The following is a 126,710-nucleotide window of genomic DNA, read 5'->3' on the forward strand; positions in this document are numbered from 1 at the left end:
AACTATGATGAAGAGATATTAAATTACAGCAACAATTATAAATTATAGAATTTGTTATTAGAATGTATATCTCTGTTCTGAGACAAAGAGGTTGAATTAAAACAAAACAGATGTATTTTATAAATTTGGGGATAAAAGAAAAATAGAGTGAAGATGGAAGGGGTGAGGGAGGGGAATGATGGAGGGAAAGGGGAAGGAGGGAGAAGAAGAAAGAAGGGAGAAGATGGGTGGGGAAAAGAAGGAAGAGTTATCATTTTGTGGCATAGAAAGGTATAAGCCTAGAGTTCTGAGAGGTCCACCTGAGAAGGACGTTAGTCTAAGAAAATAAGCCAGCACAGGGCACACATCACAGAAGATAACTGTGCCCTAGGACTCGTTGACTCCTTGGGCTAGTTCTCTACCTAGACATTCACCTAGCTTCGGTTTCATGAGCTATTAAATGTCCTCTTTTTAGTTGATAAACCTAGTTGATTGGGCTTCTGTCACTCACAATGATCCCAACCAATACTCAAAAAGGGGAACTATGATAAATTCACCAGAACTGAATTGTATAGCTTCATCATTCAGTGGTTGGCAATTTATATTATCTCTAAGTTGTGAGTTGCTTTTCCTTAGGCTGAAGATAATTATGGTTTTCTTCCAGAGTGGTCAAGATGAGAAATTGTTATGTGATGGACCATGAAAAATTATGAAAAGTTTAAATTTTTGATAGTCAGTAGCTATTACCCTAAGGTTTCTGTAAAGTCTAATGGCATTCACACATTCAGATCTTCAAGGTGACACTTCCAAGTGCTCACCACCAGCAAACTACACAAGACCTGACTACAGTTTGCAGGAATTTTGCTCCATGTGCCCAGACAACACATCTTTGTGCAGTAAGCAGGGAAGTTGGTTACCATTTCTTAGTCCCTTCGTCCACCTACTTTGCCCAAAATTTTCTGCAGCAGCCCCACAAATGGAAATGACATTCTCAACACTACTGAGACTTAGTCTTCTCATGAACATTATAGATGCCTTACTGGAAAATGGTGACATAAATATAAAAGAGGAAGGAACACAACAAACCGCTTAAATGTCTAAGTTCCAACACAGAAACAAACTCAACATAAAGATACCTTGTTTCCTCCTCAAATTACTAATCCCACGATAATGGCACCCAAAAAAGAAAACATGGAAAATTATAATTATATTCAAACAACTGATAAAAAACATAAATATGCTACAAAAGATCAAAGGGATTAATAAAATAAAGAAGTCAATACAAGACATAATAATAGAATAATATATATAATAATAATAATGATAATCATAATAATAGAATTGCTAAGAGGAAAAAATCCCAACTGAAATGATTCTAAAAATGAAAGAAAAATTACTAATACAAATATAAATCTGAGTATGAAGTCTCAAAAGTAGACTAAATCATGTAGAAAACAGAGAATTGAGGCTGAAGATAAGATACAGGAATTGGATTACTCAGTAAAGTAAGCAATGAATCTTAAAAATAAATATGACCATAATATATGAAACCTCTGGAGCTCCATAGTAAAGACTTTGTAAATACTGTAAATATAACCATATAAGAAAATTTGCCAAACCTAGGTACAATTTGCCTATCTAGGTACAAGAGGCCTTAGAGATTACCAAATAGACAGGGCCACAAAAGAATTCTCACCACATATTATGGTTAAAACATTAAACATTAAAACAAACAGGATAAAGAGGGTGAAAGAAAAAAATTTCAAGTCACTTCTAAGGGCTGGGCCATCAGAGTATTCAAGTTAACTTTTCTTTTAAGAATGTAGTTATTTTTTACATTTTAAATTAAAATATACTTATATCAATTTGCTCTTTCCTCTCTCCGGCCCCTCAAGTCCCTTTCATCCGATTCTTTCCATTACCCTATACCTCACTCCCAAATTAGTAGCCTTGCCCTCCCAAATTATTATTTCTTCTAAATCCAGAAAGACTTGGGAAAGTATATTCCAAGTTTTAAAGCATAACTGGAAACTCACACTATTATATCCAGCAAAATTCTATTAAAATTTAAAGAGAAATAAATCCTTCCCATAATAAAAAAAATTTAAGGAATTTAAATTTTATAAGGAAAAAAAATTTAAGGATATCGGAAGGAATACTAGAGTCTGAAATCAAAATAAACAGAGCTCACAAGAAGTCACAGGGAATAAAGAATTTCAGGCAGTTAATCAAAAGAGGTCTAAAAAACACCATAAAGCAACAAAATGACAGATCTTAATAAATATCTTTCAATAAAAACTGTTAATAATTTCAACTACTCAATAGAAAGATACAGGCTATTGGCTAAGATCAGCAAACAGGATCCATCCTTTTTCTGCCTCCAAGCAGCACACATCACAGTCAGCAATAGATATTGGCTTTGGATGATAGCCTGAAAAAGTTATTCTAAGCGGAGAGAACTAAGAAACAAGCAGGCATACATAGTCTAACACCCGACAAGATAAACTTCAAAACTACTCAAAAGAGACAAGGAGAGTGACAATTCACACCCATTAAAAGAACAGCCCATTAAGAGGATATCACATTTAGATATTACAATTCTAAATTCATACATATCAAACAGAAGCACACCTAGTCTCTTTAAGGAAAAAAAAAGAATGATTTCAAACATCAACTTCACCAATAGGTCGTCTGGACCAAAAAAAAAAAAAAAAAATGAACAGAGAAACTTTGGAGTTAAAATGGCATCATAAATCAAATGGACCTAACAGACAACTACAAGTTAAACTACAAGCTCTAAAACAAATGAATAATTTGTGGATGTATATTCTCTGTAAAGTTAAATGAAGATTAAGTAAATAATTTAAACCACTCCATAACAGTCTATGAGAGAGTAGTAATTAAAAATTACCCCCAATCCTGAGACTGAGAAGCTTCTGTAAAGCAAAGGACACTGTCACTAAGACAGAAAGGCAACCCACTGACTGGGAGAAGATCTTCACCAACCCCGCAACTGACAAAGGTCTGATCTCCAAAATATATAAAAAAAACTCAAGAAACTAGACCGTAAAAGGCTAATCAACCCAATTATAAAATGGGGCACTGAGCTGAACAGAGATCTCTCAACAGAAGTTGTTCAAATGACCAAAAGACACCTAAGGTCATGTTCAACTTCCTTAGCCATCAGGGAAATGCAAATCAAGACAACTTTAAGATACCATCTTACACCTGTCAGAATGGCTAAAATCAAAAACACCAATGATAGCCGTTGCTGGAGAGGTTGTGGAGAAAGGGGTACACTCATCCATTGCTGGTGGGAATGCAAACTTGTGCAACCACTCTGGAAAGCAATGTGGAGGTTTCTCAGGAAATTCGGGATCAACTTACCCATGGACCCAGCAATATCACTCTTGGGAATATACCCAAGAGAGGCCTCATCATACAACAGAAGTATATGTTCTACTATGTTCATAGCAGCATTGTTTGTAATAGCCAGAACCTGGAAACAACCTAGATGCCCTTCAATTGAAGAATGGATGAAGAAAGTATGGAATATATACATATTAGAGTACTACTCAGCAATAAAAAACAAGGACTTCTTGAAGTTTGCAGGCAAATGGATGGAAATAGAAAACACTATGCTGAGTGAGGTAAGCCAGACCCAAAAAGAGGAACATGGGATGTACTCACTCATATTTGGTTTCTAGCCATAAATAAAGGACATTGAGCCTATAATTTGGGTTCTTAGAGAAGCTAAATAAGAAGGAGAACCCAAAGAAAAACATATAGGCATCCTACTGAATATTAACCTTCATCAGGCGATGAAAGGAGACAGAGACAGAGACCCACATTGGAGCACAGGACTGAAATCTCAAGGTCCAAATCAGGAGCATTAGGAGAGAGAGCACGAGCAAGGAACTCAGGACCGCGAGGGGTGCACCCACACACTGAGACAATGGGGATGTTCTATCAGGAACTCACCAAGTCCAGCTGACCTGGGTCTGAAAAAGCCTGGGTTAAAACCGGTCTCGCTGAACATAGCGGACAATGAGGACTACTGAGACCTCAAGAACAATAGCAATGGGCTTTTGATCCTACTGCACGTATTGGCTTTGTGGGAGCCTAGGCAGTTTGGATGCTCACCTTACTAGACCTGGATGGAGGTGGGTGGTCCTTGGACTTCCCACAGGGCAGGGAACCCTGATTGCTCTTTGGGCTGATGAGGGAGGGGGACTTGATTGGGGAAGGGGGAGGGAAAGTGAAGGCGGCGGTGGGGAAGAGACAGAAATTTTTAATAAATAAATAATAATGAAAATTCCCCCAAAACAGAGCACAGAATTCTACTAGACCTTCAAAGAATTAATACCAATATTCCTCAAACTGTTCCAGAAAATAGAAAAGGAATGCTTCCAGTTATTTCTACAAAACCTTTATTACTCGATCTCAGAAAAAGACCCAACAAAAATGAGAATTATAGAGCAGCTTTATTGATGAATACAAATGTAAAAATTCTTAAAAACAACTTGTAAGCCAAATTCAAGAGTATATATAAAAAATCAACTATAACAATTAAGTCAGCTTCATCACAATGATGCAAGGAACTTCAACAAACTTGAATCAGTAAATGCAATATGCCAAAAAATTATACCCATGGACAAAAATTACATGAATAAATTCCAACATCCTTCATGAAGTCCTGGAAATTTGGGGATACATGGGACATATGTCAACATAATATGGGAAATATACAACAAGCCCACATTCACAGGTAAATGGAGAAAACTCAAAGCATTTCTGCTAAAGTTGGGAAGATAGGCTGTCCACCCCGCCCTTTCCACTACTGTTCACTATAGTACTGTTCACTGTAGTCTACTGCAAAAGTAGTAGATAAATTGGATATAAGCAGGAAAAAGATAAGTCAGAGTATTCTTAATTTTTAAATTGTATGATTCTATCCATAAAACACCACAAATAATCTACCACTCCCACAGGTGATGAACATGTTCAGCAAAATAGCAGGATATAAAATTAATACACAAAAATAATCAATAGCCTTCCTACATAAATGGCATGCTCACAAAGAAATGAGGGAAAGAGTTCCATTCACAACAGCCTCAAAAAATTTTTTTGAATAAATCTAACCAAAAAAGTGAATTGTACAATGAAAAATTAAGACATCAACAAAAAAAGAAGATAACAGAAGATGGTATCTTCCATACTTATTAATTGGTAGAACTGATATTATGAAAATGGCCATTGTATCAAAAGCAGTCTATAGAATCCATGAAATTATCATCAAGACCCAGAGCAATACTTCATAGAAATTGAAAAAAAAATGTGAAACACAAAATACACAAGCAAAAACATCACTGCAAAAGTCTCCTAAAATATATACATACATATAAATAAGAGGCATTGAACAGAGGGATAATGCCTCTCTTAAAGCCATAGGCTAGCAAATAAAAATACCAGTGCCAGGTATTGGTTCTATCACTAGTTTTTGGTCACTGGGTTCTCACAGACCTCCCCCTAAACATTAGAGGTGATAAATTGTCAAAGTTCCTGGTTAGCTTCCAGAATTTGATGGTCAAGACTCTACTGCTAAAGTCACCACATACTTGAGTCATAAGATGTAAAAGAATCAATCAGGTACCAACATGGAAGCTTCATCCTTACCGGTTAGTGATCATAGTACCGAAAAGTTCTATGTATGCTACTAGAGGAGAAATGTAACAGTCATACTAATTTGTAAATCATGTGATCTACAATGAAGACTATCTTTGGAAATATATACCCATGAATTGGATAATGACATGAATGATACTGAGTTAATCAACCCCTTTCTGATTAATTGAAGCTGTATTTTACAAGATACAAGTTATGTCTGTTACCATTAACTGTGCTATATCATAGTCCTAGGGAGAACCTAATTGTTCTGCTGATTATTCGGAATAAGCTGAACGATTATTCTGCTAAGTGGTCATAGTATTAACCTGCTGCCTAAGTTCTTATCTTTATAACCATTAGTGGATATCTCAACCCTCATAAAATAAGCAGGAGGCAGCAGATAATTTAGAGATCAACTGATCAGTATGTAGAGATTAAGTGAGTGTGGAGTCCTCAGCTCTAAATGGGACACCAATCTGGTCAGAGATCATCATGGAAGTGGATGTGGGTTGATTTTAAGAGTAACAGTTACTGGACATCTCTAGCAAAATAGTATTGCTGTCAGTATTTGCTGGATATGACTGCACGGTTGCACATATGAACTCAAAGCAGTTACAACTACATGTACAAGACCTGCACAAGATCAAATCAGATAATCTCAGCATGGGGGGAAGGGCTCATGAAGTCCCACCCCTACCTGGGGAGCCACCGGTTGTTGGTGGAGAGTCACTTTTCTTCAGGGAAGAAGAAGCCACCAATGAACCAGTGTATGTTCTTATGCCCATCCACATACTGGCCGCACTAAGTGGAGTCAGTGAGTTTTAAAAGAGGACATGGTAGTTGGGAGCTAAAGGACGTTGGGAGGATAGGCCAGGAATCAGACACAAGGGCACAAGAGATGGACTTGACAAAAACATTTAAGTATGAAATTCTCAACAACAACAACAACAACAAAACACAACTAAAAGGAAAAAATACATACTTTTCTTAAAGAATCCTAATATATTTTTTAACATCAGAAAGCTAAACTACTTCTACTTTATACATTTATAATAGAAACCAGTATTTTAGAATGTTCAGCCAACATATAGGTTTTGATTAACATATTTGTTTTAGTTACTTTTTATACTGCTATGCCAAGGCATCATGACCAATAGAAGAAAGTGCTCATGGGGGCTTAGAGTTTGAGAATTAAGTTCATGATCATCATGGTGGGGAGCTTAGCAGCAGACAGACAAACTCAGTGCTGGAGCAGCTGAGAGCTTACACCATCAGAAGCATCCATGAGGCAGAGAGAGCAATTTTAGGATATCATCTGCCTTTGAAACCTTAAAGGTCACATCTCCTAATCCTTCCCCAAAAGGTTCAACAACTGGGGATCAAGTAATCAAATATATGAGCCAGTGGGGGTTACTGTCATTCAGACCACCATAATAATAAACATTTTCAATTAAAAATATTTTGAAAGCAAGCCAGTCATGTTGGCACATTCCTATAGTACCAGGACTTGAGACACTGAGGCAAAAAGAAGATGGCTTTGAGGCCATCCTGGGTGGGTAGTGAGATTAAGGCTAGCTTGGGCTAAGAAATAAGATCTTGTCTCAAAAGACAGGTTAATGTTGGGGGGGGGGTCTGTTTGTTGGTTCGCGGCTGCCCAGCTAGCTTAGACCCTAAATAATCACACAGAAACTGTATTTATTAAATCACTGCTTGGCCCATTAGCTCTAGCTTCTTATTGGCTAACTCTTATATCTTAGTTTAACCCATCTCCAATAATCTGTGTATTGCCACCTGGCAGTGGCTTACCAGCAAAATTTCAGCATGTCTGACTTTGGTGGCAGCTCCAAGGTGGCTCTCTCCCTGCTTTCCTTCTCCCAGCATTCAGTCCAGTTCTCCCCATCTACCTAAGTTCTGCCCTATCAAGAGGCCAAAGCAGTTTCTTTATTCACTAACTAATTAAAACAACACACAGACAGAAGGACCTCCCATACTAGGTTAAGAATGTATCTTATTGTTAGAGTCCTTGTCAAGCAAGGACAAGGCCCTGAATTCCATCCCTATTGCTACAAATATTTTAGAAACAAATTATTTACTTTACAATGATTTTATTTTAGTCTTTCCAAATATTCCTTTATGTTTCTTAAAGATAAGAAAATTCTCAGACTATACATCATTTATTTTAATACAAGAAGCCATCTCTTAAGAAAATGATTATTTTTCATTCATGTTTTAATACTTGAGTAGGTCAAGATTCAACAAGAGTATAAGATGCTCTCATTTTAAATGTGCCATTTTAAAATTAAACTTCTAATATGCCAGTTTTCTGTTCTCAAAAAGACATAAAGAATGTCTTTCTTCTGCTAATAAAGTCATGGATAAGATCATACCTTTCTAGCTGTTCAGACACATGGTCAGCTGAATCAGAAGAAGGAGCTTGGTATATGTCTGATAACTCCAAGCGCTGTCTATACCCTTTTCTTAAAATTGGTGTGGTCCAGCTAGAAGAGAAGATGGCAGACAGATATTCAGTTATTAAGTCTTCATTACAGACATGATTCTGGTACCAACTGTCATGCAGAAAATATAGTATATATATATAGAAATATGAAAGTGAAGTAAAACAAGTTACATAAATACAATAATATTCATATCGTACTTGATATACCCATATAAACATCAGCACCTCTGACCTAAGCTTCTTTTTTAACAGATGAGGATCCTAATATAGTTTAATCTTTCATGATAAGAAAACAGACTGAGGAACATAAGACAGACAATAAATGTTCTTAATTTTGTCAATGTAACCTAGGACATTTAGCAATGAGTTAGCTATTAAAGAAATGAGTGTAAAGATGTACAGTGAATAGTTTATAGCAGTTAGCAAATATGATTGTCTCTACAACATTGTTAGAAAGTATAGATCATCAATTCTTTTCTCATTACCCTGTAAGTATTTATGATGGAAACTAGAGAAACTGATGGAGGAAAGTAGAGTAGCCCTGTTTGCTCAAACATGCTGCTTCTAGCTACTATGGAAAAGGCAAGATAAACTCCACAAGGACAGAAGTCAGAAATTCTAATTATATGTATATATAACTGATATAGTCTGCCATTAGTGACAATTCTTCCAACAAGTCCACACTCCTAATCCTTCTTGTACCCCAGAAATTTCTAAGATTTATTATCATTAAGGTTCTGTAATAATGTAAAACGATGAATGTTAAACCATCAGAAAGGTTGTATTTGAGAAGCAAGAAAACATGAAACAAAAAAAAAACATATTCATCAAAGTCTTTCAAGAGATTGTAAAGAAATGCCACGTCAAATGTCAACATTCTGATATTGTTCCAGGGTATAATATTCCAGGGAGCCCTCATGATTACCCTTATCCCTCCCATCTAAGGGTCCATATTCTTCTTTAGTCTCTGACTTGCTCACTAGGACCAGTCCCATGCCTTAATCCTCCTGTAGTTTGTCTTTGAGACTCATCTGAATTTAGGCCCATCCCTAAAACCAAGTAACTTAATTGGCCATTTCTTGCTAAGACCGTAAGTGAGTGATGGATGGTTCCTTGTGTCTCTTTAACTTACAAATTTGCATTTTAACAAAAACCTTCTTTAACAAAGGGTAGTAACTAAGCTTAGTGATTCACTGGTCATTCTTTCTGCAGGAAAAAAGATAGTGAATATACATGGAAGCAAACCAAATGTATCAGGAAAAGAAGGGCCACAACCACGGTGATACCATCTGAGAAGGAGTGGCACAGGTAGTTACTTACTACCCTATTCAGTATCTCACAGACAGAACATTGAAATAAAGGTGGCAGTTAGTATAGGAGATAAAACTGAGACAGCAATGTGAGAGATGGTTATGTGATTTAGGCAATTACCCTTTACAAACTTAAAGCAATAATTTACTACCAGAGCTGGCAGTGGTGGTGCACGCCTTTAATCCCAGCACTTGGGAGGCAGAAGTAGGCAGATCTCTGTGAGTTCAAGGCCAGCCTGGTCTAGAAGAGCTAGTTTCCAGGATAGGCTCCAAAACTACAAAGAAACCCTGCCTCAAAAAAATAAAACAACAACAACAACAAAAAAAAAGAGTTTACTATTTATTTAAAGAATCTATTTGGCACTTGCCAAAGACTTTTGCAATCATTAGCATACTGGTGTGTTTTAATTTTGAAACTTTGTTAAGCAAATAAAACAAAAGGGAGTATTTTTAGCTACCTTAGGAAAGGGTACTCAGAGACATAAAAGTTTTCTGAGACATAAAAGTTATTAATGTAAAAGATTTCTCCACATTCTTTTGAATTCATTCTTTACCATGTTCAACTGTAAGAGAATTAGGTAAAGTGGGTTGTAATAAAATTAGACACATAACTTGGAGAGTGAAAACAAGGGGAGCAAATCCAGTGGGTAATAGGTAGGGGTGTGCTCTGCAAACAATAATCCCGTTTTCCAGAAAACAAAAGCAAAAGCTGACTGCTCATTGCTTCATAAACACTCTTACCATGATCAATTCAAGCTACCAAAGATGAGATCACTGAATTCAGAACTGGCAAGAGAATGAACTGCATATGATATTAACATGCTCATCACTTCAAAGAGAAAAACCACAAATGGTCTCAATACCATAACAGCAATGCATAAAATAAGCGCAAAGTGATAACCTCTTGAACTTTTGTTTACCATATTGCAATTATGTTCTATAATTTGATATTTAACCACTATGTTTAACAGCGAGCTCATAAATAATCTTCTCTAGAAAGGTTCAAGTGTGTATACCACTAGGGGCAGAAATTTGAAATCTCAGAAGGCCAGTAGCAAGGGACAAAAAGAATGACGATCTGCAGAACACAGTAAAAAAGAAAATTCATTACACCTACTAGCAGCCTTGTGTTCTCAATATATTTGAAATTATTAAAATCATGTATCAACTTCAAAATGAACAGAGGCTCAATGTCTTCCAATACCATTCCTTAAAGGGCATTCAAAAGAAATTTTTTAATTTTCTTAAGCCCTTACACATTGCAAGCATGATTCTTTGGGTCCATGTTTAAGATTAAGTGGCCATTCTCATGAACAACAAGCTTCCAGCTAGTTCAAAATAACACAATATGTGTGATAAATTCATAAAAATCATCTTTGTTATCTCAGGGTGTTTTAAGATATTATATTACACTGTGACAACTAGTTTTACCAAGAGAACCATGAAGCCAAATAAATTCAGCAGTATAATGTTCAAGCTCATCAGCTGTAATTATTAGTTAGCATTTCTTGGCAGTTATACCATAGAAAGCCTGAATTTATATTTCCAAATTAAAACTGGTTCAAAGTAAATTCTAAAAATGAAAATTTAGGGACAGTAGCAATGATTAGTGGTTTAGGGCAGTTGCTTCTCCTTCAAAGGACCAGGGTTTGAAACTTAGCAACCATATGGAGGCTTACAACCATCTGTAACTCCAGGTCCAAGGGACCTGATGCCCTATTTTGACATCTGAGGGCTCTAGGCATATATGCAGTGCACATTCACACAAGCAGTCAAAATACTCATACACATAAGCAAAACTAAAAAAAATTAAACCAACTAAAAACCTATTCATCTTAGGCTGTCTGCAATCACCTTACAGAAAACTTTTATTTCTTGAGAATAAATTGGTATAGGAGGTCCTTCTGTCTATGTGTTGCTTTCATTGGTTTAATAAACTGCCTTGGCCTTTTGATAGGGAAGAACTTAGATAGGTGGAGTAGACCTAACTGAATGCTGGGAAGAAGGGCAGTGTGGCAGATGCCATGAAGCTCCTGCCTGAGACTGACGCTGGTTAGAATCTTTCCGGGTAAGCCACGACCTTGTGGTGTTACACAGATTGGTAGAAATGGTTAAATCAAGATGTGAGAGTTAGCCACTAAGAGGCTAGAAATAGTGGGCCAGGCAGTTATTTAACTAATACAATTTCTGTGTGATTATTTCAGGTGTAAACTAGCAGGGCGGCTGGGACGACAAGCCACCCATTCCTCATATTACAATAAATCAGCTTCTCCTAACAATGAGTTCTCTATGTCAACTATAAGTCAGTCTAAGAAACATAAAACAAAATTAGAGAAAACAGACATTCAAGTTTTAGATACTATGAAATGTAAATGTGAAATTCAAGCCACTCTTTATTTGCAAGGATTCTGAGTATATTTAATGGACTTGTGTACATTCAACACTGTTCAAAGCCAGAATTTTCACCTCAGTATCTCTCCCATCGTAAAGTAATATACATTCAGGTATTTCATGAGTCTGAGTAGTTGGAACAACATAAGGCATTACAATGACGATTTTTCTCTGTCTACCACTGCCCCTGCTAGCTATTTCCCTCACATCTAAATGACTGACAAATTGGTATTCCTAGAACGTCTGATGGCCTTCAAAGTCAGGGTTTCTCTAACAGAAACTAGTTAATCAATTAAGAAATAGCAGACACATAGCAAACGCATATTTCTAGAGTTTCCTACCACCCAGGAGAAAAGCCCACCATCTCAGATATACTGTTCTGTCCACTTAACCGTAACAAGCTTCAGGTTTTATTACAAATAATGCTAGCATTTTAATTTTTAAAGACATACACACTAATTTTACTCTGTTTAATATTGTTCATTTCATTTCTTTGGGAAAACTAATTTTATACAGAATGATTTGTAGTTTCTAATGAAATAATTTGTTCCCAGAGATTGAGGTGAGAAGTCCCTGCTTTAGGAATGCAAAACCAAGTCTCAGCCACCTGTCCTAACATGTCAATCAAAGGGATGAGCAGTGATAAAAGACAGAGAAAGAAGATTTAATCTATGTTGGCACACAGTGAGGAAGAGAAAAAGAAGTTCTGTAGCTCCCCACCACAAGTCCATCTTCAGGATATAAGCAACAGCTCAGGCTTAAAGAGAAGAACCAAAAACGCAGGGGCAAGATAGGTTTATCATCAAAAGAGTTTTAGTCAAACTTGGGCTCAGTTCTTGTTGTACAAGTCAGTTCAAATAAGTCATTACTGATGTGAGGACAAGTCAGGTCCTGAGAAAGACTGCTCCTGAACAGGGCCTGATTCTCATGCACAGTGGTCACTTTGTGAACTTCTGCTCTCCTGGAATCCAGAGTGACCACAGGCTTATGGAAATCACTGAAGAAATTGAAGGAGTATCATGGGAGTCTACAAAAGGTTGCTACAGAAGAAGACAGCAAGATTTCTCACTCTTGTCTTAGTGTATAACCTTAAAAGGGGTTAAAAGAGCTTAGGTATTATTCTTTAGACAAATACTACTTGAGAGATGTAAATACCTACATGTAAAATTAAGAGTCTAATACAAAGTTTTAAGACAAGGAGACAGATGCAAACTGTAGGAAGGGATACCAGGTTTTTAGCCTGTTCATACTGACCTGTGTGCCAAATGGGGAGTCAGGGCTCTTTAACAAAATCAATTTCTAGGGTCCTACTAAAAATTTGCCCATTATAATGACGATTAAAGCTTTGACTTTTCTCAAAACCAATCCTTCCAAAAGTCAGGTATTTAAAGCTAAAAACTAGTTTTAAACTGACATTTTGCTTAATTTAGCAGAGACACCTGGCATTTTCATCTGCTAAAGCAATATGAAGATTATGTGTCAGATATTTTCAAGTTCAATCATTATTTGCACAGAAAAATCATACTTTTGCAGTATTTAACATTGCTTTTTATTAAACTAGTCAAATGAAATTAAATACCAAAACCACCAGTTGTATGACATTTCTATCATAACTGACATGTTAGCCCACACTCATGACCTTTTTCCTTTTTAGATAAAATAGTTCTTAAGAAATGAAGTGAAAGTTATCCAAACACTAGAACGTTACTTATCATGCTCCCAAATTTACATGAGTTCAAAGTATCCCCAATTGTCTGTCTAGTCATACCCAGCCAGAACCACTGAAGGCATGCAGAGACAGAGAGGCCGTTTGAACCAGTTGTGTAACAGCTATCCTATCACTTTGCTTTAGCTATTTTGCCAAGTGGTTATGAGGAGGAAAATTAATTAATTAATGCTAAAAGTTAACTAACCTCCATAAAGCTTTTAAAAACTTGTGAATAGCACTTTAGTGCCATAACCAACTGAGATTCAAAGTTATTTTACAGCAATATGTAGGTTTTCAATGAATTTTAGAAAAATTAAAACAGAGCCCAGTTTATAAAATTTCTATGTAAAACAAGTAGACTTCAGGAATTCAGTCTAACTTTAGACCTGCACAAGATCAAGCTAGACAAATTCCCAGCATGAAGACATGGATGTTTACGAAGACCTCCCCTTAGCTGAGATGTTACTGGCAACTGATGGCTGTCAGCAGAGGGAGACTCAGTTTCCTTCAAGGATTCCAGACCTGAGACTATGTATGTCACAGTAGGTGGTTCTACATTCATGCACACATTGGCAGCACTAAGTGGACTCAGGGGTTTTTAAAAACAAACAACACATGAAGTTGGGAGGGGATAGTGGTAACAGTGACAGAGGAGGAACTGGAGGGGAGAACATGAGGCAGATACACTATATGCATATATCAAACTGTCAAACAAAAAATAATGAAAATAATAATTCAATCTAAAATTACGGCAATGATGTCAAGCTGATAGCCACCTCTCTGATGGTTCCATAAAGAATTTGGTGCTGAACTTGCTACATCTCCACTATAATGCTGAATGTATAAGTGATGGCCACTACATCGGCATGATTGGCTCTACAAATACTATGCATGACTGCTAATGTTTAGCCGTTTCCCTGTTTAAAACGCTATTGTTCACAAAACTCTTAATCTCAAAGGGAATTATAGTTATTCCGTTTTAGATGGCTAAAATAGGATATAATTAATGAATTTCAGAAGATCTGGACAGCTAATTACTTGCTACTCAACAAAATGATTACAAATTCTGAAAAAAAGTATCTTCTAAAGCTCTAAGTTTTATAAGCATTCTGGCATCCTAAATGAAACCAGTTTGTAACTTAGTGACAAACTGAGTCCAAACTTTAAGTAATAAAGGAAGTCTATCTATTTCATGAGATACCTATAAATATAAACCAGGTAGGAGAAGGAGAGAGAGCGCAAAAGGAAAGGGGAGGGGACAGGAAGGGAGGGGAAGAGAGATGAGAGGAAGGAGAAGTGTAGGAAGAGAAGAGTTAGGGAAAAAAAGTTTCTCTCTGGAAAGTGTGTGTGTGTGTTTTCTTTCTAGTTCCCATTTCTGTTGTAATGTTTAGTGATGGACATATAACTTTAAGAATAGGAAACAATTCTTCAATTTACACAAGAAGTTTCGTATGTCATTACAAATTTATTAACTAAATGCATAAGAGTGATTTAGCCATAAACAAACTTTCTGATGAAGTATGCTTCACCTCCAAGACTATATAATGCATACAGCAATATTAATTTTTCATGAAATTGCTTATTCTTTCTTAAAATGTTCATCTTGGCTAATACACTTGAATACAAAGCAATTCTTTCTTACTATTACAAAGCTAATACTAAGAAAACTGCAAGAGGCTTCTTTTTTAAAGAGAGAGAGAGAAAGAGAACCCTAGGTTACAACTCTATCTCTCTGATTTTCAAATCTTGTACCTTTGGAAAAAGCTCTTTGAATTAGTCAGCTACTTGTCCATCTAGATATAATGACTACCATGGCAACTACAGCTGGCTTTCACGGGAGTCAGATTCATTGTTGTCTAGAAAGAATTACAGTTATATACTTGCTTCTTCATACATGTTGCTTGCCTTGGTTTAATTTCCATAACAACAAAGTTTATTACTGGAATTACAACAACAATAACAGATTATTTTATATATTTCATAACAATCTTATATCTATATATCCTTCTTGTAGATCTGAAACTGGATCTAGGGATGCTTAAGTAATTTGGCAATATGATGTTAGAATGTAAAAATAGGTCAATGATATCAAAGCTTACTTTTTGTTTAATTTGCCATATTATAACTAATTTGAAAAGGTATCAATACACCAAAAGCATAAGCAACAATAGCAAAAATGGATAGAATTAACATAAAAATTTATGCTTTAAAATATTCCATAAAGAAAGTAGCAGATATTCTATGTAATTAGGAAAACTTTCTGCAAATCAAATTTCAAATAAGGAGTTAATATATCAGACATATAAGTCTTCTAACTTAATAACAGACAATCAAAATTTAAAATGGTCAAAAGAGCTGAATTTTTAAAATGATATTCCAATGGAAATTATACAAATGGCCAGTAAGCATAGGAAATATTTTTACAAAGTAGGAAAATGTAATACTAAACCACAGTTAGATTCCATCTTATACCCAGTAATCATGACAATTGCAAAGGTATGAGAAATTGTAACCCTTGTACTCTGCTTTTGGGAACATAAAATGGTGTATTTATTTTGGAAAAAAGCTTGTAAGATGTTTGAAACATTAAACATAAAGTTACTGCATGACTGAGCTCCCTTTGCTTTCTTACACAACCTAGGACCACCTATTCAGGGGCAGCATTGCCCACAATGGACTTGCTCCTGTCACATCAATCATTAATCAACAACAACTACAACAAAAAGCAAACATGCACCACAAACTTCCTTACTGGCCAAATTGAATAAGGCATTTTCTCAGTGGAGGTCCTCTCTTCCAAGATGACTGTACATCACTACAAACAGACTAGACAACAAACAACACGTAAAGTATGAGAAAGCAGAGGAGTAAGCACTAATGATTGTGTAGTTTCTTTCTCATAGGAATAAAAATTGCAATTGCTACAATTCATTTTAATGATAGTTAACCAAACTGTGAATAAGCTTTAAAAAAAAAACAAAAAGTCATTGTTTTGTAGATTGTAAGTGGGTAAAGTGTTCACTATGTGAATTGGATCTCAATAAAGCTGTAAGTAAGAAAGCAGCATGGAGAGACCAGACATGAGTGCTGGTACTGGAAGGGTTTTCTAAATGTGATCTACTTCAATAGTGATTTTCAAACTCTAACCCTTTCAAATATGCACATGTCTCGGTGGCTACTGAGAATCCTATCAGAGTGTGCAGGCAGCTCATGGGAACATCTAAAGATTAGTGACATGTAACATAAATGGTATACATATTTTTTTCTGTCTCCCAAGGCAAGAAACTTAAATATTGGAATTGTGAGGGGAAAAGATGGTACCATATGATGCTGTAAAGAAACTAAGCGAGAGGGACCCTTGCAAAGCCACATTTAATTGAGTCACATGACTTGCGTTTCTAAACTTCAGCGGTAACAAGCAAGGCTACAAGAAAGTAAAAGAACAGAAAAGAGACTGGCCATTTTAGGAGATAACAGAAAGACACAAAGAGTGTAATTTCCAGTGGAGTGTTCATGTACCCTGGAAAAGCAGCCTCACAGAGCCTTTGTATATAGCCACAAAGAAAAGCCATAAATATCCCTGCAGATACACCAAAGTCATAGGGTTGAATGCCCCAGGAAGCTGATTACACCCTGCGTGGGAGTTCACTTTTAGGAGCCTAACCAAAGAAACCCAGTCAAGCCATTGCTTTCTAATTTCTGANTATTCTGCTATTTCCATTGGTAATAAAATTATATTCGAAACTAAAACCAAGAAATAAATACAATGAGGAAGGCAGGAAACAGACCGCCCTTACAGTGTGACAGTAGAACTGTTGCAGGCATGTGTGGAAGCTTCAATATGGACGCCTCCGCGTTATCCGGATAGCCACATGTAGTGGTAACAGTCACATTGTGGAGAAAGTCCTTTCAAGCATCCTCAGGGAAGGGTGAAAGGAGAAGAAGGGAACAAGTTCCCTGTCTTCTGACAAGGCAACTAAAAAAATAAACTACACATGAGTGCCATACAAAGTCATCTCCTATACGGTATATACATGTTACCTTGCTGGTCTTTAAGATCTCCCGAGTAAACTGGGAGCATGGGGACCCTGGGCAGGGTTGAGGGGAGAGGCAGGGAGGGGAGCAGAGAAAAATGTAAAGCTCAATAAAAATCAATAAAAAAAGTGCAATTTATTTTGATGTTTTCTCCCTTTCTCTAGAATTCTTTATTGTGGTTCTTTGTTCATTTTGGTTTTTCAGACACCATCACTAAGACCCAAAAGAAATACTTTTCATTTATTAGGGAAATAAACATGTCCTTTACTGAGCCTTGATTGTCATTCTGACAGAGGCTAAACATTTGGAATCAAGGTTTCTTGATTCTCTAAGGTATAGACCCATATGTGTAAAGAACCTCTATCTTTGAGAAACAGACTCTTTTTGTTTTGTTTTTTGGTTTTTGAGAAAAGACTCTTGAACAGAGGCTTTAGACAGATTTTTATATGCTTATAATGTATCTTGATCAATTTTGCCTCATGGCCTCCCCTCCAGTTCCTCCTGTCACTGTCACCACCAGCCCCTCCCAATTTCATGTGTTGTTTGTTTTTAACCCCCTGAGTCCACTTAGTGCTGCCAGTGTGTGCATGAATGCAGAACCACCTACTGCGGCAAGTACAGTTTCTCAGGTCTGGAATCCTTGAACAACACTGGTAGAGCCAGGCATCATCTGGTATGAGCTGTGACAGGTAAAACACAAAGTACACTTTCTTGTGACCTTCAATATCTAAATGATTTAATGACCCCTCATTATGCGAACAAAAAGGTCCTTTTTGTCCCATTTAGTCCTTTATGGTACATGTTTGTCATTCATTACCTCAAAATGACTGCTTCCAAATCAAAATTTTAAAAGATACATTCCAGGGCCAGCAGATGGCTCAGGAGGTAGAGGTACTTACTGCCAAGTTTGATAACTTTTAATAAGCAGGACCTATATAATAGAAGCATGACCTACATGCATGTATGACTCTTACAAGTTATCCTCTAACCGCCATATATTACTGCACACACAAACATTCTACCCCACAGTTTGAGATTATATTCTCACTAAATTAGTTTGCTAGGTAGATAAAATGATACAGCAGAGGCTAGAGGCAACTACAAAATGTTTGAAGATGAAGACAGTAAGAGGAGGAAGATAGCCAAAACTCCCAGCGTGGAGAAGGGCCTCATGGAGTCCCCCCTTTATCTGAGGAGTCACTGGTCGTCCATGGCTGCTGGGGAAGAGAGAGTCAGTGCTCAGCTATGCCCATCTCTGAGAGGCTACCCATGTTCTAACAGACGCTCTCACGTATACATATAGACACACAGATATGAAACGCAGCACTGAGTGGGCTCTGTGGGTCCTGAGTTAAAATAAATAAGAAAACATGAAGTTGGGAGGGCGTGAAAAGTGGTGAGAAGAACACAAAATACATTGACGGGGAATGGATGGGAATTTAATCAAAGCACACTACATGCATGTATGAATATTAAATTCTTTAAAAAGAACCGATGTTGCCTCAGGAAGACAACTGTTAGTAGAGTTTAAAGTTCCATTTGTGATAAACATGGTCTCCATAGTTCTCCTTACAATCACCTAGTCAGAAGGGCTGGTTCTTGAATTCTCATTGTCTTAACCTCCTTTTCACTTGGTTTGCTTATACTCTCTGCTCTATGACTGTTAAACCCCAGTTACCCATGGTGAATCCTCAGAGGGACTAAAATGCAGTGTGGCATTTTATATAGGCTTTTCATCCATGCATGTTTTCCCATCTCCCAACTAAATATGGAATTTAGTTACTAATGTCATTTTAATCCTTTTTAATTTCTATTATGATCCCTTCAGCCTCTTAAAAAAAAAACTGTAAACTCTAACAAACTAATGTAGAAGCTTGCTATCCTTATGCCTGTTTTTTTAGTGATGGGGAGGATGTAGATAGGCACATTTTATGACTCAGAATTTAGGATTCATATCCTGTTCCTGAGTTTGGGAGGCAAAGTATTTCTACTGGCATTGTCCAAATTCCTTGGTATCACCATGAACAAACAATGAAGCTCCCCAGAGCTGCAGGCAAGAAAAAGAAGAGGCTCACACCCCTCCCCCACTGTGCATTCCTGGGGAAAGAGATGGAGTTAGGGAATGGAGTCAACAGCCACATCTGTCCGTGATATGCCATGAAATAACACTACTTAAAGGCCTTACTTTAATATTTTTATCTTTATTTTAACATAGAAACGCATATTAATACAAGTCAGCTAGGATCTATTAAAAATTAAATTGCTAAATTTTTCATAATAAAGCTTTTCACAACACATACTAAATAATGGTAATTAATTCATTAATTGTTCATAATAAGCAATTTAAGAGTTCAAATTAGCCACTTTCACACTGAAGTAGTTAAAAGGGCAGTTCCTAACACAAACTATGGTAGGTTAGTGGAAATGATTTTTATTGGTATTTAGAGTTTGTTTGGCTTTTTTTAAACCTTAAAATGCCATGATCTCTTGCTTCCATTTAGGCTTTAAGAAAATGAACTTTAAAGGAAACACTAAGCCAGATTCTCTGGCTTTTGAACTCTGCAGGAGTTCCACTGGATGAAAACATTCATAATAAGGTGGCTCTTAATTTTTAAAAAGCTTCTCCTATCACCATCACGAGACAAGTCAGCTGGGTTCAGCGGGGTCACACTGAAGAAAATCCCTGAAACAAAGCCTGAATTCTATTGCTAAGAAGCATCAGATACACTGATATCATTTTCTAAATATTATTCACAGTGAGCCTCTCTCAGATATATGGTTAGTTTCTCTCCTGTGTACACCATTATGAAACCCTACTGCATCTGAGCCTCTACACAGACTGCCTATTTCTGTGTCTAAACTGCTGCATTTCCTGAACTAACCATTGAACTTGGCACATGATTCTCACTCAATTTGTTAAATTGTTGAATTAATGTTTACATATCCTATTATGCTTTGTTAACGTATTTTGCTCATTAGACTAAATTCTTAAGGACAATATGGTGTACAATTTATCTTCCTACCTTCATTGTCCTGTTCACTACATTAAACAAATTAGAAACTTGGTGAACTGATCTGTTAATAATTAATTCCACAAACGTTGTATGTTTGTAGCACCCTGAGGACACTGACTGCAAGTAGGTGTTGCTTGAACATTACTCCTGATCAAAGCATTGAAAGAAAACAAAACCATAAAACATCCAAGTCTATAGGAATGCTTGCAAACACGAAGCATTTGTATTTGTTCAGACATAATTCTTTAATAGCAAGTCTCTATCACTTAATGGTTCACAATATTAAATTAAATATTATTTAATTTTGTTTAATAAAACTTAATTAAACATTTTTTATTTTCAAAATTTTCTTCCCAATATTTGGTCTTCATTAAATTTTTAGTACAGATATACTAAAATTTCACGAACAACTCCCCTTGATAGTTCCCATATCCTGCCTTTTGGTGTCCTCTGCACTGTTCTCCATATTTCTCATGGATATTTGTATTTCTCTTCAAATATTCACATTATAACCTCTGAGCCTCATAATATTTGGAGGAAAGACGCTTAGTAGGTTCTAGCCAACATGATGGTTTCACTTACAAAGGAAGGTTTTGAAACACTGATCTGAGTGAGACACAAGGAGAAATCTGTGAAGAAGGCTGATATCAGGCAAGCTTCTACAAATGTTAAAATGCCAAAGATGGTCATGAGCAAACTGACAAAACCAAGGGGGAAGCAGGGAACAGACTCTCCCTCAGCTAACACCTTGAGCTCAGACTTGCAGCTTTCAGAACTGTACTAATAAACTTCTGGTGCTCAGTCCATTCAGTTTACAGCACTTTGTGATATCAGCCTCTAGAAAAACACAGGCCCTAAGCAGCAAGGAAAGAGAAGGCTAGAGCAAAGGGAGTAACCTAAGTACTTGAGATAAGCTTAAAATTTTAAATGTGGGTTGGAAGAACTCAGGAGCTCAAAGCATTTGCCTAACATGCTACATAAAGCCCTGAGTTCAGTTCCAGCAACACACACAGTTGAGGATGAAAGTCAATGGCAAACAAACAAACAAAAAAAAATGAGCGAGGGCATTTGTGGAAGTAAAATCATAACTCAGTGAAGTATTGCGTCTACTTTATAGAAGAGTATTAAATGTAGGAAGGAAAGAGCTACAGTCTTAAAAAGTGTTAAGTGTGACGGCACTGCTATAGCCAGGAAGACCAATTCTGTACCTTGTGTCACTTATCACTTGTCTTCTCTGGGCTGGTGGCTAGGACAATTGATGAGGTGGTTGGAGATTAGACTGACACTAACTCAGAGCATTTAGATTAAAACAGATTTGCCTCCCTAAAGTAAATAGGCTTTCCCTAATCCACTGAAGGTGCAACAAAAAGACTGGCCTTAGCTGGGCGTGGTGGCACACACCTTTAATTAACCCCAGCACCAGGAAGGCAAGGCAGGCCTAACTCTGTGAGTTCAAGGCCAGTCTGGTTTAGAGTGAGTTCCAGGACAGCTAGTGCTATGACACAGAAAAACCTTGCCTCAAAATACACAGAGAAAAAAGATCAGCCTTCCCAAATAAGACCTAATTCTAGAAGACTGCTTTTGAACTCAAACCTCGCTGGCTCTCCCAAGTCTCTACTCTGAAAACCAACCCTGTGTTTTGAACTTGCCATTGTTCTTAGTCATGGGAGCTAATTCTTTATATTTACTATTGGTTCTGATTATCGGGAGAACCCTAATATACAGAGCAAGCTCTCAATGAGCATTGGATATTATTATATTCTTGGGTCAGGTGGAAATGAAAATGCCTCATTGTGCCAATGAAAATAATTGAGTATCAGAAGATTAAGAAAATTGCCTAAGAACACACTGTTAATAAGTCACAGAGAGGATTCCAGCTAAGCCTGATTCCAAAGTACATGTTTCTTCCACTACATGTTGCTACCTAAGACCTGACAGAGAGGCTAGACATGAAGTAGAATGTGAGACTGTTTTCTAAAGGTACAGGTAGATGAAGAATGGGATTCAAAAATTTCCAGGCACAATCAATATAAGAAAAATCTAGTTCAGTGGCCTTGAAACTTTAAGTCCCAATATCTACCACTCCATAGATACCTCACCAAATTTTGATTTGAAATATCAGTCTTTTAAAGTGATTTTTTTTAATTTTTTAAATTAAGAATAAAAACCTCAAATATTCTCAAATATGTTATATGCTAATTTTAGGCCCTTAAATAGGAAAACCTCACTGGACATCTCTTTCCACTTACTGAAACTCATGATTGCTACTGTTACCTCTGCATTGCATAAGTGATCATGTTCCTATAGCAAGTGTGAGCCAAGCTTAGTTAATTGCCTCACAATGTTTGCAGCACACCTGCTGACACGCGGTCTCATTGACAGAGAACTAAAGGATATCAAGGAAGTGATAAGTAACAAGCCACAGATAAGATTATCACAGCTTTAAAATAAAATGGTTTTATGCACTTGAAGATGACACCAATTATAAAACTAATCATCAATTCAATACATTCTCAAAAAAAAGTACATGACAGCTTTTTAGAAATTATATAGACATTTACACAATTACTTATCACTTTTGGTACCATAATTAAAGTTTTAGCTAAAGTCATTTTCATATTCAAGTAAAAAAATATTCTGAATCACCATTGGCCTTTTCTGTCTATGAACAGGTTTACAGTGAAAGTCTGCCTTCAGATACCTTCACTTTTGGGACAGATGTATAACTTCAAGGTACGGCAGAGTGCTGAAACTTGGGGAACTCATACTGCAGTTACCTTCCCTGGTACACCCGATAAACATCCAAGTAAATATTACCTGTTTCTTTCAAAACTGGATCAGAGAATACTCTTTCTCAAGAAATACCAAGCAACCAATTAAAGTTAAAAGCCAACCTTGTTAGGTGAAACTAATGCAAAAAAACAAACAAACCTGAAGTCACAGGAATATACACGACTTTTATGTGCAGCTATGTTTCTATATTATAATTTATACTTGGATATGATGGCAAAAATGTCTGAATGAAGAATGTTTTGGTGTGGTGAGAAAAGAATACTCAAATGACTGAACCTGAAGCATGGCTTAGAAAGTGAAGTAAGTAGGGTTAGGATGCGAAAACTCAAGCAAAGGCCTAGCTCCATATTCTTGAGGGAGAATGAAAGAATAGGAAGGTGGGTTTGGGAAGTTAGGGCTCTAAGTACTACATAGCTAGTATAATCAAAACAGAGCACAGCTGGAATCGGTTTGTAACTGAGCTGTTACTATGCCACAGTGGTTAGCTACACTATGCTTTCTGACTTCTGTTTTTCAACTAAACTAAGGAATATAATCATAAAATCTAAAAATGAATGTTATGGTATTTTTACTACAAAGAAGAAAGGTTTCATGATTAAAAATATTAGAATGAAAACTAAGCAGAATAAACAGAATCCCTATATAGGCTCTAAGATAACTACTAGATACCTGGTATCAGCGGTTAAATAGTAATGCTAAACAAATATGCAAACACATGTTTGCATGAGTAAATAATGAATAATTAAAAGCCACATTTGTATTTCAAGATTATTATTCTCACCTTAACGAGCTCATCTTATAGTTATTATCTGGTTAATCAAATTTCATTGCCAAAACCTTTGGTTCTGTTTTGCGATTGCTACCTCTGAACTTTAATTTAAATAATTCTACAAACTTAATACAATAAATAAAATTTTAAATCTCATTGTAGTTATGTATTTGATGTACTGAATTAAATTATGGAAACAGCCAATGTCTTATTTTACTACTGACTCTGATCCACGATGGTTTTTTAATCTAATTAATCCACAGGGAAATCTTTGGTTTTGTGCACTCTTTCCCAGAACATATATATATATATGTATATATATATATAAAATGTCAATACTTACAGAATGTATANCATTTGCATGCTATGCTGATTTTTTTAAGTCACAGAAAACAGTGACTATTAGATATCAGGTGGATGAAGTAGAAAAGCAAATGTGAGATTTCAGATGATAAATCTGTCTTCTGTGAACTAAGCAGTAAAAGTTTCTTCGGCAGTAAGTATTTGTTCAGGGCTTGAGGTGCAGCCAAGTAGTAGAGCACATGGGACTGGGTTTAAACCCACCCCTTACTACCAAATAAAATATTGGTTCTGCCTAATTATCACTTATTGAAAAGAAAGGACTGATAAGTCAAAGAATTTATTCAAACAGCTGTATAATGCCACCTCTTGCCAGTACCTTTCTCATTTGATAGACATACAGGACTTACAGAGGCTTCCATCCTCCCATCAGGCTTCTTTGCTCAACTGAATCGTTTCACTCCAGAAGATGCATTAACCCTCTACTCTGTCCTCTCAATCTATCAATCTAGATCCTCTTTCTTCTTCTCTCACCTACCTCTAAGAAATCTACCTATTTTACTTCCAAAACATCTTTTAAATCCAGTCTTTTTCTATTCCTCTGACACTCTTTTCAAATTCATTTCTTTGACACCACTGTAACAAGCTTGAAATGATCACATCCTGACCTGCGGGTAACCTGTCACTTTTCACTAGCAGTATGATAAAGCACTGAGGACTTTACCAAGTCCACAGTCACCTGGCTGCTTGCTGGTTTCCAAACCTTCCTCCCTCATCCCTTTCAGGTTTTCAGGACAAACTCAAAACCTTCTCTAACCCCCTAAAGGTCTCTTTCATATTCTCTCCATAATTCCTACCCACAATCTGTTCTGTGTTTTATCTTTCTTTGAACTCATCCCCATCTTCTTTGCCTGGATAATATTTGCAGAATGATTTCCTCTGGGAGTGAAGGCAAGAACACTTCTCTAGCAAACCAGCCTGGACAGGCACAAGTCTAGATTAGGGGTCTCTGCTGAGAGCTTCTACAAGCCCTTTAAACCTTCAGTTTTAAGATATTTAATTTAAGATATTGTTCATAGGGCAACACCTCTACCACCTTAATGCCTAGCAAAGAATACAGTCATGGTGAATAAATGAATGGCAATGCCCTTCAATAACTGGTCTGAATCATGACCCACAAGGAAATATTACTTAAACATGGCTCTTTGTGGCAGATTATCTGGTGATATCAAGAGAATGTCTTCCTGTCTGGGAATCACAACAATGCTAAAGACTCAAAAATCTTCAAACCATTTCCTCAACCTAGATCAAAGGTTCATCAAGTAGGCTATCTTCTAAAGGGCCAGGCATAAGCATCACAGGGAAAATTTGAAGAAAAGCTTGCTCTACAGGAAATGTGTCAACAGTTGTTTCCCCGATCAATTTTATCAGAGTAATTGTCACCATGTCAGAATGCTGAACACAATCAATATAAATATGCATGGATCTCTAGAGCTGACCACAATGGAGCCAATTTCAACAAGAGATAGTTATTAGAACCACGTAACCCAGGAGTCCTGAAATGGTCTGACTACTACAATACAAGTTAGTTTACAATTTCAAATATCCATTAATGTCAATAGACAGCCATTAATAGGCTATACAGAAATTCTGACAAGCCTCATCACATGGACACAGTTGCAAAAACCACATTTTTAAAAGCTCTGTAGAAATGTAAGTCGCCTAATAGTAGCATGAACTTTTACAGGATTTTTGCTAAAAACCCAAATTCTCTGACAATCAAGTCTATGAAAAGTCCACTTTGTAATGTTAATTTTACTCAGAAAAACAAACAAGCAAAATAACCAACATGTTGCATCCATTCCATTTGTAAGTATGAAGGGAAGCCACTAAAACAATGTTTCCCTTTATGATAATGTACAACATATTTATGAAATCACTGTCAGTGTCTCCAAACAGACCTCTTTCATAGTTTATCCCTCTTAAACTCATTGCTTTGCAGGGATTCTCTGAGGAAAATTGCTTTGCAGTTTTCTCTGAGGAAACGCTCTACACAACGCACATGGGAACAGAGGATCAAAATGGCCAAAACTGCTGCTGACTCATGGGTGTCTTAAAGTTTCAACAAATGATGCCTAACTGCATGCTAAATGGTTACCACCCGTCCCTTACGGTTTACCAATCCTATACTTACCTATAGTGCTACCACCCTGAAATTACAGGTTCCTGGGCAAGGACATTAACAGTAATAATATACTTCGTAGTAATATTTATTCGTGGATCTCTTAAACAAGTTTCAACATTTATGAATTAAATATATCACAGTAAGCCCAACTTCCACAGAGAAAACCCAAAGCCTTGATTTCTCTTCTGTATCAGCATTAAGTGCACAGTGAGGGGTATTTCTTTGCTACATCAGATAACATGTCTGCTCTTGGTAGCAAGGTATTGAATATTAAAAGTGTATTGTGTAATATGTGCTGTAAAACCATGGAAGAAATTTAATAATTGTGATATCAACAAATTGAACTGTATCATATATGTTATACATACACATTGTAAATGACAATTTTCACCACATCTTCTACAGGAGGTGTTCTTAGATTGTGCATCAAACCAACACAAACTGGCATGAAACTAACATATATCCCAAGCTGAAAACTCTGAGCTGTGTAATATCAAAAACATGATCAGCAAAAGGAAAACAAATAGAAGAGAGTCCCAAGGGGCTGTAGAGAGCCAACATTGGGCAGTGTTTGTACACTGTCCAAACCGAGGGTCCCCATCCTCGATGCAGCTTCATCTAATACCTCCTGGAGAAACAGGCAAACGATAGCATAGAAACCTGGAGCTATAGGCACTGAATGGCACCTTCAACTAACTAAAGGACACGTGGAATTCAGCTATCCCAGGCTTCCTAAATAACATGATTGCACCCTCATACATCAAAATTGGCCTTTGGATTTGCTAGCCTAAGTCTTGCCCAATAGACAAACATAAGATAGTGCATGGATCAGAAACATAATGCACATGTTGCTACCCAGTTTTCCATAAGTGTTCCTAGCTCAGTCAGTAAAGTGCTTCACAAGCATGAAGACCTGAGTTCAAATCCAAGCACGCAAGTAAAAAGGTAAGTGAGGTAACTCATAGTTATAATCCTAGTGTTGAGAAGGCAGAGGCAGGAAGACTCCCTGGGCTCCCTGGAAAGTGTGTCTAACATAATTGGTGAAATTCGGGCCAATGAAAGACCTGTCTCAAAGGAGATGATGGGCTTTCTGAGGGTGATACCTTATACTGCCCTTTGGCCTGCAGATACAAACAAACACACACACACACACACACACACACACACAAAAGTACCCATCAGGTATGATCTTTTTATTACAGTTATATGAAACCGTAAACTTCAAATATTTCTCTATTATCAAAGGTTTTTAGAAATTAGTCCCACTAATATATGATTCATAAATTCTATGCAAGTATATCACCACTTGTTCTAAAACAACTTATTTGATAAATGTTATCATACATCTTCAAGCTACTGTACATGTTTTCCACAAAACACTCGAATTATTCATGGTAAAATTGTCTTCTGTGTTAGAACAGTTCCAATGCCTTCCAAATTTTCACTCTCTGTAAATTCATAACCCCAACCATAATAGTGGACACATGAAATTCAGCCTTTTTAGTCTTTTATGACCCTGGAACTGATGAAACGGTGATCAGAAAGTATGTCTCAAGGGCATTTAAGGAGATCTGAGCACACAACGTTCCTCTACATAGCTAGGAAATCCATATTAGTTGAGACTATCCCATACATTAACTTCTCAAACATACACATCACATATATAGGTTGATAGCCACAAAATTATACCCAAAAGAACTAAACTCATTGTCTTACAGAAATGAGGAACATGGTACTGGAAAGAACATAAAAATGTAGAAAATAATCATAGTAGTTAGCATTTCCTCAGTAAGCCCAGGACACATTTCTTAACAGATTAACTCACTATGTCGTATGCACATTGACAGCCTCCAAGTTAATACCAAGTCACACAGAACTGTGAAAGGACTTGCCTAGTAAGCAAGACTGAGTCCAAGTGGTGGGAACCCAGAGCCCAGTGCCCTTGATACTAGGCGACACTGCCTAGTCCAGTACGGGGGAGAAAAGGTTTTCACCTTTAAAAAGTATAGTCCAGAAGGAAGTTTCTATTACTGACTGGTACTTTAGCTGAATGTCAGTTCCTATAAATAGTAGGAACTTAACTCTTAAAAACACACCTATTCTTAAAGCAACTGATTATGAAATCATTTGAAGAACAGAAATGAGTATGCTCTTAGCAATTTTCACAGCCATTATAATACTTTTCCTTTCCAAATCCACCTAAGAGCATTTGTAAAGTGCTAAAATAAATTAGCTGAATTGTAAAAGAGGAGATTTTTGAAACGCTGGTAAATGAACAATCTAAGTTTCTTCATACTAAGTGGGGAAAATACGTAAGAGACATTCATTCTCCTGAAAACTTACTTTTCAGAAGCACTGACATTTAGGTTCTGCAAAGGGCTCTCATAAAAGCGTACAATTTATGACAATTAACACTGTGACTCTGTGAGTAGTAGGAAAATCGATCAAGGCCGATAAGCTACATTTATGGGTGAAATAACAAAAGGCCTTGTGAATACAAAAGGTGATTCCAAAGGGCACAGACCTTCTCTCCCATCCACCCGGAGGAGCTCTCCTGCAGAGGCACCTGAGCTCTAGACCTGCAGCCAAGGTAACTTCAGGAAGACTCAAAGCTGAGCCTTGCCTCCTACCCACACAACAGGGCACATTTAGAAAATATGTGACACTTCTGATACTTTAGTTTGCTGATTCACTGAGGAGCTGGGAGTCAAGTGAGGTCCCATGAGAGAGAGGAGAGAGAGAGAGGGAGAGAGGGAGAGAGAGAGAGAGAGAGAGAGAGAGAGAGAGAGAGAGAGAGAGAGAGAGAGAGAGAGAGAGAGAGAGAGAGACAGAGAGTCAGAGAGAGACAGAGTCAGAGAGAGAGAGACAGAGAGAGTCAGAGAGAGACAGAGAGAGACAGAGAGGCAGAGAGAGAGAGACAGAGAGACACAGAGAGAGAGAGAGGCAGAGAGTCAGAGAGAGAGAGAGCAGATCCTTTTCATTCATTCACACTAGAGGAACACAGTAGATGAAGCATCACAAAACACGGCAAATTCAAAGTACTTAATTATTCTTGCCTAGGTCTTCCGACTTAAAATCTAATTTTAAAATCCTATTAAATCGAGTTATCTGGCTCATGCTGAGCAAAGTAGAAGACGAGAACAATGTCCTAAGTGTCAATTGGGTATAGCTTCAGTAGGTAGAATCCCAGCTTCATATCCCCATGGTAATTGCATTTATAAGTGTATTGCTTTTAACATTTCTGCTTCTTAAAGATAAATATTTTAACTTATTTGCTCACATTTTTGAAAAGAATAATGCAACTGGGGTGTGCATGCTAGGCTTACTCAATATTACAACAGCAAAAAGTACAATATACTTTCTCGACTTCTACAAATTCAATCAACAAATGTTTTCTGAGCACCTACTAATACAGGCATAACACCTACAGACAAGCTTCCTGGGGAGAAAACAATGAACCAATCTTAAGAAGTTTCCATTAAGCAAATTTCTTATTTACAGCTTTTCCAGGAAAAAAAAAACTTAAGAAATCTATTGCTCTGCAACATATTTAGGTGTTGCAAGTCTGATTCTCAGTTATAAGCAGATCTTATTTCCTATCTAATCAGCTTCATTTTATTCTACAAAATCAATATTTTCTTTAAAACAATGAATGGCAACACACCCTTAAAAACAAAACGAAAATAACAAAAATCTCTTCCTGTTTCCCCAAAATCTGCCCATATTTATTCCCTTCTCTGGCATGAGCACAACTGCAAAGATCTGTTGGGCAGCCCCTCACCTGAAAAAGAGTTTGGAGATAAAGCTGGCTTTCTCTAAAGGCGACTTCTGCATGATGTCTCCGTGGTGCACTGAGGTCTGTGTCCCGCCAGGTTCAGGTTGGACTCGACCTCTGAATATCCAGGACCCGGCCAATGCTTTTGGCTCTTCCCCTTTTCTGGGACCTGCGGTGATGTCATTTGCTTCCAATTTCTCCCTACCAACTGGGTCCCACACACCGCCCCTTCTCTCTGCTTTCTTCCCCCGCCTCTACAACCCAGGTTAAAAGCCAACGCTGCCTAGCCCAGCCCCACAGCCACTGCTCTCCACGCCCCGCGCCCGCCCCATGCGCTCCTTCCTCCTGCGAGCCTTGCGCGCGCCCGCCCGCCCGCGCCTCATTTTCCCGGCTCTCACTCCCAGCGCCTTCCTGCGCTCCCTGTATCTCTACCTTCTGGAGTTAGCAGCTCAGAATTCAGGTTCGGAAAAACCATGGCAAATCTGCGGAGCTTACAAGTCCTCCTAGGTAGGACCAAGGACCATTCACTGACCTCCTTAGCTACTAGGAGCCTTTCTTCTCTGTCTTTTTTTTCTCTCCCTCCCACTTCTCCGTCTTCTCTTTCTCCCTCTCCTCCTTCTCTTAGTCCTTGTCTGCCTTCAATTCTTTCTCTTTCTTGTTCTCGTTTTTCACCTCCTTCTTCTTCTCCCCCTCCTTCTCTGCTTTCATCTCTTTCTCCTTCATCTCTTTCTCCTCCTCCCGAGCCTTCATCTCTTTCTCCTCCTACCCTGCCTTCATCTCTTTCTCCTCCTTTATCTCTTTGTCCTTCATCTCTTTCTTCTCCTCCCCTGCCTTCATCTCTTTCTCCTCCTACCCTGCCTTCATCTCTTTCTTCTCCTCCCCAGCCTTCATCTCTTTCTCCTCCTTTATCTCTTTGTCCTTCATCTCTTTCTCCTCCTCGGCCTTCATCGATTTCTCCTTCATCTCTTTCTCCACTTTTTCCTCCTTTTTTACTTTCTCTCCCTCCTCCTGTCTCCTTAGCTTCTGGCTGAGTTACAGTTAACTTTTCAAGATCCATTTTGAGAAGATGAAAGTGTGGCTTCTCTGTATCAAAGAACAGACTCAAAAAGCTGCAGAGTTCCACGGAAGTCCTTCAAGAGCTGGACAAGACCTAAGCTCTTGTTGACTGAGGCTCTAGGGTAGCCGTAGTGGCTCAAACACGTATGTCACAATTCCCTGATATGTCATAATTACAGCAAAAGCCCTAACAAAGAAAGGGAACTGCTGCTTTCCCCTATGAGGTACGCGTGTGTCATACATATATATCACAAGGCCCAGATGTGCCATAATTACAGCCAAAGTCCTCGAGGACAAAGGGAGCTACTGCTTTACCCATTTCCCATTCAGCATGTGTTCAGTGTATGGTGTGGCCTTTGTGTTTCAGAAGGCTTTTATGTGTGTGCTAGACAGCGACAACTGGGCTGTCTAAACTAAATGACCCTCCTTTAGATTTCTTAGTCCTGCTAAGCAAAATATCTTGAGTAAAACACTGATAGGAACCGGGAGTCACTGAAGCAAAGGTATCCTGCTCTCTGAGAGAATGCCTGTGCCTTTAGTTCCTGAGGACTTTGAGAGTTGTCCAAGCTATGTGCCTTCCTCCCAAGCTTTAGGTGTGAGAATTTTATGTCCAACACAAAAACCTGCTGACACAAATTCCCGAACCCTTTTATGCCAAAAGAAGTAAAATAGAGTTTGGATTATTTTCTTTTATTGAAAATAGAATTTTTATTTAAGCAGTGGTGGCACCGATCTCTGAGTTTTGGGCCAGCCTGGTCTACAGAGCAAGTTTTAGGAGAACCAGGGCTACACACAGAAACTCTGTCTTCAAAATAACTAAAACCAACCAAACAAAAACAAAACAAAAGAAAGAAAATGGACTTCTCCCCCTCACACACTATATCCTGAACACTGTTTCCCCTCCCTCTACTCCTCCTACTTCCTCCCCACCTACCCTTCTATTTGTATCCATTCTCTTTCTGACTCATTAGAAAACAGAGAGGCTTCTAAGGGATAATAATAAAAAGATAAAACAAAAACTAACACACTGGAATTGGACAAAACAAACAGAAAAGAGCCAAGAAGGAAGACACAAGAAACAGAGACCCATTTGTTTGCACATTCAGGAATTCCATACAAGCACTAACCTAAAAACCATAATCTACATGCAGAGGGCCTGATGCAGATCATGCAGAACCCGTGTAGCTGCCTCAGGCTCTATGAGTTCACATGAGCTTTGCTCATGTTGATTTAGAGGAACTTGTTTCAAGTATCCCCTCTGGCTCTTAGACTATTTCTGCCGCCTCTTCTTCAGGATTCCCTGAGCCCTAAAGTGAAAGGTTTGATGGAGACATCACATTTAGGGCTGAGTGTTCCAAAGGAAGAGTTTGAGATTAAAAAAAAAAAAAAACAAAAATTAAAATGTTCTGGCTTGATTCTTGTCTCACCATCTAAACACAGGGTGTTTACTTGTGAGTTATCTGAATTTGTATTTGTGGCCATCCAGCTACAACACAAATAAAATATGTATTTCATAACACTGCTAAGACAAGAAAATGCATTTAATTAATGAATCATGGCCAAGAAGCTTTACAGCTCTTCTTTCCATATCTACATTACCCTTTTTCTTTATCTTAAAATACTTGTAAAGACATTTAACTTTTAGTATCCTATATGTTTTTAAAAAATAGTAGAAATTATAAATCAAAGTTCTTACAGACAGACACTAGGGGAAACCTTCAGTATTTTCTAACTCAGTATTTTCAAGTACTGTATTTGTGTTTTTCTCGCTCCGTTATGACAAAAGTTGAAACTCAGTACTCACTATCAACTTCTCCCAGAGTCTTTGCCCCACCCTTATTCTGTTGTTTATAAGTACTCGTGTGACACATCAAATGTGATGCTCAGATTCTGAAACTAATTTGTTATCAGTTCCTCTTTGCTCTCGCCATCATGTGACTCTAGATGAAGGATTAGATTCCAAAGATCATCAAAGCTGACCAAGCTATATGACTTCAGGAGATCTTAAGCTTCTTCCTCTTCAGAGGACAATGAAAAGGATGAGTTCTTTCATTTTCCATAGATCATTCATTCAACAGACATGGGCATACATGCTATTATGCCAGTTGATGAAGCAAGTGTCCAAGTGAGTAAATGTCTGTTAATACTGGACTCAAAGTCAGATGTGACCCCCAAACACTTAGTCCCATCAGTGTGAAGCATTACTTCTAATCAAATCTCCCATCCAGCATTCACATTATGTCACCACAGCCTTCTGTCTCCTCAGATTAGTTTCATGAAGCTAAAACTTCTACACTTGCTCAACAATAAGACAAGAAAGCAGAAACCTAAAACCAAGATGTCACTGGAGTTATATATCTTTGATAAATCTTATGTAAACATTATAATCCATTCTAAGAGTATATATTACATGAGCACAGATGAGAACACCTTAGATTTTTATCATAAAACATCAAATCCCAAATTTGTTTGGGCAGAAGATTTTAAAAAGTAGACATGTCCAAGTGAAGTAATTGAGATATGATATACAGAATTTATGTCTAGGTACATAACCTGACACAAATGTGAAAATATATCAAAATGTTCAGATATAATGTTGTGAATGAAACTCTCAAGGGGAATAAGAATCTCAAGGAGAATAAACAGATCAGGATGAACATGAGAGGTGATAGTAAAATATAGTAGCTTTCTCTTCAAGATGATCAAATACCGGCTCATATCATCCTACAACATTATTGCAATAGCTTATAATCATTAGACTATTACTATATATCCCGAGTACAATTACAGACATATAGCGTAATTCACCTCATTTAACCAAAAACATGTTCATAAACAGGTAACAAATATTATGTTCCTCATAGGAAGGATCTGAGGAACAAAGATGTATTAATTTCCAAATTAAGTTGCATGGATGGTAATAAGAGAAGTGGCTGCAACTCAGTGGCAAAGCATCACTTAGTATGGACCATAGTTCTGGATCCCATTCACAGAGTGATCAGTCAGTAACAATGAAAGAGGAAAATGGGATTTGAGGGTAAGCAGCACTTCCTGAGCCAAGGGACTTAAAAATTACACACTGGTCTGCAGGACTGACTGACATTTTAGGAGAGCTGGTCTTTAGTACAGATGAGTAATGGGCATTCTGGTGTATACTTCTAAAGGTACACTAAGAAGAGAGCACCACAAGAGGAAAAGAGAAAGGGACAGAGTGGGAAAGTGGATGGAAGGAAGGAAGCAAGCAAGCAAGAAAAAAGTAATCCATGCAAACTGTCTCAGTGGATGACCCCCTCATCTTCTTGATTTCCTTGCTCATACTCTCACTCCTTCCACTCTTCAACTGGATCTTGGGAGCTCAGTCCAGTGCTCCGATGTGGGTCATGGCCTCTGTTCCCATCTGTTGTTGGACAACGGTTCTGTGGTGATATTTAAGATAATCATCAGTCTGACTACAGGGTAAGGTCAGTTCAGACACCCACTCCTCTATTGCTTAGGGTCTTAGCTGGGATCATCCCTGTGGGTTCTGGGGCATTTTTTCTAGAGCCAGATTTCTTGCTAACTCCATAATGGCTCCCTCAATCAAGATATCTCTTTCCTTGCTCTCATATCTGTCCAACAGTTTGCTTGAGCTAATGGGAGCTCACCAACTCCAACCGAACTGGGAGTGAACGAGCATAGGAACAACCACGACCCTCTGAAGGGGTTTGACAGCTGGGACTGAGGGGCCACTGATAGTGACACTGGGATGTGTCTCTGCTGCATATACCAGCTTCATGGGATCCTATTCTCTTTGGATGTAAACCTTGCTCAACCTAGATGTAGTAGGGAGGGCCTTGGACTTTCCACAGGGTGGGGTGCATGGCACTCACTTAGGGTTGGAGGGGTGTGGGGAAGGGTCTGTGGAGGGAGAGGGAGGGGAGTGGGACAAGGGGAGGGAGTGGGAATTTGGATTGGTACTTTTTCAAGGAATAATAAAAAGGAAGGAAGGAAGGAAGGAAGGAAGGAAGGAAGGAAGGAAGGAAGGAAAAGGTAATCCATATTTGGCACTGAGAAATACAATCTTCCTTTCATAGACTTCTCCATCTTCTAGAGAATAGCTGAACTTTTCTCTATTAGTGATTATAAGAATGCATTCAAAGCCAGGCAGTGGTGGCACACATCTTTAATCCTAGCACTCAGGAGGCAGAGAAGGGCGGATCTCTGTGAATTCGAGGCCAGCCTGATCTACAAGAGCTAGTTCCAGGACAGGCTCTAAAACTACAGCAAAATCCTGTCTCAAAAAAAAAAAAAAAAAAAAAAAAAAAAAAAAAAAAAAAAAAAAAAAAAAAAAAAAAAAAAACAAAAAAAAAACCAAGAATGCCCTCAAACTACACCTCATTTTGATCCATCATGTTCAACAAATCTTTCCTGAGGAAGCTTTGTCATGGATACACTAAAACCTAGACAAGTAGAACCTAGACAATCATGGATACACTAAAACCTAGACAAGTAGAAGAATGAAAGTGTCCTTTCATAGAAAGAAAAGCTCTCAAAAGAGAGAAGGCAGAACTCACCAGCTTCCCATGTACAGGGTGGCGATGTGGGAGTGATTTCTTTCTGATCTGTTGTTTTCATTGGTTAATTAATAAAGAAACTGCCTTGGCCCACTTGATAGGCCAACCCTTAGGTGGGTGGAGTAAACAGAACAGAATGTTGGGAGAAAAAAAGCTGAGTCAGTGAGTTGCCATGATTCTCCCACTCCAGGCAGATGCAGGTTAAGATCTTTCCTGGTAAGCCAGCTCGTGGGCTACACAGATGATTAGAAATGGGTTAGATCAATATGTAAGAACTAGCCAATAAGAGGCTGGAACTAATGGGCCAAGCAGTGTTTAAAAGAATACAGTTTCTGTGTAATTATTTCGGGACATAAGCTAGCCATGTGGGCGGCCGGGTGCTGGGGACGCAGCCCCGCCGCTCCCTCAACAGGGTGGCTGTGTTTAAAACTTATCAAAGGCAGCAGATAGGGCAGTCACAGCTCCTCCACAGCTTGCCACAAATACATATCACAGTCTTGCAATGCTGTTGAGGACTATAAGGGGTTACCCAATTGGTCATCTTTCCCTCTTAGGATGCCATTTCATCAGGTCAGGAACTAGAATATTGCTGGATTGTTCATATAGAATGAGTTAAAGTGAACCAGTAAGAAGAAGAGTTCTATGTGGATATCAAGTTTGTGTATAGAATATTATTCGAATCCTTAAAGACTTGATGTATCAAAGGCCAATACAATATATGCCTCTCTGTCTAATATCTAGAAGATAATATATGATTAATTGGAAAGAACCCCCACAACTCATTTATGAAAGAATTTGGACTTAGAGATTTACAAAGTTAACATGTACTGTCATCATGTTCAGCAACTCTAACTAAATTTTTAAAAATTCCCTTTCTGTTCATTTTCTGTACAAATGTATGGCTTTTTATAGAAACTCACTTTATGCTCATTTTTGTGTTAATTTATGGCTTAAAGAGGGATATGAAAGACAGAAAGTAAAGACAGTTACCCATTAAATAATTTTTTGCCTAGAAGGCTAAAATTTAAAATTCACAGGCTTAAAGATCTTTCTTGTAGTTTAGTTATGTTCACAAACAGTCTAAAGGACCTTGTTGTTTCAGGGCTCTATGATGGCTATTTATTGATCTTCTGGTTCACTGTGATTGGTGCAGCCACGGTGATTAATCCAAATGGTCAAAGGACAAGCCACTCCTGTTCAGTGACTAGGGCCTCTTTGCATTGTGGGAGCTGACAACAACTGGGATTTCCCTTTTGCTTGTACAGCTCTCAGGCAGCAACCCTAACAGAAGGATGGCAGGCATTTGGGATTCTCATTCATATGCACAAAACTTGTATTTAAAAACATATGAATGCTTACATTTTTCTGGAAGCATAATCATGGTAATGAAATAAAATCAAATTGATGAATTTATGTCATTTTTAATTTAAACAAATCTGGTCACTGCAAAGTTTTACCTTTAAATACAGATTCCATTACTAGTGAATTAAAACTAAATTTAGTTTGGTACCATCTTTGCAAGTAAGAACTTGTAGGTTGTATACATCTTTTGCTATAGAGATTTCATTATATGTCTCAGGAAAGAGTGTAGAACTAGTATGTTCCAGTAACAAAAATATATCAGTTTTAAAATAAAAAAAAAAAACTAAGATACAAAAGGTGAGCACTATATAAATTCAAGAGAGAGTACCTGAATTTGAATAAACTCAATGGTCTGCACCCTGAGGTGAATGCATAGGCACTGTTCTGCACAGAGCAAGACAGGAGGAACAGTCTTGATTAACTGGGAGCACCTGCCTTTTATCATTTGTGCTCTTGCTTCTCTGTGTGGGTGAAAACAAGCACTTATCCACAGGAAATGTTTCTTTTTCTTTGGATTTCATTGAGCAGACCCAGTTCCTGGACAGAAACAGGGATGGAAACCAGTATGGACATAGGAAGGAAGCAGTAACACAACAAGGTCATTCCTGTGACTTGATGGAGATTGCCTCTTCTACTTCTCCTGACGTTCACTGGACATGGTATTCACCTGAGTTTTCAGATGACTTCTCAAGTGCTGAGAAAGAGATATCAGACCTCCCAAAGAAGTCATTTCACCACTAGTGAGAACGTTTCAAACTAGTGTCTTCCACGTGGTAAAGAATGAGCCACTTTTGACTTTGTAGGTAGAGGTGGAAGCTTGAATTTACCCACACATCATGAGGTCCTCGGAAGGCTCTGGAAAGTTCATTAGGAGTCCATGTATAAGGGATTACAGGCTGAGACTAAGAACTGGGATCAGAGAACCTGCTGAAAACAATGTGGGTGTCTTTTCCAGTAAAGTGATAGTGGAGCAGAAACTGAGAGGGTCACTTTTCTCTTATTCATTGACAATTTCATGCATTCATATGATGCATTTTTGCTATTTTTACCCCTCCCTCATTATCCGCTCATCTCCATCTCTCTCCCAATGAAGCTCTTCTCAGCAAGTCCAAGAACTATTTTCATCAGACACATTGCAGCAACAGAAGCCCCTACAGCAGAAATAGCTTGGACGGGTCAGGCTCCAATCATCATCTCTGATGTTTGGAATGAGAACATCCCCATTGTGGGCAGTTAGAGTAGAGGACACTCTTTAAAACGTATATCTGTACCTCTCAATAACTTCAATGTTCAAAATTTAGCTAGTCCTTAAACCTCTCAATAATTTTAATATTCACAATTTAGCAAGTCCTATGACCTTATTTGTTCTCCAAGAAGTAAATTAAAGGTGTTATATACACTGCATACTAGTGCATAAACAGAGGGAAAATGCATAAATGGGCATACACTTCTGACTATAACACAAATGTCTAATTTTTCCCCAAAACTAAAAAAAGAAATGAATCCCCTGGTCAAGGAATCTTTCTAATTCCCCCAGTGTTTTGGGAAAGCCTGTCAGTTCTTTGTCAGGCTGGGGATACAGTAAAGAAGGCAGCCTGCTGCAACATCTAACATCTTAGAACTAAGTCCCGCTGAATTCTGGACAAGGTGAGAAGATTAGCTTCCTGAGCCAAAGTAATGGTCAGCATCAAGGTCATCCTCAGTAACCATGTGTTCTTCCTGGACCTGTAAAATCTATGGGCCCCCAAGTCTTCCCTAGCTTCTCCCCACCTCCACATCCCAGGAATGCATCCTTACCCCGTTTGTGTCTTAGTGTTGAAAATAAAATTTTTCTCTGGAGCCGTTAGATACAGTCACAAAAATGCCCTGTTGGGAGTAGGAAAATATCTCCCTCCCAGATAACTTTTTATATAACTACATTCTTTCATCACTAGCACTAATTCATTCTGAGATATTCTTTAAAAACAAAATATGTGTGCAATCTCTATTGCATTTCATTTTTACTTACTAATAATATTAACTTTAAATATAAAACAGAAACAACTTTTAAAGTTGTATTTGGCTTTTTATCTAAAAAAAAAAAAAAAAATCCAGAAGCTTCGAGAAATGGAAATATCACAGTCCTCTGTTTCTCTAAAAAGATCCTGGACACTCTTTTCTCATCTCAGGGGCTGGTTGAGGAATGTAAAGGGATATAGCAGGTTCTGGAACGTAAGTCGATGCACGGCATTTCCTTCCCTCAAAGCAGAGCAGGAATTCCACCCCACCACTCCTCATGGCAGATGAACTGCATGCCCTCAGCTCTAACGGGGAACAGAAACCTTGAACCTTTCTGCACCTGCCTCCTGCTCAGCACTGTGGGAACCCAGATACTGACAGCTCCCTGGAAGAGTGCCAAAGCCATGGTGGAACATCCAGTCCCGTGCTGCAGGTTCATCGCCAGCCACAGAGATAGCTGCAGCTGCAACTGAGCTGCTAGGTTTTCAAGACCTGATCTGGCCATGATTCTTACTGTCATTTAGAATTCTTCTTGTTGATTATTTATCAAATAATAAAATAAATTTCTTTTGGAATTTATTGGTGTAACCAAATATGGAATGGGGAAAAGGAGCATATCTGATTATTATATTCTTGTCAAACTTGCTTTAAAGAGAGTGACAATAAAAAATGAGAAATCAATAGCAACTGCAAAAAAGTAGAACTTTACTCATTCACCTAAGTGTTCTCATACAAACCCAAACACATTCAGGGCTATAATAACCATAACAATTATGATAACAATATTTTTATAAAATCTGTTTTTACAGGTACTCAATAACTTTAGAACACTCTTTTCTTCAGTTATGTAAGTAGCAAGCATTAGATCATCTCACTTCTAAAACATATTGTCTCTGTCTTATGGTCTTATCTGGGCAACATAATGAAATCTTGTCTCAAAAATACATGCAAGAGTCTGTAGAGATGGCTTAGCGGTTAAGAGCACTTGGTGCTCTTCTTGAGGACCTGGATTTGATATCCAATGCACACATGGTAGCTCACACCCCTGTGGAACTTTAGTTTCAGGCATCCAATGATATCTTCTGGCCTATACAGGTTCCAATTATACATGAAGGCCAAAATTCATATATCTAAAATTATATATCTATATATGCTTAATATATTTAATATATATAATTTTGACATGTTAATGTTGGCAATTCTTTCATGGAATATGAGATGATGTTTCCCTAACTGTAAAGTCAGAAAATTAAGAACTTCTCTTACCAAAGATTGTAGTGAGAATTAAATGTATTGACCTAAAAATTAAAATTTTAGCATAATTACTGACATAGGTAGGTAGTCAATAGTGTATATTTGTATTCCAACTTTTTTTTCCGACATAGGGTTTCTCTGTGTAACAGCCCTAGGTGTCCTAGAACTAGCTCTATAGACCAGGTTCTGATTGAACAACACCTTGTTTACTTCTAACATTCAACAAATGTGAATGAAACTGTTAAATACGTTGTAATTCAGACTTTTTGTAGACATAAAGTCTTCAGATCAGCTGGGTAAATACGTAGGAGCATGACTGTTGGATTATATAGTAAGACTCTTTTTAGCAATAGCCATGCCATCGTATATTCTAACTCGAACTCACAGAGATGCACCTGCCTCTGCCGCCCGAGTGCTGTGATTAAAGGTGTGCGCTGCTGCATCCCAGATGGTATTCCAACATTTACATCCTCAATTAATGATTCATAGCTGCTGACCTGAGTCTCCTATGTTTATTTTTACATAAAAAATAAAAATGGATCTTGTAGACTTCCTTAAGATTTTTAAAAAATATACTTTCTCAACAATTTTTATTGACCTTCTTAAAAAATAATGGAAAATAAAACTCAACAAGAAGAAAACAGTCCAATTAAAAAGCAAATCAAACACCTGGGCACCACATCAGTGACGATACACATAAAACAGACTAGCAGATGAAAAGATACACAACATTATTTACTGCCATGGAATTGCAAATCAAAACATCAGTGGCATATTATTAGGTTGAGAATTTTAAAATATGATAACAAACATTAGAAAGATTAGAATATACAATTGCATGGCTAATGCTAAATAGAGTCTTACTATATAATCCAACAGTCATGCTCCTAAGCATTTACCCAGCTGATCTGAAAACTTTATGTCTACAAAAATCTGATTCCAATGTATTTAGTAGCTTCATTCATAATTGCTGGAAACTAGAAGTAAACAAAGTGTTGTTCAATCACAAAGTACACATAGAAACTGCTATGTCTATATAACATAATAAAAGTGGAATGAACTATAAAGGCAGAAAAATATGTGGATTAAACTTCAACACAGGTTGATAATAACAGTATTAAAGCCAGTAGTAAGAAATGTCTATATAACTATGATTTCTATTATATGCCTTTTAGGAAATTCATGGCTATGTAGCAATGCTAAGATAAAAAAAACAATGGTTTTTCAGGGGCTTGGAGTTGAGAGGGAATATACAGAATAGCTGAAGCAAAAGTAGATATTTTTGGAGCAGTGGAACTATTCTGTATAGCTGTAATAATGCCTATATGACATTATGCATTTGTTTCAGTCCTTTGAATTATACAGAGAAAAAAAACCATCTTAATGTGAATAAAAAGAATCATTTAGAAGAAGAGAGACCCCAGAACGCAAAGCAGAACACAACAAAGGATATTGTTAAAAGCAGGAAATAACTTCACTTGAGAGAAAGATTTAGGGAGAAAGTGTCTAAAAATGAATAAATCTTGTAAAGTTAGAGGTACAAAACCCAACATAGGTACATCTGCCAATAATACATGTGATAATCATGAAGTCACTAGATGCACATTCTGAAAAAAAAGAAAACAGAAGTCGGTAGATATTGGGTATTGGAAGCCAAGTTTCTCAACGTTGGAATGGGAAGTTACAGATAAGTAGAGATTAAAATGACCTATGTGGTAATAGATTAGAATTAAGATACGTCATGAGCTTATATTTAACTAGCAAACTTAATTAACAACGGAGATCTCTCTCTCTTTCTCTCTCTCTCTCTCTCTCTCTCTCTCTCTCTCTCTCTCTCTCACACACACACACACACACACACACTTACACACACTTCCTTTTTCAGTCAGCTAAAGTGCCTAAAATCAATGACACCTCATCACCATAATGTCCAGACCACAGTTTCAAATATCATTCTCTAATAATCTCGAATAAAATGTCCCATCATCTCTTTCAGGAATAAGATAGGAAAAATGCCAACTGACCCTAGAATGTATTATATTATCTTGTCAGGGAGTAAGAAGAAAAAATACAGTACAGATTCACAGTGCCAGGAGTAGCTCAAACAGAGCTAAGGAAGCAAGTAGAACCTTCCAATCACCAAAGCCAGAATAATTTTGACAACATATCAAGTAGCAATTAATGATAATCAAAAATATACAATAAATATCCATGGGTCAATACTGACATAAATCAATGATCAAATTAACATAGGAGAAAAAACTAACTTCTAATAATTTCAAACAATTAATTAGATACTTTATTATGAAAGAGGTGGAACTCACTTTTTCATTCCTTAAGCATGAGCTACTTACAAAGGCTTCCTTCCAAAGAATACAGTATTGGTGACAAGGGGGAAGGGAATGACTTTATAGTAGAGGAATCCAACAATGCCACCTCATCCAGGTCATCCAGGGCAGCATCAATAGCAACATTCTTGATGGGATGTTTTGATGGGACACAATGAAAACGGGACTTTACTCCCCCCAAATCCATTTAGTCCCAGGCTAATCATGAGAAAGACAAATCCAAATAAGTATATATTCTACAAAATACGTGACTTCAAATTTGTCAAGAAAAATCCAAGAACTATCATATCTAAGAATATATAAGGAGACATAAGTACTAAATACAATGTAGCATCCTGAATAAGATCTTGGAGTAGAAAAGATCATTAGATACACCTGGGAAAGTTTAATTAAATACAGACTTTAGTAACACTGCGTAGATTGATACTGCTTCATTCACAGCAAATGTAGCACACTACTGAAAAAATAATAGGTAAAGCTGCATGTGGGTTCAGTACTGCCACAATTTTGGTAGGTCTCAAACTATCTTTAAACTTTTATTTAAAAAAATAAAACTATTTCGTGATTTTGACCCATCTTTCTAGGCAGCAAGCAAGTACTGACAATTTGAATTTTTAATAACATTTAATAACAATATTTCAACTCCAGTGAGGTCCATTTATTTCATTTTGGGCTTTTTCAAAATTAATCTTCTGCTTATCTATTTTCTCAATCAATTATTTTCATTGCAAAAGTGACCAAAGGATCCAGGCTTAGGCATGAACTGTGTAAGTCACACAACTGATGTCAAATTGGGTTATTCTGTGACTTTGAAAAAATCTCTCTTTCCAGTAAATAGTAAAAACATCCCCATAAAAGAACAGTCTATAGTTATTCAAAATTTGAAGTCGTTATTAAATCATGGAACTCATAAACCAGGACTGCATTTCACTACTAAGAATGAGTTGGCTGCAAGGCAGTGACACATGCCCACTCACACTGCACTGTGTGCTCTAGATTCGTATTCTAGAAACACGGAATTAAAAGAGTTTAAAGTTTCGAGTATGCTTCATTTCCAGGAAAATACTTTGCTTAAATAATCACGTTCTTGTTTTATAATTTTCTTTCCATTTCTCCATTCCTACTCTTCATTCTTCTGTTTATCATTCCATTCACTTTTAAATGTTTACACAGGATTGCTGTAAACTAACAAAGACATATCATATTCCACTCACAAAAACGTACTTTCAAAATAGTTTGCTTGTACAGCAAGAATTTTTACCACTATCGGTTAAATATGGTTTAAGGAACATACTTGGAAAACAAGAACTTATTCCTGGGGAACCATTGATATTTTAAGTCACCGAAGCAATGAACATGCAATTTTATTCCAGTCTTATTTTCTAATTTGAAACAAACTCACGGTAAACTAAAAGCAGGAAGTTGACTGTGCTAACTCTCTAATATGCTGGGGCATTTTTGTGGTTTTGGTACTGTCATTCTCTTAAGGGATAATTGTCATTATAATATTAATATTGAGGAAAATAAGAAAGGTTTAATACACCCATTTATATTCTCACATCTAATACAGACCATGCTGCATTAGGTCTAAGCATGAGCACTTTATTCACAATATGACTTAGAGTAAAATTCATGCATTTGCTGAACTACATACAATCCTCGAGAAAATTTTTACCAAGAGAATTTAACCTGCTAAAAAGAGTTTTGACTATGTATCACCTGCAAAATAATTTGAAATGAAAAATTCAACTGGCATTTTCAGTTTATATATATATATATATATATTAGATTTATTTATTTATTATGTATACAACACTCCTTCCATGTATGTTTATATACCGGAAGAGGGCACCAGATCTCATTATAGATGACTGTGAGCCACCATGTGGTTGCTGGGAATTGAACTCAGGACCCCGGGAAGAGCAGTCAGTGCTCCTAACCTCTGAGCCATCTCTCCAGCCCAGTTTATATATATTTTTGGCATCTAGAAAAGAGAACTATGTGGCTGGTTCCCATATAGTCCACATTATAAAGCAAAAGGTATGGAAGGAAGGAAATACCCTTTCGCACACTCCAAGGAAGCCTATCTGATAGGGCAGCTCTTTTCCAGAAGTTGATACCAGAGCTCAAGTCATGCTGGGAGAAAATCAAGCTTAAATCATGAGAGAGAAGGGTAATGAAAACTGTGTTGGACTTACATATGAAATTCCATGTATAACAATTAAGTATAAATATTGATACATAATGAATATTGTCCTATTTTGTTAAATTGCAAATAAATGTTGAAATTTATGCTCTTTTAAAATAAGTGACCTTTAAAATCACACAGAAGCTTTTGACATAATTCAGATTATGTTACCAGTTTCACAAATAATTAACAAGACTTTTACAGAAACAAAAGCTTATTGACCACACAGGGCATCCAGTCAAATGGAAAGTACTAGTTGGTTTGTGAGCAATCATCCAGGCATATTTCTGTGTATATAACGGCTAAAATCAAAAACACCAATGATAGCCTTTGCTGGAGAGGTTGTGGAGAAAGAGGTACACTCATCCATTGCTGGTGGGAATGCAAACTAGTGCAACCACTATGGAAAGCAGTGTGGAGGTTTCTCAGGAAATTCGGGATCAACCTACCCATGGACCCAGCAATACCACTCTTGGGAATATACCCAAGAGAGGCCTAATCATACAAAAAAAGTATATGCTCTACTATGTTCATAGCAGCATTGTTTGTAATAGCCAGAACCTGGAAACAACCTAGATGCCCTTCAATTGAAGAATGGATGAAGAAAGTATGGAATATATACATATTAGAGTACTACTCAGCAGTAAAAAACAAGGACTTCTTGAAGTTTGCAGGCAAATGGATGGAAATAGAAAACACTATCCTGAGTGAGGTAAGCCAGACCCAAAAAGAGGAACATGGGATGTACTCACTCATATTTGGTTTCTAGCCATAAAAAGGACATTGAGCCTATAATTTGGGTTCTTAGAGAAGCTAAATAAGAAGGAGAACCCAAAGAAAAACATATAGGCATCCTCCTGAATATTAACCTTCATCAGGCGATGAAAGGAGACAGAGACAGAGACCCACATTGGAGCACCGGACTGAAATCTCAAGGTCCAAATCAGGAGCAGAAGAAGAGAGAGCACGAGCAAGGAACTCAGGACCGCGAGGGGTGCACCCACACACTGAGACAATGGGGATGTTCTATCGGGAACTCACCAAGGCCAGCTGGCATGGGTCTGAAAAAGCCTGGGTTAAAACCGGTCTCGCTGAACATAGCGGACAAGGAGGACTACTGAGACCTCAAGAACAATGGCACTGGGTTTTTGATCCTACTGCACGTATTGGCTTTGTGGGAGCCTAGGCAGTTTGGATGCTCACCTTACTAGACCTGGATGGAGGTGGGTGGTCCTTGGACTTCCCACAGGGCAGAGAACCCTGATTGCTCTTTGGGCTGAAGAGGGAGGGGGACTTGAATGGGGGAGGGGGAGGGAAAGGGGAGGCGAAGGTGGGGAAGAGACAGAAATCTTTAATAATAAAAAAAAAGACCATAAAAAAATTGTCCTCAGACTTTATAGAAGCGCCCCTACCTCCATAACATTCATTACACTCAATTTCATTCCACACTGGTAACATCTGCATGTTAATATGTTGTTGGCCTATGTTTAAGTTATACTAGCAAATTTTTAAATTATGTAATTTACTTAAGAAAAACATTTTATGAGAAAGATGGTGATGGTGTGATGGTGTACACCTTTAATCCCAGCGCTTGGAAAGGTTAGGCAGGTGGATCTCTGAGTCTGAGGCCAGCCTGATCTACAGAGTGAGTTCCAGAACATCCAGGGCTACACAGAGAAACCCTATCTCCGTAAACAAAACAACAACAAAGACAAAATACATTTTATGCTATAAAATGTCTTTTAGTTTTGATAAATTTAAAGATATTTAGGAAGAAGGTGAGGTGTAGCTCTTTGATCTTAGCATTCAGGTGGCAAAGACAGCAGATCTCTGTGAGTTTGATGACAGCCTGGTCCACATAGCAAGTCACAGACCAATCAGGGCTATAAAAATAAAACCCTGTCTGAAAAAGTTTTCAAATATTTGGGTGAAAATGAGAATACTACAGAGGTATATATGTTTGAGTTATTCATATTTCAACTAATTCTAGTCAAAGAAAACTTTTAATGTTCAAATGGATTTTAAATGTTTTAATACATAATGAATTTTAATAAATATAGATAGTAAATAATAAAATTCAAATACAATTTTGTCCTTCGGTTTTTCACATGCCTAATCATCTATGTCTTAGCAGTGAAACTAGGAAAACTTATTAACAGAAATCTCTGAACTCACAGTAAATTAACTAATTTAGACTTCACCATCCTGGCTTCAGGTTCCACTCTCCCCTTATCCAGCAAGTAACTCACCCCTGCTCCTTAACAAAATCAATCTTTTAAGAATGTGGGGAAAGAAGAAAAGATTTAAATAACCATATTTTTATTGCTGAATTACAAAAAAATAAAGTCTTCATTTCCTTCATTTCTCCTTTTCAATATAAGATAATTTTATAAACATTGTTTGTTATGATGGTTTGGACTTGATTTGAGTGAATCCCTTAGGTATTCTTGCATTGAAATTCAGTCTTTATTGCAAAGGTATTAAGAAGGTGTCATATAATCTGAATATGGCTATAGGTGGGATTTTAGGGAGGTGACTGCAATTAAATAGGATCATCAAGTAGATAGAATATCAGTATTTAATATTAGTAATTTTATAAGGAGAGAGAATATGCTGAAAGGATACAGGCACATAGGTTCTATGCTTCTTGTCATGTGATATGTTACACCAACTTGGTACTTCAGACACAAGTCCTTATCCTTGAACTAGGACCATGATTGCTTTTCTTTTAAGTTTCTCAGAATGGGAGACACCTTAATACAGATAGGACCAAGGAAAGCAGCACTTGAAGCACATCGCCCTAGTAATTTGTCTGAGGGAATGAGATTATATCAGAACAATACCTAAACATGTATGCATCTATAACAATAAAACAATGATAATTGTTTTGTTCTAATTTCTAGGCGTGCCTCATTTTGGTACACTGTACATACTAATGGAGAATCACAGAGACCCATAATCTATGTTTTCTGCTTCTCAGCTAAGAGACACATTCCCCAGGCAAATTTAAGCTTCAGTTCCCAATAAATAACAAAGTATGATTAATGATTGACTACTGACAACAATTTTTACCCTTATGAAAATGGATACCAAATATTTTTAAAGATTTTGTTTTGAATTAATTATGTGTGTATGTTTATGTCTGTGGGGGAGGGGTTGTGCATTGGAGGGCGGAGCCTGGCTTATATGTCTCATGTTACACAGTCATCTGTAGGTAGTTAAAGTTGTAAAAACGAGCTTGGTTTTTCTCCTTGACATCTAGCTCCCTGCCCTGCTACTGAACAATAACGTAAAATTTAAATTCAGGCATCAAGCTAGACTTTAGTGTTAGCTTTCAATCTTTATGAATAATAGTTATTCAACTAGTTCATATTTCAACTAATTCTAGTCAAAGAAAAACTTTTAAAGTTCAAATGGATTTTAAATGTTTTAATACAATAACATTGAAAAATAAAAGTTAAAGCATAATATTTGTATTAAGCATATTTTTAATACACATTTACGTTTAAATCCCACCAAATAATAGGCATCAAATATTCATCAGGAAAAATGGTCCCTCGCAGAGTCCGGAAGGCCCTTTGGTCCAATTATCAACTCATATTACATAAAGACACAATTTTAGAAAGTCTATGATTGTTTCATGAATATCACAATTACTTTGAGACTATTATGAATATTTATGTGTTTACCTAGTATCAATTTGTTAATTGTGACATTTAAAATACATAATTTTGTGACCCTAGAATTTCTTTCTTCTGAAGGCCTAAGAAAATGTTAATAGCAGTTCTGTCTTTGCCAAACATCTCTGCCTCCAGGGCATCATGTTGATAGATAAGAATAGCACAGTCTTTGTTCTCTAAGATCTTATAGTCAGCATAGAAAAAGAAACACATATATAATCTTATTGAAAGATAGCATAATATGAAGGCCATTCTCAAAATACAAATAGGCATGAGGGGCAATGCTACCTAAGATGTTTCCAGCTAAGAATTGGGATGGCTTTAAGAAAAGACACAATTTTTTCAAAGAATCTTGAGAGACAGGGTCCACTAAAGATAACTTAGAAGTTTATGAGTGAAGAGGAGCAGACTTTATGAACAGGGCTGTAGAAGGTGACAGATGAGTTGGTTACAGCAAAACAGATCGGGACGATGTTCCTCATAATCACAATTGGCCAGATAAGCAGTCAGTACCTACTAATACTGCTAAGGGAGTCACAGAGAAGCTCGTAACCCCTGATGAGGCCATATCCAGGTAAGCCCACCTCAAGTGGAAAGTAGCATGAGTCAAAAGTGTGCGTGTGACACCCTTAAGTTCCTAGACAGCACAGCTGTGCAACCCAGTCCATTACAGCGTATTGGTTAGGTGCCCGGCCTGAAAAGAGTCTTACTGCATCTTAAGAGAATGAAAAACTCACCCTGGAAACGGTTTCTACTAAATAACATGCCTCTGTGCCCTGAGAAGCTCACATCAGGAGCTTGGTGCTGTCTTAGTGGGCTTTGGAGCAAGGAAATCAAACCATGCCATATTTTAGAAAGGTAAAACTCGACTACATAGGCACACTGGCAAAGTCCAACAGGAAGAGACAGTTGAGAGAACTTCCCTGTGGGGCTGAAGCTTTATCACTCTGCCCAACCAGGATTTCCTGCTCACTAGGTCCTCCAAATCCTTGCCTCAAGTTAACACCTGTGTATCAAGTACAAGCTTGTCTTCAGTAGATAGCAAGGGTGATTTATTTCCAGTCAGTATTTTAAAATTATATTTTAAGAGCAAGAGGATTCTTTATCAAAGGTAAAACTTTTCCTTCTCATCCAGCTTGGTTCCCTTATTTTAAAAAATCCTATCTTACCCTAGCACATTTTTATTACACACCAGAAATCCACCAGCACACCACACCAGGAAGCATTTATTCTAAGACAACTAAGTGATTGCCTAATTTCTCCTGTTGCTCACTGGGGCGAAGAGTTTGACTCACTCCAGTTAAATGTATTATTTTCTCATCAAAAAAGAAAGGATAGAATTAGTACCTCTAAGAATGTTTTCTAGCTTTTCTTCTTATTAAAGAATGAATTTTCAGCTACATTTATGATCTTAGTTAAATAAATGGACTCACCTAAAATATCTGACTTTGTCATAGTGACTAATCAGCATTTTCTGTGCTATCAGTGATTCTGTAAGTCACCTTGTTTGTCATTTAAAAAGAATATTCTTAACAATGAAACTCTCAGTAAAAGTAAGGCATGGGTATTCTAGTAGGTACTGTGAGCAGTATCGAGATTGATCTTCCCAGGAACAGAGAGAATATTCTATTTTCCCTGATTCCAATCAGCAGCCCCTTAGTTATACCAAAAAAAGAAAAAGGCAAAAACCCAACTTCCACCTTCACCTTTGATTGAAAATGTTTACTTGCAAGCTGAACTGATCTGTTGGGTGACGTAGTTTAACACACCATCCAATGTTCAGGAAATGATCTTTTATTGTTGATTAAACAAACTCAAAGTTGCAAGAGAAAACATTTTAATATATTCCTATAACACTACTTAAACCTTCCTGTGGAGTACTTATTGCCAAAAAAGAAAAAAAAAAACACTATTGTGTCACTTGAGTTTCCTTCAATTAATTTTAAGATACCTAGTATTCCATTTACTAAACTGCAAAAATAACTAGAGGCTAATATTTACACTGTAGGAAAAAGTTGCATAAACTTATCAGAATTGAATTCATAGAAGAAAGAAGTCTAACTCTGCCCAAAGTAAGAGTGGCACTTCACTACATCATTAAAAAATATCAAGAGTATTTAGACTTAAAAAATAAAATCACTCACTTATTTGTAAACAATTAAAAATTCAAAGTATTTATTTCATTAGATGATTTAGTTAAATACCTGCCTAAGAAACTAAATTTTGTAATTAGAATATTTTCAAAAGAAAAATCCAACTAATTCACTTTGTACATAATTTATAAAGAAATGTTAACCACTTTGAACTGAAAAGGCAGTTAGAGGCCCTTAATTTCTTTTCTCTTCTTTATCTGCCCTCTGCTGGCTAAAAAGAAAAAAATCAAAAGCAAAGACCCTCAGAGAGCAAACTGAAACAAGTACAATGTAAACAGGAAAAAATAAGTATTATAAAATTTTCTTAGGGGATCTGATCCTCTTTTAGTCTCCATGGGAAACAGTGAAGACAAATACCCATCTACAAAAAAGATTTTTAATTAAAAAACAAAAATAAAAATAATAAACTCACATATTTGCTTTTACTAAGTGTATCAAAATTTTATTTTAGATAAGCAATTACCTCAATTTGCCACTGGTTTCTCAATCAATTCCTAAATAAAACAAAGGTTTTTCTCCATCCCTAGTTCAATTTTAAAGGCATAGTCTATGTATCTGTGTGGCCGGATGTGGGGGAAGGGGTACAATAAGGAAAATAGAGACTTTGTCCAATAAGAATGTTAATAAGTTATATCTACTTGTTCCTTTTTTAAAGCAACTGTTTATCATTTGTTGAAATGAACTTGATTGGTTGGTATGAGTTCCCATTACGTAAATCATATTATTCATTACCAAGGAGATATTATGTTTGCTTGTAAGTTCAACAATTATCCCATTCATCATAATTCTTCCTGCCACTCTGATCTTGGGGTAAAAATGCACAATCCATAATCAACAAGAACCTTCATTGGAATACTTTGTGTTGGTCAATTACACACAGGTTATTTGCAAAGATAAGATTCAGGGTTTTGTCACTTAGTTATAGAGTACTGATGCATGCTTGGAAAAATGAAACCCTTTGTGAATCACAGGGAAATAAAAGCTAATTTCTAACCAGACATTCAATATCCTTATCTTTGTGTGTGTGCATGCGTGCGCATGCAGTGCGTGCACACTGTTTTTCAAGGCTGGATTTCTCTATGTAGCCTTGGCTGTCCTGGAACTCACTTTGTAGACCAGGCAGAAATTACCTGCCTCTGCCTCCTGAGTGCTGGGATTCAAAATGTAAGCCACCACCATCTACCTTCAATATTCACATCTTATGACTATACATTTTTAAAATCTTTGTAGTAAAATGTGTTTCATAAACTCTACATTAGGGCAGAAGCCACAATTCTCTGGAATGAACAGAACACATACGAGTTCATGCAACCGAGTTTGATGTTGTCACTGCTATTAGCACTTAGATTTTGTTTAATAATATAAATTTTATTATTAAAATGCAAAAACATTAAAACTGAGTCTACTCAGAGCAACACATTAAACTTTAAGTGGACATGCTGGAGGCAGCAATTTACATAACTACAACTCACCTATGCTCAGCTTTTACCTATGCTCAGTAGAAAAGGGCAAAACACAATGGCTCTAAATCTCATCCTAAGATGCGTTCACCAGGGAAATTCCCTTTCAAGTGATCCATTTACTAATAAGGAACCTTATGCTAAGGTACGAGAGACACGTGTGCACTCCTGGGCTAACAGAACACAGTATACTGTGGTGCTTTAAAAATTGGGATGCAGGTCCACTAGAATATCTGAAATGAGGTGGAGTTTTTTTTTTCCCAATGACTTATTATGCTGTATTCTAGATATAAGTGAGGGAAACTGGATAGTCAAGAATGTGGCTGGGCTAAGGATGAGTATTAATTTGATCCCATAGGTAAGCTTAGGAGCACAAATTACAACACAAATTAGGCACACCTTGAAAAGGTGGTACAGCCTTCAATTGCTTCCTGTTAGGCAATTATGAGTCAAAATCCACTAGTCAGAATCTTCCAGAAGAGAGTAATTTTGTGAGACATCAGCCTACAGTCATATAAGGGAGAGGATGGATGTTCCAACAAGATAAAGTGGATCTAATTGCATATCAACATTAATAAGAAGGTCTGATTGTTCTGGTTTTGAATTCTACCACGTGACATAGAAAATTTTTAAACTCTTTGTTCTGGATTCCATATGTTACAGCTGAAAACTATCCTTGTTTCTCCAGGGTGTTCTCAAAATAAAAAAATGTCTTCAGTAAGACACAATGCCTGCCAAAACTCCAGAAGAAAAGGAAAAATTCTGGGCCTCTTTCCAAGACGGCATTACACAAACAACACATATTTGCCCATTTTACCATACCTCTGTGAAATCACCAAGTTGTCAGAAAGTCCAGGAGCCACTCAGTAAAGAAGCCCAAGTGGTGAGAAAGATGCTGTGAGTGAGACCTAAGACTGCAGCTACCTGGCCCACAGAGAGGGTTCTCATCAGTGGCCATACCACTTAGTAGAAGGAACTAGAATTGGAGAAAAGAGCACATACTGGAGCCCATTTGATAACTGACAACTTGTTTGGATAGTTGGTGATTGGGCCAGGGCAGGGAGGAGAGATTTTAATTATTTATTTATTAAAGATTTCTGCCTCCTCCCCGCCACCACTTCCCATTTCCCTCCCCCTCCACCAATCAAGTCCCCCTCCCTCATCAGCCCAAAGAGCAATCAGGGTTCCCTGCCCTGTGGGAAGTCCAAGGACCACCCACCTCCATCCAGGTCTAGTAAGGTGAGCATCCAAACTGCCTAGCTCCCACAAAGCCAATACGTGCAGTAGGATCAAAAACCCATTGCCATTGTTCTTGAGTTCTCAGTAGTCCTCATTGATACACAAGACTTACCTGAGAGTTAGCGAAGGCTAGCACTACATCCCTAGGAAATGCTGCCCTATTGAAAATCCAAATGTTTACCATATCTCATGTTGAAGCATTGGTCCTTAATGTAGTCAAAGTCAGAGATGAGGCTTTGGAAGATGGAAGGACCATAAGGGCTCTGTTCTCAGGACTGAATTGATCCCTTTAGAGATTCAGATATTAGTGTTTCTGCAGAAGAATTTTATTAGGAAAACAGCATCTCTCCCTTGTGTGTCCCCTCCACTTCCTGATTGCCATGAAGAGAAGTAAGAAGTTTTGCTTTTCCCTGCCAAAGGCCTAAAGCAATAGCGTCAAGTAAAGCCCCAATAAACCAAGTCAGAATAAATGTTACTTTGTCTGATTTTCTTGAGTAGTTCGTAACAATGATGGAAAGTTGAAGCACTGTTTATTTATGTGATGTATATTTGACCAGCTTAGTGCACAGATATAGATTCAGCAGTGATTTCTGGTTGACATCAACTTCATTACCCTTGCCTAAAGAACATACTAGGGAATGAAACACAAAATATATAGTCTTTAAACTTTAGTAGGGAATAAATATACTGCATAAGTATTATACTGTATTGTGTTAGAGAGTGGCAATACTATAAAAAATAAAAGTCAGGGTAAAGACATACAGAGGTTTGGAACACTAGAATATATTGTAATATTAAATATAAGTGTTATGACAGGCCTTATTGAGAAGACAAGATTTGAGCAAAACAATGAAAAAGAGATGCAGAATTCATCTAAGAGCTTCTAAGTGTCTGGGGAGAATATTTTGGAACAGCTATAGCAAAGGACTTCTGATGGACAAGAATGTAGTTTAAAGCAAACCAAGAGAGAATAGGCAAGAAGAGTGTTCAGAAATGAGGTCACAAAGGCATCAAAAGAAGGAAGGGATGAATAACACAAGGGAATTAGAAGTCAGGGGAATCATTTGTTTGGTGCCCCTGACTCTGCACAGTCAAGCTCCTGCTCCTCATGCCCACCACATTAGAAGAGGCTGCCTGATCACCTGTTGAGTGTGCTGTTCATTTTTGTTGCTATGACACAATACCTATAAACTTAAATTAGGAAAGATTTTTGGCTTATGTTTCAGTCCATTGTTTTCAGCCTGAGGAGAAAAATGAACATGACGGCAGGGTAGCACGTACTGAAAATAAAGGTGTTCACTTCCCATAAATAGGAGGAAGAGAGAAGTGCATAGGGAGACGGAAGGAAAAGAGAGAATGAGCTTTCAGAAGTGCAAACCAGTAACCCAACATTGTGCTCCCAGTTTTGCCCTATGCCCTAATAGCCCATTCGGCTATGAGCACATAGTGAATGATTTACCCCTTGATGCAGTTAGGTCCTTCATCATCTAATCACATCCACATAGTACAACCAACTGGTGGGAACTAAGTCGTTAACACTTGATTTTTGGAGAAAACACTTCATAACCAAACCAAAACATTATTACTAGCTGTTACCAATGATTACTTTTAATCCTGCCATGTCTTACTACACTTTTCTTCATCTATCTGCTAATTTGTACTCAATTCTTTGATATTTTAGGGTTTGTTACAATCATGATCATTTTTCTCCATCCTTCAACCTTCGCACTTTCCATACCGCCATACTCGCCTGGCCTGAGAACGACCTTCCTCTATTATATGTATCACAATGACATGGAGTTGTCCTGTAGTCTCATTCTTGAGGTCTCTGTAAATAAGATAAATAAGTTTAATAGGGTTTTCAAGTTTCTTACAGACATCTTCAACAAAAATAATAAAAATTGACCTTTGCTTTCCAGCAAATGGATCATTTGATGGGAGGACTACATTCTGACATACAATATTTAAATAGGTATAATATTCTTCCTTGGTATGTTTCAAAATATAGTGTGGACAGATACTGATTGCACTGCTATGGAATAAAAGACTTCACTTCAAATCTATGCTCAAACAGAGCAATTCCAGGTAAGATCACTGAAATCAATAAACTTAGGCTTCTTACTGGCAAGGAGAGGCTGATGCATAATTCTCAGGATGATTCTTAAATATAAAAGCCCCCACATTTTGCAACGTGTTTAAAGGTAACTCCATTTCTACCTTAAATATTGTTTCTCTTCATTTTACTACTTTCAGTTTACCTTGCTCATAATAGCATGGACCTTTGAAAACTCAAAAAGCCTATTCTTACTACAGATGAATGGCTCACATATGTCTGGTCTATTTGTTTTTTTTTTAAGAACATAAGGAAAACATTAACTATGAAGCCAGGCCACAGCAAGGACACAGATGCTTTTCTTCTAAAACACAATAAATTAAATAGTACTCAAATAGGTCCCCTTTGAAGATTTATTCTTCCCTAAATAACAAATTATGACAGACACATTTCTAAAATTTTTCCTGGAGATAAAAACAAAATCCATACTACTGGTCTATTTTACTGTGGCCATTCCAAACATGCTTTTAAGTCAAATGTCTTCAGGTCAAATTATTATGTGCATATAAACAGACATAAGGTTTTTGATACACCAAAGTTCCTTTTCTTCAGGATGATAAAATTGTGTTATGAAAAAATTCTTTGGTGGAAATAACTGTCTAAATCCTTTTGTTGGAGCAAACTTTCATCTTCTATACATTTACAGCACTGAAGATGAGAGCCATTTTGACACTATAGTATAAGTACAAGAGAAATCTACTAAAGGAATGATTACTTCAATTCTATTTATAAAAAGCATTAGAAAGTTTTATAATTCCTTTAAACATTAACAATGAAATATTTAGCTTATTACTTGTGTAGACTTTACAATTAGCCAGTTCCTTTTTAAAATAGACCTATAAAACTGATATGCCTCTAGCCATCTTCTTTTTCATTTCTATTCTTGTTATTGCTTTGTTCCATTTTACTTATCACTCCATTTGCACATATTTCTGGAGAAGACTGCAATATTTAATCATATAAAATAGTATATTAAATAACCCAGAACAATTTGTATATTTTCTTTTGTTTAATAAATACTATTTCTTTCAAATTCATCATGTTCTTTGACTATATTCACCACTCGCCATAATCTCTACAAATGAGAGATGCCCTTCCCCATATGGGCTGAAGGTGAGTCGAGGGCACCAAGTTCTCTTTATCTCTGAGGGCTATGATTCAACAAACCCAGACATGCCGTAATTCTGTCTTTGGGCCTATCTGTAAAGGTCCCATTTGTGATCTATTTGCAAGACTCTTCTTCTAGCCAAATGTCCTGCAAGAAAAGATATTGTGGGAGCTGGCTTCTAAGTTTATTTCAGGAAATGGAGCAGAGATTTGACTGTGAGAACAAAGGTTTTGACTGTATGACTTACTTTCTCACCAGAATTACAGTGTGGGAGAAAGTCACCTGCTATACCAATACATAGGAAAAATTGTGCCCAGCAATCAATTAATACACTGCTAAAGCTATGGGATGGGTCCCAAACTATAATAGAGGAGAAGAGTGCTGGCTTCACAAGGGATCTACAGCAAGAACAGCCAACTAGTCAAAAGGCAGTATTCCCAACACCTTGCATCTGAGTTTATCTCTGTTAGATATGCATATTTCTGGCGGGTTGGCCTAAATTATCACCTGATATCTCATTGCATAATCCTGTGGGCCACAGCAACTTTTTTACTCATGCTTTGGCTCACCACCCTGCTAGTCAACCCATGTCTTTATATTCCTCAGTGTTTGTTTGAAAAATTCATTGTACCAATGCTAAATTCATCTCTATTAAGAATATATGCACTTTATATAGTTAACAATTTGAGATTATATATTTTGATTACATTTCTCCCTTCCCTTTTCTCCCTCCAAACTTTTCCAATATATTCTCTATGTATTGTCCCTTAAACCAGTATGAAGTGACCTGTTTTGAATCTGTTCTAAATTTAGACTGGTTTATTTTCTCGGCTATCAAAAACAGCCTTGCTGTTTAGTTGTTTGCTTGAAATGACCTTTACTGTTCTTTTACCCTAAATCTGTATTAGTCTTAGGTTCATTTCTTGCTGGAGACAAACACATGGATCTTTTAAATAATCGAATGAGCTAGTGTATGTCTTTTAATTGGATAATTCAGACCATTAGCATTCATAAATATTATTTTGATTTTGTAATCAAATTCGGTACTTTACCAGTCTCCAATTCATTTCTTGTTTTGCATGGTGTATTTTTTCCTGTGACCTCATAGATGTGTTTATCTATCTATCCTTCCTTTCAATATGTTAAGACTACTTTAAGTAGTCTAGTGTAGAGCTTAGTGGTCATGCATTCCTTCAGTTGTGTTTATTATGGAAATGTTTTTCTACAGGTGTTTGTACTCCTCCTTCACGCCAGTGCCTACAGAAGCCAGAAGAGGCTGTTGGGTCCTCTGTGGTTGGGTTACACACGGTCGTGAGCCGCTATGTGGGTGCTAGGGATAGAACAAACTCAGACAATGCTCACAAACACTGAGCACTGAGCACTTCTCATTAGCGCTAAACTGAACATTGTTTTTCTACTCATTCTTTTGGATCCTTCATTTTTAATTTAATCTAATTCTCTAATTAGAATTTATTACTGCAAAATTAGTAACTTTTGGAGGTGTTATGTTGTCTTTATTTTTCATGTTTCTTGGTGTTTCTGTGATTGACTTGTGAATTTGGAATTAGGCCATTGGTTATGTATTTGATCACATATTCTTTCAGTTGAGGTATTTGCAATGATAGAGTGGGACTAGGCTGTGGTAGTGTTGATGTGCCACTCATCCTCACTGGAAAAACTAAACCCTCAGTCCACAGGCTCAGCACACAAAGTCAATCTCTCTCACCCCATAAGAGAGCCATACACTAACTATAAAAGTAATCACACATATGGGCAGGTTTATTGTAGAACAGAGTAATAACAAAGTTAAAACATCCTTTCAAATCTAGTAACTTTGGGGAGATAAAGTTACAATTTAGCATGACCAATGGTATACTAGTTACTATAAGTAGTTATAATTAGTAATAAATTAGTATCAGAGGAATAGATAAAATAGACGAGATAAAAGTTATGGAAAGAGAGAACAATTAAGAATAAGAGAGGAGGGCCGGGTGGTGGTGCTGCATATCTTTAATCCCAGCACTTGGGAGGCAGAGACAGGTGGATCTCAGTGAGTTCAAGGCCAGCCTGGTGTACAAAAGAAGTTCCAGGAGAGCCAGGCCAGGACAGCTAGGAATTACACAGATAAACTCGTCTCAAAAAAAGAAAGAAAGAAAGAAAGAAAGAAAGAAAGAAAGAAAGAAAGAAAGAAAGAAAGAAAGAAAGAAAGAAAGAAGGAGGGAGGGAGGGAGGGAGGGAGGGAGGGAGGAAGGAAGGAAGGAAGGAAGGAAGGAAGGAAGGAAGGAAGAAAGAAAGAAAGAAAGAAAGAAAGAAAGAAAGAAAGAAAGAAAGAAAGAAAGAAAATCAATCAAACATAAAGAGAGAATAAAGGAGGAGATAACACATCTGCAGCAAGGATAGAATGAGAAGGAAGAAATAAAGGAAATTCAATCACATAACATAAAGCAACTTGAAAGCTGACCACCAGGATTCCTCACCTCCAGTCAACCTATATCCATTGGGATTGCACACCTAAATGAAGTAAGGGGGAGACACTGAGCTGGAGAAAGCAGTCTATAAACTTACACACAGATAATAACGTATCTACCTGCAATCGCTAGTATAAGAGCAGATCCAGACTTTCTATGTGGACATTTTCCTAAATGGCAGGCGCAGACTGTCTCTACATCATCATTTGCACGTGTGAGAGCAGATTATCTCTATGTGGCTGCTCCAGTGTGCACAAACAATAAGTGCATAAGCACAATTGCATCTGTGTAACCACGTCTGGCATTGGTGCAGTGTCTCTGTGCCATCATTTGTCAGTGCCTAGCTGCTCATCCTATCCTTACGCTCTCTTTTCCTTGTCTGATTACTTGGATCTGTATCTTCTGATGAGGGTAGAACTTTTGTGGTATTAAGCTTCCTATGTTTATCTCTGTTGTTTGCCATGCAACCAGAGGGTGTGGCTCATGAGTCAGGTGGTGAATATTGTACTTGCAGGAGTTTTTAAGATGCTAGATCTTGAAAGAGGCTGTTAGAAAGCTTTTCACTATCACCTAGTACCTTGCCACTAATACCTTGTACTTATCACTTCCTGTCCATCAAACATGGAGTTAGTGAATCCCATTTCAGTCTACAGTACAGACAATATTTCTGCCAAATGAAATACTGCACAGTTCTGGCTCTGGGCTTCTACCCTCTAGAAAGCGGCAGTCTGCATGCCAGGACTCAGAAAATAGACACTTCTCTGAGTTCCTAATGTGAGCTGTTCAAGAAGAGACCTTTGCAACTAGATCACTTGGCTTTTAACTCAGCAGAGGTCTTTTGTTGGTTTTTTAAAATGGTTTTTCACTGCTGCTCTGCTAAAATTCAAAGAAAAAATTTCCTGGCATCTATATAGTCTATGACCCCCAAGATTACAGTACAATTGGATAGCACATACATTCATTGATGCATCTTGTGTTGGTTGTGCTGTCTGAGTCTCTGGTTCAGACTTTGCCCCTCCCTGTGTTCTCATTCATTCTCATCCTCGTTCTCATCCTTTCTCTATCTCCCACTCTTCCTATGTAAATTATCTGACTATCTGAAATACTGAGAATAGTATATAAATTCCCCAGGTCTTTCTTTTGACTTAAGTTAAGGTTTCAACAATCTGTGATTGCTCTTATTCAGCTTGGGGAAAACAAGACACCCAGACAGAATTGAGTACCCCAAAACAGATTTGTCTGTTTTGCTGACTAAAGTTTCTTCTTTTCTTGTTACTGAAATTAGTTGTCTTAATTGGGTTTTTATTGCTGTGAAGAGACACCATGACCATGCAACTCTTACAGAGAAAGCATTCAATTTGGGTGGCTCTCTTACAGTTTCAGAAGTTCAGTCCATTATCTTCATGGTGGGGAGCATGGGGGCTTGCAGGTAGATGTGGTGTGTGTTACCTCTTGGCTTACAAGCAACAGGAAGTCAACAGAGACACGGAGTGGTATCCTAAGCATAGTCAACCTCAAAGCCCATCCCCACAGTGGCATGCTTCCTCCAACAAGGCCACACCAACAAAGCCACATGTCCTAACAGTCCCTCTCCCTATGAGATGATGAGGCCAATTCCATTGAAACTAGCACACTACTGTTTTTTCTCTTATCACTCACCTCATAGGCTAGCTGTCCCCAAAAATTACCAATCTGCTCAGAAATACTAGCAGCAGATCTGTGAGTATTGTTCGCCATCTTCTTTCCATAACAAATAGAATTTCTTTTCAAAATTGTAAATAATCAATGGAAATACCTTCATAAAATGTGGTATCTTGGCATATTATTAAGAAATTTAACAGAAAAATTTCAGTGCTTAGTTTAAAAGTTTTAAATTTTTGTATAGGGGAAAATAATGACAATGTAACACTGGTTCTAATTCTTCTTAAAGTTTATCCTAAAAGACATGGAAAAAAGAGAACTCTTGTACACTATTGGTGGGAATACATTACTTTCAGTTATAGAGAGTAATAAGTAATGCTTTCAAAGCTTGAAGAATTTCCACAAGATCCAGCAGTCACACATCTGAGTATAAGTCCAAGAGAAAAAAGGTCAGAACGTCATGATTCTTTACAGTACTACTCATAATAACCAAGAAATGCAACTGCATAAGTGTCCATCTGATGAGCATGTTAAAAAAGGTTACACACACACACACACACACAAGTTTAAGGCATAAAAATAATAAAATTCTACTCTCTAGGACCTACACAGTGGGACAAAACCCCAGGCTTTTCTAGCTAGCCAGCAGCAGACCTTCCTGGAGGTAGGCTCCCCCAAAACCCAATCACATCCTGCAGACCCTCCAGACCCCAACTCACCTATCCTCCTGCAACGTCAGTGGAACTCTGAAACACAGCTTACTTCAAACTTCAATACTGAGGGGACTTAAACAGCTTGCTACGGTACTAAGGGGACTATGAGTTTGCTACAATACTGAGATGTTCAACAGCATGCTACAACACTGAGGGGAACAAGAGAGAGGACCAAGGGAGCACACCAGGAGAGAAGACCAAGAGAGCAGGCTTAGAGAGAACTCAGAGGCTTCCTGAGACACAGACATTGACAGTACAGAGCAGACCAAGATAAATTCCCAAACACTCAGACAGAAACTGGGTTAGACAAAGGCACAAAGACACTGCCAGCCTCGTTTGAAGGAAGAGGTGGGTAGGCGCCAATGCAACAATTCATCCAACAACCTAAAAGGCAACATAGAAACACCAGAACCCAGTGGTCATATAGCAGGAAAGCTTGATCATCCTAACCCACAAGAAACAGAAGAAAACTACTTTAAATATAACTTTGTGAAAATGATGGAGAGCTTTAAATAAGGAATGATACATATTAGAGTACTACTCAGCAGTAAAAAACAAGGACTTCTTGAATTTTGCATGCAAATGGATGGAAACAGAAAACACTATCCTGAGTGAGGTAAGCCAGACCCAAAAAGAGGAACATGGGATGTACTCATATTTGGTTTCTAGCCATAAATAAAGGACATTGAGCCTATAATTAGTGATCCTAGAGAAGCTAAATAAGAAGGAGAACCCAAAGAAAAACATATAGACATCCTCCTGAATGTTAACCTTCATCAGGCGATGAAAGGAGACAGAGACCCACATTGGAGCACCGGACTGAAATCTCAAGGTCCAAATCAGGAGCAGAAGAAGAGAGAGCACGAGCAAGGAACTCAGGACCGCGAGGGGTGCACCCACACACTGAGACAATGGGGATGTTCTATCGGGAACTCACCAAGGCCAGCTGGCCTGGGTCTGAAAAAGCCTGGGTTAAAACCGGTCTCACTGAACATAGGGGACAATGAGGACTACTGAGAACACAAGAACAATGGCAATGGGATTTTGATCCTACTGCAAATAATGGATTTGTGGGAGCCTAGGCAGTTTGGATGCTCACCTTACTAGACCTGGATGGAGGTGGGTGGTCCTTGGACTTCCCACAGGGCAGGAAACCCTGATTGCTCTTTGGGCTGACGAGGGAGGGGGACTTGATTGGGGGATTGAAAGAGAAATGGGAGGTGGTGGCAGGGAAGAGACAGAAATCTTTAATAAATAAATAAAGAAAGAAAGAAAGAATGATAACATGAAAAAAAAAAGACCTTAACAAAATGTAACAAACCACAAAAAAAAAGAAATGGAGGAAAAGACAAAAAATTGAATAAATTAATAAATCCCTCAAAGAAACCCAAGAAAAAACAAACAGGTGAAGCAAACAGTTCAAGACTTGACGACTGAAATAGAGGTAATAAAGAAAACACAAACTGAGCGAATTCTGGATAAGGAAAATCTGGATAAACAAATAGAAACTACAAAGACAAGTAAAACCAATAGAATACATGAGATAGAAGAAAGAATTTCAGGTGTTGAAGATACTATAGAGAAAATAAACTCATTAGTCAAAGAAAACATTAAATTCAACAAATTCTTAACACAAAACATCCAGGAAATTTGGGACACTATGAAAAGACCAAATCTAAGAATAATAGGGGTAGTAGAAGGAAAAGAACTCCTGCTCAAAGGCACACAAAATATATTCAACAAAATCACAGAAGAAAACTTTCCCAACCTAAAGAAGGATATTCCTATGAAGGTACAAGAAGCTTAGAGAACACCAAATAGACTGGATCAAAAAAAAAGTCTCCTAGTCATATAATAATCAAAATGCAAAACATACATATAAAGAAAGAATATTAAGAGCTGCAAAGAAAAAAGGTTGAAAAGTTCAAGTAACATATAAAGATGAACCTATCAGAATTGCATCTGACTTCTCAATGAAAACCATGAAAGCAAGAAGGTCCTGAACAGATGTACTGCAGACACTAAGAGACCACAGATGCAAGCCCAGACTACTATGTCCAGAAAAGCTATCAATCACTATCGATGGAGAAAACAGGATATTCCATGACAAAAACAGATTTAAACAATAGTGTCCACAAACCCAGCCCTACAGAAAGTACTAGAAGGAAAACTAATTATACCCACAAAAACACAGGCAACAGATAACACCTTACCAGCAAAGCCAAAAGAAGGGAAACACATAAAGACTACTACTGAAAAATAACAGGAATTAACAACCACTGTGTTGGGGGAGGCTGCTTATTCATCCCGGCCTCCCAGAACCAAAATAACCACACAGAAACTATATTATTTAAAACACTGCTTGGCCCATTTGCTCCAACTTCTTATTGGCTAACTTTTACATATCAATTTAACCCATTTCTATTAATCTGTGTATCGCCACATGGATGTGGCTAGAATTCTGGCAACTGTCTCTGGGGGGCTACATGGCTTCTCTCTGTCTCCATCCTTTTCTTTCCCAGCATTCAGTTTAGTTTTCCCTGCCTACCTCTATTCCCTGTGCAGGCCCAAGACAGTTTCTTTATTAATTAACCAATCGTATTCACAGCATACAGAGGGAAATCCCACATCACCACTAGTCATTAATATCTCTTAATAGCAATGGACTTAATTCACCTATAAAAAGACACAGGCTAAGGGAATGGATATAAAAACAGGATCCAGCCTTCTGATGCATACAAGAAACACACCTCAATCTCTAAGACAGATACTACCTCAGTGTAAAGAATTGGGAAAAGGTTTTCCAATCAAATGGACCTAAGAAACAAGCGGTTGTTGCTATCCTAACATCTAACAAAATAGATTTCAAACTAAAATCAATCAGTAGAGATGGAGAAGGATACCAGGAACAACCCACCAAGATGTAGTCTCAGTTCTGAACATCTATGCCCCTAATACAAGAGCACCCACATATGTAAAAGAAGCATTACTAAAACTTAAATCGCACATCAAACCCCACACACTAATGGTAGGAGACTTCAATACTCCATTCTCACCAATAGACAGCTCAAGCAGACAGAGAAATAAGACAACTAAGAGATATCATGAATCAAATGGATTTAACAGACATCTATAGAATATTCTACCCAAACACAAAAGAATATGCCTTCTCCTCAGCACCTCATAGGACCTTCTCGAAAATTGATTACATACTTAGTAACAAAGCAAACCTCCACAGACAAAAAAAAAAAAAAAAGAAAAAGAAAAAATGGAGTAACCACCTGTGTCTTATCGAATTACCACAGAGTAAAGTTAGAATTTAACAAAAACTACTCTCAGAAGGCTTACAAAGTCATGGGAATTGAACAGTGAACTACTGAACAATCCCTGGGTCAAGGAAAAAATAAAGAAAGAAATTAAAGACTTCCTAGAATTGTACGAAAATGAAGGCACAACATACCCAAACCTATGGGACACCATGAAAGCAGGGCTAAGAGGAAAGTTCATAGAGTTAAGTGCCCACATTTAAAAAAAAATTGGAGAAAGCTCATATTAGTTAGACTTAGCAGCACACCTGAAAGCTCTAGAACAAAAAGAAGCAGACTCACCCAGGAAAAATAGAAGACGGGAAATAATCAAATTGAGGGCTGTAATCAACAAAATAGAAACAAAGAAAACAATACAATACAAAGAATCAATAAAACAAAGAGCTAGTTCTTTGAGAAAATCAATAAGATAGACAAAACCTTATCAAAATTAATCAAAAGGCAGAGAGAGAACATTCAAATTATCAAAATCAGAAATGAAAATGGGAACATAAGAACAGACACTGAGGAAATTCAGAGAATGGCTGAGTCAAAGCCTGAAAGCTCATTTAAAAGCTCATGAACTAGGAAGAATGTGAACTGGAGCAGTGTGTGTGAGCTGCTCATGTCCTCTTGCTTTTACAGGTCTCCAGTCATCACTGAACCAAGCAGAACACTGTGCTCTTCATTGCAATGGATAAGTAGTTTTCTGATCCATTCCAGGAAGTGCTCTGGGGGAATTCCCAAATATTTTCAGACAAAAGTCTATTTACCAATTTCTTATCTGGCCAGGAATAAAACTTGTGATTTACCTGTAGATGAATCATAGCTGGTTCTCTAAGTTTCCATTGAGAAGATGAAATCTTTGAAAAGGAATGTATCCCTCTAATGTGTAAGAAAAATACATAGAAGAAACAAGTATCTCACAAAGAAGGGGAGTTCTTGGGAATTAAGTCTTTTCTGAAGCTAGAAAGTCATGAGTGAATTCAGGTTGTCCCACTTAAATGGTCCTGGGTTGTTTATATAAAACCTTTTTATACCTGAGTTTCCTCCTTTAGAAAGAACTAATATCACCTGGGGGCGGGAGGAGCAAAACTACAATGTGAGCTCTGTGAATCAGGAAACAAATTGTTTAGAGAAGCACCATGGCATATGAGAATGCTACAGAAGTAATGCTATAGAAAGTAGTGACTTAAAAATATGGACTGTTCTATGGTGATATGCAAGATATTCATCAGTATGGCTATAGCATAGGTCATCTGGCGATGGATGGAGACAGAGACCCACATTGGATCACCGGACTGAGCTCCCAAGGTCCAAATGAGGAGCAGGAGGGAGAACATGAGCAAGGAAGTCAGGACCGCGAGGGGTGCACCCACCCACTATGACAGTGGGGCTGATCTTGGTGGGGAGCTCACCAAGGCCAGTTGGACTGGGACTGAATAAGCATGGGATAAAACCGGACTCTCTGATCATGGCGAACAATGAGGGCTGATGAGAAGCCAAGGATAATGGCACTGGGTTTTGATCCTACTTCATGTTCTGGCTTGGTGGGAGCCTAGCCTGTTTGGATGCTCACCTTCCTGGACCTGGATGGAGGGAAGAGGACCTTGGACTTCCCACAGGGCAGGGAATCTGGACTGCTCTTCAGACGGGAGAGGGAGGGGAATGAAGTAGGGGGGGAGAGAAGTGGGGGGAGGGGGAGGGAAATGGGAGGCGGGGAGGAGGCAGAAATTTTTTAAATAAATAAATAAATAACATATGGACTGTTTACTGCCTTTCAGGAAGGTAGCCTCTGTCAGGTGACTTTCACTGCCTGGGCCTTATACTCCTCCTATATATTCATTTATGGTGGCAAGCTAACTTAGTGTAAGTTACTCTTAGGACACTGACCTAGAAAAAGCACCATAAAATGAGTATTTGCTATTGTTGCTCTGCTTGTTATTATTGTGGATTATGATTTAATAGAACATTTTGAAGTATTTATTATTTATCTAGCTGTTTATTTGACTATTTCTTAAGCCCCCTTTCTCTGTTGTGTCAAAAGGAACACTAGATACATAAGTACATCTTCCTTGCTCCCTGATTTCATCTTCTTTTTCTCTTGATGATAATCACTTTGAATTTTGCCTATTCTTATATCTTGGAAGATAAATTCTGAAATTAAGCCAATAGCCATGACCTCATGAAGAACTTTGGACTTATCTGAACACTGTTATTCCTTAGGCCACCGCTACAGAAAACCCTACCTGCGTCTTCGAACTTTACTCGTTTTTCTTGTCACATAAGTTTTGGGTTCCCTCTCTTCTTTGTCCTCCATATGTAATAAACAAGTCTCTTCATTTTCATGCCATCTCTATTTTGCAACTATAATAACATTTTAAAGAACATGCTACCTCTCATAAAACTACATAATATTCAGCAAAGCAAAATATGGATGTAGACAACATGAATCTTAAAAGCAGTGTGCTGAGTGGCACGTATGTTATGCTAAGTACTGTTGCATAAAAGCACACGATCATCTAAAACCTGGGAATGTGACCTGACCTGGAATAGGGTCATTGCACCAGAAGCTGAAAAGAGTCAAAGAAGAATGCTCCCCTATAGCCTACAGAGGAATTACAGATAGTGGGACTGATCTAATGGGAGCTCACCAAGGCCAGCTGGACTGGGATTGAACGAGCATGTGATCAAACCGGATTCTCTGAATGTGGCTGACAATGAAGGCAGACTGAGAAGCCAATGATAATGACACCGGATTTTGATTCTACTGTATGTACTGGCTTTTGGGGCTAGTCTGTTTGGATGCTCACCTTCCTAGACCTGGATGGGCAGGGCAGGGCACCCTGACTTCTCTTAGGACTGGAGAGTGAGGGGGAGGGGGAATGGGGGAAGTGGGAGGGAAATGGGAGGATGGAAGGAGGTGGAAATTTTTAATAAATAAATAAATTTAAAAATGTGGTATATTTACACATTGAAATACTACTACACAGCTATTAAGAAAAATGAAATTATGAAGTTCATACATAAATGCAAACAAGCATTCACAGTGAGATAAACAGACCCAGAAAGCAAGTATTTAATGTTTTCTCTCATTTTGGGGTGTTCCTGTGAATCTTTAGATATATTTGTTCCATTTGGAATATCTATAGACAACCGGGACATAGTAAGGAGCCACAAGGGCTGGGAATGGAGAATTCAATGGAGAGGAAACAGGATGGAATGCAGTGGTATAAGTGTTTGAGGGGATTTCATAGACTAGAACAGATTAAAGTGAAGTAAGGGGTGGGATAGCAGGGCAGAGAACGGAATACAGGGAGGGATAAATAACACCAGAAAAAGTCATGCGGAATTTTACCTAATACTGTAATGAGAGTGTGTGAGAGTTAAAATGGAGTTATCTTATAATGGGATGAAAAACCATACTATACACCACAAGCTAACAAATAAAAAGCTCATAGTGGGGAACAGGTTAACTCCTTTGGAGTTGTTGACCAGTGAGGTCCCATAGAATCCCAAACATTACAGATTATTGCAAATCCTACTGGTTATCCTCTGGAACAGTAAGACCATATTGCTGAAAATATGATTTACTCAGTCACAAAACATGAAGATAAAAAGCTGGTACTGGTACTGACCTGGTAGCTTCATTCCTATTGGCTGGATTTCATGTTCCTAGAAGGCACTACACATGCTACCAGAGAAGAAAAGTCACTGTCAATCTTACGCCAGTGTTACACCTGCAGTTATCATTACAATTGGCCTGTCAAGACATGACCACTGCTGCAACAATGGCATGAACATCATAGGTGTAATCAACCACTTTCTACTGGGATTTAAGTACTATTCCACCATTGTTAGACCAAGAACCTATGGCTAGATAGGTCATAGGTCATAGGGGAGAAGTAACTACTATTATTATGCTAAATGTACATAGTATTAAACCAACTCTAACTGACTTATCATATATATGTATATATATTAAAATATATATATATAGGGGGAGAGAGAGAAATTAATACAACTCTCAACCCTAATCAGAGATGTTTCTATTTTCAGTAGTTGGTAATTAACACAAGACTCACAACTGACCTAGATGCAATTTAGAGACTATAGACTTGCTCAGCCCTAGATGGAATATCACCTCTTCTTTTCCCAAAGCTCATGAATAACAGCATAAGAAAAGATAGAAAGGCTGTAAGAGCCAGAAACAGTAGATGGATATAAGGAAACAGTGCCCTCTGGACCACAGGAATGTAGCTGAACATACGAACTCAGTGATTGTGACAGCATGCACAAGCCCCATGTAAGTTTAAGATAGAACAAAGCCCATCTTGAAGACGGAAGATAGTCACAAAATTCAACCACTAGCTGAGGAGTTGTTGCCAATTGAGAGCTGCTAGGACAGGAAGAGTCAGTTTCTTTAACAGTGCTGCTCCTGGTAAGTCAGCTATTCTCCAAGGAGGCCACATATCCAACAATATTTCAGCAGCACAAATTGGAATTGATGGTTGAAAAAAATGAAAAAAGAATGATGCAGATTTGACTGGGTGGGGAAATAGGAATGAATCTGGGATGATTGGGGGAATAATTATGAACAAAATACATTGTATGAATGCTTCAAAGAATTATTTTTAAAGACTAAAACATATAGTACATGAAAGAAATTAAATGCAAAGAGATTCTGAGATATCAACTGAATAATAAGATAAAGGTTATTCTATAATGGTAGATAAAGTGGATTATAAATGCTAGGTTATATTTATAGATGTTGCTAAACTGCATGAGATATTCTAAGTTAAGAAAAGAGAGCTACTAACAGCATAAACACTAGAAGTGTAAAGTCTGCAGAGGTCTTGTGCAATCAATAAGGATGGACATTTTCTGAACATGGCTTTGGAAAGAATATTCTAAAAGTAGCAATTACTAAATAAACTGAAGGACCAAAGCAGATATAGAGACATTCTGGAGAAAGTGGCATAAAAAATAGTAATAAGGCCCTAAAATGCTGAAAAATGAGTAGAAGGGTCAAATATAGAAGTCAAAGTTTAAGGTGAAAACATCAAGATTTGGTGACCAATTGAATGTGTCAGGCAATGGAGAAGAGAACAAAGAAGTCTTGTTTTATTAATTTTTTTCGTTTATTTTACATACAATCCAGTTTCCCCTTTTTCCTCTCCTCCTGTTCCTTCCCATCCCCTCCCGTTCCTTCCCATCCCCTCCCATCTATGTCCCCATTCACTCCTCCTCCATACAGAGATGTCTTCTAACAAGCTAGAAATTCTTCCTGGAACTCAGCAGTTTCTCAAACTAAGTTAACAGAAAGGACTATCTGTGACAAAATTAGGGACGAATTTACCCTTGCATTCATGCCTTTGTAGTATAGTATGTTTTATAAATTATGTATGGATGTATATATTATGTATTTATAAAAATTTCTCTACATAATCTAATAATGAAATATAAAGAGCAAAATTACATCGATTAATAGGAAAATGGAGAAACTGGAGATTTTATTCAGAAATTAAGACAGTCTCAGAAAGTTAAACATAGTATGTTTTGTCTTATTTAGAAATTCTTGATTTTTATAGACATAAAATCGTGTATCTATAATATCATGAAAGGAGAAACAAAATTGTGTAGCAGAATGAAGAAAGCTATGGAGAGAGAATATGGTTGAAGTACATTATATCCTTATATGAAAATGTCTTGATAAAATGTAGTGCAATGTATAATCACCACACAATGAAAAGCAGAGAAACTGGTATTCAGTTGGTTTTACAGTAAAATCTAGCATCAGAGCCCACAAGAGCACACCCATCATATACTCTTCTCTTTACAAAACTGCAGTATCAGGCCTGTGTTTTGGTCTAAATATGGCAAATGTTAGAATAAATTATGGTATCTCAAAAAAATATTATCTTCTTTTTCAGTGACCTGATCTTGCAGCTTCATCTAACCTCGGTTGGTCATACTGTGCTTTCATGGTGCTACCTCGAGGTTCATGTTTCTATTCCATTAAGCTATACTACAAAGGCACTGACTTAAGAATAAATGCCTTCAGTCCTAAACGGGATGCCTTTGTTAAACCTCTCCCTTCAAGGCTCAGGAATTTATGTGGGAGAGGAAGCAGAAAGATTCTAAGAACCAGAGGTGGTAGATAAGTTCAAGGAAGCAATATTTTTTTAAAAAAAAAATTAAATAAATAAAAATAAAGAACAAATGCCTTGAACTCAAGCAAAGTAATTCACACTTCATTCTCCCTTCTTCAGAATGATCTCAGGTTTTCTAGTTCATCTGACTCTTCACAAAAATTTTAGAATAATCTGACCTATAGTTTCAAAGACTCTTGTTGATAAATCCCAAAGTCTTTAAAACAAGTTGTATAAAGATAATTTCCTAGTATGTATATGTATATGTATATGTATATGTATATGTATATGTATATGTATATGTATAAGATAGGCCCACTTGAGCTCCTTGCTTACACATCCAACCACCTATTTACAAGTGTCCCTTGGACATCTGCTTTTTAATTTACTTGAGGATATTCACCACATCCTCACACTTATCCTGCAACTTCCTCCCATCTTAGTAAATGATACCAGATGATAGTAAAAAAAACACTCCAGGAAACTCCTGCTTCAGGCCCAGGCCTCTGTTTTTGTACAACTGATATATGATACAATCTAGGGGTCCTGATCAGGTTTGTCTTTTCTGCTAGGTAAAGAATTAAAAGGTAGGAAAAACCTAAAACCTGAAGTATGATAGATAGCTGCAGAGAAATCTCAAGCACCTCAAACAGAACCAGCAGTTAAAGAAAGGTATTACTGGAGGTGAGAAAACATACAAAGGCAGCAGACACAGAACAAAGACCCTCTGCCAAGTGGGAGTGGGGTGAAAACCCTGTCTATCCTGGGGGGGGGGTGCTGGAGGCTTTAAATCCTTTGAAAAGTTTTCCTCCCCTAATTTAGTGTTGGTCAGTTTGTAGAAAGCTGGGGTAGTTGATTAGCCCAGAACTGTGGTGGGACATGTCTTCAGTCTTGAACTCCTTCTTGACCATGCAGAAGCAGAAGATCTGCTGATAGAAAACAAAAGCTTTTGTGTCAAGTCAGAAGGGTGAGGAAGAAGCTGGATATCATGGAACTTTGCCACTTGTACTACCTAGCCTTGGCCCCTCTCCCTATGTTTGCCTACTAGGGAGTTTAGCTAACACCTAGTCTCTCACCTATGTTTTATGTGTAGGATATTTTTGTCCTTGTGTACAGGCTGAACCACTATCCCTGAAAAAATACTTACAGGTAAATTTTACTTTCCTCTTCTACTGACAAAGGCTCTATGTTGAGACCATAACTTCATTTAACCATCATACCAACTCTTTTGTGGATACTAAGGCATATCAAATTTTTTGGGAAAGGTAAGTGGAGCAATGGGAGAAAGGGTGCACAAGTATGGCTAATGATTCTACCAGGCAAGAATCCAATAGATTTGGTTCCAGAAATCAAACACACTTACTTATTTACTTTGAGGAAACCTAATGTTCAACAGTCTTACTTTGTTGTATCCCCTCTTTTCTCTCTCTTTCTCTCCCTCCCTCACTACCTCCCTCTCCTTTTCCTCTCCCTCTCCTCCTTCCTCTCTCCTACTCTCCTAACTAAAATATTGCCCCCATCGGGTACCATGGTTTGCCTTTAATGCTGTCTCCTCTAAAGCCTAGTTTGGGACTATAGCTGACCATGATAGCGTGTGACATAGAGTGAGTATTCTAGAGACCAAAGTAAGGAAATCCAGAATTTACAGCAAGCCTAGGCTACATGGTGAGACAACCTTCTGACACACACACACACACACACACACACACACACACACACACACAAGCCAATTGGCCAATTGTATCTGGCTATACTCAATGATCCATGATATTTACCGAATTAATACATTGAGCTAGACTAGTGTTCCCTCCAATCCAAACTAGCCTACTTAAAAATACCTCTGAAATGACTTCTTACATTTAAAAAAATCTGTCAAGGAAAAAAAATACTGAGAAAGAATAGAAGACGGCTACTTTGCTTTTAAGTCATTCAGATGAATACTTTTTAACCATTTTTCCCCTGTGGTGGCAAAGATAATAGATATGTCACCACCATTTATTCAATGTAAAGTAGAAAAGTGACTCTAACCTTTGGCTGTTTCCCTTGAAGTTGTTGCTCTCCAGCTATCTGAACCACTGTGTTCTTCCAAAGTTTTGGATCTACTACTTCCCCCACATTCTCCTCTCACGATTGACGGAAGCATTTTTCTTCTGCAGCATCTATGAGTCACTAGGGGAATGTTTTGAGGGTTTTTTTTTTTTTTTTTACTAGCTCTAAGCAGAGACCTTTGATCGCAAGAAAGACAAAGAATGGAAGTAGGGGTGATTTCTCACTCTTCTGACGGCTTCGGGGAAGTCTGCGGTACTGGCTGACGGCATACTCCAGCAAACAGGTCTTACAAGGTACTCATGTCTTCCAGGAGTCCGTCTCACCCCGCAATCTGTTCTGAGGCGGTTTGGCAGGAGTCCGCCAACAGTACAGGGAGAGAAGCTCAGTCGCGCATGGCTCCCGCCACAAGCGCAAGCATTCTTTGATGCCATAATCACACATCTTTTTTTTTTTTTTTTTTTTTTCTAACAAAACGAAGTACCACGCAGTGGCGGCGCGAGGTTGCAGATCTTCGTGAGGCAAGAGGCCACCAGCTTCAGGTGTGAAAGGCCAGTTCCCTCCCAGCACGTTTCCGGCGGGCGGAGGAAGCGGCCTGCGCGCAGCTTCGCGCCTGCCTGCGTCAGAGGTCCCGCACTTGCGCAGGGCCGCCTTCCTTCTCTGGTAGCACGCAGGCGCAGAGGAGCAGCTTGGGGCCATGGCGGCGGCGGGCACGCTGAGGGGCTTGGCAGTGGCTGGCGGAGGCGAGAGCAGCGATAGTGACGATGACGGCTGGGATATTGGGTATCTGGACCGGTCGTCTCAGGTAGTGGAAGAGGCGCCGCCTCGACGGCCCCTAATTTAGGCCTCCCCTGGCTTTTGAAAGAGAGGCCCAGACCCACCACCCCCTTGTTTCCTCATGCCCACCCAGTTCCCTAACTTTCTCCCAGGATTTTGAATTGCGCATGTTTCGGGTTACTAAGCAAACTGGCAAAGTGTTCCCGTGTTCGCCAACTGCTGCTTTCTTCAGTGGCATCCTTTAGGCCTCAGACATAGCGCTTCGCTTGGATTTGGCTCGGACTCTTCACGCATTTTATTTGCCCGCCAAAGCGAAACAACCCTATGTACTTCGTTCTTTCCTGATGCAATGGGAATGAAAATATACATAACGAGAATTTTAACTTCCTGCTCTTTTAGAAATTGAAGAGGTTGTTACCAGTTGAAGAGAAGAACGAAACTTTTAAGAAAGCGCTGACCACTGGCGACATTTCCTTAGTGAAGGAACTCCTAGACTCTGGTGAGAGCCAAGAAATACTGTCAAGCAGAGTTGTCTAAGTTCACTAGACTGCCTTATTTTTAAAGTTTGTGCTGTTTTCCTAATGAATGTTAGTGTAGCTATTGTATTATTCATGCCTTAGTTGGCTTTTTCTCTACCTGACCTATTTTCTTCAATTCCCCTCTTATTTGGAACGTGTTGCCAATGACTTTCCATTGGTTCTTGCACCTTCTTTAAGAGACAAGTTCTGACTAATCCAACCCCACCTTGATTGTCACTTTCCATTGGTTCTTGCACCTTCTTTAAGAGACAAGTTCTGACTAATCCAACCCCACCTTGATTGTCTTTTTTAACTATTTACTTGGCTTTCATATGCTTCTTAAGATCTCTTTCAAGTTCTGTTTCCATCTGTGTTTTGTTACATTTTGGTGCATATTGCCTGAGTTCAATATCAGAATGAATATCTGCATCCGTATTTCTTCTAGTTTCATGGCCTATTCAGTCTGATCCCTTGGGGAGGTCACTTAAGCGTTCAGGGCATCAGTTTCTTAATGTAAAGTATAATTTTATCCTGGGTCCCATAATGCTTTCTGATAGCATAAGTAAAACTTACTTTAAAATTACTTCCACATGAAAATTAAGTTGTTGACTCTAATGGTTGAAATTATGCAAGGATTAACAACTGTTAAACAGCTCTAATATACAAAATACACACAGCATGAGAAGTCATGAACAGCAAGTGTTTTTCTTCTTTGCTAGAGACAATATATCATTTACTGAAAGTACATTATTGGGAAACACGATCATGTGTTGATTACTGTCCATGACACTTGATGGCTCTGTAATATTAAATCAGCTGTCAGAGTTTTGTAAGCTCCAGTTTCCCCATTTTTAAAAGGATCTCAACATTCTACCCAAGGTTATTGGAAATAAAATAAGACAATATGTAAATAACAGATTAGAATACATAGCTTTCATGTTACTGTTAGCTTAAGAGTTATAAACAATATATAAATCTGTTTTTGTAGCAGATGAGGAAGTTCTGTCTTACTTGTGAACAAACACTGGACCTTGTTACTCACTTGAAGTTCAATACGACTTCAATAAGGAAATAAAGAGGACTGGATATATAATATGAATGTATGGATAGTGAGCATAGTAATGATGGGGTAGAATAGGCAGAAGTTTTAGAGAAGAGAATTTGTCCTCAGAATAGCAGGACAGGTGTTGTTAAAGTTGATAGAACATTATGTATCAGGATTTAATATGATTGGTGGCAAGTTGGGGCTTTTCAGCCTCTTGAAAAGAGCCTGTGGCTATGTAAGTATTTGGTTAGCCATTTGAAATTTTTCTTTAATTATAAAACCATTTAAAACTCATTTTAAAAAGCCAATAATAAATGTATAAGGAGAAAGGTATTTTTCTATTGCTTCTACAAAATAAGTACTAGAGTTGATAATCAGTAAGAATTTTTATTCCAAAAGTCAACATTTACTTCTCTTTTGTTATACTTTGTCTTTCTATCTTTGATACCACGGTTTTGGTAACAACTGCCAAAGAAAAGAATAATAACTAGAAGAAAATAATGATTGTAAGTCTGAACTCATTTTCTGATTATTGCAGTGGTTTAGAGGGGAAAAAAATGTTAGCAAGAACAAATTCAAGTCCCCCCCCCATAAAGTTTGGCATTTCCCCAGTAATTACCATATACATTATGACAATTTATCTAAGACAGTTGGAGATTTTACTTCTATAGTCTTCAGTGACTTATTGCTTCAACATGAGAAAAAAAATGAGCCCCTCAGAGCATTTCCTCAGTGATGACTTTTATCTTTCTAAGTAGAATGCTGTAATTAAGGACCATAAAAATCTGTGAATTATAAAATATTAAAGCCAATACTGTTGGCCATACAATTTTCTTTGAAATAGAAAAACATTCTCTTTTCTTTTCTGAAATTGACAGGTACTTAATTGTTAGTTATTATTATTACTAATTTTAATTTTATATATATATGAATGTTTTTCCTGAATATATGTCTGTAAACCGTGTGTGTGCCTGGTGCAAGGAAAGGGTATTGGATCCATTGGTACTGGAGTTATAACAGTTATGAGTCACCACGTGGGTGATGAGATGAGATTCCAAGTTCTCTGGAAAAACACACTTAACACTGAGCCATTCCTCCAGCCTTTCTACCATGCAAGTGTCAATAAAAAATTACCCTTTACTCTTAATCTCTTTAAAGGAAGAGGTTTATATTAATTTAATGGGTTGGGTTTATTGCCTTACTGTATCTTTGTCCTTGTTACACACATAGCTTCTATACTCCTTAATCCTAGGTTAGTTCAACCTTTTTTGTTTGCTTTCTTCACATTGCTAAGCCAGTATTATTGAGGAAATTCTTATTATTAATTCAAGGAATTTGTAGCATTAATGATTTGAAGATTTTACCATTGTCCTTTCTTGGCAGTTATTACCTGTCTCTGTCACATTCTAAATATGATTTACTATATAATGTGTGTGGGTGTTTTATCTGCATGTTTGTGTAGCACATTCAAGCAGTGCCATAGAGGCCAGAAAAGGGCATAGATACCATGGAACTAGAGTTAAATATGGTTATGAACTGCCATGTGGGTGGTGGGAATCGAACAAGGTCCTCCTTATCCCTCTCTCCAGCCCTGTCTCTACTAAATAGTGACGAATTTAGATGTTATTTTATATTCAAGGCCTGACGTTTTCATACCTCTCATTATTCTGGTTCTCTCCTTGTTATTCATTTTTCTAAAGTAAAACTTAATATTAATATTTTGCTTGTTCTTTTAATCAGACCTCCTCAAAGTAACTAATTTGTACGATACTATCTTTCAATTTCCTTTTGTTTTCTATCCTATTCCTTTCTCTTGCCTGTTCTTGGTTTTGTTGTTGTCCTATATACTTCCAGCTTCCTGTTGGTCTTGTTGCCTCCTGTCCCATTCTCAACACTAGTATATTGTGTTTATAAGATAGATATAATATAACATAATATAATGTAATATAATAGTATTGATCCTTGGATTACACATTGAAGTCTGCATTTCTCAACAGAACTTTAGTGATCCAACCCTAACTTTAAGTCTTGCTTTATCAATTTACCCATGGGTTTTGTGTTGGTAAGAAGTTAAAGATGTCTCGAGGGTGCACATGGTAGTTGCAGCCATAGAGATGTATGGTACTGCTCAAATCTTCCTCAATACCACACTGAAAAAGATAGCATGGAAATCCCTATCATATTGTAGATACTGTATTTATAATGTAGTAAACATTGTTCCTATCGGGTCTCATGAAGCATGCTGCCACCATAAAACCGAAGGTAGGAAATTGTAGTAATACCAGTACAAGAATTTTTTGAAGCCTTTCTTATGAAGAAATGTTCTTCCATAATAAATTACATACGTCCATATAAGTTTACATCTACCAAAGTAATAGCGAGGGGTTTTATTTTTCTTTCTTTAGATTGTGGGCCTTTGAAAATTTTGTTTTTATGGGGCGGGATGAAAGATGACTCATGTCAAGAGCATTTGCTGCTCTTGCAGAAGACTGAGATTTGGTTCTGTACATCACTAAGGTAGCTGACAACAGTGTGTAACCTTATCCCAGTTTTTGGAGTTCTGATGCCCTCTTCTGGCCTCTGTGGAAACTACACACCAGTGGTGCATATATATTCATTCAGGCCAAGGTTCATATGTATACAATTTAAAAATAAGGGCAGGGAACCCTGACTGCTCTTTGGATTGGAGAGGGAGGGGGAGAGGAGTGGGGGGAGGGGGAGAAGAGTGGGAGGAGGGGAAGGAGAGTTGGGGGAGGGGGAGGGAAATGGGAGGCTGGGAGGAGGTGGAAACTTTTTTTTTTCCTATTCTCAATTAAAAAAAAAATAAGTCTTGTCGGACTGGAGAGATGACTCAGCAATTAAGAGCACTGGCTGTTCTCCCAGAGGACCTGGGTTCAGTTCCTAACATCCACATGGCAGCTAACAACTGCCTATACTCCAGCTCAAAGTACTCTGACATCCTCATACAGATATGAATGCAGACAAAACACAAATTCACATATACATGGGGAAGTAGGTAGGGGATAGACAGACAGACAGACAGACAGACAGATCATTAAAACAAATTTGTCTCTACATCGACAGGCATTAATGTGGATTCCAGCTTCCGGTATGGATGGACCCCTCTTATGTATGCATCTAGTGTGGCCAATGTAGAGATGGTTCGCTTTCTTTTGGACAGAGGTGCTAATGCAAGCTTTGATAAGGGTAAGATGCTTGAGAAAATTTGACTTTGCTTTGTATTGTGACTCTTTGATTTCCATGCAAGAGTTAGACTAAATGAGAAATTAAAGTACTTTAAAAATAAATAAATAAATAAGTAAATAAATAAATAAAGTACTTTAAGCAAAAATCTACTAGTTATATTTTATAAAAATTAGGAAAATTCAAATGTAAAGCATATATTTTTAAAACTATCTCAAAGAAGATAGGTTAACAACCTATTTTTGTTATCCTAATAACAGTTATATTTTAAAGTACTTTTAAATAATATGCTAGATGATTTTGGTTGTTTTTAAATAAAAGCACACTGAAAGGAGTATCAGAAGGCCGGTAATTTTTTTTGAAAAATTACTTAAATTTTTTTATATGCTTGAAAATTGAATTATATTAAAGTTGTTTCATAGTTTATTGAAGCTATGTTTTCTTGCTATTCAACAACTTCCTTTTAGTGCTGGGAGTCCATTCTAAAGAGCAAGAGTGTATATGTAAATCCAGTTTGCTGCATTAAAGCAGTGATTACATTGTATTAAAATTTTTCTAGTAGACATTTGAATTCATTTCATATTTTAGGTATAAGTTATGTTTCAGGATTAATTTTCACATTTTTGATCTACATGAGCTGCTTACAAAACTATTTCTACAGTCTATATATTTTAAAGAAATTCTCTCTTGGTTGCATTCTTGCTGAGGTTTTGCTTTTCATTATGTCATTTGAAAACATCATTCAATGAAAGCCATATTTAAGAAGGAGAGTTTCAAAAGTATATAGAATACTCTGTTCAAAAAACATGGTTTTCCTTTTTATCAGAGAAGTACTTTTGGTTGTAAGGCATTTTGTATTTTTACAATATGTACACATAAATTTCTCTGTACCTAAAGTAACCCCATTCAGTAGGGAGTCCAGTTATTAATTCCTTCATTATTAATTGGATGCAAAATATTAAGGCATCCTCATAGTGACACTATAAATGATAATACTGGATCAGGTATAATTATGGCTTGTCTGTGTTAAGTCATTAATGTAAAGAATGGCTGTGATGTCCTATTTCATTTCTAGTATTTGAAAAGGGTTTTTGTTGTGGTGTTGTTATTTGTCTTTAATCATCCTTGATTTCCACCACTTTTAGAAAACAGGATGAATTCATAGAGTAGAAATGACTTAAAAAAAAAAAAAAAAAACACTGATGGATGCGGGACCAGCAAGATGGCATAGCAGAGAAAGGCACTTGCTGCCAAGCCATGCATGATTATGTAAATTTCATCTTTGAAACCATGATGGAAGGAGAGACCCAGTTTCAAGAAATTGTCTTCTGATCTCTTCATCGGTACAGTTTACAAACAAATCAAGGATTGTCAGAAGTGAAGTAAAACCAGAGACTGTTGTTATTTTCTAATCACAAATTCAGCAAAGTAGTTTTTTTAATTTTTCAATTAAAACATCACATGCAGGCTATACAAATTCATTTGTGCCTAACCACTTTCTACTCTCTTAAAGAGATAGTAATAAGGGAAGAAAGTTAAGATATGAATTGGCACACACTTTAGAGATACAAAAGGCTCATTGATGAGATGGTGAAGTCTGACTGGAGTGCAAAAGATGGGAAGAGGTTGGGAATTTTAGAGTACAGTAAATACTTAGCATGGTAAAGAAGGCATTTAGAGACACTTCCTAATGTGTGAGGATTTCTTTGCTTTTCTTCTCATATAGACAAGTTAACCATCTTGATAACTGCATGTTCTGCTCGTGGCTCAGAGGAGCATGTCTTGAAGTGTGTAGAGTTGCTACTTTCACGAAATGCAGATCCAAATGTTGCTTGTAGGTAAGAATCTAATTCTCTGATGAAAACATACTTTATCAGCCTGTTATATTTGATAAAATGAGTTCTTAAAAATCAATAGCATTGTTTACTTGGCCCAATAGTGAATAAAAATGCATCATAAAGTCATAATTTCTTTATTAAAATGAGATAACATAAAGGTAAACCTCTGGCTTTTAAATTTTAAAGGAGTAAGCATTTGTAACTACATGGAAAGAGCTCTGTAAACCTATTTCCTGTGAATCATAGCCTTAGAAGAGCATGGTGGTTGAACAATAGTATAGTAATAAAGTTTCTCAAGTTTTTTTCTGCATGTAAAAATTAAGAATTTGGGTCTGGCAAGATGGCTCAGTATTTAGGAGACGTATATACTGCTGTTGCAGAGGATTTATGGTCAGTTCCCAGAAACCACATTGGCTGGCTCGCAACTACCTGAATCTGTAACTACAGGGAATCCAACATCATCTTCTTAACTTTTTTTTTAATTTAATTTTATTTTTGTTTGTTTTGTTTTTGAGACAGGGTTTCTCTGTGTAGCTTTGGTGCCTGCTCTGGAACTAGCTCTTGTAGACCAGGCTCTCCTCAGACTCAAAGAGATCCTCCTGCCTCTGCCTCCCAAGTGCTAGAATTAAAGGCATGCACCACCACCACCAAGCTGTCTTCTGGATTCTTTAGACACTTACACTGACATGCACATAACTAAAAATAATAACAAAATAAGTACTTTTAAAAGAATTAGCAGTTTTATTTATAGAAATACTGAGAAAATACACTGTAAGCAATTTTTCTCTATCCCAACTGCCAACTACTAAGTAACCACACCAAGACTTCTTAATTAACCCATTTCTACTACTCTACCTATTGCCTCGTGGCTTGTGGCTGTATGTGCCCTCCAACATGTCTTGCTCCCTCTGCATCTCCTGGTGACCCTGTGCTTCTCCTTCCCAGTGTTATTGGCCATTCACCTTTTTATTAAGCCTATCCATATGACAAATATTCGCAATGTGCACAAAGATCATTCCATAACATCCCTTTTTGTTTAAGTAAAAAGGAAAGGTTTTAACTCTCACATAATAAAACTATAAGCAGTACAAACAGCTATCAGGTAAAAGCTATATTTACAATGTCCAATCCATTTTTTGACATATTTGGAGAAAATATTGCATTATTTATTCTATCCTGATGAGTCCAAAGCTCTGTGCCTTATTTACCTTTTATTGTAACTAAGGAAAATTGTAACTATAACTATCTAGTATTCATCTCTATCAAAGACCCCAGTAGGCTATAATATTACCTGAGTAAACAGTAAATGCAGTACAAGTCACTTACAAACCTAACAGTAATGACAGAAACAACTAACTGCTTGGATAATCACCCAAACTTCCTCTGCAACATTGGGGCATCCATCTTTGGCCTTCAGGCCTAGAATATCTGACAGACTTCTGTGAAGCACGAATTTTTGAAGGACCTTCCTACCCATTCATGGCATTTTGGCAGTCACTTTTCTTTGTGTTCCACTGGTTCAGTTTGGACAGCATATTGTCAGCAGTCAGGACAAGAGCAGTTTCTTACCCAAATGACTAGCTTTTGCCACAAAGAAGCATTCCATGTGAACCTTCTTTGATGCCCATTATCCATTTTGGAAGTAGATTGGTACTGCCAGGAGCAGACATATCTCACCAGGAGCAGATATATCTCAGTCATAAAAAGCCTTATGCCATATTTGCTTCAGGAGCTCCTTCTGCTCCTTCAGCCAATAGCCTTTAAGATACCAGCCCACTTGGGTGTGGTCTCTATGGCTTGAAAAAGCAGCCATAGCCACACTCTCCCTCTCTTGCTTCGGTCGTGCAGAGGGCTGTTGTCTAGGACAGTGATCTGTAAGTTTTTCCCTTTAAATAAACAATCATAATTTTTATTAATTTTACTAATCATAATTCCAAACTGGTGTGGGATTGTTTTGTGACTTACCCCTTTAATATTCTATAGGTCCTTGAAATGTTTGAAGACCATCATCTATCTAAATATGTATGTGTGATCTTGAAAGCATACCTAACATGCCTATAAGTTTGACAGTTATAGATGACTATTAACCTGTATTTCTTATCCTAAATAGCTTTCAAAGACTTAAACGTTACATAACCTTTTTAGATGAGTTTCATAGGTACAATACATTAAAGAAGATTAGTAACATATATACAATATAACAAAAATAACTTTAAATTTGTATCAGTATACAAAAATCCATACCAATGCAAAATATTTGAAATTAGTGATTGCTTAAAAGTAGACTCAATAATCCATCGTCTTAGCTCATCATTTTTATACTATATTCCACTTTTTTCCTTCAGAGAGAGATCCTTGAATCTAACTCCTTTGTTTAGCTCTTTCCCTAACCATGACCAACAACAACTTGTACCCAACCCCCCTAAATGATGACAAACATCTGAAACTCATTCAGTGATCAAAAGCTATCCATTCCACCTTACCTTAGGCATGTGGGCATTATATTCTCTAGACTACTTCATGTTGTCTGGGGACACTGGAATCTTTAGAAGACCCTGGGAAAATTGGGATAATGGTCAAGTTCAAGGAGAATTAGCAGTATTATTTGTTGTCCAGGCTCTGTGTAATAGGAAATGCAAGGCTTATCTGAAATCCAGGTTAGAGCAGTCTGTGAAGCTGGACCATCTCAGCCTTAAAGCTGTTCTGGATGCAGAACTCTGAGGAAACTGCAACAGAGGCACTCTTGAGAGTCTGTATCACCTGGGCCACTCATTTTTATTGGTGTCCAGTTCCCTTGCTCTGAAAACACATAAACTTTCAAAGGTAACATACGTATCTACATTAATACAAGTATGAAATGTGCAGTGTGCACAGGTCAGTTAAAGGTGGTTTTCTGCTTTATGTTTGAGCAGGTAAGAACATCTGTCAACTTTATAATACATTTGGACTGTATAATCAAATTGTAATGTAAGTTTCTCTCTAACCAAGCCATATGAAAAGGTGGTATATAATAACTCATGAGGACTCTAGCCAACAAAATTTATCATGTCTCATCTCAGAGCTGTTTCCATGTCAAAGGATCAGCTTAAACATCACCTGTCCTGTAGTCTTTTTTTTTTTTTTTGTCTTCTTCCTCCATGTCTCTAGCCAAGATATTAGGAAGTTTCCAAGCCAAATCTGATCTTTGTTAATCTGGAAGGAATTTACAGCCTTTTGTTTCCAGAGGAAACCTCTCCCCGAACACAACATGTTATGTGACTTCCATTTTGACATTAAGGCGTTTTAAAAGCGGAAGAGTACATCATAAAATCAATTATTTTACTGAGTCCAGGAAGCAAGTCTTATTTTAGGCCATTTCCAAAGTTCCAAATTTAAATGACAGCAGCACACTTGGATTCAAATCAACTAATAATTTTTTTTCAATTTCAAGGCACAACCAGATCTAAAATATATACTTAAGAGTTATTATCTAAAGAGAATAAATGCTAAAAAAGTAGTATGCTAAAAATTATCAGATAGTTTTAATATCCCTTTTTAATCTTTAGTTTTTAAATGAGATTATCTGTATGGCTTTTCAACAATATATCAGGGTTTCTTAACTTTAACACTATTGACATTTTAGGGTTAGTAATTCTTTGTTTAGAGGGGATATCCTATGAATAACAGAATATTTTACCGGCGCGTCCTTGACTACTAAATGTAGTGATATTTTTCCAGTGCCATAATCAAAAGTATCTTTGCAGAGTCCCAGTGTGGTATGGAATCCAAAATAGGTCTTGCTTGAGAAATACTCCAAATAGATAAAAATCTTTTTTTTTCTTTCAGTACTTTCACAAGATATTATAGGTAGTACCCAGGCATGGCAGTCCATGCCTGTCAGTATCCAGCAGTTTGAAGCAGGGGAATTATAAGTTCAAAGTCAAGCCTGTACAACTTACAGAAAGACTGTGTACCAACAGCAAGTAGTGAAAGCTTTGCCTTCTTACTGACTAACTTAGAAGCATCCTAAAGGAGACATCAAAGCAATGTGTCATGAGTTCTAGTCTAGAGATCATCTTTCAGATACATAGGATAGATCTTAAATGAAATGTCATGTAAAAGGAAAGTAATCTCAGGACACAGGAGAATATAGTGAGATTTGGAGGGAACTGAATACATAAATCATAATTCAAAAAACTGATGCCTATTTGAATATTGGAAGGTTTAGTTTTATGTATTATATACAAAATATACCAAATATAAATGTAAGAGGAATTATTCAAATGTCAGGGAGAAAACAGACATTTACATGAAGGTACTTTTAGTCTGTTGACTTAGGAATTCTTTTGCTCATAAAAAGTATCTAGAGTGATAGAAGAGATCCATAAAGCTTATAAATGACTAATTTTATAAGAGCTAGATGATCACCTAATTGCTAGTTGTCTAGGAAGATTTTCTTTTTAACAAAAATGAGGTCTGTAGTCTTATTTCATGAATAAAAGTAGTAACAAAGCCATATAGGTCAAGCTGTAAGCTAAAATCTGAACTTTCTGTTCTCATGTCTGATGTGGCTTGGGCACATCTACATCTGCAGAAACAGCCCTAAATACAGAGTCTTTGTAGCTAAATTAGCAGGGTGAAGAAAATGAGGAATTCACTTGTTTGTTAGAAGATTCTTTAGGAGTCTGTAGACTTTTACAATGAAAGTGAGTTATTTGAATCAAATTGCTTTGTCAGTTTTTCTTTAAAAAAATGAGAAGAAAGAAAAACGTTAAGAGTAAATGTTAAATATTCTATTATTTTGTTTGCTAGAAGTCTTTTGGAATAGTACTAATGGATTCCTGTAATAATTTAAGTTTTTAAGATTATAGAAAATTAACATGCAGTAAAGAATTTACATTTTAGTGTATAATTGACTGAAGCAGTACACATTTATGTAACCACACTGTAAGCCAGCATTTCTATCCTTCCATAAAGTTTGCTGGAACCCTTTCCTGTTAAATCCCCTTCTTTAGTGGCTATCATGTAGTCCGCAACTGGTTCTGCAACTCTAACCATTTTATTCTAGGCTGTTATGTAAATAGAATTGTATGGTATGTTTGTTGCTTAATTTCTTTCAGCAAAGAATGAATATCACAGTTTCCATATTGTATATATCGATTATTTAGTGCTTGATGTTCCTATGAGTATTGTATAATAATTTTTTTAAATATAATGAAATCTTTGTATTCTGGTTGTGGTGATTAAATCATAAATGCCCCGTAGTCTTCCAGTTGGTGGTAAAGGAAGCATGTCACTAGGAGTGGGTATTGAGAGGCTGCAGAGTGGTGACATTGCATTTGCTCTCATCAAAACTTGAGACTTCAGCTTTTGCTCTAATTTCCACGATGACTGCTTATTGCTATCCTTCCTTGCCATGTCAGACTTTATCCTCCTAGAACCATAAGCCAACTTCTATGATTTGCTTAAGCCATGTGTTCTATCACAATAATAGAAAAGAAACTAATAACTGGCAAAAACAGCTGACATAATAAAACATAAAATTGGTTGACTTAAAAATGGAAAGAAAAGGCAATACATATTTTAAATTTCTATAAAGTTATTTGCTAACTTTCAGAGGCAGAATCTAAATTATTTTAAGACTAAGCTCAGGGAGCATGAGTAGTAAGAGAATCGCTGCTAGCATTGCACCTTTCATTACCCCTTCCTGCCTAAGTGGGGACAAGCACATTGTGTGGTTCCTTGGGGTAGCACTGACTTAGCCACACCTATATTTAACCTATTTAGTTGTTTATTAGGAGATCACATTTTGTACTTGTGACTGTTGTTTGCATGGTTTCAGCAAAACCTTTTGTGTGGGTGCTGATCATTACCAACAAGTGTTTGTATATGTTTTCAGATTTTCTCTTCCTTAGCCATTATAGTTCGTTGCTGTGTTCTCCTCCCTCCTTCCTTTTTTTCCTCCTCTCCTTCCTTTTTCCCTCCCTCCTTTCTGTCTGGATTAATTTTTAGACTGTTTAGAGAAATTACTGTTTTATTGTTTGATAAAGTTCAGATTGAATTGTTGGCATGTAGTAAAGGGAACTCTTGTAGGTAGCATGAAATCTCTAGTGTTCATTCTCTGTTGGAAGTCTTTCTACTTTCAGCTGCATTCTAGCCATCAAGGAGAGGAGAAAAAATAGATTGCCTACATAGTAAATGTTCAGCATCTGAGAGCATAGACTGTCCCCATAAGAGTTCCTCTTGTTTCGTAGAGCTATGAATTCTAACCTGTTTCCAGAGTCAACAGCCCTTGCATTAGTATGCCTGTTGCTCTGAGTTCTGATGATGTTCTTCACTGACAGCAGAGAAAGCTTTGCAACAGTTCTCTTACAAAGAAGCTTAAAATCTAAACAAATACAGCTTAGTCTTTTTGTAGTGAACCTTGTATTTCTTTCATTAAAAAAATGAAAATTTGTCCCTTAAAGATAAATATTTAATATCCAGAGCTTTCTTGAGACAGGATTTTGCTATGTAGCCCTGGCTGTCTGGAACTGGCTGTGTACATCAGGCTAGCCTCAGCTTCATAGTGCCTTTTGAGTGTTGGTATTAAAGATGTGTGTCACCATGCCCAGCTATAGCACAGTTCTTAACTGCTTCAGTATTGCTGCTGCTGAAATTTTGTGTAAGTAAATAGCTACATGTTCACATCTGAGACTGATAAAATGGCTCAGCAGGTAAAAGTGCATGCCCTGCAAGCCTAATGACCCAAGTTCCAAGAGCCCACATGATGGTAGAAAGGAAGAATGTCCAATCGCCACACGCTTGTTGTTGGACAGGTTTATCCACACTCATAACACCCACCATGCACATTCCTTTAGTTTACCAAATTTCATTTTACCTTCATTCTGTTACTAAAATGGTGGGTTGATTTCATTTACTTTTCTGGCTTCTTCTTAAAATTGAAGTGTTACTTTTTATAACTTATTATTCCCTGAGAATATTTCCAACTCTAAGGTAAAACTTCTTCAATGTGGTAAATATGTCATCTAGATTGATCAGTGCCATTATCTAAAATCTTTGTAAGCTTTTTATGTTGGTAAGATTTCTCATGCCTCTTCTTAATGACCAGGTGTCAGTTACTAGATTTGAAAAATAACTGTGAGAATAATATGAGGCATTCAATCATTTGTCAGTGACATTGTCAGTTCTGGAATCATGTAATGTGAAATTTGGAGATTGAGGTTCCCTTGGACCAGTTTGGAGGTATGAATAGGACAATTTTTTTTAACCTGGAAGATACCATCCCTTGAATCTCAGCTTAATTTGTTTCAAGTATGACAGATAAAGCCCTTTACCATGTTTATCCCAGGACGGTTGCCTTAATTCTGATATTCACTGCCATTTTCCCATTGAGCTCTGTGAAGTAGCAAGGGTCCTAGAGGCAAAAGCAATCATAAATGCTAGCTCTCTTACTTGCATTTTGCTCTCTGAATTTCATCTGAGTTATTCCTTGGTATCTTTGTTTTTAAGAAAATTTAAAAATTCTTAAATACATCTGTTTTGGGTGCCTTCAGAGTTTTTGTCCAAATTATCTATCTAACTTAACCATGTCTACAAGGAGAAATTAGCATCTTCTAATTATAATTTGTTTTTATATTTATGACTGACATAGTGTCTAAACTGTTCATTTTCTGTGTGGATTTCTTTTATAGTTGTTTTTTCAAAATAACATTAACATTTCATAAGTTTTCCATATTGGTACAAAAAAATCTACATGGTTCTTTTATCACTTTCTCGATTTTTTTCCTTTTCTTTCTTTGGGATTAATGTCAGCTAACAACTTGAAAGTAATTTTTAAAGTTAATGCTCTAAGACAGAAATCACAATTCTGTTTTTCTTAAATATTGCTGATTTAAATGCTTATCAGGCAAAGGTTTTCTCCCACTCTGCAGGTTCCTTTCACTATGTTTATGGTTCCCTTTGCTGTGCAGACACGTTATTATTTCCTGTGTCCCATTAGTTAATGCTCTCTGTAATTCCCTGTGCTAGAGGACTTTTGTGCAGAAAGTCCTTGCCTATTCCTGTGTCTTTAAGTATATTTCCTATCCTTTCCCCTAAAAGTTTTAGTGTTTTAACTTTGTAGCATGTGTATCTTCCTCTACCTTTCTATGAGTCCTGTGGGTATAACTTCTGTGGCTGGACACAGCCAGGGCTGCTGCTCCACCATCTTATCAGTCATGCTGACTTTAAAGGAAACATTTGTCTCAACACTTGCTGCCTCCCAAGCACTGTGTTAATTGCTTTTGAATATGTTGTTTAAAATATGCTTACAAATCAGCTGTAAATGAGCTGACATTTTTATTGTTAAAGTAGTAATAAGCCTGATAAAATCCTGTGTAGTTTAACAAGATTTTTGTTTGTATTTAGAATTTGTGAGATTTCCCCCTAGTTTGCTGAAATATTTTCTTTTTCTTTTTTTTTTAAAAAAAGGTTTACTTATATATAGAAGGTACTTTTTCTGGCAAAGAATTTTATTAAATTCAGATTTCTCAGCCATGATATAAGTTTTACAAACTTATGTGACATTTTAACTTCAGTAGATATTTTATTACCGTTGATAAATAAGAACACATTACTCAAGAATTTGACATAATCATTGCATGGTTGTTAACTTGTTGAATATTATTGCCTATTCTAAAAAAGAAGAAGAAGAAGAGGAAACCCTGGGAAGACTTTACCTTTCCCAGAGTGTAAATTTAGTCATAAATGTCAATGGAGCAGCTTGGCAGAGTGCGTATAGTACTGACTTGTAATGAGAGCGAGCTTCTAGTTTCAGTAACTGTGTGGCGTAGCTTGTTGCTAACAGCACAGGCCCACGCCACAACACTATTCTTCCAGAAGCAGTTTTTAAATTGCTAACTTAGAAATGATCTTTAACTTCCTGACGTAGTTCCTCTTCTTTTTAAATCTGCAAAATAGTTGACACGTTTTTGTTGTGAATATTTAAATAACAAATAGACCCATGGAGTAAGCACACGTGATCCATTGAGGAAATTCCTTCTGTTCTCTCATAGATAGTAACTAAATAGTTTTATGAAGATCCAATCCTTAAAACAGAACTGTATTTACATACAAATGTATACATTTGTGTAGGTTTCTTTCTCACTCAAAAATGAGAGAGGGGTTTTTCTGTCAATACTTAATAACTTTATCTTATTTGAGAACTCTAACGTATTCATATTGCTAGTACACTGTCCTATTAAACATTATCATGTTGATATCATTAAGTTGCGTGCAATTTAACATTCTTGTATTGTATGGTTAGAAGTAATGTGTCATGAGCCAGATTTCTAAGATTTGAGCTTCCACTTTTTTATTTTATAACTGTAATTTTATCTTTTCAGCTTTGTTTTTAATAATAAAAGCATCACATCATAGAGGTGCTTTTCTGTTTTGAATGGTACCTAGATAGAGAGAAAGACCCCCTGACAAGGATGTACACATTAATTCTGTAAAAGACTTCCAAAGAAGACTGCTTTAAAAGTACATACATTTAAAATGAATAATAATCCTTAAAAAAAAACCTAATTGACAGTTGATATTGTAAGCTCTCTGAAAGAACATCCACTTTACATCCTTGGCAATGTACAAATAAGTTGTGTGTCTGTGTGTGTTGTTAGGAATCAATTTTTATTTGTTTCTATTTAAAAAAAGAAATATAGCTTTTCTTTTCAATATAAATTATGAAATTAAATAATTGCTGATATTTCTTTTCATTTGGATATTTAGTCCATTATCATTTCATATATGTACTATCTACATATCTATTATTAAGGAAATGAACTTTTTTCTAATTTTGATTGAGAATCCAGGGTTTTTTTAACATTATTCCATTCCTTACCTTATCAGTTATTTGTTCTTTCATTGTTCTTTGAGTGGCTACCCTAGAAATTACAATATTGATTCTTTACTTTATTGAAGTCTACTATATATTAATGCTTTTATCAATCCATGGATACCATTGGATTCTTAGAAGGTTTTTATTCCATTGTCTTTTGTATGTATTGTCATGTATTTATATTTACTTGATGCTCATATTCGCTATTATTATTTTAGTATTGCTAGCAATTATGATGTTAACTTTTAATTTTACCCATATAATTATCTTCTCTGGTGTTCTTCATTCTGTCCTGTATTTTGTTTCAATCAAAAATCATTTTCGAACTAAAACCTTCTATTAATACATCTGTGTCTTGAGGTTTCTATTGCTGTGAAGAGACACCATGAGCACAACAACTCTTATAAAGGAAAGCACTTAATTGGGTGACTTACAATTTCTGAGGTTTAGTCCATTACCATCATGGCAGCATTCAGGCAGTTATGGTGCTAGAAAAGGAGCTTAGAGCGGAGAAGCTACATCTTGGTCCCACAGGCAACAGGAAGTAAACTGAGACACTGGGCGTGGCTTGAGCATATATAAAACCTCAGAATCCACCTCCATAGTGACATACTTCCTCCACATTTACTTCAACAAAGCCACAGCTTCTAATGGTACCACTCCCTTTGGGCACCATTTCATTTTCTTTCAAACCACCACAATCTGTTAGAAGTAGAATCTTTTATTTGAAAACATTTTCTTTACAATTTTAAGTTTTTAGTGGAGATTAAAATTCTAGGTTAGCAAGTACTTTGTTTTGTAATTTTTTTGAGATTAGAATATAATTACATTATTTCCTTCTTGCCTAAGGAAGAGCACACAAATAACAAATGTTCAGCCCTGAAAATATATATGCAATATAATACATACATACAAGTAACATACAACCCTAATTGGATTTATATATTTAGAAATATGTGTGTCTGTACATGTGCATATATGTAAGTAACAATAGCTAATGAAAAGCAGGACCATGAATTTGAAAATTAATTTCTTTTAATACTTATCAAAACTTTATGTTGTTGTACCATCTGCTATTTCTTCTGAAAAGGCTATATATTCTTATTTTTGATTCTTCTGGGATACTTTATTTTTACTCTTTGTTGTTTTAATTTTCTGGGAGTTTTTGAACTGGAATTAAAGATGTGTACCACCATACCCACCTTTACTGCCTTTTTAAAATAATGCAACAACAAAATTATTTTATTGTATTTTCTTCTTATGTATCAGTTTCTGCACATAATACAGTATCTATATACAGTATTTATGTGTGTACACAAATACACTAACACATTGTCTAGAAGATACAGAATTCATTCTGCAGCTGAGCTCATTACTTCTAATGATTATTCATTGGTTTCTTTGCATGTCTAGGTCTATAATTATAGAAATTGAAAGTACTTTTTTTGCTTTCTAAAATTTGTGCTTAAGTTTCCTTTTTCTGTACTCATAGGCAACATTTCAGATATAAAAATTCCTGATTTGAGAAAATTAGAGTACATATTCTTTTCACAGTAATACAGACTCTGTTTTTATTGCATACTCAGTTGTGTTTAGACCCAAAGCCCAATATTATTAATGTTGCCTTTGTATCTTCTTTGCAAGGCCAAATATTAAAAACATACATTTGAGATGCTGAAAGCAGTGATTTCTAGACTAATTTCCTGAGCACTCTTTTTTAAATGTATTTATTGTTGTACATATATATGATGTCTCTGCATGGCAAGTACATGCTACAGTATCTGTGTGGAGGTCAGAGGACAACTTTGTGACAGAAGTTCTTTCCTTCCACCTTACTTGTATTCTGGAATAAACCTTGCATCACACAGGAGCGGTTCTTTTATGCACTGTGCTATCTCAGCAGCCATACACATTCCTAATATATTTTATAAACCCAAGTTTCCTTATTCCATTTCTAGGTTAACTATTACTTTCCTAGAACTATTTTATGTTTCCGAGTCTCTGTGATTTGAACTGATTATGATTAGTCTGTTGTTCATCTTATTGTTGATCTTTTAAGGTTTCCTCCCCAGACCTAGATCCTTGGTTCAGAAATCTGTAGGTGAGAGGGTTCTTACCACAAGAAGCTGTTTTCCTTGCTATGCATCCTTCCCACACTTCTCCAGGAAAGAAAAATGGATCCTCTTCAAGAGAGGTGGTTTTGAACAGCACAGGTGGTCTGTCACTTATGAATTGTAAGATGGAATCTCAAAGTTTTTTGATTTGCATTTCCCTAATCACCAAGGAGGTTGAACATGACCTTCAGTGTCTTTTGGCCATTTGAACTTCTTCTGTTGAGAATTCTCTGTTCAGATCAGTACCCCATTTTTAATTGGGTTACTCAGAATTTTAATGTCTAGTTTCTTGAGTTCTTTATATATTTTATAAATAGGATGCCTTTTTGCCTTAATGACAGTGTTCTTTGCTTTACAGAAGCTTCTCAGTTTCAGGAGGTCCCATTTATTTAATGTTGCTCTTATTGTCTGTGCTACTGGGGTTATACGTAGGAAGTGGTCTCCTGTGCCCATTTGTGTTGCAGTCTACTTCCCACTTTCTCTTCTGTCAGGTTCAGTGTGATCGGATTTATATTGAGGTCTTTAATCCATTTGGCCTTGAGTTTTGTGCATGGTGATAGATATGGATCTAATTTCATTCTTCTACAGGTTGACACCCAGTTAGACTTCTCTTAAGTCTGTTGCTTGATATCTTTTAATAGTTTGAGAAATTCACAAGTTAATTATACTGGCTTTGCCTCATTTTCTTCTCTGAAACTGAGATTTAGGCCATCACATTTAGACCAATTTTACTAACACTCTTTCCTTTTGATACATTCATTTTCCCTTCCATATTTTATAGTGAATATTCTCTCCTGCTATATTTTCCTAATCACTAAACCGGTGTTAAGTTAGTACATCTGCTATTAAGTCCATTTATTAACTACTTTTATTTTTCAGTTTTAAAATTTCTGAGTACTTTTTTAATACTGGATGTTCAGATCTCTAATTTTTTTCTTTTAGCTTTTCTTCTTTTAAAATATTTAACCACATTTTCTCTTCCCCTAATTCCTCTCTAAGTCCTAACCACTTCCCTGTTTTTATATCTAGTAATGTTTGTCTTATGAAATTATTGCACTAGATTTCTGTGTGTATGTGTTAGAATTATAAACCATCTTGAATTATTGCTCTATTTATCAGTATGATGTACCTTCTTCTTTTCTCAGTAATTTTGGCTTGAAGTCTATTTTTTCCAATATTATAACAATAATGTCTGTTTTCTTTGTAGTTTCATTTGCTTTGAGTGAAATTTTCCAACCTTGGCTTAGAGTTGCTTCTCTTTGATGATGAGGTGTGTGTTTGACTGGGTTAATGAGATGGTTAATATTTAAAGTTGTTATCAAAAGGACTCTATTAATGTCTGTCATTTGGTTAATTTTATAGCTTTTTGTATAATCTCATTCATCATTTGCCAAATTTCTGTTCTAATGTCAAGTAAGGCTTATTATTTCCTATAATCTCAGGGAATTTTTTTTCAGTATATAGGATTCCTTTGGGTATTTTTGTAGTACTGACTTAACAGTCATGGCTTCTGTTAGTTTGGAAGTTATTCTTCCTTCATCTATAACATGGTAATCTGGTTAGTCCTTCAGCTTCAGTGCTTACTGTCATCATCCATCCTGTCCTGGCACTTGGGGTTCTTGTCTTTGTCTCTACTCTAATTCTGGCATATTTACTTCTGTCTGTGATTTTGTTCTTTTGCATTGTTTTGTCCTCTAGGCTTTGCATTTTAACTAGAATATAGCATAGAGTGGCTCTTTTCCTGTCTTGTCTGATAGATACTGTATCCTGGATGATCAGCTCATTTTCTTGATCTGCTAACTTTTTATTGACTATATTATTTCTGCCTCTACTCTGATGTCTTTCTCCTTGTTCATCCCTGTAATTCATAAATTTTGTCTTTTAATAGTGTCCTCTGGGTTTTATATATCATTTTTATTCATTCTTATTTTATCTTGATAGATGTCTTGATGTTTGAATCTATACACCTTGTTCTCCATCCCCAATACTCTCTTCCAAGTGACTCATGGTATAAGAGAAGCTTTCTACTGAAGGTTTTTTTTTTTTTGGTTGTTTTATTGATGCTTTTATTTTTTGACTGTCTTAGTTACTTTTCTTTTGCCGTAAAGATGCACCAAGACAAAGGAAACTTATAGAAGAAAGAGTTTATTGGGCCTAACAGTTTTCATAGAGTGAATCCATGACCATCATAGGGGAAAGCATAGCATCAGGCAGGTAGGCATGACACTGTAGCAGGAGCTGAGAGTTTACATCTGATCCACAAGCATGAAACACAGAGCTAACTGGGAACTGCATAGACTTTTGAAACTCCCATGCCCATCCACCCATGACACTATCCTTCACAAACAGTTCCACTAACTGGCAACCAAACATTCAGATATATGAGCCTATGAGGGGCATTCTCATTGAAACCACCACATTGGCTTAATGAACTTTGCATTTATAAAATTTCAGTTGTATTTTTCCAAAATTTCATCTTCTCTTTATTCCTCTTTTGTATACTGTATTGGCTTCCTTATTTCACTCAGCACATGCAAGACATACTTTGTATCCGCTTTGATTTTGTTAAATATTCTTATAATTATTCTTTTGACCTCTTTATCTGGGATTTCATTTGACTTGCTCCCACCGGTGTTCACTACTGTGGGGGTTAGTATTTTTAGAGGCATCATACGTCCTCAATTTTTCTTTGATGTTTCTTATATTTATATCTTGGGATTTGATGCACATCTACGGTTTTTAAATTGATTGAATCTTTGAATCAGTTTTATTCTTTCAGCTGAAGTATATATAATGTTCTAGTGAGACTAGGTATAGCACAGGAGCATAATACAGAAGATAGATCTCCAGCCCATGTGCTCAGGTGTGATCACCTTCTCTACTCTTTAACTAATGTATTAAGTGCAAAGGCAACCACAATTCTATTGGACACTCAGTGTGAATACTAAACACAGTATTTCATTTCACTGCCTGTTGGAGGGATAAAGGAACAGGATAGTACTGTGTACTGAGATATTATTTACTAAGGGTAGGAGTAGAAGGAAGCAGGTTAAATGAAGAAAGGATTAGTGTTACTGCAACTGAGAAAAAAGTTAAGAGGGTACAAAGTAGATGGAAAGGGGAAGTTGGTGTCAACCGAATTTGAAGTGTTTGGTAGTCCCCACAGAGTTTAAAGATTATTAAACCTTTGGACAATTACAATTTAGAAAATAAAGTTGGAATGAGAATGAAATGACATGGGTAGTGAGAGAATAGCAGAGAGTAAACAATAGGAAGATGATCGTAAAATCTTACCGAGTAACACAGAATTCAGCAATATTTATGTACAAGTGAAGTTTACACAATTAAAAGATAACATAAAAAGACAAAGTAAAATTAAAAGTACAACGGATTTTAAAATATGATCACCCCAACTTTGCTTCCCCTAAGATGGTTTTGAATTACTTCCCTGTGATGTTTCATGTAGAAAACTTTACTGAGAAGAGGGAGGTGCAGTTTGCAATTCTGGCTCAAAAGTATAAAAGAAGATTTGTGTGTGTGCAATGCCCAGGGGAGTTTAAGCAGATTATCTTTGGATTTCTGGCACAGCTGAGTTCAGCAGTGCAGTTCTTAGTGCTTATGCTGCCCCCTTGTAGAAGCCTTTCCAGGGTGTCCTGCAGGTCACACTTCAGCTGCCATAGCCAACGCCTCCACTGATTAGTGCCCAACATGTACAGCCCTCAGTCCATGCCCCCACAGCTCCGGATTCTAATTATGTAGCACCAGGTGTGTAGGGAAGGGTAGTGTGGAAGTCCTTGGTAATGATTCCTGCAGACCTCATCAGAGTAAGATATAGGAGTATCACTTTTCAACTCCAGGCTTTGTAGCCAGCACTTTGCCTTTCTGCCCATGTGTGTATTCAGACCTTGGGTAGCACATTTACAACTTTCATTTTTCTGGCTGTTCAAGTGAAGGCAGGGAGCAGCTGAATCCCTTTTCTGGCAGTTCCCAGTAACCAAGACTGGAGAATCTGCTTCAGATTCTTCAGCCTTGAGCCACACAGATTGCATTGGCCATGCATTTTATTGCTAATGGTGAAAGTTGGGCCCAACCCTTAGTCTCTCCAGCTAACTGGTCCTGTAGTGAAGACATGGTACAAGGAGAATAGACAGACTTTCCTGGTATTTCCCACTGACTTCATAAAGCCTCATCACTACTGAGTGCTGGTTCACAGCTCCTCCTTCCTGCTTCCCTGAGGAGCTATAACCTACCACAAGAAATTTGTTCTCAGCTGTTGTGTCAAGCAGGAATGGAAACTACCGTTTATTTTTCACCATGTCTCACTGATGGGGCTTCTAAACCACCATCTTACTAGGGAAGTCTCAAGCTCACATTGTTTTCCTTGAAATTCTCAGTGCTTTAGTAACACCAAACTCCAAGTTCTGTGAGTGGTACTGTGAGAAGACCAACTGGTACTCTCTCTGCCAATGCTACCCAGACATTAGGTGTAGTAATATGATGTTAAACTCTTTGGACTCTTAGGGGGCCCGCCACCCAGCTCCCAAATGAATCACAAGGAATCTTATTCTTAGTTATAATCATCTAACCTTAGCTTGGCTTGTTTCTCGCCCTCTTTCTTTTTTTATATTATCCTGTCTACTCTGGGTTTTTCCCATTCTCTTACTTCTTTAGATCTTGCTCTTACTCTGTGGATTGCTGTGTAGCTGGATGGCTGACCCCTGATGTCCTCCTCCTACTACTCTGAACCACTTCTCCCTGTTTTCTTTTTGTATATATTCTCTCTCCCTGTCAGCGCTGCCTCTCCTTTCTCCTGCCTTGCTTTTTGCCATTCTGAGCTTTATTAAAACATCATGTGTTCTAGACAGGCAAAGAATCACAGCTTTACAGAGTTAAACAAATGCAACATAAACAAAAGTAGCACACCTTCAAATAATATTCCCAAGAATTAGGAGCTGCCTCAAAGAAGAACTTGGGAAGAGAATATAGGACTCAGTTCAACATCAGAGGCTTTGTTTTCATGCTCTGGAAGTCTTGGTTTTGCTTCTCTATCTTCACATGCATTGGATGAACTTTGTCACCATACAAATTTCTGAGGTGGATTACTTACAAAGATAAGAGGGAAGTTGTGGGGGAGGGGGGCTGACATATGCATGTGTGTTTCAGAAATCCTAGTTTATGATAGCTCCCCTTTCTGAATTCAGGTCTCCATTAGTTAAATTTTTATTTTCACTCTGTTTCATAGAATACTAATCACATCTATCTGAAATATAGATATGAAATATAGTTATGAATCTCACACACAGCACCTTTGCAGCCTCAAAGATGTGGCAAGTCTCAGTTGTGTGAGGGGCTATGTAGTTAATGACAAAGAGATGTAGGGATCTCATGTGCCAGCTGAAATCTCATCTCAAACTGGAAGCCAGTATCTGCAAATGATCAGACTCAAGGTTTGTAACAGTTTCCTTGAAGCTTAACAAGATTCCCACAAGATACCCTGGTCATCTTCAAGTACTTTCCCCAGTTAACCTGAGAACCTCTCTCACTATGCCCCACTTCTCAAAGGTTCCACACCTCTTCCTGGAGATGGGGACCAGTTTACAACACTTGAACATTCAGTGAACACCCAAACTATATTCATACTAGAGCAACCTTCCAACATATTGTAGCCCCCTCAGTATTGATCTAAAACTACTCTAATCCTGGAAGTTGATGTCCAGTTTTTAGCACTTTATCATTGCCCAAACCATGCTAGTTTCATTATTCTTCCAGCTACACTTGTAACAAGATTTAAGAAAGAATAAATAATACTTAAATATGCATCAAATATGTATATGAAGATATAGGCAAGTTTTTCTTTGGGCCGCCAGCTCATAAAGTGACACAGACACTTACTGTTAACTATGAAAGTTCGGCCTATAGCTTAGGCTTGTCCCATTAGCTCTTATGACTTAAATTAACCGATTTCTGTTCATCTAGGTGCTGACACATGACTCGTGGCTTTTACTTTTCCTTTTTCATGTTTTGTTCCCTCTGTGTCCAGCTGGAGATACTGCTTGTCTTCTTCCCAGAGTTCTCTCTGTCCAGAAGTTCCTCCTGTTCCTTCTGCTTTGCTATTGGTCATTTAGCTTTTTATTAAACCAGTCACAGTGACACATTTTTACACAGTGTAAAGGATTATTCCACAGTATAAAGGTAAACCAGTCTTTTAATTTGTAGTACAAAGAAGTGGTTAATTACATCATTGTGACTGAAAATTCCTATGAAGTTGTATTTTATTGCCCTCTAGTGGAAGTTTTATTGCAGTGAAATAACCACAAAGTCAGACTGAATAAAAATTTAAAATGGTTGAGAAAAATTATTTGTTACAAATGCACATAGGCTAGTTCTGAATTTAAACTAGCTGACCTTACTGCTTATACTCTAAACCAGAAGTTGGTGCATTGAGAATGTATTAGAATACAGACATGCTCTTTTATTTATGTCTCATCTGTGGCAGTTTTCATACTATAATAATATAATAAAAGGTTTCTGTCCTGCCTAGTCCTACAGGTGTTTAATCCCAAATAAACACACAGAGGTCTACATTAATTATAAATTGATTGACCTATTAGCTCAGGGTTCTTATAACTCTTATAACCTATTTTAGCCCGTAATTCTTGTCTATGTTAGCCATGTAGCTTGGTACCTTTTTCGGTGAGGTGGTCACATCTTGCTTGCTCTGTGTCTGGGTAACAACTGCCGACTGACTCTTTCTCTTCCCAGAATTCTCCTGTTCTCATTGCCCTACCTCTGCTTCCTGCCTGGTCACCCCACTTATACTTCCTGCTTGACTCCTGGCCAATCAGCATTTCATTAGACAAGAAACAAATCTTTACAGGGTAAAACTGTTGTCCCCACAGTACTTCCCCCACAACACTTTTTTTTTTCAAAACAAGAATTCTGAATCGAATCTCACTTGTTTAGCTTTCTTCCTGACCATTATTCATAACAACTTGTAACCAACACTCTAAACAAAGAAAAATATCCATAGTCCATTTGGGGAGGGGCAGGGAATGTGGGTGTAGTTTTCTAGGCTATTTCCTGCTGATTAGGATCACTGATAATCTTATAGGGACCTAAAGAAAATTTAGAATTATGATCAAGTCCTGACTGGAGTATCCTGTAAGGCTTGATCATCTCAGCCAGCAGTCTTGAATCTGTTCTGGATGTAGAACTCAGACATCTGGGCCATCCATTTCTACCAGAGATTTCTCAGGTGGTCTTCCTTGATCAAACCTTATTTTTCTTAACTCAGATTGAACCCACAGCTTCTCATTTCCTGCAGAAATGAAAACAAAACCTCTTCTTCAAAGTAACACATTTTGACATAAATTTTGAAGTCAAGGCATTTTCAAAAATACTTATGTTGGATTAATCCAGCAGCATTTATAATCAAACGTCTTCCTCAGCCATCAAACAATTTAAAGACAACACAATAACATAAGTATCCAGATTCTCTGTGTATTTTTTATCTTTACATGGCTTTATTTTAAACTATTTCATTTATTTTTACTTTTAATTTTTGGCTTTTTTGATAGTAAGTTTCTCTGTGTATTTTGGTTGTTCTGGCACCACTCACTCTGTAGACCAGGTTGTCCTTGAACTCACAGAGATCTGCCTGCCTCTGCCTCCCAAGTGTTGGAATTAAAGGGGTGTACTGCCACACCCAACTACTCCCATTCTTTGTTTTGAGGACTTTATCCTTTTTCTTTTGTCTCACAAGCCTACATATATTTTTAAATACACTGTAGACCATTTAGAGGTTTTCTTCATCTGAATCTGTCTTTACTGTATATTCCTCTTTTTCTGACCACATGAGTCTTTAATTTGCTAAATGATATGGCTAGGATTAAAGCAGTGGCTTTGATGGCTGGATCCAGCCCATTACTTAGCTTTCTGAGAGTTCAGCCTCATGGCAGAATATTGTCTGGAACCATGTTTGTTGCCACAACTCTATGGCATTTTAAGGCCCCTACCACCAGTAAGAAGTTACTTATAAACACCATTTAAGTGTTTGGTGGTGGGGCCTCTTAAAAAAGCTCCAAAGATTTTGCTTCTAAAGCTTAGTCAGGAAGCCTCTCTTAAATGAGGCATACTTGCCTCTAACAAACAGAGCCCACCTGAGAAAATGCTGTCAAGAAGCCATGCTTAACTCTGTTCCTTTTTGTCTAGAATTATTTCCCAAGCTCTCTCCGGCTTTATGTGGATGCAGTTACCCCACGTTGGGTGCCGTTTGTTGATAGCGGTTTCTGTCCTGCCCAGTCCTGCAGCTGTTTAGTTCCAAATAAACACACAGAGGTCTACATTAATTATAAACTGATTGACCTATTAGCTCAGGGTTCTTATAATTCTTATAACCTATTTTAGCCCATAATTCTTGTCTGTGTTAGCCACATGGCTTGGTACCTTTTTCGGTGAGGTGGTCATATCTTGCTTGCTCTGTGTCTGGCTTCCTTTGTGTCTGGGTGACAACTGCAGACTGACTCTCTTCCTAGAATTATCTTTTTCTCATTGTCCCACCTCTACTTCCTACCTGGTTGCCCCACCACTACTTCCCGCCTGACTACTGGCCAATCAGCATTTCATTAGACAAGTACAAGAAACAAATCTTTACAGGGTGATATCATTGTCCCACAACAGAATGTCACAACTGTGGCACATCCATGTGTGCTCACAAAGATTAAGAGATTTACTCTGTTGTCTTCTATAGGAAAAGTTTGGTGAACTCTGACCTAAGCCATTGAACTTGGTTGCTTCTGGCAAAGCTATTAACCTATTTGTTTTCAGTTTTAAAAGGAATAACAAACAATAAGATTCTATTATGTTAAAATTGGTAAGTCCAAAGCAATCAGCTCATAAATTGTTAGACAGAAGTACAGGGGTGTCATTTTCTAATGCTAATGTGCAAAATTCAGATGATTTCCAATCTATGAATTGTGACTCTGGAGAGTGTAATGGTGTCATAGATCCATCCCACTCTTGAGAGCAAACGTAAATGTCTAAGATATGTGTAAAAGAAAATTAAGGACTTAAACGAAGGAAATTTTAAATTATATTTCATGAAATTTTAGAAGATTGAGTAAACTTATTTGTTTTCTAAAGTGAGAGCATTTAAAAAGATATTTTATATAATTTGTAAAACTAAATAGCCTAATCAAAGGACCTAGGGGATTGTATCCTTTGTGAATTTTATAGTATGAAATTTGTAGTAGAAAATCTGACTGAAATATCAATAATTTAGATGAAAGTACCTTTATGACCTCAGCATATAAGCTGAAGCTATGTCTTGATCTTCCACGGCAAATTTAGATAGCAAACAACTAAAATCTTTTAATAAAGTTCTATTTAAGCAAAGGGGTGCTTCTGGGCTGGAAAAGGCATAACTCTGGAGAAAGAAATGGGACACATGACAATACCTAAATCTCATTCCTCTCAGACAGGGGCAGGACAGGTGACTTGATCTTCTGTATCTGAGTACATCATGCTGGTAGATCAGTAAATAAGTGACATAGCCACTAGTTCTTAACATTTAGAGAATGCCATTGTCCTAAGAGTAAACATGCATAGTAAGTCCAGGAAAAGTGACTTAGACTACAGAAAGGAAAACCTGAAGAGGGCCTTATTGCTCTGAGGAATGGAAGAGGGATGTGATGCCACCAAATAATAAGCAGGCTTATGAAACAAATACAGAAAAGTGTTAAACTGGTCAATTAAAGCAAAATATACCTCTATAATGTCAAACATGTCACTGCTGAGAACAACTAAGTGTATTAGAAGCTATATGTGAGGAAACTGTCTAGAATATGACATAATGTAATAGAAATGGAATCTATAAGAAAACATAAGAAACATGAAGAACATTGTCAGCAGTTCGACTGTCTGTCTGATAAACTTCCAAAAAGCTAAGTTTTGAACTCAGGAAAGACCTGAGTTGTATATGAACAGAAGGTTCCAGGTGAAAATAGAAGGTAGATTTGCTACATTTGAAGCACTAATGGCCCGGAATTGTCATATACTGAAGATATCATTCCTTAATATGAAAAGATTCTTATTTCCATGAAAGAATTTTAATACAAGTAAATGTGTAGGTGTGATGGTTAATATTGATTGTCAACTTGACGGGATCTAGAATTACCTAGGATCCAAGTATCTTGGCCTGTCTGTGAGTGGGTTTCTGTATCAGGTTAGCTGAGATGGGAGGTCTCCCCTGACTAGGTGACACAATTCCATGGGCTGAAGTCCGGGACCGAGGATGTGCTGTAGATGTGATGTGACCAGACAGACCTCAGGCACCTGTCACCATGACTTCCCCCATACTTGACTGTGCACAGGATCTGTGAGCCAGAATACATAGACCCTTCCTTAATGCTCTAGTCAGCTGTTCTGTCACAGCAGTGAGAAGAGTCACCACGTGGCGTGTGACTTTTAATTAAGAATTAAAATAGCCGGGTGGTGGTCGTGCATGCCTTTAATCCCAGCACTCGGGAGACAGAAGCAGGTGGATCTCTGTGGGTCTGAGGCCAGGCTGGTCCACTAGAGCTAGTTCCAGGCTCCAAAGCTACAGAGAAACCTTGCCTCGAAAAACATAGATAGATAGATAGATAGATAGATAGATAGATAGATAGATAGATAGATAGATAGATAGATAGACAGACAGACAGACAGACAGACAGACAGACAGACATAGGTGTATGTAGCACAGTAAATTTCACAATAGCTTAAAGAAGTTTAAAATGTATTAAGGACATAAGTTTCATATCAAATACTCTGCAGAAATGACTATCATTATTTGACAGTTTAACAGCTGTGTATGAAAGACAAGTGGTCTGAGAAATCAATTTGAATCTGAAATTAAGTATTTAGTCTTTTCATCATCTAAGAGTGAAGGTAAAATGCTTTGTCAAATATATGGGAACTCAAAGCAGCAGAAACACTATTGACATTTAAATGATATCATCCCATGTGTTTGTTGCAGGACACTTTGTCTGGTCCAGGTCTTCATTTAACGCAAACTAATTCTCTCTGGTGGTGATGTTGACCACTAGAGGGAACCAGTAGAAAAAGAAACTTGATTTTTTTAGACTCTGCATTCATTTTTACATTAAAACAATTTCAACAATGACATGACAACCAGACACAAAATAGAGAATAATTCTTTCCCAAATCTGGGGAAAGAATTGACAGTTTTCACAGCATACAAAATTTCTCAAGAAGAAAAGTAAAAACTGCTTTAAAAATATGGTTACATAAGGAGATCTGACTATACCATGAAAAATAATTCCTGGAACTTAAAAACATACATTTGAATTCAAAATACAGAGAAGAAAAGGGGACAAGTGTTAGTGGTTGTGCTAAGATGGTTGGTGCAAAGACGTCACGTTCAGGACATATCTTCTGCTGATAAACCTTACAGAGAGATAGCCTGTTTGTTGATAGCATAGCTAAAGGTGAATAGAAACATGGACTTCGGGTCAAAATGTGGGATTCTTCAATCTGAACTTCTTCACATATAAATCGGATAATGTGGTGACTCCGAATCACTGGACCCAGAATGTCAGATCCCTCTTGAGACAGATTATTTCATATTCCACTCACATACAGCGGATTGAATGATGCTAGATTCCTTTGAGTGGGCCCAGAAACTAACTTCTAGGAGTAGAGCAATTGAATCTAACTTGAGGAAGTGATAGTTATAGGGAAACCACTAATCTCTCCCAGAGAGTTCTCAAGAAAAAGTTGACAAATTAAATGGTTTGATCTCTTTCTAGATTGTCGTAAGTCCTAGCTCAGAATAAAATTCAATCCTAAACTAAAATAGAGTGATAATAGCTCACATTAAAACATGAGGAGATCCAATGAGATCACTGGATTCCCAGTATACACAGAATAGACACTCTGATTAAATTATGAAGTAGGATGTAAAGTAACTACTCATGTTAGAAGGCAGGAATTACTTAAAGATGTGTGCACACTTATTTAGTAAACAGTATGGTGTAAGTATTCAGTACTTTTACTTATTTACTGCAAGACTGGATCTCTTAATTTCAAAATATTTTACATACAGTGAGTATATTTTGATCATATTATTTTCCCCTCTTCTCTCTCCTCCCAAATCATCTCGACACAGCTTCATGTTTTATTCTCTCTCTGTCTCTCTACTTCTCTAATAAAACAAAACAATACAAAAGGTTAAAACAAACATAGTCAATAAGACAAAATACCAAAATAAAACAAAAATCACACATAAAAAGTGGAGTTGAATTTGTCTTGACCAGCCTGCCCTGGAGTATGGTTGATATATCTATTATTACACCCAATTATGTTTTTAAAAATCATTTGCTGTACTAAAGGCTCTTATTTCCTTCTCTATTCAAACATTATTGATGACTTGGTGTGTGCATATGTCTATGAAGTTGAATGGCTGCTAATGGTAACATAAATACAAATGTTTCTTCCTTCTTCCTCCATAGGCGACTTATGACTCCAATCATGTATGCTGCCCGAGATGGTCACACTCAGGTTGTTGCTCTGCTTGTTGCTCATGGAGCAGAAGTTAATGCCCAGGATGAGAATGGTTATACTGTGAGAAATGCTTTTCCAAGTTGACTCTTTTTTTTCTGAGACATTGATACTTTGCTATTATATCAATAACCTACACAAATGACTAGTTTATTTAGTTGATGTTTACTGTCAATGAGTTAAGGAAAGTTGTAAGAAGCCTGAGCTATAGTCACTGCTAGATGAAAATACTCTTGAGAGCAACATCTTAGAGAAAGGGAGAATTAATTAATACTTAATAAAAGAAGTTATCACACACAAGAAAAACCAGGGCTCTAGAAAACTCTCATGAATTCCTTCACAGAAAACATCTGTAATAGCAGATAAGTTCTTTATTCCATGACTTTACTTAACTGCGTAAAAAGTGTTTGGTTTGTACAATCAGTGAGTACAGCTGGGAATATGTTTATATTTTGTAATGCGGAAATTGCATCATTCTGCTAATTAACCACTCTCTCTCTCTCTCTCTCTCTCTCTCTCTCTCTCTCTCTCTCTCTCTCTCTCTCTCTCTCTCCCTCCCTCCCTCCCTCCCTCCCTCCCTCTCACTGAGCCATAAATATCGGTGAAAATATTTCCTATCTGTCTCACATGTGCTGCTTTTTAAACAGTCCTCTTTCCCACACTTACAGGCCTTAACGTGGGCAGCACGTCAGGGTCATAAAAATGTAATTCTGAAGTTGCTTGAACTTGGAGCTAATAAAATGATACAGACTAAAGATGGCAGGACACCAAGTGAGATTGCAAAAAGAAATAAACATCTTGAGGTATTCACCTGTGTACTTTATGTGTTGTTATATTGTGTAGAATTTTTGTATTATTTATCACAGTTCCTAAGTATAATAATAACATACAATTATTAAATACTTGAATAGGCTTTCTTCTTGAAGCTGGTAATGAAAGCTTTATTTTGCTATAATAGTCATCCTTTAAATGAAAACATTGATATTACATTTAATATCATTTAAGTGATATGAGTAGACAGAGAACTCTTATACTGCCCCTATAAGTAACACTGTAACAGGCATAGACTACTTTGGGGTTTGTATATGTGTCGTCAATCAGATTACTTCACTCCAGCCTAACCGTGTGTTTCAAGGACTGCCTTAGCATTTAATTTATAAATAATTTGTCTAAAATGCTTCATATCATCTTGAAAATATTAATCACTATCCTTGATCTTTAGATTTTGGAATTGGTGTGCTTTTATTATTATTTTAGGTTAAGGAAGCATTTACTTGATTTTACAAAAGGTTTCCTCACAATACAGAGTTATTAAAACTCTGAACTACTCACTTTTTTAGCATTTTCTTTCTATATAGAAAAAAATAATATGTTCACATTTCTTTTTAGTGTGAAGGATAATAATAATAATACTATATTTGAATGGCTTGGGATTTTTTTCAGATCTACAACTTTCTTTCTTTGACTCTAAATCCATTGGAAGGGAAACTTCAGCAGCTAACCAAAGAAGAGACTATTTGTAAACTGTTGGCCACAGATTCTGATAAAGAAAAGGATCACATATTTAGGTAACATGTTTGAGTTCAGCAGAATATATATAAAATGTATATTTTATTACTCATAGTAAATTTGGTAAGTTATCTAAGATATATTAAACTTTTATAAGCATTTTAAAATGCCACTTAGAAATGTCTGAGTTTTAGATGCTTTGTTCTCCAGAATTTTAGAAGAATTTTATTTAGTTATTTACTTATTTAACTAACTGAACTTAATACATATTTTTAGTAAAATATCAAATTTTACTTTCAAGAGACTAAAGATTATATTCACGCTTGTTTATGCTAGATCTTATTTTCTGGTTATTTCTATCATCTCTGGTTTTATAAGCTAATCCGTTTGTTCAGCACATGGCTACAAACCATTCTCTAGTTACTACATTTATAGTCACCTTCTAATTTATTGCATTGGAAAGACATAACAAATACATACTGGTGACTATTTTAAATCTTAGGAAAGCTGAGATGAATATTATCCCCCATGTTTTCCCTTTCTTTAGTTAAGAAACTTTGGGGTTGGGGATGTGGTTCACTGCTAAGATTATTTGAAGCCATGAGTTTAACTTTTCAGCTTTAAAAGGGAAGGGAAGAAAGGGATAAAAAGTAGGGGAAGTGGGAGTCAAGGGGACAACGAAAGAACCTGGTTTATTCCTTTAATGCAGCATTTAAATGTGCTGTGTAAACTTACAAATATATCCTGCCTGGGTTCATTCTTGCCCATTCCATGCTTACTGTTAATAGACATGCACATATGTGTATGTATAGTTTATTCTGAAACTGACCTTGCTATGATCTGTTATAGTCCATATACAGCGTTTGGAGATCTGGAAATATTTTTACATGGACTTGGACTTGAGCATATGACAGACTTATTAAAGGTAGGATTTCATGGAAAGCTGAGTACATTTTATGTTTGTGGTTATATTAGAATAAAATTAAATTTTAGTTCATAAGAATGCCATTTATTTCTTCTTCATTTGTAGAGTACCCTAGTTTTAAATTTATGATAAGCACATCCAAAAATTATTAACTTAGGAATTTATATAAATTAGAATCTTTCTGGATTTCACAACATCTGTCTGATACATCTGTACACATTTAAGCCCTATGTTTACAGCTATTGCTTGTCTTGTGTGGAATGCTGGAAGCATGATTTTGAACCAGACAATCCTGTATTAGATATTTTCTCTGGTTATTAACTAGAATATACTACTTAAATATCATTTTTTCCTTAAGGACAACTATAGGCTTTCATGAAGATTAAGTTAAGTCACACACCAGGAACTATGTAGCAGGATTTGAGTAGATGACAATTGTTACCAGGTAGATAAGGATGCTGAAGCAAAGGACCGTTAAGGATTATAAACATTAGTTCCAGTACTTCTGAGTTTGATTCATTGTACAATGCTGAAACTTCTATCCGAGGACATCTTGGGTCAGAAATCATATTATTGATAGTTTGGTCTGATGCCATGTGAAATTTAGCTACTTATAAAATACAGTTTCTGTCACATTTCCAGAATGTTTTCTTTTTTCTAAGCAGATATGAGTGCTAGCCATTTTCTTTGATTCTGGGAAACTAGATACTGAGTGCTTCTGTGCGTATATACTATCTAGCCAGTGATGTAGCTCGTGAGCTACGTACCCTCTGAAAAACTTGAGAAAGCAGTTAAGGGGCAGCTTCTGTTTCCTTTCCTGCTTTGCTTTGAATTGTTTACACTGAATGGTGGGATTTTTACCTTCTGTGCAGGAAAGGGATATAACTTTAAGACACCTTCTGACCATGAAGAAAGACGAGCTTACAAAGGTAAGAATCACTTACAATGCCAGATATATTCGTTGGCTTTTTAAACTTGCACATTCTTTTATTTTCTATTTTAAAAATTTTAGGGCTGTGTAGACTGATCTTTTGCAGATTCTTGGTTAGAAACAACAGTGGATTGCCATGTGCAAATTGTACTGTAATATTAAGTTGTTTAAAGAACATTACAGACTTTTAGCATCAGGCTTTGTAGGATTGCTGTATCTCAACGAGAACTACTACTCACTTTCAGATGGACAGTGGATCTGTAAAGCGGGCTGCCTAGAAGGAAGAGGTGATTTTTAATGTGGGCATACACACATTTATCTTCCAAATCAGCAACAATTATGTTACCATCCATTATTAATAAATTCAAAATAGGTGTGTGACGTTTTGGAGGTACTTTGATAAGGAGGCTATTTTAAAGTAACGATCTTACTGTAATACCACATTGGTTACTTGAAATCGCTATCACTAAAAGCCAAAATAACATGCTATGTAATTAAATCTAGGAAAGAAGTTTACTTTAATATTGAAGGTAAAATACAGGTTAAAAAGTTAAATCTCTCTTATTACTATTAACATCCTAAATATTTTGAAGGAAAAACTGTTTGATATGTATTTTGGAATGATAATATTTTAAGTTCGAATAATGTGACTTTTGAATCCATCAAAGTTACCATTATACACTGCAAACAATGACTATAGTCAACTATATACCCAAACTATTTATGATACAACTTTGTTGAAGTATAAGCAAATAATATGTTTAAGAGTATTACTTCCAGTATTTGTCTATTTTGAAAGATATGAATTAATCTAGAAAATGGCATTAGTGGTCTTGGATATAAAATTATTCAAATGTAACTATCTTATTAAACCTTTCAATTATTTCTCCTTAGAATGGAATTACCAGTAAAGATCAGCAAAAAATTCTGGCTGCTCTCAAGGAACTAGAAGTAGAAGAGATAAATTTTGGAAAATTACCTGAAGTGGCAAAGCTAGAAATTAGGTAAAATTATCAGTTTATGCTAATATCATTTACAATAAAGTATTCTTTTTAGTTTAATGCCTAAGTATTTAATTTGTCGCTTCCATTTTCCCAGGAAAATAGGTTTTTAGATACACAGTAGTGTATTACTTAGAACCAAATGCACTTTATAAAGTTAATTTCCCATAGAACTATTTTACAAAGAAGCGAAACAGTCTTATAATTTTTATGTCTTTTATTGCAGCTTGCTAAATCACACCATATAAAAGATACCATATTTTTGTTAGCATAATTCTCATTCTCTTTAAATGATGTTAGGTGCCAAACTGAAAATTATGGAGCTGGAATCATTGTTCAGTTGTTAAAGTGATTGCCATGAAAACATGAGAACCTGAATTCAGTCCCTAAATCTTTCTAAAACAAGGCAGGACGCTCAGTACTGGGGAGGCAGAGCCAGGCAGATCCTTGGAGCTCTCTGGCACAGCCTCCTCAGTGAGTCCCAGGCCAGCAAGACACTGTCTTAAAGAAAAAAAGTAAGATGAACAGAATGTAAAGGAACAGTACCTGAGGCTGTCCTCTGACTGCCATATTAAGCACATGTATACACACTCATGCACGCACATGAGCTCACACACGGATACTCTTTCAAGAAAAAAGAAAAATGGTAATATTTTCACAACGGCCATAAAGAAACCATTTCTCTTGAGTTTATCTCCATTTCAAGCTTTACTGTGTAAGGATGACATCTAAATTTGTGAGGCTATTACTCTAATTTCTCTATGGTGTCTTGTCTTTGGGGTGACCGCATTACAAGATCATTAGGGAATTAGTAGTCTTGTCTGCTTTCCGGACAAGGTTGTGGAGACTAGTGCTATTTTTCTCCAAAGGTTTATGTAGATTTCTCTCTTGAAACTGCTTGGCCTGGGGTTTCCTTAGGGTATGCTTTTCATCACAATTGTATCTTCTTTAGTAGTTACAAACTATTGAAGCTGTAGCTGTTTTATTTTAGCTTTATTTTAGTTGTTTGTTGTATTTAAGTTCATTACTCACTAGGTGGTTGAATCACAGGCATACAGGGTTGCTGATATTCCTTGCTATCCTTTTGATTACAACATTATAACATCTCATTTCATTACCAATATTGATGTTATCCTTGCTTATTTTCATCTCTTTTAGTCTTGCTAGAGTTTTATTAATTTTTAGGTACATGCTCCTTTTTAACTTAATGTTTATTTTTGTGTCTGTGTGGGGATGGGATTTGTGCATGAGACCGTATGCATGTGGGAACACAGGACAATATATGGGATTTAGTTTTCTCCTATCCCCATGTGAGTCTTAGAGCCTGAGCTCAGGTCATCAGGCGTGGCTGGTGCTTTACCCACTGAGCCATCTCACCAGCCCATAGAGCCTTTCTTTTGTTTTATTACTGCTTTTAATATCATTGGTTTGTGCTGTTACCCTTATTGTTTTCTTACTTCTGCCTGCTTTGAATTTTGGATGTTGAATATATATGCTTTGAATTTTTATCTGTTCATAAGATAGAATATTTCTATTTTTCCTTCCCTCCCTTTCTTCCTACTTTTGTGACAGGATCTTCTATAAACCTAGACAGGCCTAAAACACTCAATCTTCCTGCCTTAACTTCCCAAGTATAGGATCACAGGTGCACACCACCTTGTTTGGCATTCCTTCTCGTTATATAAGCATGTGGGTGGCCATTTGTATTTTCCTCTCAATATGGATGTAATTGAAAGACACAAAAATCTTAATACATTAAATGGTCATTTTCATAGACCTCTATGTGTTGTCATTTTCCAGCAAGGCTTCGTCTTTATTCACATATTGTTTAAATGCATGTCCTTTAATTTGCATATGCTTAGAAACCTTCCTGTTATCTTCTGGTTTGATTTAGCTCAGTTACTTTGTGACAGCTACAAAGAACAGGTAGAATTTAAACATAGACTAGAAAAGCTGAAAGGCTTCTGCCTTTTAAATTATGATTGATTACCTTGTGCATTTTGCAAATATTTTTATTTGTCAGTATTACCTGTATTTAAAATAAAACACATAGATTTTTGAAATCCTAAATAACACGCAATTTTTGTTTTTCTTCCAACAGCATGGTAATGTTGAACACGTGTTTAGCAACACCAGCAGATAGCTAACCTTTGTGTTCTATAAAAAAAATACTTACAAATGCCTTGTTGTCATTAGTTATGTAACTATTAGTCAAATAGATTTCTGTATTGTTTTAGAATTAGAGAATTCTTCCAAGAACCTATTTTTATGATCCTGCTGTCTTAAAGCCTATTAAAGAGGTCACAGTATAAATACTCTTTTCTCATTGTTTTGTCTCTTTTTTCCTCCATGTAACAGGAAGGCCTTAAGTATTTGATGTTACCATTTCTAGATAATATTATAGCTCCTAAATATTTAAATGCATTGTAGAGGATCTCAGTAGTGAGCTTTTTAAAATCAGTAACCCTTCTCAAATGTATTTATTGTTCCATCCTTGTTTCTAATAGACATAATTCCAGGTCCTAGGTGACTAACTTGTAGATTGCAACCACTAATGTCACTTATTTTAATGATGGCAGAGTTGCCTATATGAATGTATTTGTAGCCTTTAATAGACCTAAAGAGGGTAGAATCATGAATAGCTCACTTATTAAAACTGATGAATTTTTTAAAAAATAAAAATGTCAGGCACATATTCCAGGAATTTGACCTTGTTATTAAATCATAGACTGTGTTTACATGATTTTAAAGACAAGGTTTTGCTTTCCATTTGTTTAAAGCCATCCTTTAAAGAAGAAATTAGTCATTAAGTCATAAGAAAACTAACAGCAGGAAAAGTTGAATTGATTGATTGTAATCACCTGATAATTTTATTTCAACAATTAAACCACTGATTTATTTTAACATACTTTTTGTGTGTGTGTGTCAAATATCTAAAGTAATCTGTTACAAGAATGCACGTATACTGTTCATTTACTTTTTTATGCCTTGGCATGTTTGCAGAGTTTAAATTTTAAATTTAAGTATTAGTTTTGAACAAACTAACCAGCATTCACAGTCTCTCCTCAGACATTTTCTTTGAGCTCTGAGCTACCTAAAATCCACTTGAATGTGTCAAAAGTATCTCAATATAAGTCCATCAAGAAGCTACTCCATCTCAAAAATCTATAAGGTCCAATATTTTTTGTAGAATATGTAGTTCACGCCTTTTATTTCTAAACATTCCAAAATTGAAATTTCTATGTAATTAACAGCAGAGAAATGGTTGGCTTAGATTGTAGAAACATGATTTTTTCCATTATTAACATTATTTTGAAACTTAATGTCATGGAAAAATATTCATGGTATGTTAAAGGCACAATGTAAACTTGCATATTAAATATTATATTAGTTTTAGAAATCCATAAAAGAAATACTGGAAAAACTATAAGGAAATATCTTGGCAGAAAATAATACTACTTATTATCTTTGGATGGTATGATTTTTTTTCAGTTATTTTACAGTGAGTATATAGTACTTTTATTTATAATGTTTTAACCATAGATATTAAATTTTATCTTAATACTAGACTTCAGATTTGTTGTTGTTGTTGTTGTTCTGAGACAGGGTTTCTCTGTGTAGCTTTGGTGAACTAGCTCTTATAGACCAGGCTGGCCTAAACTCAAAGAGATCCGCCTTCCTCTGCCTCTCGTGTTTTGGGATTAAATGCATGAGCCACCACCGCCCAGCTTTAGACTTCAAATTTTTGATATGGCCTAATCTGCTTATAAATGTTAAACATCAGTCACAGTGAAGTTCAGTTCTTGATTTATCCTTGTCACTGCCCCTCTTCCTTGTTACTCTGAGATCAGGCTAGAACTGCTCCAATCTGGGGCATGCTCCTCCATGACAAGAGATGAGATATGACATAGCCAACTAGCAGAACTAGTCAATGGCTCTGTAAACTCAGAGGAATAAAAAGTTTGCTGTAAAATCATGTTTTCTGGGAAGGTCAGAAGCTAATACTTAGGAAGTCTCGCAAACTGCATAAACATGAGCTTAATAAAGATTATAGCAATAGACATGCTAATGTGAATGGGGAAAGGTTAATGAGGAGTCAAACTACACAAAGAACTACAGACAACTAGAAATGCTCAGAGTAGGAGATAGAGTCTTCCCTGGGGAAGAGCATACCAAGGTTATCCAGTACAGAACATATAGATACACACAACGTTATGCAGACTGAGCAGGTTGTTTATATGTACTTAGAAGTATATGTATACACACAAACACACACACACACACACACATATATATATATATATATATATATATAAAACAACAGTTAATGAAAAAAGAGGGCATAAATTTGAAAGGAGCAAGGAGAGGGTTTAGAGGAGAAAAGGGAAGAGGAAGTGATGTAATTATAATCTCAAAAAAAAGTTGCAGTCTTATTTTATGTGCCAAAGTAGGTCACACTGTCAATCCTTGTGTTACTGGGACAAAGTATAATCCTCTGAAAAGGAAAATATAGTTTTCTCTAGTTCACCCCCCCACACACACACACACATTTGATCAAATAATTCACCTTACGTTTGTCATATCTGCTTATTTAGAATCCCTTAAATGCAGACAAATTGTTAGGGCTACATGCAATATTCTATAGACTGTGTATTATGCAGCAGTGGTAGAAGATACCGTACACATGCTATATGACACGATTGGTACTCTCTAGAGCTGTGATTTATGTAGCTTGCCCATTACTGTTCAGTGGTCCAAATAGTTATATGTCAGAAGAAAGACTACTATTTTCTTCTCATCTTAGTGTGATAAGGCACTGTGGTGCTTTAAGTAGAAGCATAGGATCATTTATTTGAATGCTGAATCACCAGGGAGTAGAACTGATTGAAAGGATTAGAAGTGTGTTACTTGGGGGCCAAGTCTCTCCCTCTCCTTCTCCATTTACCTCTATCTCTCTCTCGCTCTCTCTCTCTCTTTCTGCCTGTGGATCAGGATGTGAACTCTGCTATCTCTCCAGTACCACATATGCCTGTGTGCCACCATGTTCCCTGCCATGATAATGGACTGACTTCTGAAACTGTAAGCAAGTGCCCAGTTATGCTGTCTTTTATAAAAAGTTACCTTGGTCATAGTGTCTCTTCACAGCAATAGAACACTGACTAAGACAGACACCATAACCAAAGCAACTTCTAAAAGAAAGTGTTAAGTTTGGGCTTATGACTTCAAAAGGTTAGAGTCCCTCAAAGCAGAATGAAGGCATGAAGGTAGCAACAGCTGAGAGCTTACATCCTGATCCTTGATCAAGAGGAAGAGACAGAAAGAGATAAGAGGAATGGCACTAGTCTTTTGAAACCTCAAAGCCTGTTTCCAGTGGTACTCCTCCAACAAAGCCACATCTCCTAACCCTTCCCAAATAGTTCTATCAACTGGGGACCAAGTATTCAAGTATGTGAGCATTTGGGAGCCATTCTTATGTAAACCACCACATTAAATAAAGCTGTACTTTTGCAAGTGTGTTTTTAACTGAGTTCCTTACTGTCTTCAGAATAAGTGCTTGTGAGTTTCTATTTCACATGTATTTATGGATAAACTGTCTATAATTTTATACCTGCTATCATTTGATGTTTTCATTGCTAATTCTCAATAGATTTCTAACGTCCTTGAACTCGTTACATTAAATACATATGGTATTAATGAATCACCTATTGAGTACTTAGTGTTTTTATTGTAGCAAACAAAATTCAAATATCAGAAGAGCATTAACTCTAAATGTATACAGTATGCATGTACATATATATACAGTATATGTGTGTATAATGTGTACAAACAGTACATAAACACAAAGCAACATGAATAATACTTGATGCTCTGAATTCTCTTCTGTTCTTTCTAAAGTAAAAATCAGGACATGTAATAAAGAAAAATAATATGAATTTTAAGAATGCTTTTATAAATACTGTTTTTGTTTCTAAATAAAGTAGTAAGACCTTTATTTATTTTCACTTTGGTTTTGAAAGGAATCAAACAGGTGGGGTGGAGCAAGCCTATATAACCCCTATGCTTGTGAGGTAGACACAGGAGAATCAGAAACTCCATGCATCCACAGCTACATAGTGGATTACAGGACAGCCTAGGCTATATGAGACCAAACACAAAAGAGAGAGGAAGCAGCCATGTAGTCAGTGCCTAGATAGATAGTCTATACTCTGTTTTGTTTTCCAGTCTAATAGCTAACAGGCTTCCTTTAAATGAAAATGCTGTATGCATCCTAGTAAGGTACTGTAGGGAATAGTTTCTTTGGAAGTCGACACTGTTTCTTTAAAGACTTTTATCCTAGTGTGTAAAACTGTATAGTATTTGGCCAGAGACACATGTAAGAATGTTGTTTGGAGGTAAAAGTAGTATTGGTTCCATAGTTGAGGATTGTTTTATGTTTTCTATTTTAGTAGATATTATTGGCATACTGTACAGTTTTTTCCCCAGTTTTCTAAATTGTAGTAGCATTTTATGGTAACGTGTTCCCATTTTATCCATTTAAATTTGTCTTTTCTATTTTTCTGAATCACTTATTTAATTTGGTGGATATTTGTTCTGTTGGATAGTGTGGGTTTCCACTGTCGAATTGTCTAGTCCTCAGACAGTCTCCTGTCTGAATTGATGAATGGATATTTAAGGTATTCAGCCATCTTTCCTGGAAAGTTTCCCCTTCTCTGCCATCCATGAGAATGGTCAACTCTGATTGATTCCCCTCTGCTTCCCCGGCAACCTTTCTTTTTCCCTATGCTGTGATTACTGCTCTCAGTTCTCCTCTTCTCGTATATCCTTTTTTTCTGTGATCTTCAGAATTATAGTTGGTTTGTGTTCACGTGCTAGAAGGAATAACTAGTCTACTTAGACACTAGTGAATATAAGATAATTTTTTCTTATTGATGTTCCCTACTATCTCTGAATTGTATCAGTTCCCTTAGAGTCTATAGATCTCAGAATAGACATTTTTCTAAGACTTACACTTTCTACTGCTTACTAATTGTTACCACCTGCACATCTCATGTCATTGAGGTTACACCATAATTCAACTCACTTGAATGCCAACCCTTTGCTAGACAGAATACCAAGTACTTTATATTGTTTTCTTCTGGCCTCCTGAAAGTCTTGTCTCCATTCTAAAGAGTTGGAAATATCTGACTTAACATGAGGCTTGCCAAAAATCTGAACGCTCCCTACACGTGGATGCTCAGTCCAACCCAAGAGGCTATAATGTTTTCTCTTCATCTTCTACTCTACTCCCCATCCAACCAAAAATTCAGTTCCTTACTTAGTGATACATCCATCTAGTGAAACAAAAAAATGAAAATCATCCTAAGTTGTTTTTGTTTTACATACACTCTATTTCTTTTTTTTTTCAGTTTATTTCCTATAAATTTCTAAAAAGAGTTCTACCTCTCCTTCCAACAAGACTGCTGGTTCTTTACCTTAAGTTGTCTCTCTCTAGTATGGAATTTCTCCAGTTCTTCCATTTTTATGTTACTTTAATCCACAACAGTCACCAAGTAAAATTTATACCAAGTTTTGCCTTTCTCCCTTCCTGTTTGTACTCTTTTAGTAATCCTACATTATGAGAAATACAAAATTCTTTGAAATGTAGTTCCATTCACCCTATTGCTACTACTTTCTGATGACTTTACTTTAGTCACGCCCTAACAGGTCCTCTACTTTTGTACTTTTATAGCTATCAAGTCTTTCTGTCCAGAACTTCTTCACTTCTTACCTAAATGGAAAACTTATTATTTGGCTCCAAGTTCAATCCAAGTATCATTTCTATCAACTGTTTCTAATTCTTTTTCCCACCATAGTGTGTGGTATTAAATTCTCTGTGAGTTTTAGCTGTGAACAGGTGTTAGACACCTCAGACACTGATCGGGAGAAATAAAACAAATAACCCATGTAAAAATAATCAATTCAGTATCCTCTGTGATAGCTATACAAATATTGGTTTTTTAATCCTCCTTCTTTATGTATCCCCTCAGATAATAATTTCATGTCTGTATCTCCTCTTGGAATTTGAGATTCTTGGAGCAGGGGCTTTGACTTGGTGGCAGAGCTTATCTGGCAAGTGCAAAGTCCAGGTCCTATTCCCATACCACAAAAACTATGTAATAAACAAGGAGTGGTAAAGGAATTCATCATTCTTGGGATCGAGACTTGGTATTCTTTTATACATAATGCCCATTTCAGTTCCCAGTACATATTGGATAGTCGATAATTTTTTAAACCTCATTAATGTTAAAATTAGATTGGTAGAATGAAGCAAAACACTTCTAACTGGTTCCTATTTCTCTCCTTTCTTCAGTGGTGATGAGTTCCTCAACTTCCTTCTGAAGTTAAACAAGCAATGTGGTCATTTAATCACAGCTGTGCAGAATATCATCACTGAGTTGCCTGTAAATTCTCACAAGGTAATTTAGCAAGAGTTGCTCCATGCGAAGTGTGGGTGTTGAAGAATGGGCTAGATGGATTCATGATAACTCATTAGGCAGTTCTGATCTGATAAAGTTCTGTTGGTTGGTCAGTATGAATCCCATCACAATAATTTTGTTGAATATTCTTTTCTATGTCTAATCCATTATAAAAACATGTACTTTCATCCTCAAGCAAAGGGGGAATAAGGGAAACCGTAATCTAAACTCAATCTCTATATTGAAATTGTCATTTGTTGTTAATGAGGATCAGTTGATCAAATTAAAAAGTGTTAGTATAAAAATGAATGTTATTTAAAAATTATATTGACATATAGTTTTTCTTAAGGAAATTTTAAATAGATACTGACTTATAAAAGCAAAGTTTTTTTCTGATTTTGTTTTGCCTGTTTGTCTGGAATGAAAATTTTTAAGCAGACTTATTTTCCTGTGTTAACGTATAATACTAGTCTAAGAATGTCACTTTTTAAATTTTTAAAAACTTATTCATCACAAATCTTGCTAGTATTAATTTCTACATATAAATATATATTTAGGGAATTCATATAGCAAGCTGATTTAACTGTTTGTATAAAGTTACTGACTTTTGTTACCAAGATTTATTATGAACAAAATGGTCAATTATATAATTTAATCTTTTAGAATGTCATAATCTTTGTGCATATAAATTGTGAAAATTTATTTCCATTTTTAATGTAACTTCTGGAAATCTCAACAGATAGTACTAGAGTGGGCTTCTCCCAGAAACTTTACTTCAGTTTGTGAAGAACTGGTTAGTAATGTTGAAGATTTGAATGAAGAGGTCTGCAAGCTGAAGGACTTGATTCAGAAGGTATGTATTTAACATGAGTATGGCGGAAACCTGTCAGAGCACGATGTCAGACAAGGGTAACGGTAGGACACATGGAGAAATAGTAAAGAACAGTTTCCAAAGGGAGAAATGCACATAAGAAACAGGTACTGTTGGGTGTGAAAGAAACACATTAAAAAAAAAAAGACTGTGTGCTTCTTGTGCTTCTGATTAGCAAACAAACATACCACTTTAACACAGCCTTATGCGAAACTGCTTGTACACCCTATAAAATAGTGGTACCTTTTGTTAACAGTTTATTCCAAAATTCTGTGTACCATACAAGGTGTCCTATACAAGGCAGATAAGTTAATAATTGTGGTATGTTTATTTACTAATCTGTACACTCAGGAGCTTGGGTATAGTTTAGAGATAGAGTGTTTGCTTAGGCCCTCGGTTCACAAGAATTGGAAAGCAATGGAAAATAATTGTAATCATTTATTCACTTGTGAAAGACAGATATTACACTATTACTTACCTTTAACTGTACATATGCAAAAAGTCCACATGAAATACTTACTAGTTCTATTAGTGAGATAAAATTGGCATTGAAGTATTACTTCTATTGATCAGACTCATCTTTTACAATTTAACTTTTTAGAATGTAGGCATTTTTTATCTGTCTTTACTTTTATAGGAGCAGTATATGTCTAGATTTAAAGGCAGGTTGTTTTCCCCTTTAAAAAAATTATCAGTACAAGGTGCAAGCTACTAAAATAGCAGCCTTTATTGACTCTGGAAAATAAAGGGAAACACTCCAAGTTTCCTAAAAGACTCACTCTGAGTCCCTGTCAATTTAATAAATAAGTTTAATAGCTACAAAACTTTTGAAATACATCTGACTTTTATAGCTTCAGCATAAGATTCATTTAATATTTTCACCAATATCTTACAAAAGAATTTGAAGGCAAACTTCATGTTCAAGGTAATTTATCATCTCCCTTATTAAAATATATTTAATCAGAAGTCTTTTAAATCCAGAACAAAGTTGTGAAGCAAATGTAACACCCTTCATTTTCACTTCCTCCATCTCATCTCAAATGGAAGGAAAGTGGAATTACTTTTATTCAACATGAAGTTCTTCATGAAAATCCATGGAAAAATAGAAAAATTTGTATATGGAGAGTTCCTTGAAAGCATCACTTTAAATGTAGAAAATTCCTGAAAACATACTTTTGTGGCAGGAGTGGATACTAATTTGGGTTTTAAGCTTTTGGCAGCACAAAATTCACTAGTAGGAACTTTTCAAAAAAGTATACGAGTTATCACAGATAAGTGTATTGCAGTAACAAAGAGAGGGTAGGAGAGGTCAAGGCTAGCCTTTAACACCACATCATTCTCTTTCAAACCAACACACTGACAAGTCTTGTTAGGAAGGGTCATCGGTTAATAAAGGAATGGCTGTCTCAGGATTCAGTAAATGGAGCATCAGTGTCAAAAAAGAATCTGTTGCTGAATGAAGCCATTTGGAAGTTAAACCAAGATTACGGTCTTAATGAGATTGGCATCAAAGTTCATTTTTCTAGTATGAATTTGAAATTAATTTTGTAGACTTTTAAATTAAATATTTACACTGTAGAATTTCAAAGTCTTTATTCCTGCTATTGTTGAAAGTATTTCTATCGTCACCCTAGTGCAGGATGTTTCTAGTAAATATCACTCCATGAATGTGTCCAGTTCTTTTTATCTTTTAAATATCTTTTGCTTTCTGCTTATTCTCCTTCTCTTGACCCACCCCAGCAGCTATCTCTCACCTTTTCCCCACCTCCACACCCGCCACCAACACACACACTGGTGGGAGGCTGCTTCACAGAAAATGTCTCTGTGGGGGTTTAGACACAATCTAGGAAATCAACTCTCATTGCTGAGAACTGATTCATGAAGCACTTAGACCCTTAGATGCAATTGCTCCTGCAGTAACAATGCACTGCCTTCTGATTTTTACTGAGCTGGTATTGTAGATTTGCCATAAGAATAGATCTGCCTTTTATGGGCTGCCTTTAATACAGAAGGAAATAAATTCCAGTTGTTATTCATTATAGGTAAAATAGAAACTTCAAGTTGACATGAAAGGAACTTTGTCCCGTGACACAAAAAGCACCATTTTAAAGTGTGATAATCTATGAAAGTATTTATTATGACTGTAAAAGTGATAATCACCCAGGAAATACACTGGTAAAGGCATATATGTTCACTTTAAATCTGTCTGTCATGGAGTTTTGAATTCTTTCTATCTAATTCCGGTGAATTAATATGAACTTTTTAAATTTTCAGTATCTTGTCTACTAACTCTTGTTTTTCATGCTAAAAATCAGATGCAGAATGAACGGGAAAATGATCCAACTCATATCCCATTAGTAGAGGAAGTGTCTACGTGGAAGAGTCGAATTTTGAAGAGGTCGGCAGTTACAGTCTGTGGATTTGGGCTGCTGATTTTCATCTGCAAGCTAACTTGCCAGAGAAAATAATTCTAATATTTATCCAAGTTATATATGTACATCTTATTCAGAATGTCACAGCATTACTTTTGATCTTTTATTGTACAGCATAGCTTTATTTCCTTGCCCACACTCCATAGGAAAAATTATGATAACATAAACAGAGTTTTTCTTTAGAAAGTGACTTCAGTTTGAATTATACAGTTTATTACATTCTTATGTTAATTTCAATCAAGAAAATTATGGATAATTCTTTCATTTAAGCCTGACTAAATCACATGCAGAATAAACATTTGATATTCTTTACATTTGAAGAAAGTGTGCTCACTTGTCATAAAGAAGCTTAAGAGTATCTGTGAAGAGTTCATAAGTTGATATTCCTTCTAGGCCTTATTCCCATCTGTTTTTATATAATAAGGATCATCTTACTGCTTTTTTATTTATATGCCTTTGCTAAAGAAATTATGAATTATTATGAAAGTATCAGAGAAGACAAAAGGTAATAGTAAAATGTGAAAATCTTTATAAATACTTTTTAAAAAGTATTTTACAGTCAGAATAAAAAATCTAGAAAAAGTAAGGCACAAAATACACTAGCATTTTTATGTAAAGTATTTTTGCTGAATATCCTATATATAGTCTTTTAGGTATATTATGAAAGCGAATGTCTTTTGGTATATAATTTCTTGCCTTTAAAGTGCTTAAAGTTGTATTTTTTCAATTTGATATACTGACATTCAAATTTTAAAAGTGAAATGTAAAACAGGCAGGTACCATTTAGTAGGTAGTATGGTATCCAAGACTCAGTTGACTTAGTGCTGTACTGGAAACGTCAGTTTTCTGTAGTTAGGAGCTGACAGCAAGCGAAGGGGAAGAAGTTGAGGATGAGAGACGAGCATAAGGACTAATGAGTAGCAGTTTCTGCCCATTCCTAATACCAGAGCTGCTAGATTCAAACCAGCATTTTGCAGAGGCATCAGTTGTGTGTCATTGGAAGGTAATTACATGGCAAAAGGCACCTAACACTCAACTGTTCCAGCAAACATCCTGTAACATGTATGTTACATGTAACAAGCATGTTGTGATATCTCCTATTTAAGCCAGTTCAAGACATAGACAGAAACATGGGAACTTGTTTTAATAGATGGTGTATCACTCCCAACAAGAAGTTATTTAGTACACATTACTTTTATTTTCCTTTTAAAAATAAAAGTATGAAAGTGACAGGCATCCTACCTGATAAACCACTCGGTGGTCTTTTATTTCGGTGTACTTTAAGAAGAATGCTCTTTCTTCTGGGGGGGGGGGGGTACCACTGCTTTTTCCTAACAAAATCAAGTTCAGTATTTAGCCATCAGATGTGAATTTACATGACTTGTTTTCCAGAGTTTATCATAGAATTCTTTACAGTGAAGTACTCTGTCCCAGTTTTCTTCAGATGAAAGGAAATAGATACTATAAATTTAGTGCCAGGCACGCATCTTCTAAAAGCCTTATTCCTGTCTTGAAAAATACACTGTGATTTTCAGATTATAGACTAAAAATAATTAGGGTATCCTTTTGTACTTATTGAAATTACTTCTCCAGTTAAAGTATCAATAAAATTAATAAATATTTCCTTATGATTTAGAATCAGTTGAAATCTAAAATGTAATTCCCACTCTGATTAGTTGACTTTATGGGCTTAAGGCAGTGGAAATCATTACTCCTGGAATAGGTAACTACTAAGTGCCTTCTTCAATTACAGAGACAGATGTCATTGGGAATTATTTTAGTCTGAATCAGAAAGTGTCCCTGTTTTTGGAACCAATTTGGGGATTGTAGCCACTTGCTGAAATGAAGTGTCTGAAGAGGATGTACACTTCCCCTCAGTTTGTGGATAAAACACCATGATCAAAAGCAACTTGGGAAACAAAGACTTTATTTCCACTTAGAACTCTCAGGTCACACTCCATCACTGAGGGAAGCCAGGGCAGGACCTGGAGGCAGGAGCTGAAGCAGAAGCCAAAAGGGGGTGCTTCTTATTGGCTTGATCCCCATGGCTTGTTCAGCCTGCTTTCTTAGAGCTCTCAGGACCACCAGCCCAGGAGTGCTACCTCCCACAGTGATCTGGGCTCTCCCATATCCATCAATCAAAAAACTACACCACAGGCTTGCCCACAGTCCATCTGATTTCTTCCAAAATGCCAAAATGACTCCAGCTAATGTCAAGTTGACATAGAACTAACCAACACCCTTGCTCCTACCTTACTACCTCCACGTCTAAGACAGATGTGTTGTCCCCAGCACGTGAGTTACTGGTTCCTTCTGCTCCCTGGCTGCCATAAACAGAGCAGCTTTGCCCTGTCTGCATTCTCAACCGTGATGTTTTACCTTGCCTCAGGCTGAAAGCAATAGAGCCAAATCTCTGGAACTGTTGGCCAAAAATATTTTGCCCTTTAATTTTTTGCTCAGGTATTTTGTCATAGTCTTGGGAAATCTAACACAGGAGAGAAAAAAAGAATTGGAATTGGATATACACCATCTGACCATATGAAGTTCAGAGAAGTTTAGAGAAAGCAGCTACAAAAAACTCAAAGGCAGCAGAGCTTGGCTGGCAGTTTTGGTGGGAGCCAATAAGACCAGATTTGCCGATAAACATGCAAAGAGTAAAGACTGTAAAGGCTTTGCTTACAAGGTTCCACAGGGCAATGAGAACTCTATTGTGGATTGCCATTTGTAGTAATTTTGGAAAAGAACTTAACATTTTACCCGTATCCCCAAGACTGGAGATTAGTTTAATATGGGCTAGTGTGTCTGCTTGAAGCAGTTTCAAGATGACAGTGGACAAGCTGTAGTACAGATACCTGTGAGAATTGTGAGCAGAAAGCCAATGAGAAAGAGTCGAGGTGGGGGGAGTTGTGTGTTGACCCGAAAGGGGCATGTAAAGTTGAGGCCAGGTATTTTTGCTGAGAAATTAGTCACCACAGAGAAACCAGAATAGCAGGAAAGAGGAAGCGTTGTCCTGGCCCACTATTGTAGACTCGTGGAAAAGTATCTAAAACTTTGCTTTGAGAGTGCAGCGCATGGATGCCCTGCTCACACAGAACTGCCCAGGGTGATTTCCCACCCCCACAGCCCCCCAAATTCAGCCCTCCAGGCCCTCAGACACTTCTGTAGTAATGGCCCAAAGCCCAGCTACTGCCTGAGTGGGTGGCCAAGCAACATCCATGTGATACTTTGTTTACAGGCATACAGAATACATGAGCTGCACGAGCGACCCCTCAGATTTCAAAGGAACTCTGGGAGGCCAAGCAGCATATGCCAGGATCAGAGTACCTAATGGAAATATGGGAGACTTGTATGTGAAGTCAGGCCTGCAAGGGAGACACCACAAGTCAGAAATCCTAGGAGAAACTGTAGATTGCCACATGGGCTACAGTGAACATAGTCATCAGGCAAGAACACTTTTTCAGAAGTTTGCTCATGTCCTAATTCTTTTTTTTCTTTTATTTATTTATTTATTAAAGATTTCTGTCTCTTCCCCCCAGCCGCCTCCCCTTTCCCTCCCCCTCCCCCAACCAAGTCCCCCTCCCTTGTCAGCCCAAAGAGCAATCAGGGTTCCCTGCTCTGTGGGAAGTCCAAGGACCACCCACCTCCATCCAGGTCTAGTAAGGTGAGCATCCAAACTGCCTAGGCTCCCACAAAACCAATAGGTGCAGTAGGATCAAAAACCTATTGCCATTGTTCTTGAGGTCTCAGAACAATGTCCTCATTGTCCGCTATGTTCAGTGAGACCCGTTTTAACCCAGGCTTTTTCAGACCCAGGCCAGCTGGCCTTGGTGAGTTCCTGATAGAACATCCCCATTGTCTCAGTGTATGGGTGCACCCCTCGCGGTCCTGAGTTCCTTGCTAGGGCTCTCTCTCCTTCTGTTCCTGATTTGGACCTTGAGATCAGTCCGGTGCTCCAATGTGGGTCTATTCTTTCCCAGAGTCCCTTCTCATAATTGGGAGACATCTTCTACCCTTTCTAATTTTAACAGCCACCATTTGCCCCTTGTTGTGCTTATAAAAATTTCTTTTCTGTTAGTTTTTTTTTTTTTTCAAAGAGCCACCTTTGGGTCATGGTCACTTTTCTCTTGTTCGTATGTTTTCTTATTTCCTTGGTTACCTTAGTCTTTCTTATATACATTCTTGTGCTTGGTTTGGGTTTAATTTGCTCTTTTTCCAGGGTCTTTTCCATGGAAACTTGGTGTTGATTTGGAGCAACTGATAGCTTTTAGCATTGGTACTTATACAACTTCAAGTCTCCAACTACTCATTTATTTGGATTCCAGGTGTTTGCATGTTGTAGCTTCATTTTTTTTAATGAAAGTATTTTTAAACATCGAAACATTCTTAATGTAAGATTTTTGTTAATCTGATAAAATAGTGAAAATTCTAAGAGTAACTTTAAAACACTCAGTTTTAACATATATGTATATACGTGTATGTATTTGTGTGTTGTGTGTTTAGCATATATGTATGTGTCTGCTAAAATACTATATGAGGCTTAGGTAAGTGGTAGGCAAAGAAAAACTCATTTCTAAAGGCTGTCCTGTGTAAATTATTTCAATTAAAGTCTGATTTAAGTGTTAATTCAATGTGATAAAGTGTTTAGAAAACAAAGCCAGCCATGCTTTCAAGTACAAAAATTAAAATTGAGTGTTTTTTTTAATGGGAAGTTTTATAGGGCCAGAATTTGTTTGATCTTAACACTACAGTGACTGTTAATCTTTGAGAACCTAGATAACCATGATGGCTTCTGTTTTGCACTCCAAGTCCCTCTGTCACTGCCTAATAAATAATAATTTGTGGCTCTGAGGGGGTGGAAATAGGGTGGGGATTTTTTTGTTGGCACATCCACTAGTGAGTAATGCATTCACTTCAAGTGCCAACAAAAATGTTAACTGGACTTAGTGACACATTTGCTAGTTATTAGAGAAACGAATTCTAAACTGTTTGAGCAGTGCTTTATTTGTCTACCTGTAAATGCAGATTGCCTTATCAGTGCCCTCAACAAAAATGGGCCTGGTTTTCGTTCTGCAGCAAATTTCTATGAAGAATTTTAAGAATGCACCATCTCTGGGCTTACTCCACTAGCTAATGTTTCAATCATTTTCTTTTGGTTTTTGCTTTTGTTTTTGTTTTTGTTTGTTTTTGAGAAAGTGTTTCTCTGTACCTTTGGGGCCTGTCCTGGAACTAGCTCTTTTTTACTGACTTTTTATTGAGCTCTCCATTTTCTCTGCTCCCCTCCCTTCCTCTCCCCTCCTCTTCAACCCTCTCCCATGGTCCCCATGCTCCCAATTTACTCAGGAGATCTTGTCTTTTTCTACTTCCCATGTAGATTAGATCTATGTAAGTCTCTCTTAGGGTCCTCATTATTGTCTAGGTTCTCTAGGATCATGAATTGTAGGCTGTTTTTTG

At 36.9% G+C, this 126,710-nt stretch overlaps 2 protein-coding genes across 3 annotated transcripts in view; one reads left to right on the top strand and one right to left on the bottom strand.

Annotated features, from left to right (window-relative positions):
- Cftr (CF transmembrane conductance regulator) overlaps positions 1 to 30,597 on the bottom strand; it is a 144,690-nt gene extending 114,093 nt beyond the window's left edge. The window contains exons 1-2 of the mRNA XM_050145938.1: positions 30,391 to 30,597; positions 8,034 to 8,144 (exon numbers count right to left, since the gene is read on the bottom strand). Of these exons, the coding sequence (XP_050001895.1) occupies positions 8,034 to 8,144; positions 30,391 to 30,443 (164 nt within the window). The 5' untranslated portion in view covers positions 30,444 to 30,597. The remainder of the gene's footprint in view (positions 1 to 8,033; positions 8,145 to 30,390) is intronic.
- A 43,108-nt stretch (positions 30,598 to 73,705) lies between these two features.
- On the top strand, positions 73,706 to 121,545 carry Asz1 (ankyrin repeat, SAM and basic leucine zipper domain containing 1). 2 transcript variants are annotated; one of them, XM_050145920.1, is made up of 13 exons: positions 73,706 to 73,763; positions 74,398 to 74,497; positions 78,646 to 78,768; positions 80,492 to 80,603; positions 105,086 to 105,197; positions 105,803 to 105,937; positions 106,578 to 106,702; positions 107,493 to 107,568; positions 108,441 to 108,497; positions 109,394 to 109,503; positions 117,851 to 117,956; positions 118,696 to 118,809; positions 121,143 to 121,545. In XM_050145920.1, exons 3-13 carry the CDS (start codon positions 78,690 to 78,692, stop codon positions 121,293 to 121,295), a joined length of 1,179 nt encoding a protein of 392 aa, XP_050001877.1. In that variant the 5' UTR covers positions 73,706 to 73,763; positions 74,398 to 74,497; positions 78,646 to 78,689; the 3' UTR covers positions 121,296 to 121,545. The 2 variants fall into 2 exon arrangements, with proteins under 2 accessions (XP_050001877.1, XP_050001876.1); XM_050145919.1 differs by lacking the exon at positions 73,706 to 73,763 and adding an exon at positions 73,834 to 74,026.
- Positions 121,546 to 126,710: the final 5,165 nt, after the last annotated feature.

The sequence above is a fragment of the Alexandromys fortis genome, unplaced genomic scaffold (genome assembly GCF_014885135.2).
Source record: "Alexandromys fortis isolate MF-2015 unplaced genomic scaffold, M_Fortis_MF-2015_v1.1 scaffold_34, whole genome shotgun sequence".
Classification (NCBI taxonomy): domain Eukaryota; kingdom Metazoa; phylum Chordata; class Mammalia; order Rodentia; family Cricetidae; genus Alexandromys; species Alexandromys fortis.

Bases quoted from the DNA above. Each gene is read 5' to 3' on its own strand.
- Asz1 (XM_050145919.1), top strand. From the start codon at position 73,919: ATGGCGGCGGCGGGCACGCTGAGGGGCTTGGCAGTGGCTGGCGGAGGC. The intron at 80,604-105,085 runs GTAAGAATCTAA...CTTCCTCCATAG, and splicing joins GATCCAAATGTTGCTTGTAG to GCGACTTATGACTCCAATCA. The intron at 117,957-118,695 runs GTAATTTAGCAA...AAATCTCAACAG, and splicing joins TGCCTGTAAATTCTCACAAG to ATAGTACTAGAGTGGGCTTC.